Source organism: Urocampus carinirostris, chromosome 2 (genome assembly GCF_059441175.1).
Source record: "Urocampus carinirostris isolate Australia breed hairy pipefish chromosome 2, RoL_Ucar_1.0, whole genome shotgun sequence".
Classification (NCBI taxonomy): Eukaryota; Metazoa; Chordata; class Actinopteri; order Syngnathiformes; family Syngnathidae; genus Urocampus; species Urocampus carinirostris.
In genome coordinates, this window is record NC_142350.1 from 18,214,410 (window position 1) to 18,358,588 (window position 144,179).

General features: G+C 39.8%; 2 protein-coding genes and 1 long non-coding RNA gene across 5 annotated transcripts; 1 reads left to right on the forward strand and 2 right to left on the reverse strand.

Annotated features, from left to right (window-relative positions):
* Positions 1-31,586: 31,586 nt before the first annotated feature.
* On the reverse strand, positions 31,587-51,663 carry LOC148371224 (protein tyrosine phosphatase type IVA 2-like). 3 transcript variants are annotated; one of them, XR_015849777.1, is made up of 8 exons: positions 51,222-51,661; positions 39,194-39,488; positions 38,899-39,007; positions 38,721-38,813; positions 38,510-38,640; positions 33,570-33,644; positions 32,630-32,825; positions 31,587-31,934 (listed from the first exon to the last, which is right to left on the reverse strand). XR_015849777.1 is itself a non-coding variant. In XM_088329176.1 (8 exons), the coding sequence occupies exons 2-8, from the start codon at positions 39,196-39,198 to the stop codon at positions 31,907-31,909; spliced, it is 549 nt and encodes a 182-aa protein (XP_088185302.1). In that variant the 5' UTR covers positions 39,199-39,488; positions 51,222-51,663; the 3' UTR covers positions 31,587-31,906. The 3 variants fall into 3 exon arrangements, 2 of the variants coding, with proteins under 2 accessions (XP_088185302.1, XP_088185303.1); XM_088329176.1 differs by having other exon boundaries at positions 32,718-32,825; positions 51,222-51,663; XM_088329177.1 differs by having other exon boundaries at positions 31,587-32,825.
* Positions 51,664-56,289: 4,626 nt separating this feature from the next.
* col8a2 (collagen, type VIII, alpha 2) lies at positions 56,290-102,753 on the reverse strand. Its single transcript, XM_088329178.1, has 3 exons — positions 102,289-102,753; positions 64,016-64,196; positions 56,290-62,616 (listed from the first exon to the last, which is right to left on the reverse strand). The coding sequence occupies exons 2-3, from the start codon at positions 64,164-64,166 to the stop codon at positions 60,713-60,715; spliced, it is 2,055 nt and encodes a 684-aa protein (XP_088185304.1). The 5' UTR covers positions 64,167-64,196; positions 102,289-102,753; the 3' UTR covers positions 56,290-60,712.
* On the forward strand, positions 94,254-105,425 carry LOC148371226 (uncharacterized). Its single transcript, XR_015849778.1, has 4 exons — positions 94,254-94,575; positions 101,764-101,840; positions 103,318-103,362; positions 103,446-105,425. It is a non-coding gene; the product is annotated as an uncharacterized LOC148371226 (long non-coding RNA).
* Positions 105,426-144,179: the final 38,754 nt, after the last annotated feature.

Consider the following 144,179-nt stretch of genomic DNA (forward strand, 5'->3'; position numbering starts at 1 on the left):
AAATATGAAACTCATGAGTAAATGAATATATTGCATGTGTACCAACTATATATGCATTACCTGATTTATGTACGTATTCATTCATTCATATGGCTAATACACATTACATATATATATATATATATATATATATATATATATATATATATATATATATATATATATATATATATATATATATATAAAATGTACATAATTAAGATTCGACATAGTTTTGTTTGCATGCTCACACATTGAAAGTTTGTCACATTCCCAAAAAGTGAAACTTTTTTGATCGAGTCTAAAACCCGGAGAGACGCAGAACGATAACGCACGAGCGGATATTTATATTCGCAGTTGAAGACGGAGAAGAAATTTCAGCCGACTGATGATGTGCCGCAGCGCTTGTCTATATTTGGCCGCCTCGCGTTGCTGCTTGTTCTTCTTTTTCAGTACGCTTCAAGTACAGTTCAACCTCAAATCCCCGCTGCCGGCTTTGATGAATGACGTTACGACAAGATATACGGTGATTAGTTACGGTCACAGTTCAGGGTGAGGGTGGTCGGTAGCGAACGAACCGACTCTATGGGCCGGCTCTTATTTTATGTGTGAGGACTCAGGTAGAGGAGGGGTGATTTGGGCTGATCCCAGACACGGCCACCCGCCTAGTTCTCTAGGTCCCATGGCGCTGGAACGCAGTTCGCTCAGGGAGCCAGCAACTGGACTGCACTAGAGGGGGTGACGTAAACAAAAGAAAGAAAATCTGAGTTAAATGACACTGTATGAACAGAGACATCGAACAACAATGACGGGTGGGTAATAAAAATGAAAATCAGCGAGAAAGAAGCTTGGCAAGAATGTAATGATTGCAATCTTAGGCCCGACCCAGCCAAAATTCAGGCAGGCTCGGGCTTAAGATCTTACTTCTAGGCTGAAAGTGGTGGACAAAACTTTCTCCCGCTTACAAAATGCTTGCTCGCTTTGTAGTTATCTGACCTTTCGCTATTAATTCAACACAACAATATATTTCCTTGTGCAGCTCAGTCGCTTCAAGTTAAACTGTTGTTGGCACGATTACTACAGTGGATTACTGCCCCATTGCCAATTATACTATGTAAAACCGGTGACGTCAACCAACATGGAATCTGATTGGCTAAACTAACAGCTTTCTCGAAGACTGATGTTATCACACACGGCCTTCAGGGTTTTTGTGGAGGCCTCCGGGTAAATTTCTTAGCCTAGCAACAACTAATCGCTGATATGTGATTGGTCAAATGCTTGAATATGAAAGCACACATCTGGAAACAGTGCAACTAGGGAGAAGCGATGAGAGAAGCTGACAGATAATTTGGAATCATTTTATAAATATTGATGGAGAGAGAAACTTACCAAAACTACAAGATTTTAGACCAGTAGAATATATTATAAACATGGGCGACTCTGAGCTCAATTTTACACCACCGATTTCTCTCTCAGGCAAACACAGAGGTACTGGTGCATGCTTTTATATATTCTCTTTTACATTATTGTAACTCCCTTCTCTATGGTATTCCCAAAAAGAGTATGGCTAGCTTGCAGCTATATCAAAACTCAGCAGCACGGGTGCTTACGCGGACCGGGGGGAGGGATCACATTACGCTACTTTTAATATCACTGCATTGGCTCCCTGTGCGTTTCAGGATCAATTTTTAGTTGCTCTCCTACTTGTTTTTAAATGTCCTAAGGCTCTTTAGCCAACCTACCAGTCTGATTTTTATATTAGTGGGGATTTTACTGTCTTGTTGTATGCTATATTTGTATACAGCAGTTTAAATGGCATTTTTTTTCCTGAAAAGTGCTTTAAATTACATTTGATTTGATCACATGAGAGAAAGCCATGTTGGTCCACCACTGGTAAAACCAACAGTAAGTAGATCAAGTTAGTTCAGAACACTAACTGCCGGGTCTGCCTAGCTATTAGTTCCGTGTTGGACAGAACTCCTTTAACTGTCATGGTTGCCATGGCGCCCAATTGGTCCTCGCCGTGTGGCACCATGTTCTGTCACGGTTGCCACGGCGCCCAATTGGCCCCGCTGTGTGGCACCAGGTTCTGTCACGGTTGCCACGGCGCCCAATTGTCCCCGCCCACTGACACCAGCTGAAACGTGTTGACAGATTGCTGCCGGACTACTTAATTGTGGTCTTGCGAGTTGCCTGGTGTCACAGCGTCTGCGAAACTTCTGCTAGACTCTGTGTGATATGCCAAGTCCTGGGAATCTCCGTTTTTTGCCTGTGTTTTGATCCTGTTTTATTTTTGGCCCGATCTGTTTGATTTCAATCAACTTCCGCGAGTATTCCTCTTCTCCCCAATAAATTGTGAGTAATGTTACGCGATTGGGTTCTCATTCCTGTTTCCTGTCCTGGTTCGTGACATTTAACACTCAATGAGACAAACGCCCCTCCCTACAACCTGCCTCCAGTTTACTACTGGTGACACATAATCAAATATGCGCATATGAGCCCACCGGCTGATTTCATGATTTAAATTTTTACTCATTTGCGAGCAATTACAATACTGAGCACAAAGTCCATTCCACCACGGAATGCCATAACTTTCGATAGCAGATCCGGATAAAGAATATGATTTAGTGTTATAAAATACCAAAATTGAATCATGTGGTGTTTAAATTAAAAACCTTTTCTGGTCGCTGAAACTAACTGACTCAAAATCACCGAATGGTGCGACGGATCAAGGCTGTAACTCAGCCTCGGGATTGACTAGTTGGGCGAGCAAGAGCACTAGGAATTATATTTACGAACATCTCGTCATTGGACTGGAATCGTTTTCACGCGTTCCCATGTCACGACGAGAAGCGGCAAATAGCATTTATCGGAACATCCCTCAATGGTGGAGTAAGGGGGCACTCCATTAGGGTGGGACTGACATATTAACGACACCGGCACGCTGGTTTTTCACTCGAACTCTGATAAGAGTCGCCGTGGCTCCACATAAATGAAATCAGGAACCGTATCTGCTGCAGACAGTAACATGGACATATTGTGAAATATGGAGGCGGGCAACTAACGATAATAAACACGCTTGTCCGCCGTGGCTAGGTGGCAGCAGGGACCTGATTGAAAGAATTCCGAACTGATGCACAGGTAGATTTTATTTACTTTTATGTATCTTGTAATTTGATATTTGAGAGTGAAGTAAAAATAATGCGTTTGTTTTTTGAATCCAGGACAAAAAATTGCCTGAAATTGTTTGTCTGATGAGCGGGAGAAGACAATAATACTGTAAAAAAAGACGAGAATATTACCGGAAAAAATTGCTTATTTTTAAAGACACTAATATTTGACCACTAGATGTCATTGTGTTTTGTAGTGCAACCGAAGACAAGTGCTAAAAAGAAAAGAAAATACAAATTACGGAGACTAAAAGTGACTAAACCGCACCATCGTCCTAATTTTTTGCCCTGGTTTTGGGTTTTCGGAGGTGCCGTTCAGAAGGTCATGCTATTTCAAATTATTTAAAATCAGAATGAGCATTTAATAAAACTGCACATTTTCATGATAGTTCATGTATTTTTGATTATTATTCAAATCAATATTTATTTTTGACGAATCTTTGACGAAAGTTATTTATTCCCTCTAAGACGTGCTAAATTAAACATAATGCCCCTTTATGATTCTTTTTTACCTATTATTGAAAAAACAAGGAGCAATATCTTAGAATTAAAAAACATTTATTCTTTAGGTGAGCAAATTAGTTGTACTTTGTAGATGGAGTATTTATTTATCTTGTGCCGTGAACTTGGTAGATTTATTTGTGTGTTAGCTTTAGTTGATTGGAGCCCAGAGGTGGGCAACCTAGTCCTCGAGAGCCGCATTGTTCTGCATGTTGTTGTTTTTTATTCAAGCTTAATTATAATCCTAGGGATTGGAATCAACTGTATTGGAGCAGAGGAACATCCAAAATTATGCAGGACATGTGTCCCTTGAGGACCAGGTTGCCCACCTTTGCCTGGCCAGACTCCGCCTCTACATTAAATGGTGTTCCTCAGAGTTCAATCACGAGGCCCGTGCTGTTTCCATTGTATTGGACGTATAGCATTTACCTGCAAAATTTTACGAAGAAGCCAAAATTTAGCTCTCAGCGCTGCGATTTTCTCAGCTTGGGTTTAAAGGTTTGCTGCCTGGAGCTGCTCATTTGGCACGTCTCCACACATAATTACAGTTGTGAGAGCGACGTGTGACGCCGCGTCGTCTCAGCTTTGCAGAGGTATCACAAAGGGCATTTCATGACTGGGGCTTCTCATACCTGTCACTTTGCATTAATTCATTCCGTTCCGGCTTGACTCGTGATTGAATCAGAGGAAAGGCTGACAGTCTTGCAGAAAAACAATGGAAGAGTGAATATCACCCTTCTGCACTTTATGCTGAAGTTGAAATAAGTAAAAAAAACTGAGAAAAATAAGTTTTGTAATAGTCTTTTGTTTCTTTAGTGACCATTGTCTGGACTAAATGCATTCCTGGAATGAACTTTTCTCTGTAACGATTGCAGTAACACGTTGTTAGTCACATTTCGTAACGTTACCATTATCATATATGGTGCGTTACCGCAATATGTATATGCAGATCATGAATTCTGGTCTTCTCTGATTGCTGAATACTGCAGCATCACACATTTTTTCACATTCAACCCTGGATCCGGCCGCAACATTTTTTGAAGGGTGAGCATGTTTATATTAATCTATAAAGTACAACTAAATTGCCAAAGAAAATATAACATTACTGTATTTTATGCACTATAAGGCTCATCTAAGAGCCTTAGTTTTTTTCAAAAGCTGAACATGCGTCTTATAATACATCCTTATATATGGATCAATATTGAGTCGCAACCAGTGTTCCCTCTAAGCTACGCGCGTGCGCAATTGCACACTGCTCGCACATTCTCAGTGCACAAGAAAATCTAGCCAGCGCACAAAAATGAGGGCTCAAAATTACTAATTAAGAAGCGACTTAAGTCAAAGTTACAGTGCATGTAGGTAAATATACACGGGTTCCCCTCACGTTGTGTCCTAAATGTGGTATTTTGAAGTCGAGTCGAATCAGAATGAAGTTTAGTAAAGTTAGTAGAGTTTGTCGAGAACCGGCTTCTTTGGCTCAGCTCACTAAAAGGAACCTAAACGGCTCTTCAGGTTGTTTTTGCTTCTTTAATCCCAACATGACCAAATATTATGTAATGCACAAAATGACTTAAAGCAAAGGGGGAATAGAACAAAAAAAAAGAAACCAAAATGAAAAAGTAGTGAAAAGCTGAGAAAAAAAGTAACAAAAGGAAGAGAAAAAAAGAAGAAAAAAATTAGAAAAGAGACAGAAAAAATAAAAAAAATAAATGTAGGAAAAAAGTAAATAGAGAACAAAAAGAAAAAAGTAACAGCTCGGAAAAAATTAACACAATGAGATTTTTTTTTTAAAGGAATTAAAAAAAATGTAGAAAAAAACACGGAATAAAGAAGAAAAGGTTTGTGTTGCATTCAAATAGTTTCCAATTATATTGAGTAAATTTTGTTGCCAACATTGTACTTCCACAAAAAAATGTGATTAAATACAGTTCTGTATCTTACAACCGACTAAATAAGCCCCCAAAAATGTTCATATTATGCGACAAAATATATCAGGAAATAAAAAGAACTGGATATCTTGTGAAAGAATTGCAAGAACAAACGACGTTTGTAGGCCGTACAACCTTTGCAATAGTACATGAGTCAATTCATTCAAAAGAGAAAAATAATTTTGCATTGCTGGAAACTCAGCAAAATGTAACTGGATGTCAATTTTGGACATGTTTGATAATTAATTATCCAAGGAATATTGGTCGCAACAGGTCTCATAACTACTGCATGCAGCTGCCGACTCGATTTTCGAAGTAGTGTGCGGTTTCATTTCCTAACCAATGTTCCAATCCTCATTTAAATCCGTCAGTATTGGCTAAAGATATTCAGGGGCAAAGGACGCGGTCCTTTTTAGTATGAAAAAGATGTGAATCACAAGTAAAATTGGTCTACGGTCTAAAGGGAATGTTGGATTCACTACACTGACGGATCTAAGGAGACTATGGTTGCATATTAACATTGAATGTGATGGCTGCAAGACAAACGTCTTTGGTGAGATACCCAGCTTTATATTTTTCTGGTATCTTGTTCCAGACTGCTCGTGATGTTTTTTCTGATGATTACATTTTATAGCATTTTTAAAGTCACTAAAGACCTCCCACCCTTTACAAGGTGCTTCTACAGTAGTACTACAAAAATACTACAGCAATAAATAATGCCAGGGTAAAAATAAGATATAAATACTACTGTAGAAAGACAACAAAATAAAAGCACAATAATACCCAAAAAATACAACTGGAGTAATACAATAAAAATACTACAAAAATACCACCAAGTAATACAAAAAAGATACGACAAATATACTACATTCTATTATGGAAATACTTCAAAAATACAACTGCAGAAATACTGCAAAAAAAACTATAAAAAAAATGTAAAAAACATAATTACTACAAAAATGTGAATTCAGACGTACAGTTTTATTCTATTATTATGTGGATATTTTTATTTGTTTTAGGGGGCCGGCCTTTATATACGGTAATCTGTAACTAGGTAGTTACTTTCAGAGTAGCGTGCTTCCTTTGTGTGTCAGTAATCTCAATCTCCATACCTAATTACTTTTTAAATGAAGTAACTTGTAAATGTACCTAATTACTGTTTTTCAGTAGCTCGCCCTACACTGTTCGTGACTGGATTGCATGGTAGGTTTTTTTGTGTGTTTGCCTGAGAGGGTAAGTCCAAACGAGTCTAAATGACTGAAGCCAAGTCCTTGAGTGGACAGGCAGCCTGGAGAGACATCCTGATTATCTCCAAGATGCCAGGTCTTGGCAAAACCTTAGCAAGTATTTTTGCTGTCCTCTTCAGTTCCCGCAATTCCACAGCTGATGAAAAAGGCCTGAGGAGCTGCGATCTCTTTAACGTCCAAAGATCAGGGAACATGAGGGATTTTCACAAAAGAAAAATGCATGAATTCTTATTTCTTAAAAGTAATATTCATATCAAAATCATTTAAAAATAATTAACGTAAATTTCGGGCTGCAGAGCGCACCTGATAAGAAAGCTGCATGCACGAATTAAAAAAAATCGAAGTTTAATTGTGTTTTAGTACAAACCCCCATACACCTGAGTGGGTTTGCAGCTGGGTCATTTTCAGTTTTGCCCTGAGGTGATTACGTCACAGGATTTCAGATTATGTGACAATTCGAGATGGCGATAACGAGGACGAGCACATATTTACTACTGCGTTGAAAGAAAGCTCAAAAAGGGCTGCATTACTGCTATATTTTGAGACAAATATGACAGGATAACCATACTGTGGAGAATAGTGCCAGATTGCAACACAGAGATGTTTCTGCGTTGTGTTCTGCAGAATGTACCAAATTGCATTCGCCTATTATAGATCCTCGAGGATTAAAGGAACTTGCACATTTACTGTTAATTATAGTTCATGTATGTTTGCTTATAATTTAAACAACATGGCGGCGCGCATGGATGCTGCGGCTAGTTGCTCTCCAGCTAATCTTCTATTTATTACCGTTCTCTTGTCTTTTTTGCTTTCTTTTTTGGACACATGCGTGGCCAAAAATACTTACAGTAGGGACGAACTTATTCGGTTACCCAAGGACACTTCGGCATGTAACACGGACAAGCCGGGATTCGAACTGGGATCCCTTAATCCTAAAACAAACGCTCTACCTCCTGAGCCACTGCTGCCCCATTGTAAATTTTAAAATACTGAAATACAAAAACACTCTGAAATTTAGCTTGTTTTAAGTATACATCTTGCTATTTCGGAAGTAATCAGAATACTGTAACACTCATCTTTAGTTCAAACTGTAAGTATTTTTTTAAATGCTCTGAAATCAGAAGTAAACTATAAGTCACCATAGAGCTCAGGGGAAATCTCATTTTGTCATTTTTCCTGTATATCAGTTCAAAAGTGAAAAAAGGACTTGTCAAGATTAGCAACAGCTTTATTTTATTCTACAGAGGGCCTGCAGAACTGATTGTGAAGGCGTCCAGGTGTAGTAATGGCTGAAATGTGATTAAAGTGGTTAAATGCTTAATTATGAAAACATACTTCTGGGGAAAAGCAGTAAATGTAGGCTAACATAAGATTTGGATTTTTTTTTTTTTCAAAAACAAAAATAGTTTTACTCCAGTGATTTGGGATCCACAGATGGGTTCCACCAGGCTGTACTTGCCCAAGACGCACCACAGGAAATGGTGCCCCTACGACCCTAGTGGTCAAGGGATCCAACACACACCAACACAAAGTTGTTTTAGATTTATTTTTTTTCCGCCGATCTAAGGGTCATCACCAACCCCCCAACATGAGGCGTATTACCTAAAAGCTAACACAAGAAAATAATTCAAAACCAGCAAAGAAAGCACTCAAAAGGAAGTTTTTTGCGAATAGGGTAAGGGGTTTTGTCTTCAGTGTAGAACAGGGGTCTGCAACCTGGTGCCCCATAAGAACACCAAAGTAGTCTAGGGACAGGTTCTTAAAATAGCTCACCAGTGATTGGTCATTGTGACTTCCGAAGAAGTTTGATATTTGCAACCTGATAGTAACATAATGTAACCTAGTAACACTGAGTAAAAACACAAGTGGTTATTTTAGAAATGCTTATCACACTGATAGCCCTCAGGTTTAAAATGGTTGGTGAGCCTGGTGTGTAAATTTTTGGCCCGACAAATATTTCACAAGGGGGACGTCCCCGGAAGAAAAATTAGGGTTGCTCAGTACTAGACTAACAAGTAACAAGACAAGACTACCACGACGGATCTAGCGACATCATTATACTCGGCGTTCTGGTGCCAACGAAAGGACCCCGCAGGCTCGCCGTCCTTGATTTGCTTCCCGCTTGGGTTTATTTTCCACATCTCGCCTTTGTTTACGACGGAAATTGCTTCGGAGATGGCGAGAGGAGTGAGCGCACCTGAGGATGGCGCGTGAGTGCATATGCATGAGGATCCCGATTTTCTCAACCTCTCGTTTCCCTCGCGCAGATGCTTCCATTACCCGCACCGACAGGAAAGATGTTATACGCCCTGACCGAGGTGTCTGTTTTGCAAAACACTCCAAATGCTAACTAAGGCTCTGGGAGCGAGCATGAATTATAGATTTGTGTCAAACCGCGGTAAGATTCAACGGTTAAAAACAAAAAATAGAACCGACGAGAAAGGACTTCAATCCCATTACTTCCCCTTTCCCTTCATTTCTCTCCTTATTCTAGAAATGTGCATTCATTGGGATATAAGTCCCATTACTCTAAATAGGGCAGACATGTCTAACGTCCATGATCAAATTTTTACTGGCCCACGGCCTCTGTCATAAAAGGAATGATATGTGGCCTGCCAGTAATGTTCGACTTTCGAAAAGTCTATAAAATTTGCAAATAAAAAAGATACCATTTCACCATATGATGGCTTGCTGTGACAATTTTAGCCCACCTCATTTCTGACATAGCGATTGTGAAATCAAAAAGGAAAGTTGACTGTGAGGGCCGCCGCTTCCTGGACCAGTGGAAATTTTACTATTTTTTAGATCCAGTCCAAAACAACTGCGTCTGCCTAATTTTTGAAAAAGAATAGAATATCAAGTGGCACTGCCAGACGAAAAAAATCTACCGGGAAAGGAAAGGTAAAGAAATTGAAAGCTCTTTTAACGGCACAGCAGCGCTTTTGCACAAAATTCTGTTCTACTAGTGATTCCAAGAGCCAAGAAGAGATCCGCAGGTTCAAGAGCGTTCTTCATTCAGGCCCCGGTGTTGTGGAATGCTCTTCCCCCTGAGATTTGATCTGCAACCTCAGTGGAAATGTTTAAATCTAAGCTTAAAACACACTTCTATTCTATAGCATATGAATAACCTATATTTTATGTTGACAATATAAGGGGATGGTGTCATATTAGTCTGTAGTTTGCAATAGTCTTTAATCTGTGCAGCCCTTTGAGACTCTTTGTGATTGAGGGCTATACGAATAATAATTCTACATAGGCAGGCTTCAAGATCTTGATGCTGATTGCCAAGCACGGCAAACTTTTCACGTAGAATTAATTTATTAAAACCTGTTCAAAAAATGCCAGGCTGAATCTCTCACACATTTTCAGTTTACCAAATCTGGCCCGCTTCCTGAAAAGTTTGGACACCCCTAGAGTAGGAGGAATGGTAAGAGTAAAGGGTATACAGTGTGCCTTATTTCACGAAGAGGGATCATACGAGTGGAAGAAACTTATCACATGGTAAGCACGGACTGCTCCGAAAGGTGTGAGTGGGGGGAAGAAAATGAACAAGATTACGGTAAGTAACCAAAATGGTGAGGTTATGGGATTTGTAAGGATCCTGCACTCTGATTACTGTTTATCTGTCTGTTCTTCCTCGCTTCTCACTCAATTTCCCATACCTTATTTGGTCACTTATTTGGTTCTATTTTTCTGTCCACAACTATTGTCGCATATTTTGATTCACCAGTGGTTTTTATCCTCCGATCTTGACTCTTCTTCTTTGCTTTTTTAGTCCTCTTGGTTACTTGCTAGTTCGTCACTTTCCAAGCATCCATGTCACAACGCTCTAGTTTACTCGGTGTACCAAACCCTTTGAGGATTAGCCATTTCCACTCTTTGATTAATAAGCACGGCTCAGGGATTACTTGTCTTGCAGTTGGTGGTATCTTTTGTCCTGACTGAAGCTGTTAGATCACTTCTTGGATGCTTTTGTCGACTAACTGTTAGTCCTTGGGTCCGATGCAATAAAACTGGGAATAACAGGTAATCCATCAAACTTGTCTTAACTTCATAGCTCTGTGGAACAGCTTGTGGGCTATGAGTGAGGGATAGGACCAAAGGAGTGTTGGTTTTAGAATTATTTTTGTCATCTTCTGTCGATAGATAAGCAAAACGACTTTCACAAAATGCTTGGAACCCTGCCTGACCTTCTGGATTACAAGTGCCGCCTGATGAACTAATCGATTGTGGACTTTGCTGCTTGGATTTACTGGACCACCAAAACTTCCGCCTGTCTCATGGATTACGTTTGTTTGCCTCTGGTGTTCTGGATAGTGCTGCCTCGCTGCTTGACTTTCCGTGTACCGAACCCTTGACCTAATAAAAGACAACTTCTTTTGCACCATCCCGAGCGAATTCATAACACGATTGGGCCTTCCACTATGTCGCGCAAGCTGTCATGGATGTCTGCAGCTCGTCGGATTCGGTAGGACCACTTTGATTGTAATTGGCCTTGTAGAAGTCGTACGCAACGCTCGCCACATACTGCGTCGCCGCTATCAGAAGCTATCAGACGCTGACATCCATCGCTATGCTCTTAGACGGCAAGTCTTATGAAACAGGTGGAAAATGGAGCACCCGGGGGGTAGGAATACTCAAAAGGCATTTGGATCCATGTAATTAGATGCAAACACCTGATCTCTGGCTTAGAAGGATGCATGAAATACAGCTTTTTATCTGCGTCATATCTGCCTACGCAAGATAATGAGATCCACTGTGGGAGCTGTGACAATTCTTCTTTTGCCAATTTTGGAGCATACATAGAGAGGATTTCACTATTGTGATTACCTTTTGAGGTTTAAAATGGGTAAAAATGATACAATTTGATAAAGTTAGTAAAAAAAAAAAATTGTCTTCCTGGGGATAAGGGATTAGCTCATTTGATCCACCGGATCAGTATTGATACCGTTCCAAGCCAGAAATACTTCATCAATATTGATTATTTTTTAACACTCTTATGGAGGATTAAGCAATGTAAAATGTAGTATTTCTTGGTTAATAACGAGTATAATGTTTTTAGGTTGACCCCCTCAAAAAAAAAAAAAATTTGATCTGTATAGACCACAGTCATGAATATTGGCATTAGATAAAATGAAATTATATAGACTCAGTGGTACTTATTAAAAATTAGTTTAAATAACTATACCAGTTTTGGATGGACCAAAGTGCAAGTTCTCCACTTGAGATTGAAGGATTTTATGCATTTGACTATAAAGGATTTTATACGATTGACTCATAATGCAATTAAGATTTTCACTGAGTGGGCTTTAGTTGAATGACAGGTCAGACTGTTCCAAATGCAGAATATTTTGTCCAGTCCTGTTGATAACAGGACTCTGACGGAGGATGGCAGGCGTTGTTTTGAGAAACGCTTGCCATTGTTTTGAGTACCACAGACATCAGGACGCTCTTCTACGATATGGTGAAGCCTAGGGGACTTCCTTGGCGCGCCGATGGGAGGAGTCAGCACGCCATTATGCAGGGAGAAGATGGCCAATAGGAAAAAGCTAAAGGACTTGAGAAAAAGGCTTCCCAGAGACGCCAATGTCACTAATTTGGCCATTTTCGATGTAGTACACTTTGTTAAATAAATAAATCTGCCCCTGTGTGGAAATGTCGGCTTCCTGTTCATCTTTTTAAATTGTTGGGTGAATGTAGGTTGTGTATGGTTAATGGAGTCAGATAACTAATTCGAACAATTTGGTAAACAGTACATTTTGATATTTAATTCCCAACAAGATCCCGGAAGGATCCGATGCCAAGAGAACATTTGTCATACATTGTTTGGCCCAAAAGAAACAAGAAGAAATCAAATAGAAAATTTTTGTAAAACACTGAATACTAATACCGTATATAATTTTTGGTAACATTAAATTAACATATGTCCTGGAATGGGCAGCACGGCAGCTGGGTGGTTAGCGCGTCTGCGGTACACAGGCTTTTAATAACCATAGGATTAATGATTCTAATAGTACAGCCTTAATTGGAATTAAAATGTCTTAAATTCCAATTTTCAAAAGTCTTAAAAATGAAAACGCCAAGATTTAGTCATGTTTATCAGTCGTCCACATCCAGGGAGTCCAAAGTTGTTTTTCCAAACATCTGTTTGGATGATGCTACACTCCAAATTGGTCATAAATATAGCAGTGTTATGTGTATCCAAAAGTCTTACACCGAACCAAAAAGTCGTTTTCATGCACTTTGATAAAAATCCTTTGTGAATGTAGCAGAACAGTTCTTTGGAATCGGTAGTTTTGACTTGTGCTATGTGTTCCAGATGGAAAGTTTTCAACTAGATCAAAATCTGATGTGGTAAATAAATACACAATTTTTTGTTGTAAATGGTCTTTAGCTCATGTGGTGTTTTTGGTTTTGTCCCTTTCAATTGTTTTTGTTTATGTCGAATTGGTCTTAAAATATATTTCAAAAGGCATCAAAAAAATATTTTAAAGTCTTGAATTCAACCTGCTTTGAACTATAGGAGTCCTGGGTACAGTTCTGAGGTCATGGGTTGAAATCCAGCTAACAGCATTCCTGTGCGGAGTTTGCGTGTACTCCCCGTGCTTGTGTGGGTTTCCTCCAGGCACTTTGGCACTTTCCAAACATGCATTTCAGGTTAATTGGCCGATCAAAATTGTCCCTCTGGGTGTCCTGCAGCTGGCTGGTAACCAGTTGTGGGGGGCCCTTGCCCACTTCACAAAGATGGCTGGGATTGGCTCCAGCATCCCCAGGACCCTACTGAGGATAAGCAGATGGATGTGAAATATAAACAGCGCTATTATTGCATAATTTGGCTGTTCCTGTTATGTAAACACAAGAGCAATTTACACTTGTATTTATTTATTTTTAGACATGAAGGCGTTATAGACCTACAGAACATATGGTACATATGATAATGATTGGGTGGGACACCACAATAGTTCTTCGTAGGGCAGGGCAACATGTCCGCCTCCCCAAAAATAATCACTGTTTAAATCAGACAAGGTCACAAATTTAGTTAAAGAGGGTTCGATGTCGAACAGATGTCTAAAAACACATTCATACATACATAATCTTTGCATAAATGGCACTTTCCTTTACATACAGTATTTATTCGATCAAATTTATAAATTTCAAAATGAGACTAAATGAGCGTATTTTCTTTAAAATGAGATGTTTGTGTAGTATGTGTGGAGTGACACGTCTGGATAGGTTAAGTAATGAGGAAAATGTAAGGAAAAGAACTAGTGTGGTTAGAGCGCTTACTGCAAGGGTTGATGAAAATGTTCTGAGATGGATTGGACATATGGAAAGAATGGATAAAGGTCGTTTGACTAAAAGAGTATGTAGGGAAGAAGTGGTGGGAAATAGAATGAGTGGATGGGGTGAAACATGTCCTGGATGTGAGGTTGATCAGTTTAACAGATGCAAGAATGTGTGTGTGAGTGATAGATGTGGATGCTAGGGATAGTTATGAATGACTGATATTACGCATATGATGCGGAGGGATAGATAGATAGATAGATAGATAGAGAGAGAGAGAGAGAGAGAGAGAGAGAGAGAGAGAGAGAGAGAGAGAGAGAGAGGGAGGGAGAAGGGAGGGAGGGAGGGACGGATAGAGAGATAGATAGATAGATAGATAGATAGATAGATAGATAGATAGATAGATAGATAGATAGATAGATAGATAGATAGATAGATAGATAGATAGATAGATAGATAGATAGATAGATAGATAGATAGATAGATAGATAGATAGATAGATAGATAGATAGATAGATAGATAGATAGATAGATAGATAGATAGATAGATAGATAGATAGATAGATAGATAGATAGATAGATAGATAGATAGATAGATAGATAGATAGATAGATAGATAGATAGATAGATAGATAGATAGATAGATAGAGTAATTTCAATGTCAAAACAACTTGAGCTGAAATTAAGAGAACGGCAAATAAAGAACGGCAATGAATCCCCATACGGCCATTGAAACTTCCGTGTGTCAATAAAAAGTCCTTCACACAAGTACCGAAAGAAGCCGTCGTATGATGGGAAGGCGTAAACATTTCCCAAGGCGCCGGAGTGTCTTTGATCTGCTCACAATGGCGTAGTGCTTTGGGGATAATGGCCAAAGAGACTATCCTTACCTCACTCATCCACTCGGCATGTCACTCTGGCAATGGGCGCAGCATTGTGCTGACAATCAATACTAAGAAATGGCGGCCCTGAAAGAGTAGCTATGGTTTTCCCATTACCTGGATTATGCCTTTTGCTGTTTTATAAATTAAAATAAAACTAAGGAGCTTCCCTGTCTTTTTTCAACTTTTACTTTACTAGTAAAAGATGGTAAATAATAAATACGGTCCGTTTAAATAAACATTACACCCACTAAAAATATTTATGAAATACATTTAAATTATACATAAGTTCCATTCAAGTTACAAGAAGGGTTCAAATGTGTTCTATTTCACTTATTTTTAGTTGCTATTTGTAAAGCAACCAGTAGAGGGCAGTCAATATAATAAAGCTGGGATTGGCTTTGTTTGAGGTACCTGTTATTGTGGTAATATTTACCAGATTGCGAAATCCAATGCGGTTATTTAAAAGTTTCATTGGCATAATTGATTATAAAAATGATGAAAAATTATAAAAAGTCTTATCCCGTCTGGCAATACCCTACCAATGAGTCCCTTATTGTCCCATTGTCATGAATGTTTGTCATTCTGCTACTTTATGATTAATTTTCTTTAAATGTAATGTAATGCCTTTTTTAATGCCCCAGTACTGTTAGTGGAAGTGAATTTCTCTAAGGGGACCAATAAATCAAATCCAAACCTAAGTTTAGCCCTTTTAAATCTTTGAAAAGACAAAATTAAAACTCGAGCAATTTCAAACACCCAGTGCCAACCCTGAATATGTCATCCAAACAGAAATCGAGTTCAAACATCCCCCAAACGTCTTCACCCCCAGCAAAATGTGAGCTTATCCTGGGGCGGGGGTCGAATATGGTTCTTTTAACGTTTTGGGTGGCCAGTAGCCACTCTCCGTTGAGTTATTTCATGCAGAAGGATTTTTTAACCCCAAATCTAACCAGATCACGTCCAATTTGGGCTCCTCGAATCCAAATTCATAGTTTGAATATTTGCAAAAACAAACCGTCCTCTGCCTACCGCAGATGCTGTGACGATCACATTATCTCTCCATCTGCGCTGTGCAAAAAAAACGACATGAAAAAAATCACAATTCCAAGAATATTCGCTCTTGGAGCCTAATGGCGGCTTTTTCTCGTCGGCCAGCTGCAGCTCGGCTTTTCCGGTTAATTATTGTTATTTCTGCAAATGTATCAAGCCCTCGTTTTAGAAAGGTTTTAAAAACGCTTTCTGATTTTTTTGCTATGTCTCAGCCTCACTCAGGTGTGTGCAAACTACGCTATCCTGCCTTTAGCACCCGAATCGCTTAACAAATGAGTGATTTCCAAAGTTCATCAGGCTAAGTGGTCGAGATGCTCGGAGAGGATTAGGTTATAAGGGTGGGCGGATCGATCCAAGTGTCGATATTATTGATACTGATAAAGCCCTTGACTTAAGATCCCTACTGTCTTCCCAGTTTAACTATCACGATAATAACGGTGTTAACGTGTTGTGTACACATAACTGATCACTTTTACATTCGATCCGATAGTGTTTCACTTGATGTCTACTACTGTTTTTATATTCCAGATATTATACAATGAAAAGTACTTCATCCGTCTATATGGTGCACCTGATTATAAGGCCCACCTGATTATAAGGCGCAGCTTCAAAAAAACTTCATGGGAAAGATACATCAAATTTTAAGGTTCATAAGATTAAAAAGGAAGATAAACAATGTATTTCAAAGAATATTAATATTATGGAATTTGGTTTGAAAATGAATCCCTTTATTCATAAATGGTTACTGTATGTACTGTTAGTCATGAATAACCGAATGTAATTACTGTATTTCCGGTTGTAAAAAGGCACACTCGATTATAATGGAAAATTCAGCGTTTTTTGATGCGCCTTATAGTCTGGAAAATAAAGTATTTCAGTTGTCTAATTTACATTGTTATATAGTATTTGTACTTTTGTTGCGTTGCTGCTTTTGGGGTTTGAATCGCTTGACTTTTGTTCTGAAAAAAGTTGTTGCCGATAAAGTATTTATTATTATTTACATGTGGGCAGCACGGCGGCGCAGTGGTTAGCGCATGTGCGGCACAGTTCATGTCTTGGGAACCTCCTGCGTGGGTTCAAATCCAGCTCCAGACTTCCTGTGCGGAGTTTGTATGTTCTCCCCGTGCTTGCGTGGGTTTCCTCCGGGCACTCCGGTTTCCTCCCACATTCCAAAAACATGCATTTCAGGTGAATTGGCCGGTCCAAATTGTCCCTAGGTGTGAATGAGCGAGTGAGTTGTCTGTCCCCATGTGCCCTGCGATTGGCTGGCAACCAATTCAGGGTGTCCCCTGCCCACTGCCCGATGATTGCTGGGATGGGCTCCAGCACCCCCGCGACCCTACTGAGGATAAGCGGTGTAGCTAATGAGATGAGATGATAAGATATATATATGTACACAAGGTTTGTTTTTTTCTTAGAAAAATGTGTTCAGTATCTCACATGTGGGGAGCCACCCACTGTTCTGTTCTGTTGTTTAGGTACGTTTTTGTTTTTGTTCGTATATTGGGTTGGTTTGTTTTTATTTTATATTGTCACCTTGGATACTGTGCAAATTATTGTATAGACCCAAATAGTTCTATGTTTGTATCCCTGATGACTGAAAAAAATAAATTAAAAAAAAAAGGTTTGTACATGGACCAGTTCAGGGTGTCCCCTGCCCACTGCCTGAGTATGGCTGGGATGGGCTCCAGCACCCCCGCAACCCTACTGAGGATAAGCGGTGAAGATAATGAATGGATGGATGGTTTGAACATGGTATTGCTTACACTATTTTCACTTTGACTTAATTTTCAAAATATTGTGACACGGAAGGTATTTCAGTCGTGTTCTTTTACAATCCTGCATTTTTGGTTTCACTCTATTGACTTTTGTTCAGGTTCAGGTTACTTATACAAGCCCGAAACATACTTGGATAAACCTTGAACATACAAAAAATCGAGCACCGAAGCAACTTACGATTAAATTCAACTTACGAACGATCGTCCGGAAGCTATCTTGTTCGTAAGTAGGGCAGCGTCTGTATATACTTCTACCCAGAGGCCATTTTACAATCAGGAAGTAAAAATGATCGGAATATGAAAACATGAATTCGATGCCACTTCAAAGGGACAGCGTGTATTATTTGACCACCAGATGTCGCTGTATTGTGTCGTAAAACTGAAAATGTCTGCTAAAAAACACAAAGAATACAAACTATGGAGACTCAAAGTGACCAACCTGTCATATTTTTTTTCTGCCCAGCCTTTCGCACGTCTTTTGTTTTTTGGTAGCAGCAAAAAGGCTGAAAATGATGTAAAGCACCTATAGGTGAGGCTCACATGATGCAAAATAAAGAATTTCTCAACCTACGAGTATTTTAAATAATTGCACATTTATATGATAGTTGGTTTATTTTTGCTTATTATGTAAATTAATAGTTGTTTTTTAAATTATTAAATACCTTTTTTTACCACTAGGAGGTGCTAAATTTTACACACTTCCCTTTACTAAAGTCCCCAAAAGTTACTTTAATATTTAACAAAATATTTATAATATATAATTAATAAATGAAAACGTTTTACTTTCTTGTCAAACAATAAATAATGATCTTATTTGATGAAGTGTTTTGATTCGGATCAGATGTTTTCTTATTTTTCCTGTAAATAGAAAGAACAATCCTTAAAATTGTTTGATATAACCTTTGATAGATAACATTCCTCATTTAAAGTACTATATTTTTAGATTTTAGTAAAAAAAAGGTTTTATAATTAGAAATATTTGAAAAAATGTGAGGGCCCGTATTCAACTTATTTTCCCTCATTGTAACAATCATTTTTCTCATGCAACTTTAAAAATGTAGTAAAATATGAGTGATAATACTTTAAATAATAAAAAGGAATGTTTATCTGCTAGTATAGTAACATTTTTGGCACAGTAAACTTAAATTTATTTCATCAACGAGTCTTTATTTGCTCATTTTATGTTAAATGCTGTGTTTGACGGAGAGGAAGTCGCCTAACTCTTGAAGCCTATCTTCCAAAAGTAAGTTAAACTTAACGTTATTTATCTTTATAGAGAATATTATTTTATTAAATGTTTATTTTCATTAAGTGTTGGGCGGGCTGCAAATGGACACCCTTTTGCCACCCCTGCACAAGATGGTGCCGCACAAAAAAAGGAATAATTCAATGGTATGCTTTTTCCTTGTCAGTGATTTTTCGGCCTCTTCGGTAGATTAGGGTGAAGTTGGTTCGGGGAGTTCCGAAGCTCAAAAGGTAGAGATAGGCGAGGTTAGACGACGATCCCCACGAGCAAGAAATACATAGAAAATAAAAATGTGCCACGAGGGCGAGCAGGAGAAGATAAGCAGACGAGTGAATAAAGATGGCGGTGAGGTCGGGAGGCGGGGATGAGGCAGAGGGACGTCCACGGAGATAAGCCAAGAGAAAGATTCGTCGCGGGAGACAAACTTAGTCCAGGAAAGGGAGAGAGGGGACGGTTGACGGGGGAGGAGAAGGGAGAGCAGTCAGATCTCTCCGTTCTTCCTCCCAGGAGAGGGAGAAAGATGGCGGCGAGGTCAGGCAGTTCCCTGATTGACTGGCAGCTAGTGCAGTCCAGACGCTAGCTTAGCGACGAGGAACCAGGAAGTGTTACCGACAATATTTAGGGATTAAAGCCTGTTTTGTTAATACCCTTCTTGTACTTTTTTAAAAATGGGAATACCATTTTTAAATAAAACAAATGCTCTCTGCCACCACTAGAGGACAGTGTTAAACAAAAGGAGTAGGAATCCCTTCAAATAGTTGCCGGCTCCAATCGAAAAGGTCTCTTCCCTTTTTTTCTCTCTCTCTCTCTCTCTCTCTCTCTCTCTCTCTCTCTGTCTCTCTCTCTCTCTCTCTCTCTCTCTTCTATATCTGTATCCCTCTTTCTATCTTTCCTTTTTCCCTGTTTTGTGTTTATTGTTCTTTCCTTTGCTCTCATTTTCCCTCTTTCTCCCTCCCTCTCGGTTTCATTTTCTCATTATCTCCCTCCCTGTTTCCCTCTTTTTTTCTCCGTTTCTTTCATTTTCTCCTTTTCTCCCTCTCTTCTAGTTTATCTTCTTATTGCTTACTCTCACTCTCTCTATCTTTTTCTCTCGCTTTCTCTCTCTCACTCTTTACCTTCTATATTTATAGCCCTCTCTCTATCTTTTTCTCTCTTTCTTTCTGGTAAATGTTCTTTCCTTTTCTCATTTTTTCTCTTTCCCTCTCTCTTTTGTTTTTCTCATTTTCTCTCTTTGTCTCTGTTTCTCTCTCCCTCTCTCCATCATTTTGGCTTTCTCTCTCTCTCTCTCTCCTAGTTTATCTTCTTATTGCTCCATTTATGTCTCTCTCTCCCTCTCGATCTCTTCCCCGTCCCTCTCTAGCGACCTTCCTTGTTCTCTCTGTAACCTGTGTTTTCTCTCTTTTCCTCTTTTTCTCTAACTCTTCTCCCTCCTCGATTTCTCTCTTGCTTTGTCTCTATTGTTCTCTTTCTTTTCTTCTCTCTCTTTATGTCTTTCTCTTTTTATCTTCATATCTCTCTTTCTCTTTTGCTCGCTCCCCTTTTTCTCTATGCATTGCGTGCCTTCTCTCTCTCTTCCCGACTCTTCTTTCCTTATTCTCTTTCTCTCTCTCTCTCTCTCTCTCTCTCTCTCTCTCTCTCTCTCTCTCTCTCTCTCTCTCTCTCTCTCTCTCTCTCTCTCTCTCTCTCTCTCTCTGGCACTGTGACTGGTTAGTATATGTGGATTCATCTCTGTGTTGTTTGCTTGTTTTAAACAATTTAAGAGTTTAAATCCGGTACATTTTCACTGTGCGTTGAAACAAAAAAAGTTTTAGGATTTTTTTTCCAAATTAATACATTTGGTGCAAAATATTTCATTATTACAGGAAATATATCATTAAAAATGAAAAAGAGCCGTTGGGGAACTGAGCCAAAAGAGACGATTCTCTACAAACAGGCGGAATTCCCATCACAAGAAACTAACATTAATTGGCAATCATCTATAAAACCTTGAACGTTTAACCTTAGTGCCTATGCCTTTTCACTACCAGGAAACATTAAGGTCTGCAGCAAACCTCACGCTGGCAGAAAAAAATGGGGGGGTTGGGGAAGAAGCTCAGATCTGTGTTCAGTCAAGTGCGCGCGAGTAAAACAAGCCCCAGGTTTCCTCTAAATATGCGATTATTAATTGGCACCTTGTGGAATGCAAACATCTACAACAGAGTGGCATAAAAAAATCTGCTGGCGTCCAAAAATGCCAAAGGACACACTGCAGGGGGCTCCTCAAACGCAACACGAGCGGATAACGCGTATATGCTGACCTCCTGCGGTCATCTGAAGTACTGCAGATGTGTTCAACGGAGCTTTACTGTTCTCCAGTGGTGACAAACAGGAAGTGCTTGGGGAGTGAATTTCTCGTTATCACGATAAAAACATTATCGTTAAGAAAAATGAATTCATCATTTTCTAATATATAAACATATTGTACCTTTTTGATCATGTGGCAAGCAACCTCATACTCAGTGAACAGCAGGTGACGAGAACATGATTGAATGCAAGATTTTTGTGTATTTTAATCCTAACAAACCGTCAAACTCGAAGGCCTGGAACCGATTGAAAGAGAAACGGGAAGAAGAGAAATGAGAAGGATTTTGCCTTCTTGTTTCTCTTCTTCCTGTTTCTCTTTCAAAAGAGGAAGAAGGAAAGAAAGGGGGAAAATGAAGGAAAGGGGTAAAATACATAAACAGAACACTGAAAAAAAAAAGCAAGGAAAAAGTGAGTGAGTGAGTGAGTGAGTGAGTGAGTGAGTGAGTGAGTGAGTGAGTGAGTGAGTGAGTGAGTGAGTCAGCGTGCAAGCAAGCGAGTGAGTGAGTGAGTGAGTGAGTGAGTGAGTGAGTGAGTGAGTGAGTGAGTGAGTGAGTGAGTGAGTGAGTGAGTGAGTGAGTGAGTGAGTCAGCGTGCAAGCAAGCGAGTGAGTGAGTGAGTGAGTGAGTGAGTGAGTGAGTGAGTGAGTGAGTGAGTGAGTGAGTGAGTGAGTGAGTGAGTGAGTGAGTCAGCGTGCGAACAAGTGAGTAAGTGAGAGAGTCCACGAGTGAGTGATTGAAAGTGTGAGTGAGTGAGTGAGTGAGTGAGTGAGTGAGTGAGTGAGGCAGTGAGTGAGTGAGTGAGTGAGTGAGTGAGTGAGTGAGTGAGTGAGTGAGCGTGCGAACAAGTAAGTTAGTGAGTGAGTGAGTCAGCGTGCGAACAAGGGAGGGAGTGAGTAAATGAGTGTGTGAGCAAGTGAGTGAGCAAGTGAGTGAGTGAGTGAGCGAGCGACTGAGTGAGCGAGTGAGTCACCGTGTGAACAATTGAGTAAGTGAGTGAGTCCACGAGTGAGTACGTGAACGTGTGAGTGAGTGAGTGAGTGAGTCAGCGTGCGAACAAGTAAGTTAGTGAGTGAGTGAGTCAGCGGGCGAAAAAGGGAGGGAGTGAGTAAATGAGTGTGTGAGCAAGTGAGTGAGCAAGTGAGTGAGCGAGTGAGCGAGCGACTGAGTGAGCAAGTGAGTCACCGTGTGAACAAATGAGTAAGTGAGTGAGTCCACGAGTGAGTATGTGAACGTATGAGTGAGCGAGTGAGTGAGTGAGTGAGTGAGTGAGTGAGTGAGTGAGTGAGTGAGTGAGTGAGTGAGTGAGTCAGCGTGCGAACAAGTGAGTGAGTGAATAAATGAGTGAGTGAGCAAGTGAGTGAGCGAGCGAGTGACTGAGTGAGTGAGTGAGCGAGCGACTGAGTGAGTGAGCAAGCGAGTTAGTAAGTGAGTGAATTAGTAAGTGAGTGAGAGAATGATAGATAGATAGATAGATAGATAGATAGATAGATAGATAGATAGATAGATAGATAGATAGATAGATAGATAGATAGATACTTTATTCATCCCCGCAGGGAAATTCACATTTCCAGCAGCATCCCTGAGCTGAGATCAATACAATAATAAAGCAAAAAGAATACAATATACAAATACCCAATGTGACGTGCTTATACCCACTGTAGCGTGTTCTATAGAGTATCTAGACAGTGCTACACAGAATACATATTGCAGTAAGATTTGGTAATATGCAATGTAGGTGGTGTGGTTTACTGTGGGCTTTTATTTGCCGTGTAGAATTAAAGAGCCTCATGGCATGAGGAAGAAAAGATCTCTTCAGTCTGTCCGTAGTACAAGACAGTGACAGCAGTCTGTCGCTGAAACTGCTCTTCTGTCTGGAGATAATGCTGTGTAGTGGATACGATGGATTGTCCATGATTGACCGCAGCTTTTCCAGTGCCCGTCTCTCAGCTACTGTTGTTGGGCTGTCCAGCTCTTTGCCCACAACAGAGCTCGCTTTCCTAGCCAGTTTATTGAGACGAGAGGCATCCTTCTTCTTGACGCTGCTTCCACAACACGCTGTCGCATAGAAGAGGGCGCTTGCCACCACTGTCTCATGGAATATTTTCAGGAGCTTTTTGCAAATTTTGAAGGAGGCCAGCCTTCTGAGGAAGTAAAGTCGGCTTTGACCTTTCCTACATAGAGCTTCTGTGTTGGCAGTCCAGTCCAGTTTGTTGTCCAGCTGCAGTCAGCTTGCAAACAATTGAGTAAGTGAGTGAGTCCATGAGTGAGTAAGTGAACGTTAGAGTGAGTGAGTGAGTAATTGAGTTATATCATGCTACATTTTTTGTTTGTTACTCCAGACAACCGCTGACAAACAATACTTCATTTTGTACTAAATACTAATTTCCCGTAACACCCCCCCCCCACCCCCCACTTCCTCCCCCCCAAAAAAGCATGAAAAAAGGCGAATCTAAATAGAGACGCGTGTGTGCTTGGCCTTTAAAAATTGATGTTGGCTGGTGGCGCTGTTTCTCTAATGAGCCGTGTCGGAAATGTTGGATGTCGCCGGAGCTTATTTGAAAAGCAAATACGCTTATTGTCTTCAATATTTCATACGCAGATTAATATATGTTAAAGAAATACATGAATTCCTCTCTTAGGATACACACCGGGATTTCGGTGACTTTTTCTATGAATATATACTTCCCTAGGATTTTTCTAGTGTTTAAAACTGCCTTTCATCAAAAGAACTACTAATAGAAGAAAAACCATCTCTCTCAAGACACGAGGAACATGTTTTGGGATTGAATTTGATCCATGTTGGCTCGTATGAACACAAAACAATTTTGTATGTCAATTTATTTGATTTAAAGGGACAGTGTGTATTGTTTAGAATCGATTGATGTGAAAAATAAGCAAAACTACACAAACCTATCTAAAAACGTACATTTTTCAAAATAAGACATTAGTCTTAGAGTTTCATCTAGAAGGAGCTGACATGATTGTCGGACATTTTGCCGCTCAGGGTACCACCAAAAACTTTGTGAAAAGCTGGGCAAAAAAGGAGAAGGAAAATAATGTGGTTTGTTCACTTTAAGTCACCATAGTTTGTATTCTTACTCGGTATTTGTAGCATACTTTTTCGGTTGCATTACACAATCTAGTGTTAAGATATTTGTGGTTGCACTAAGCAGTACAGCGACATCTAATGGTCAAACAATACACACTGTCCTTTTAGGCGTAATATTAAATTGTATTCAACTGGAGAAAAATATGTATTTTTCCATGTTTTTATTTTTCTTAGGTTTGTGAACATGTTTTAGTTTTTCAACCTTTAAAAAGTATCCCCTCATCCATTATCCTCGATTGCATATTGCTGCAGGGCGCATCCATCGGGCCGAGCGGCTCGTTTTTTGCCGTTCCTGTATTCCCGCCCGATTTGAAATGCACCTCCCAGCTGCGATGCATTATCCCCAGTCCTATATTGCTGTCAGGAAAATTGCAGTGTCCATTATCTCCAGTCGACAATTGGTGAGAGTGGGAGCCAGGGGAGCAAGTTTGTGTCACATGTGGAAGCCTTTTTTATTCCCGCTCTTTCCGGCAAAAATAAACTTCACATGTACGACTGCGATCCGTTATCCCATATCCCGTATTGCTGGAAAAGGGGACGAGCAAAAGGCACTTTTGTGGGGAGGCGTGCCGTTCTGGCCCGCTTAAAATGAAATTCACAATTGTGCACGCAATTTATTATCTCAGGTCTACGATTGCTGAGCATAAGGGCCAGCAAATTGGTTATTTGTTTGGGTCAGGACCACTGAAGCGTGCCATTGTAGCCACAATCCATTATCCCCAGAATATTTATTAGTGGGGACCGAGAGAGCAAATTTTCAAAATGAATCTTGGCGGGGGAGTTTTTTGTGTGAGGAGCAGCTACTTCTCCACAATTCAGTATCCCTATTTGTGACATGCATGGTCACGATTTTTGCCATTCTATTCGGTTAAAATTAGGAGAACCTGTGCAGCCGCGATCCATTATCCGCAGTCGTCCATGCTGCGAGTGGGGCCGGGCAGACCGCATGTTAAAAATGTGTAAAGCATCATTTGGAGATTTTCGCACATCACTGTTGTTTATGATATTGTTAACTACAAAACCTAAATGTTCAAATGAAATGTTCAAAAATATCACGTTTGATCTCATGTGAAACCAGCACATAATTAAAAAATAAATATTAATTTCAATTATTCAGATTAACATGAATTTACCACCAGAACTTCTGAAAAAGAGACGTTCAGGAACTGCTGAGCATTTTCTTCATAACAAGTCAACACATAAATACATAAATAATGCTATTTGCGTGACAAGGAAGGAGAAACAAAGGAAGTGCAAATCGTTTTAGCCGGGTGGAAATTTTTCTCCTGCAACTGGAAGTTGTCGTGGGGGTGGGGGGGGCACCAAATTCTCCAATCCATTAGCTGCACGGCACTCATGAACAACTCGTGACCCGCAACAAAACAAGCCTTGGAGCCTATCCCTGATTTTTATGTTTTGTTTCACGCTTCAAATTTTGCTGTTTATTGTGCGACACCTGATAACGATCTCCAAAAGTTTCCAGAAGCGGCCATTTTTACATTAGTGAAAGTGAACAGCAACCAAACAGCTTTATTTTCGATTGTACAATAAGCTTTTTTGGAATATTAAAAAAAAGAAAAAAAATGAGGTGCCACACAACCAAAATATGCGCATATAAAAGGACCCCTGATTTCAGTATTTTTTTTCTTATAATTATAAATACAGCTTAGATGCGAGTATATGGTAGGGAGAATATCTTCATGAGGAAAAATTCAGCAACACTGTTACTGTATTTCGTTGTACAAATCTTAACTCTCACCAAAAAAATGAACCAATCATGTAACAGTATGTAGAATATCTGCTTTACATTATATTTAATTCAAGATCTAATTCACTGGTATCTGTTCCAGCGATTAGGTCATGAAGTGAGTAGACCCCTCACATTTCTGCAGATATTTCCTCATAATGTTTAAATGAACAGTTCTGAAGAAACGTTGCTTTTGACACAATGAAAGGTAGTCTGTGTAAAGCTTATATAGCAATGTAAATGTATTCTTCCTCTCGAAAAAACTCAATATTTAGCAATTAGTAGCTGAACTCCTGGTAACAAAAGTGAGTAAACCCGAAAGTGAAAGTTCCTGAAATGTAAATGTTTCATGTGACCATCATGATTTTGCAAAGCCACATTTATCCTCCTAGTCATGGACCAGAGCTTCAAATATTGCCACTGGAATGCTCTTCCACTCCTCCATGACGAAGCTGGGGAATGTTTGAGACCTTCTCCACCTTCCGCATGAGGATGGCCCAAAGATGTTCTATTGAAATTTGATTTGGGGACAGGCTTCTCCAAGTCACCCCCTTTACCTTTAGCCCCTGAACTAAAGCCTTGGTCATCTTAGAAGTGAATTTTGGGGTCATAGTCAGGCTGAAACAATGCTCTGTGGCCCAGTTTCTGGAGGGAGGGGATCATTCCTCGCCCTAGTATTTTCTTCAATGAAATGCAACTCCCCAATTCCAGTTACACTCATGCAGTCCCAAACCATGACATTCCCAACACCATTTCTTTATTCCCAGCCAGTTTTGCGTTTATCACCAGCGCTGAATATACCGATGAAATATATATCTAGATCTCATGCAAAAAAACAAATATTTCCTTACATTGTGCATGTTTTAGAACAGGGGTTTCAAAGATGTGGCCGATGGTCCACTGCTCACTCGATATGGAGTTTCTAGCAGTATCGTGCAGACCCTTCTATGTACCGGGAGAGCTAACTGTGGTCTTTGTGTTTGCTGTATACTTTTCACCGCTAACGGTTTCACCGGATGCTAACGTTAGCATAGCGCTAAATCTCCTGCCCGCTGCTATCATCAAACAGCAGCTTGCATACCCCAACAATAGCTTTATCGTCAACGGCGACTTTACTCGGGCATGTTTATGGACTGTACTCCCCAATCCATTTAATTGTGGACTGAGCAATTCGGAAAAACACTGGACTATGTGTAATGTAAGATCAAACATTCGGTTGTATCAGGCAACTCTGTTTGTCTCTCATACTTTCTTTCTTTTTGTTTCTTTCCCATTATTTCTACCTTTTTCTGTCTTTTATTTCTTTGTTCTTTCTTTTCTTTCTTTCTCCCTCCCTCTTGCACCCCTCTCCTTCTCTTTCTCTCCCCGCTCCAGATTTGTTTTCTACCCAAGCTCAGATGAGAACATGGGAAAACCTTTAAGTTGTCGTTCGTAGTGTCGCGACAACATTTGGCCAGCAGAGGGAGCCCGTGATAACACAGACCTTGGCCTGAACCCAAATGATCAGGATGGACTCATTCACATGCTCGTGAGTCATCCCGAAGCAGCACGACACGTCGTTGCTGTTCGAGAGCACGCGCTGCTGACTCATTCTCCACGAGGGGAAAAGGACACGCGAGAAGCTTCCGGCCCTTTGCAGATAAGGACCAAAGTCTGAGGTGGAAAATCCAGTTCTCTCCCCTTATCGCCCGGCTCGAGTGGAAGAATAAACGGGAGTCACCTGTAAAACGTTCCACGCCCAAGTGGGGAAAACAGTTCACAAAGGATCCTTGACATATTTGGACTGGCATATGAGCAATCACCGCCTACTTGTTGACTCGACCTTAAAGGGACAGCGTGTACTATATACTGCATCGTTCGTAGTTAAAAATAAACAAGAATGATCTAAATAAGCAAAAATACACAAACTCTCATACAAACATTTATTTTACATAAGCCTCACCTAGATGGAGCTGGCTTCCATCTGGTTTCCATGGAAAACCCCTAAGAAAAGGAGGGAAAGAGAAAAAGGAGATAAAAAGGGTGAGAGTAGAAGAGAAAAAATAAAACTAGCAAAGAATTGAGATTAAAAAAAAGGAAAAGGAGATGGGAAAAACAAAAATAAAGAGGGGGGACAAAGTGTAAAAGGGGCAAAAAGGAGAATATGGGAAGAGGAAAGGAGAAAAAAGTGCAAAGGGGTTTAGAAAAGAAGATCATAAAAGGGGAATAAACGGAGAGTGAATAAGGGGAAAAAAGAGAAAAGGAGAAGAGAAGTGGGGAAAAAGAATAAACAGTAAGAGGGGGGGAAGAAAATGAGTAAAAAAAGGGGTAAAAATGAAAAGGAGTCAAAAAGGAAAAAAACTAAACAAAAATGGGACAATGAAAAAAAGGGAAAAAAAGGAAAAAGAATGGGTGTTCTTTAGTCACCGAGTCTCCAAAGTTTTTTTTTTCCTTCAGGTTTGAACACACAGCCAAATTTAAGGACTTTTAAGCAATTTCTTTTTCTCCAGTACCATTCAAAGAAAAACATTACATTGTATCCAACAATAATTATAATTATTAACGATCCTGACAATACCGATGAATTTAAGCTGGGTGCAAGCCAAGGAAAGTCAATTCTAAAGTTTAAAGGAGCTGTGCAGAATTTGTAACTTTGTTACTCTCTGCCACCATCTCCTTGCTTGAAGTCGTGATCGCAGGCTCAAGTCAGCTCATTCCTGATGCGTGTGCAAGTAAGTGAAGTCCTTGGAAGCACTCCAGTAAATTCTGCTTTTCATTTTTAAGAAGACATTATTTTTCTTCATTTAGTCTATCGAGCCAGACTGCCGGGAAACATGGCAAGTTTCAAACACTTCACCCAAAATGCAAGCTCTTTTCACACCTTGAAAACACGTTAAAATTAAAGCATTTTATAGGATTGAAGCAAGTATGAACCCCATTTCTTCTTTCCCATTTTTTTTATTTTAACCCTTTTCTTAAGTCATTAAGTGCATACTGTCATGTAAGAATTGGTAATGCAGTACAAGGATTAAAGCAGAAGTCGGAGACCTATGGCTGGCGAGCCGGTTATGGCTCTTTCTCTGAATAATTATGGCCCGAAGGGGGAAAAAAAGGTGTGCGTGTATATATATATATATATATATATATATATATATATATATATATATACAGTGCATCCGGAAAGTATTCACAGCGCTTCACTTTTTCCACATTTTGTTATGTTACAGCCTCATTCCAAATTGTATTAATCTAATCTCTTATCTCAAAATTCTACACAAAATACTCCATTATGACAATGTGAAAAATTTGTCTTTTTACTTTTTTTGAATTTATTAAAAATAGAAAAATAAGAAATCACATTTACATAAGTGTTCACAGCTTTTGCCATGAAGCTCAAAATTGAGCTCAGGTGCATCTTTTTTCCACTGATCATACTTTAGATCATTCTACAGCTTAATTGGAGTCCACCTGCAGTAAATTCAGTTGATTGGAAATGATTTGGAAAGGCACACACCTGTCTATATAAGGTCCCACAGTTGAGTGTGCATGTCAGAGCACAAACACCAAGCATGAAGTCAAAAGAACTGTCTGTAGACCTGCGAGACGGGATTGTCTTGAGGCACAAATCTGGGGAAGGATACAGAAAAATTTCTGCTGCTTTGAAGGTCCCAGTGGCCTCCATTATTCGTAAATGGAAGACATTTGGAACAACCAGGACTCTTCCTAGAGCTGGCCGGCCTTCTAAACTGAGCGATCGGGGAAGAAGGGCCTTAGTCAGGGAGGTGACCAAGAACCCGATGGTCACTCTGTCAGAGCTCCAGCGTTCCTCTGTGGAGAGAGGAGAGCCTTCCAGAAGGACAACCATCTCTGCAGCAATCCACCAATCAGGCCTGTATGGTAGAGTGGCCAGACGAAAGCCACTCCTTAGTAAAAAGAACATGGAAGCCCGTCTGGAATTTGCCAAAGAGCACCTGAACGACTCTCAGACCATAAGAAACAAAATTCTCTGGTCTGAGGAGACAAAGATTGAACTCTTTGGTGTGAATGCCAGGCGCCATGTTTGGAGGAAACCAGGCACCGCTCATCACCAGGCCAATACCATCCCTACAGTGAAGCATGGTGGTGGCAGCATCATGCTGTGGGGATGTTTTTCAGCAGTAGGAACTGGCAGACTAGTCAGGATAGAAGGAAAAATGAATGCAGCAATATATAGAGATATCCTGGATGAAAACCTGCTCCAGAGCGCTCTTGACCTCAGGCTGGGGCGAAGGTTCATTTTTCAGCAGGACAACGACCCAAAGCACACAGCCAAGATCTCAAAGGATTTGCTTCAGAACCACTCCGTGAATGTCCTGGAGTGGCCCAGCCAGAGTCCAGACTTGAATCCGATCGAACATCTCCGGAGAGATCTGAAAATGGCTGTGCACAAACGTCTCCCATCCAACCTGATTGAGCTTGAGACTTATTGCAAAGAAGAATGGGCAAAACTGCTTAAAGATAGGTGTGCCAAACTTGTGGGATCATATTCAAGGCTGTATTTGCTGCCAAAGGTGGATCAACAAAGTATTAAGCAAAGGCTGTGAATACTTATGTAAATGTGATTTCTTAGTTTTCTATTTTTAATAAATTCAAAAAAAAGTAAAAAAAAAAACGTGTTCACATTTTGTGTAGAATTTTGAGATAAGAGATTAGATTAATACAATTTGGAATGAGACTAACATAACAAAAAGTGGAAAAAGTGAAGCGCTGTGAATACTTTCCGGATGCACTGTATATATGTATATATATATATATATATATATATATATATATATATATATATATATATATATATACATACATATACACAAACCAAGTTGCACATGAAAAAGTACTATTGTTCGCAGGATTCGGAAGCTCATTAAATCTATGTTCTTTGGTGTGACACTTTACAACGAAAATCCCCGGAACAAACGTCTTACCCAAAAGCTCAAGCAAAGTGCTTTGGGCAATTGGATTGGGCGAGCGTTAGGAATGGGTTGCACAATTGGCAGGGAGCACACACTTGTTCTCCTGAGCCATGAACTGCAGGAGACCAATTTTGAGGGGTATATTTATCTTGATATAGGACAGCGCCTTTGGCATTCTTCCAGATTTTCTCCAAAACGTCTGTCACACAGTAAAATAAAATTTGCTTTTCGCTGCTTGTCTTTTAATAGATGGTGTGAGTCTCCCTGCCCAAAAAATATTTTGCTTTTATGGCTCAAAAAGGTTCCCGACCCCTGGATTAGATGAACAGTCTGAAGAACTGTTCTCCGATATTAACCAAAGCAAATGTGGATGCAAAATGAAGACACGTGATGGCTTGTTATTCAATTTATTTATCTTTAAAGAACCAATAAGAACTGGGGATGTTTTCAAAATTGCAACGATTAAAAAAAAATTAATAAAATCTTGACCATTTTCATTCTTAGCATTTCAGTCGGGTTTTTTTTTTTTTTTCAAACTGACCATTTTCATTATTGTCCACTGTGGTTTTCAGTTGGGCTTTTTCAAGCTATGTGCACCCTTTTCTGGGTGGGGGGTCCTATTATAGTGGAACATTATGTACCCATTCCAGAAGTTTATCCTTGTATGTGATGTAAAAAGATGTGTGCAGGGTGTCACAGCGATCCGGTGGGCTTTACTGAGGTGGACAGACTATTGCACTCCTGGAAAAACAAAAAAAAAACATCAAGACATGGCTCTCAAAAAGGGAGAAACTAAAATAAAGGTTTGGAAATCAAGTGTCCTCGCCCCCTTTGCCAAACGTACGACTCCCACACACGTCACCTTGTGAATAAATATTGTAGACATGTTCAAACTCCGTGAACCTTTACAAATGAAAGTGACTCCAGAATGAGTGAAAAAAAGAAAAAGCGTTACTGCATTTTTCAGACGCGCCCAGTGACAAAAAAAAAAAAAAAACACCCCCCTACCAAAATGGACAGTCACAATTGGTTTAAATTTTTTATAAGATACACAAATTTGTTCCAATCAATAAAAGTTTCCAGGAAACAAATTCAGATGATCCAATATTGCATCCTTTCATTACCGCTGAATGTGAAAAATTCAAAATAATGTTGACAAAAATCAAGGTATAATATCCCACGATTGTAGCTGAATGAGAGGAGGGGGGAGAACGAAAGAACCGAAATAAAAGAGGGATGGACCATGTTTGAAAACGACAATCGAGCCGTCGTTGACAGTAGAACCGGGGGCCCGTTTGTGTGCTTTTACCGTCCGCCCATTTGGGTTTAGCTGGTATACCACCCACCCCTTACGCCCTCGCCGTCGGCTTCAATCGCTCGTTCTGTGTTCGATTAACCAAGACTCAGTGTTTACAAAAAATCAGCACGACAATTACTGTTTAGCACTCTTGTGTATTTTTCCCGTTTCCCCCCCCTGCTCCCGCTCCAGGGTGCATAGGCAGGCATTGGTGGTCCGGCTATTACTGCAGGCAGCAGCTATGGCCGTTGGGGTCCTTGAAGCGCAGGCGCATTTTGGGTCGGTATTTCTCGAGGTAAAGGAGCTGCTTGGAGTTGAAGGCTCCGCGTCTCTTCCTGACGAAAAAAACACACAAATACAAATGAGTGAGGGTGGGCGGATCGACCGGATAATTGGTTCTCACGAACACTAAGCAAGTACCGTATTATCCGGACTAAGAGGTGCACCCCAAAACCGGTCTGAAATGTTAAGGTGTGCTTATAACCCTTACTGTGTAAACACACACAGCAAAATCCAGTGGAAAATTTTGGAAAGGCAGTATTGATACACGGGCGTACTACACGAGGCCTTACGGTAATACCTGCGTATGTGTGCTATAGATGATCAAACGAAAAATGTCGCGAAACAAAATTGCAAAACATTGTATGCAATATGAATCGAACCCAGGTTGAGGCGGTCTCACTTCCGCAACATAACTGGCCACCAGTTATACATGTGACAAATGGAAATGCATTGGATGTTATCTCATGATCACACATTTTTTACTAACGTGCCAGAAACGAATGTTAAAGAATAGTTAACAAAGTCGTACTGACAAATATATATGAACGCAAAGTCCGATTCCCTGTGAGGTACACTAAATAGTGTGGTTTCCCTCGTCGTGCTTTATTTTTACCTTTCAGGACTACTTTAAAGTTTCCTCCATTCTATAAACTGTGTTGTTCACCCCTTGAAATAAGTGGAAAATGGAGGTTTGACGTCTCTTGCCGTCACTGTCAATGGACGTATTTTTTTTATTTATTTTTTTTTTTTTAAAGACTTGTTGTTTTCCCAACTTGCAAAGATAAAAGACAACTTACTGCCTTATGAACTGCACGGCGTCCTCGTACTTCATCCCACTCTCGATGAGAGCCAAGGCCACTAAGACTGGCGCTCTGACAGGTGGACAGGGGCGGGAATCAAAGAAAAGAAGAGAAGATTAAATGCCAAGGTTCAGGAGAAAGGGAGTAGTTGTGTTTAAACCTGGGAAACAGGCCTGGGAAATCACCAGGGGTGCCCGGGTTCACGTTGCCCCCGCTGGGGCAACCAGATTCGCGCTACAATAAGACGGTGCAAGGCTTTCTTGCCAGAAAAAGAGCAGGGAGAGAAAACAAACATCGAAAAAAAAAAATATTGAAGTTAAAAAAAAAAAACGGATTATCACGAGGGGATTGCAGAGCTGCGGCTGGAACGAGGTTATTTTAGGTCAAGAAAAGTAAAACATCACCCCTATGTGGGAGTAGTACCAAATATCTTCATTGTCTTTGTCACCTAACTCAGCCTCTAACTAGAATACAGTGTGCCTTCAATTATTCGGCACATTTAGCAGGAGTGAACATTCGTACTAATGTGTATATTTGCATCGCATAGGGATGAGAGCAGTTCAGATATAAGGACCGCAGAAGCAAAACTAAGAACAAAGTAAAAAGAAAAAAGAAATGTTTTGGTGCCACTCTATTTCCCAATGTCGCTTTGTGCCCTCTGCCAATTGAAAAATATTTTTCCCAAAGCATTATTGTGTACTGAGCCAAGATTTTATTTTCCCGGCTAGCAATTTTCACTCATTTATTTTACTTGATAGATCAAATACCATGCTCAAAAAACCCTAAACACATTATAAAATCCAATGCATAAAGGAGCTGTACAGAATTATACTATACTTGAGAAAATGGTCTAATTTCAACTTTTTTAAGGACAGGTCATATGACGCAGACCTTTTTTTTTTTTTTTTAAAGGTACTTTGTATTTCTGTGCTTTAATAAGTTTTAACAAAATCTACTTGATTGTCCATTCATAAATATTTCTTTTTGTCAGTAATTTATATATCTCACAAATACACATAAATAACCTGCTTGCATATTTATTTATAAGTGAAAAAAATTGGATACATTTTTCTTAATTCATTGCTTAGGTATTGGATCGCGAAAATCGAATCATTTTTTTAAAACCAAATGCAGCCCGCAACTTAAAAACTTTGCCCACCCTTGAGCTAGTGTGATTGGTTCCAAAGTAAAACACCCCCCCAAAACCACAAAAACGAAAATGTACAAAAAAAAAAAAAAAAGGCTACTAACCAAGAGAGACACTTATACAACATCCAGAAAGCCGAATGCTGGAAGGCAAACATCTTATTGGCTCCATGTGCCTTTGTGGTCAGAAGACTTTTCGCTCTCTTTCACAGGCCTGCCCACATCATGTGCTTCCGTCTACTCTGTTTTTGGGGGATTTGTTTTTAAGCTCGTGTGAAATTCTCTGCAACCTCATGACCGGCTATGGGCAAGTGCCGGCGCTCATGTTCGATAAACCCTTCGAAATGGACGAAGAGCTGACAGCACGAAGTTGAAGGCCGTGCGAGATCGTGCGCTGGTGGAATATGTTCGTGTTGCACAGACATCTAACTACCTTGCGACTAGGGCTGCAACGGTTGGTCCACAAAAATGGATAATACAACGTTTTTCCAACCAAGTGGCATCTCTTCATGAATAAAATATCTTCTGAGAGTTTCGGATGTGCATCAGCCAATATAAAGTCTATGTCTCGAGCGATAACACACAGTAAGAGTGGCGTCAATATCAAACAAGTGTACCAACATTTTTTTTTACGTTTCCGAATGTTATCTTGGAAACAGAAAATTAAATGACTACTTGCAAAGTCTGAAAATCAGACAGTGTGTATGTATCATGATGGTAGATAGAGATTAAATGCATGCAGCCCAGTTGTTAAAACTGTTTGAAATCAATTTGTTGAGAATCGGTAAGTACTTTGATTGCAGACTTTTCGGTCGACCAATGAACCTACTTCACAAAATCCACATATTTGTTTCATTACGGCCTATTCTCAGTTTATTTGATTTTAATGTAGTATTTATTTGCCATGTCCTGAAGAAAACAGACAGATGTTTATTTATGGATTTTGTCTACTGATCAAGCAATGAGCCTAATAGTTTTAGAGTTCTATTTAATGTCTGTATGAATCTGCAGTATGTTCAATAAAACAGGATTTCTTTTTAACCTTTTTGGGGTTTATCATTGTTTGCCTCGTAATTAATTCGACCTCCTGCTAAATTTAAGAAAAAACAATTGTCCAATTATTCGACTAATCGTCAATAGTCTGTGACCAGTCGATTTTTAAAATAATTGTTAGTTGCTCTAGACGAGAGTCAGCACGGCTCGCCTCGCTAACGCGGATCCCAACACAAATATGCTAAAAATAAATGCACTATGTTAGACGTTGTTGTAGCAACCGGCCAGTCTGACGATGCCAACGGCAGTTGCCATATTACAACGCGCCACTGCCTCGAGTCCCAAAGAGAAGCAAACATTGACCGGTCAGGTTAACCTTATGCACTTTTTGAGTCATGACCTGGCATTTGATCTTTTTCTCTGTGTGTGTAGCTTTCTTTGCATTCCAAGCCAAAATTTGAGTCAAAAGGAGGACTGCGTAACATTACTGTTCTACTAGTAGATCCCATTTCCTTTTACTATTTTACTGTCCTAGAAATTAAAAACGTTAATTGTATTTTAAGACATAAATGTAAGATAAATATCTGAAAATGAGGAAAATGTAATTGCCAAACCGATAAAAACAAGTTTGGCAAAGTGTACTTTTATCATTTTAATCATTCGAAAATAGAATATTTGGATGTATCCTTTTATATTATTTAAATATTTAAGGGACGGTTTTATTATTTGAACGCCGTATGATGTGGTTCAACTGAAAACGAGTGCTTAACACAGGAAAGGACACAAACTAGACTGACTCAATGTGAACAAAAAGCACCATGTTTCTTCTCATTGTTTGCCCAGCTTTTTAGGAATGTTTGGGGTTCCCATAGCAGCAAGATGACAAATTAACAGCTCCCTTTAGGTAGGGCTCATATGTAAACGCCAATTTCTCAAACTAGTATTTTAGTATTTATTGTATTAATTTATTCAGCCAGTTTAAACCATAAACATGATAAATACAAGAGATGCACTTCTATATTATAGTTCATATATTTTTGCTTGTTATTTAAATCACTTTTTTATAACTGTGCGTTTAAGGTAGGTGAAATAATAATAATAATAAAGATGAAAAATAAAAAGAAATATAGACCATAAACATTTTATTTTATTAAAATAATCAAAAAGTCAAAAAGATTTAAAAAAAAGACAGGAATGTTTTTATTTGAAAGACGATTGTTGGACTGCATTTAATATATTTGACCTTTTTGCGATGTGCACATCTGGGAAAGGAAAGCAGCCAAAATTTAAAAATAAATAAATAAAATGAATTTTGATAGACAGCAACTTTGCAGGAGTGCGACATTACAGGGAAGAGGTGTGTATTCAGCACTTCCTGGTCATGAAAAAAAAAAAAAAAAACTCATTCAGTGAATACAAAATATTTTAATAAGCAATATATAATAACCATCATATAAACAAGCATTTTTTTAAAAAACAATCATAGGTAGAAGAATTGGCTTTTATTTGACGTAACATAAAAAGGGCTGACATAATTGTCCGACATCTTGCTGCTGCGATTACCCAAAAACTTTAAAAAGGCTGCACAACAGAAAGGTAAAAAAAATGCGTCTCTGCAGGTTTTACTCTGCCTTGTGCTTATGAGCAATACTTTTCAGTTGCATAAAACAAAACCGTGACATCTAGAGGTCAAATAATACACACTGTCTCTTTATGTTCTGCAAATTAATGTTTGATGCCGCTCGCACCACCATCCCAATCCCCCCGCAAGTGCATCCATGTGGCAGGCCGACCCCTCAACCATGCTGCTCATCTTATGCAGTTATTTTCTTCTAGGTATAACCAGTATCTCAATGCTTGCTGTGAGCGCCTTTAAAACTGAATTTCGGGCAACTCATGTTGTCCATAGTGTAAAGTAGAAGGTGAAAAGCCAGAAGCTCATTCACCCATCTTGGCAAGCAGCCAGACTCAAAAGAGGGAAAAAAGGTTCATTACTTATAATAGCTAGTGTCACGGTGCAAATAATGTGGGCAGATAAGCAAGAAAGCAGTAAACAAGTGTAGCCGGGGGCTCATACTGGAGTTGAAAAAAAGGGAACTGTACAGGAGTTGGTACCCTTTTTTTGGCTAAATTGAAACACTTTTTAAACACTTTGAAAGCCAATTGTTTTTTTACTTCTCCAGTACCGGAGTGTTCTGTCGAAACTTCCTAAAGTAGACTGACCTGATACCCGTAACTGCCAAAACGTATTTGGGGGTAGTGAGAGAGGAAAATGAGACTAAATAAAAACTAAATTTGTAAGTTCACTACTTTTAACTTTAAAAGACACAAATAGGTACGACATAAACTTGCACATTTCCCGGGAAATCGCTATCAGCCTTGTGCCTATGCGCACCCGGCATTAGTAGGACATCTTTATGGGTAGGAAGGAATTTCAGAACACCGGCAGCTTTGTCTCTTCACCTGTCCTCTTTGGCACAGGAACAATTCACATGACAATGCCATACAAACTAATGCCAGTTAGTCACGTGGGGAGTAGAAATGCAGTGGCAAAGCAACACCACCAAAGCAGGCGTGTCGGCGTCATATTTAAGCATACTTGATTTACTTCTCTTCATTGTATGCGTGGTCTATCAAGTCAGACGGGAAACATGGAACCAATTTCAAGCATTTACAAGCACTTAACCCAAAATTCGAGCACTTTTTAAACTATAAAAACAATTGAAATTAAAGAATTTAAGAATTTCAAGCACCCGGACGACTCAGAGATAACCCTTCCTTTTCAGTTCTGGACTTACCGGCCAAGCCCGGCGACACAATGCACAGCGATGCAGCAGCCGGGTTCCTCTCGAAACTTGGTGTTGAGCAGCTTGAGCCATTCATCCACAATTTGGGTCGGGGGAGGGGCGCCATCATCAAAGGGCCAGTCCTTCAGTCAACAACAACAAAAACGTTTGTTTAAATCATTACATAAATGTGAAACATCTTAAAGTCTATGCCGTTTCTCACCAAAACCTGGATTCCTTCCTTCTCTACTGGAGCCTTGTCATAGGTGGCCTCACACACCCGCACCAGTGTGTGCACCGAGAACTTTTTTAGCTCCTAAAGGAAATTCGAAAGAAAAAAATAAGTTGCCAGACCTCTCGTAAACTAACGCGTACATAAAAAGAACGGCTGCCAGCCGTACCTCGGTGAACTTGTTAAGGGTGGCGTCGGTGGGATTGTGGGTGATGAGGAACCTCATGCACTCGTAGGTTATCTCGACTGCAGCGGGGCGGTTCATGTTGGCGAGACGGCTAGAAAAACAAAACACTTACAGTCAAATACCATAAGTAAATTCCGGGGTTCAAGTCAGCAGACAGGCGTGCATCTAAGGTGGGATCAATAGGGGGGTGGATGAGGAACAATAACTAGTCCACAACACAAAAGATTTGAAAATAAAATGATAAAAAAGTAAGAGCATAAGAAAAAGGCAAGTTTACCCCATTCAGGAGAGCTGTTTGTGATTGGCTGTTCAAAGAGAAAGCGGAAGGTAAAGAGCCGTCGTATTTCAGGGGGTCACTCGAGGGGGGCAAGGAGGTAGTTTTCTTTTTTCCTCCCCCCTCAAATTTCAGAGTCTGCGCTTGCGAGGACAATGGGCGATCAGGGGGGCTTGTGGGTAGCGTAGTCTTTCCGGGGGCAGTCGGTTCACTTCTCCGCGGCGGTGAGGTGCTGTGCCTGGCAAAATTCCCCGCTCGAACACGCCATATAGCTACGGCCCAAGTTAACACAGAAAGCCTGGTGGGGAATAAAACAAAAAAAAAGAACAAAGATTACAAATTACAGGAAGATTTGTTGTTTTCTCCATTATCTAACATTTGTCTCAAGCCAGTGAGTAAAAAAAGGTCATCTGTACAACGAGCAGTCTAGTGCCGTGTCCCAGGTTCGATTCCCGTTGCATTCGATTATTTTGCGATCTTGGTCACCAATACTTTTTGACCGATCAATTATTGCACTAATGTACACATCAAAATCCTGGATATGCACACTTCTAACGAAAGAAAACCTGCGCTGATTTACTGAAAATTTCAGCAGCTCTTTGGTTTAATTCCATGTAATGAATTGAAATGATCTGCATTTATATAGCGCTTTTCAAGTCAATGACTTGCCAAAGCGCTTTACAGTGTGCTTCACATTTCCCAAGAGCGGCCTTGTATTGCAGCCACGTAAGACGCTAACCTGCTTATTGCGGGTATTAGGGGTTCAGTGTCTTACCCAAGGACACTTCGACATGTAACACGGACAAGCCGGGATTCGGACTGGGATCCCTTGATCCCAAGACGAGCGCTCTACCTCCTGAGCTACTGCCGCCCCGTGACCTATATATGAAAAATAGATGAAAATACTTCTTTGAGGGTGCGCCCTATAACCTAATGCGCCCTATGGAGAGTATAAATACGGTACTAGTTTTGTAGTAAATCTTCGGCTCATTTTGTGTACTTTTATAACATGAAGCTTCTTTGCAGCCCAGTTTACTGGTGTTCAAAACAATAATTCGCTCACTGGTGATTTTTGAACCTGGTACATCTGGCAAGACGGTGCCCGAGTTGCTCTTGCCACACCTGCTACGTACCGGAAACGCAAAAGCTTGGACTTTAGCACCGTGCTCGAGTCACAAGGTGAGGATTACAAGGCAGGCAAAGCTTCAAACGGGCGCCCCACTCCCACGCTTTACGCCTCAATTGTCTCTCCAATGTTTAAATGTACCGTCTATTGATCAAAGTGTGAGCTCATAATTGATTTTGCCTTAAACTGCGTTGCAAAGATGTCTAGAAGAACAGCAAAACGTTTGGTCAGGTGCTGTTAACTGTGTTGAGCTGTGCTGGTAGTGTAACGAGGAAAACCATACAAGTAAAACCAAAATTTCTCAATTGAGAAGTGGGTCAACTGTGCCAAAGTTAAGACCGCTATCACTCTGCTGTTGGTACGGCATGTAAATCACTGGGGGGGAAAATTGCAACTTCACTCTCATCATGCAGTTTATGGAAGTCAAAGTAGCACACATAACTGTTGTTTTGCTTTTAAATTACTGCACCATTAAAAAAAAAAAAAAGCAGTTCTGTCAAATTTAAGTCCTATAAAGACCTGGGCCATAGCTTAGTAAAATGTGCGTCCCTTAAGGTCTGGCAGGCTACCTACGAAGCTGTTCTCAACACTATAGGCATCCTAACAAGTTTTTTTTAAACTGATAGTTAAACACAAAGACACATTGGTGCAGCAACAACATTTTAAGTAATCTACATCTGTTAAACAGTTTTTGAAATCAAATAATTTGGCTACCTTTTGGAATAAAACTTCAGAACATCTTTGTGACATCAGGGTGAAAGTTCATGGATCACAACATGGTATTTTAAAGGATTTTTAGTTTATAAGACCCATTGATTAATAAATTACATCTATTGCTAACCCATTTAAATATTTAGGTAAATGTGGTCGAGCAAAGAGACCTAACAAATACCTTTTAACACTGATAAAACATTTTGAAAGAATCACTGCTGTATCTCAATTGTGTAAAATCACAACTAAGGATATTGTCTTGCACTGATAAAGGTCTATGAACATGGTGTACCAGTATAGTGTATTCGTATAGTACACATAAAACTAGGAGAAAGGTCAGATGAAAAAGGTTACAGCCCTGTAAAATGTCTCTTGAGGAAAGTCCCCTTGGCGCTCATCACATGCTTTACTGTTAAGGGTCGGGCCAACAGATCCTTTATGTGTGTATGTGTGCGAGAGAGAGTGGGCTAGGGGGGTGTTGGGGGGTATCAGATTCTTAGAGGGTTTCCCGAATCAGCTGGTGGCCTCTAACAAAAATCAACAGTGACTAAAGAGAAAGAACAGAACGCGATTGAGAGTGACAAGGGGAATTGTGAGAAAGCCTGAAAGGGCTGCGCTGACCGATAAGGGGACAGCTCTATCTGGGGCAGACAAGAACGTGCAAAACTAAACAGGTGATAGTGAGATTGTCACTGCAGAATGACAACCAGGGCAAGGGGTATCCCGAAAAGGAATAGCCAGCATTTGAGGGTAAGCTATCAATGACTTGAAGAAGATCAAAGACATCTTAATATTATTAATGATTGTAATGATACACACATAATTTTGTCCTCAGGTAAGGTTCGCTAAAACTACAGTCAAAGACCCTTTTCAAGCCCTTCAACAGATTTTATCCAGCTCGCAAGATAGAAAAAGGATGAGGAAATAATGAGCAGCCTCTCGTCAAAGACATGACGTTTTAATTGTGTGTAATGGATGCCGCAAAAGCCACTCCCAAATCACCTACTATATACGCGGACCTTTATCAAACATAGGACATTCGTGGAACACCCATCCTGTGTTTATTTATTTTAAATGTCTTTAAGGCATGTCTGGGCGACTTCGATTATGTTATCCATTTTCCTCATGTATTGCCAGGATATCGGATTAAAGACCATTGGCATATACAAAAAAAAAAAATACATCAAGAAGCTGTTTGCCTCCCCCCGGTCTCTGCTTTTTTTTCCAAATCAACGAAAACCACATATCAACTTGCTGACCCCTGTCCTAAAGCTAATTGTCCAATATGTATTTTTTTAGGCTGCAGACGCAAATGACAATAAAATGATTAGCGTAGAAAATTCTTGGAAGAAAAAAAGAAAAGAAAATTGTGTGAAAAGATGCGTTTACTTCATAGTTTCTAGACAAAAAAAAAGTTACGTTTTAGTCCATTTTTTTCCGTCTTAATACAGTCTCTGCCTTATATAGTAGTCCGCGGGTTGAGCCAGAGTGTGGCTCCAGTTTTGTCTTGATCCAGATTAGACATGACCGGACTGAACAATCTTATGGCAGCTGGAGAGGTAATTTTCTGCGTGGAAGCCGAGTCAATAGGGCAAAGGGGGCTGTGACCCTCTGCACATTGGCGGACGATAAGGCCATGAGTGTAGAAGCTGTTCTCCTTGGAGTCAGAGCAGCACGAACTACCACCGCATAGATAATGGCTTCGATACCTATGGCCTACATTCAAGACACCTGCTTGATAGGCGCAACTCTTGACATTTTAGCCGTAAGTGACAATAAAGCAACTTTAAAATGCGTGAATTCCATTTCTTGGCAGGACTCGAGTATTTCATTAACATGTTTAATCTTGTAAATTTCCGAGAACCACAACCAAGACATCAAACTATTAGACCGTGTGTCACTAAGCTAAGTTTGCATTCCAGAAGGCATGTGCACTCAAATATGTCCAAAGGTTCAAAGTGAACAGGGAATAAGGCGTTGTCAGAATATATCCGAAATAAATTAAAGTCAGATAAGATATCAAGAGGAACTGAACTACAGATGAGCCAAGAGCTCTGAAGACACCCGAGATAAAGCCAAGTATCGCACCTGTTCAGTGGCTTAGCCTGCTGCGTGCTATGACGCCACGGTTGTTGACTGAGGGTGGGCAAATCTCACATATAAATAGAGCTTAGACTAGGCTGCAACGAACGATTATTTTAATAGTTGAAGAATAAGACTTAAAAAGCACATTTTTAAATTTCTATTTATTCAAATATTGACATGTTGGACGTCTAGGAAAAATAGCACAAAAAAAAACAATATTCTATATTATAAAACAATTACAAATTCCAAGTGTTTGTCAAATAGCTCAACAATAAACAAAAATACATATAAATGTATGCTTTACACCTGCAAATAAATAAGCTACTTTAATTATAAAATGCATCCAAATAAGAAGCAACATCACAGGGGAATAAGTACTTTGTTGGATATGTATTCATAAACGGTATTATTGTAATAAATTTAACTATAACTTCAAATAGGAACATGTTAGAAAATCTAACATTTGTTTTTATGTTCTTCATACCCAGCGTAAAGCAGAATCCTGATAACTTTCTTCTATAATCAAATGTGTGATTCTATATTGCGCATTATCTCCAAATGTCTGCAATAAATCAAGGCAAATTAATTAACTGTATATTATAAGAAGGGTTTTTGGTCAAATATATGTCTACATCTACTCATAACTGCAAAGTCTGCAGCTTGTTCTCCATGAATAATTTTATGCAGCACTCATAGTTGAACTGCAGTATCTGAAAAGTACTGTATGAATTTGGATTTGGCTATAAATGACCAAATGCATCAAAATACTGTCTCATGGCACTCTCTGCCAGACCAAAGGGCTACTACAAGATGCATGCTTGTAGACATGCTGAGAGACTCATTAATCGATGATCTAAGTCGCTGCCAATACTTTTGATAATCGATTTTATTGATTCGTTGTTGCGGTTCTAACCTAAACCATGTACTCACACAATGCACCAACTAAAGAAAGTCACTGGGCATGGAAAATACCAAATCCTATTCAGAGCCACCTCTTGTACAGCATATAATTCAAGAAGTTTTGTTACATAAGATGATCTGAAAAAAGCTCAACAGTTGAAATACAAATCGACTCCAAACATATTCTCACAAATGGTCTGATGTTCTCTGCCACTACTCAACACAAAAGTCGGAAAGTCTGCGTGATAGGTAAACGAGTCAAGTCGAGAAAATGAGAGACAAGTTGAGGTAATATATCCGCTAGCAATAGCGTGCTTACAAAGTCAAATTTTGACTTCAAAGCAACACAAATGCTGAAACTGGAATTGGAACAAAGCATATTGACGACTGAGAGGTGATATAACCACGGGCGACTTCTCAGACTGCATTTCACCAGCTTCGAATAACAAAAGTGAACCTTGAAGAGACACCTGGAAGTCCTCTAGGCTGGAGTCTGTCGATCATTGTCTAAACTATCCTTGTCCTTAAATATTTCTTCTAAACTGTGCCAATAGCTGCATGCCTTTGACTTGCGTTTTACCAACCTCCCTATATTTTAGGTACAGAATTTGAGTTATGCAACAGAAACTTAGATGAAGTCTTGGTTCTGTAGGCAAATATACAAATCAAAAGGTATCTTCTATTAAATGTTATTGGCGTTTAAGCGCCCTATAGTTCTAAAAAAAAAAAAAAAAAACACAGCCCGTCATATGCAAAAAGGTCATTGCATCAATATTCCACACATATCTGTTTGACACGAAAGCAACCTCTACTCAGATGATTTATCTTTGAAGTCTGTTGAAATGGAGGGCGGGTTAATACGCAAGTACCCAGTTTTAAGGCATTTGCGGGTTAATACGCAAGCGCCCAGTTTTAAGGAAGATAGCAAACATCTCCAACACATACATTAACAAACATGAAACCATTTAATCAAACTCTTTAACGGGCTCTTGAGGCAGCCCCGGATAACAAGTGGGACCAAAAAAAAGTTGCTTCAGCTTGTCGAAGACGAGAGACATGCGTTTAGCTACCTTTGAAATACAAAATAATGGCATAAATACTAGTTTTACATTGAGAAATTTCTGATGACAAAGTAGCACCTTCAAATTTAAGGAATACAATGATAGTCGACATTGGCTGTCGGAACGATTTCCGAGAAATGCACTAGATTACAGAGTGACTTTAAAAGCAAGAATTCAAAGCCGTGCAGACTTCCCAGAAGCACCTCGTTTTGGGAAGTTTTTTTTTGCCTGCAAATGCATCAGCTAATTCGGTTTAAAGACAAATTCCACAAGTCGCCAACTGTTATGATAGGTAACATTAAGTAAAAAGCTGTCACCTCAAGCAACTTAATGCAGAGGTGGTTGAAACCAAACGGTCAAATTCCATTCAACACAGAGAATGGGAAGTAAATGTTTACTGAGCTCAGTTTAGCAAAAATGGCTAAAACTCATAAAATATGGCCAGTTCACAACACTTACAGCAACAAAGAAGCCAGACTGGGAACGTTCTCAAGCTCACATTGTTGAAGGGTTGCTTAGCCCCACTGCGACATTCATTTTTTTCTGACATTTAGAGACCAACTTGGCCTTCTGACAGCCACATGGGGGGAAGCCTGTTGCTATACCAACAATAATCTCTCTGGCGATAACAAATGTGTCTGCAGGGAATTTAGGTATCCCCTGTGAAGAGATCAGAGCAGCGTGTTGCTCCTTTCAAAGCATAACACAAAGCCAAACTAAATAGCTGGTGGCAGAACTTTAGAACATTATGGTTCACACAGCAACTTGTTACTCTCCGAATTTTCATTTTCAAAACCTGTAATTTAAAAAGAGCCATAAAAGGGGGCGGGCACACATCTGCATCAAAGCTATCATCTTGCGATTACGGCCACTCTTCACAGCTTGAGGTTGTGTTGCAAGCAACCACACGTTCCATGTGTTAAGTAAGCTTCTAAAGGAATGAAGGAAAATAGCATGAAATCCAATGTTGCCGTGACATTGAAAAATAGTGTTTTCTTGTCCAACGGTTCTGGCTTTACAACAATGTCAGAAAACGGTAAAGGCCAATGGCGACATACATTTGCTTGCACAACAGATGCAAGTGGATAATAAAACCTTTTGACATTGAAAAACTATTTAACGGACACTTTTATATTGAGTGCTCAAACATTCACAAGTTCAGAGCAGGCTCCCTACCTGTTGCTTTAACGTCAGCAGGTGGCTTTGCAGCAGCATCTAGATGAGGAGTCAGTTTGTCGACACTGCAAGTGCCACTCAGGCTTGTGTCCTTATACTCAATTGCAGCGCTGTGGCAACAGCCGTAAACGAACATTGCGCTAACTAGAGCATCATTCATTAACCAATAGCAGATGAAATGCATAAGGTAGTCATGGCTACGTATAAATCTCTACAGTATTAAGATTACTGGCTTGTAACAATAAAAGGGAAAAATCCAAGTCTCTTAAAATTAAACAGTTTACTCATCAGTGCTAATTATTAGCAATAAAAAAAGACAATTACCAATATTAAGAGCAGATATTCATTTCCAACATACAAACAGCTATTCATGGTAGAATCCCCTCAACTGTATTGCAGCTAATAAACATTCATAATGTAATATTCTTGCACAAAAAACTTTATACTACCCTTGAGTAGTGTTCCATAAGAAGGTAAATAAAAGTCAGAAATAAGACTTCCTAAGGTTTCCTAGGTTTTTAATCCTAAACTGGCATATCACTGAGCGAGGAATGCTCACAAACATGGCAAATGTGTGGTTTTGGCTGAAGTTGTGAAAGATGGACCTTGAAAAACAGTTTCAACATGTTCGAAAAGTTTTCTTATTAACAACGAAAGCCTTCTGTAAAATATTAAGACGACAGAAGGGAAAAAAATCCTGCGGAGTCCCTTATGATTGCAGCTTCATCAAAAATCAATTGATCAGCGACAAAAATCACAAACCTTATCTTAACCGATTGATTTTGAGACACATGGTAGTAATATTTTGTCAACTGAAAAAATACTTGATTCCAAAATGGCGTGAAAATCTCACTTCTATACTACCATCCAGCCTGATGGCAAAGACTTCTGTGTGTCCCTCTTTCTTATTATAACCAGTTACTGTAACCATGTTGATCTTTCAAGATTACGGTAGCCACAACACCACATCACTTTGGCTTCACCCACCACTACTGTGATCAAAAACGACCACTTCAAATACGCCAGGCGGGGACTTTTTGCTTTAACATATTTTTTGTAATTTCATAGTTTTAATTTTTGTAGCGGTTTTATAATTTTAGCATTACACAAAATACCAGAAATGTTAATCATGAAGAATGCGGTGTTCCAGAGCCAACTATATTGTTTAAAACAATGCCAGTTTCAGCTATATAATGTCTATATATCTTTGCTGACTGAGGCATTGTGAGTTACCCCTCGCCTCCCCTCATCTGTTAGAGATATCCGCAGGTGGTTACAGTGCAACGAACCTTTCTCGGAAGGTAATTCTGTAACGGATGTGATGAATGATAGACTTGAGGCTCTTTGGATGGCTAAGCTGTTATTGCAAAAGGTAATCACATAAGCTTGAAGGTTTCATTCAACAAGTACAACAAAAGTGTTAGTGCTTTGGATATGAGGTTACTACAAACTGTCTTTTGTACACTTTACAGCAACCACTCACCACCCCAAAAATACTTTATTTGACCGAGCAATATATTCCTAGAAAGTAGAGGCAACATACATCAAAATACCACAACTAGTGCACATGAAGAACTATCCAATTGGTACTTTTGTTTTTTCAATGCTCGTATCCAGTATCATAAAGTTACATACAAGAAATGATTACCGACTAGGGGGACTCTGTTGGAAGGTCATAGATTGAAAACCGAGAGGCATGGGAATCCGCTAGGCCTTTAGTGTCACAGCTGCTCAAGTCAACTTCCTCTCCAAGTACATTTCCTCCTTTCACCTCACCCCATATGACTAAATGCAAGAAACTTCTATGCTTATCAATAATGAAAAAAGGAGCCCCAGTTTCAAAATATATATTTACAGCAAAAATAAACACAATGGACAATGAATGAATGTGCAACTTGTGTCTTAGACCTTGACAACATCAGACGACAAGAGTCAAGTCACGACTAAAATTCTCCAACAGATGCAAAAGCATAATCAGGTTATAATCTTTCATACATCAAACCATCAACACATGAGTATTTTAGGAATACATTATTTTTTTTCTATTTCAGGAAAAACAATAATTTGTTCAATAAACTACAATAGAAAACATTTAAATTTGAGGTGTCCATCTGGCCTCTACAGTGACAGATAATGCTAAAAAATGTTGATAATTCTTATTTAAAGTATATCAAAATAGCTGGAGTCAGATCTAGACCGCCCGTCTCCGAAATGATGCATTTTTAAAAATGACCCCAATTTGCCAGTAGTTAAAAAGATAAAACCCACGCAAATGGGTTAACCAATAATAAAGAGGAATTTTTGGTGCACACAACAAAATGTTGATTTTGTATCCAACACAATAATTATAATGTTTGGTCTTTTGTCACTAAACAATTAAAATATCGAATGAGGAGAAAATTCTGAGGATTTAGAGATTCACATCCAGCCAACACGAAGGTTTTCTACAGCCCCTGGGATGAATTTGATTTATTATTGTATCATACACTAGAAGTCATTGTTTTACTGCACTTTTCTTCGAAAATAATGTTTTTGGTTAATAGTTGCTAGCACTGTATTTTATTGTTTTTCAATCCAAATCTATTTTAACAAATGTTTCAGTTGACTGTTAAAAAATTGCTATTTGTTTTTTCTTTGAAGACAATTTAGTCTACAGTACTTTAACTAAAATAAAAACTTTCGGCTACTGGTCTTGCCTGAGTAATAGCAGCTTCTTACATGTCTTGTCATGTAGAGATTTTGAGATCAAGTAAACTCTTTTGTGCCAGTTGAAAAAGCAAGATTACTGACAGAGGCATGAGAAATCACTGCAAGTTTTTTTTTCTTCTGATCGTATTGGAATATATTTGTTAGCTTTCCATTAGGTTCACTAGATAAATGCATCATTTTTACAATTTGAATATTCAATCAGTCCGGCCTTCTGACTTGTAGCTTTTTTTCCCCTCCATCCATTTGAAATCAACACTACTGAATTAGATGCTGCACCATAATATTTCAAACTATTTAGAAATAGGATGAAGACAAATGAAGTATATATATTACATCCCAAATGCATTTGGATATTAACCAGTTAAAAAAAATCATCACCGGATTTATTTTAAATGATTAAACTATCTCATGCAAATAAAATGTATTTGATAGTGTAGTCATTGAGTCATACTAATTGTACAATAATAGATACGGCCTAAATAATTACATAGAGGAGGTCAACCTTTCCGTGGATCAAACTGCCTACAAAGGGCGAGAGTCAAAAATACTCTTTCGCAAACTACACGTTGTCAGCAGAGTCCACTCACCTGTGCAAAAAAATCAAATGGTTTTCACCCCCCGAGTAGTGTTACAGAGGCATGATAATGGTAGATATGACAAAAGCAGTGGTAGGCTGTCAAGGCCTGCAAAACCTTCTCTGCTGGCCCAAAAACTATCTGAGTCATTTTAAATTTATGTTGTCCATAAATACTTAAATAATTCAAAATTTTAGCTCTCTTTTGTTGGCTGCTTCCAGTACCTTCGTATTTAAGGCTTTTAACAATCAAATTTCAGTCTTTATTGGTTCCTGGGGTCCAAAATCTACCAGGAAGTATTTATGTTAATTCACCAGCCCCTGGGCAGAAGTGTCCATAACTTGGTTAAAGCAATCAGATTGAGTTGGTAAGACCGTGGCCTTCTAGAAGGTATAGCGAAACATCGGCGGTTTCACTAACTATGATTGACTTGGGGGCAGTAACGGAAGCATCGCAACGAAAAAGTGAAGAAAAATACCCCCGTGTGCACCGCTCCTGTTGAACAGACTTATTCATGCCCAAGTCAAATAATAAAGTGTGCTAGAAATAGACTGGAAAGAACAAACTTTTAGCATTAGTTTCAACGGCTATGGGAAAGAACTTCTTGATGGTACTTAAACCCATGGATAATCTGTACAACAGACTAATTGGAATCTTCTTGAGGAAAGGGAGGAGGACGGATTTTTGTGCACAAATAAAAATGATTTTTCGTGAGTCGTATATGACTAATTGCTAAATAAGGGTGCAGTTTTAGGGGGTTAATAATCATGTTTTTATTTAATCGCAGAAATAAGTGTTTTATAGCCAAAAAGTGGTTATTTTGGGTTGGATAGATTCAGACGTAGCATTACTGAAGGCCTGTCTAGGTGTAAGGTGCACGGCTTGCAACTTTTAAGATAAAAGAGGTATGACATAAAAGAGGTCAACCCGTCCCTGGGTCAGGATTGCCCACAAAGGGCGGAAGACAAATGCATTTTCTCCCGTGCTACACGTTCGTAGCACTGACCACTCACCTGTGCACACAAATTGATCATGTACACGGCAAAAAAAAAAACAACGAAAATCGATTGCATTAATCCGACCCAACCCTCAACGTTAAGCTATAGATAAAAGGAGTAAAGGCTTGGGTTTTCCCCACTACCCCGAGCTAATGGCTAGCGTCGTGTTCGTCGTTTGAGGACTGAAATCGGTGAAACAGATGGACTCATTTTAGTAAGACAATCACCGAAAAGAGACACCGCGTCTGATTAAGCTTAGAGTTAAAAAGAAACCACGAGGTTAATGTGGATTACGGTTAGTCGTGACCGTAAAAATGCACTCTTCAATTACCCCCCCCCCCTTCCCGGTCTTGCTAGCATTGTTAGCTAGCAAGCTAGCTCCACTTTCGACGTTTTAAACAAATTACTCAAACAATACTGTTTTCGTTTGATTGACACTATGCTTTCTCTATGTACAAATTCTTATTAAATAACCCGACGGGATTAACAACTCAGCAAAAAAAAAATAGGTTAGCAAAGCTAACGGCTATTTGCTAAGGTTAGCGTGGCTGGTACTTGGAACTTAACTTGAGCTAATGCTAATCTCGGTGTTAAGTCAACGACCGGCCGGGCTCCAAAACCGATAATAAAACCCACGATTACTCGGCTGACGTGTGGAAAATAGCGTTATTTTTCCGTCAGTGTACTTACAAAACGCAGGCTGAACATTGAAATCCAGTAACTAGCCCGGAGAAAGAGGAGCGAGTGCAGGAAGCGCTGTCAAGTTGCCGTTTCGTTCCTCTTCAATGTGGCAGACCCGACTGGCGTTTAGGGAGGAACCTCGCTTGGTGGTTGCCTTCATGTCGATCGGAAATGTAGGCGTGTTGGTAACCGGCAAGAGAAATCCAATCATTTCTCCGTTGTGTTTTCTTCTTTAAACACCTGTTTCCACCTATACAGCGTATTGTATACTTTTTTAAAATATCATATCAAACAAAATTCCTATGTAGCGGTATATTCCAATGGAAAACCTAGTTTATGTGAGATCAAATTTTAAAAAGAATTGCCTGGGTAGTCTGAACATCAAAATTATTGAAAGGCGTGGACAGTTGTATATTGCACTGGTTTAGTTGTGTAAAAAGAAATAAATACGTTTTTCGTGTGTATTCCCTTAGTGATGGGTGCGTTTACGAGGAACCCGAACGTCGCACAACAGCTCTGGCGTCAGTGTGACGTCAAAAGAATCCGGGTTCATGATGACAGTTCCAGAAAGCTCACATTATCTTTAGTTTGTTTTTTTGCAACTTGATTTGCGTCATCGGGCGAGCAAACAATGGCTTAAAAGCCTTAGAATGAATCTAAAGGGTGTCAAACTCATTTAGCTCGGGGGCCACAATGTAGTCAAGTCATTGGGAGGGTGGGATGACAGAGCTATGCCCTTGCACAATAGTTTTGCCCTTTACACTTTGGTTAACTACTATTAAAAGATAATAACTCTGAAATTGTTTAATTGATGTTGAAAATGTCAGAAAAAAGTGTTAAAATGTCATATCGTCATGTCATATTGTCAGATATAACAAAATTGTGAATATGCTTGATGGCTGTTGAGATTGTCGTATTTGTTTTGCTGCTGTAGGTGTCGGTGGATTTGTTCAGAACAAAAACAATCGACTTTGGCCTGGACGAATCTATTGACACTAACAAAGATGTTATACAACGAAATTGTGAATACGCTTGATTGCTATTAAGATTTTAGAGAAGGGTTGTTCAAACCTCACATTGTGTTTGCTGTTAAACGTCATATTGAAATTTAATATTGTGAATGTGCTTGATTGCTGTTGATATTGACAAGATTGTTTTCTGTTATTAGTGTCAATGAATTTGTTCAAACCATTCATTGCTGTTAAAAATGTTGAAAAAATTGTTAAAATGTCATATTGTCAGATATAACGAAATTGTGAATATGCTTAATTGCTGCTAAAATTATCGAGAAAAATTGTTCAAACCTCATTGTTTGTTTGCTGTTAATAGTGTCAATAAAATTGTTCAAACCAAAAAAAACAAAAACCAATTCATGTTCATTTGTGTAGCCCTTAATCACAAAAACTCTAAAAAGGCTGCACGGACTACCATTACACCACGCCCTGATCTGGTCTTACCCGAGGGCAAGGAAAAACTCAAAAACCTCAGCATGAAACCTTGACAAGGCCGCACTTGAGGTAATCCCCTTTCCCGGATAATCAGTCTGCAATAGATGTTGCAAGGGCATCAACAGACAATACACAGACTTAATTTACCCTTTAGGACAAGAAGACAAGAGTATGAGGTCAACATCACTCATACTCTATGGCAGGGGTGGCCAACCCGGTCCTCAAGAGCCGCATGTCCTGCATGTTTTGGAGGTTTCTCAGGTGATGCAAATTTTAAGATTGTTTGCAAGCTGTGCAGGAGCTTAATGATGACCCAGGTGATTGGGATCACCTGTATTTGAACAGAGAAACTCCAAAAACATGCAGGACATGTGGCTCTTGAGGACCGGGTTGGCCACCCCTGCTCTATGGAATATAAGTGTGTTTTAAACCCAAATTGAAAAACTTCCTCTGAGATTGCATATCAAATTTCAGGGGGAAGAGCATTCCTCAGCACCAGTGCTTGAATGGAATATGCATTCAAACCTGCGGATTTCTTCTTGGCTCTTGGAATCACCAGTAGACCTGCGTTTTCTGAGTGCAAGTCCATGCAAAATTTTGTATCATACCATCAGAACCGGGCAGCACGGCGGCGCAGTGGTTAGCGCATGTGCGGCACAGTTCATGTCTTGGGAACTGTCATTAAAAAAAATCATATATATATATATATATATATATATATATATAGAGAGAGAGAGAGAGAGAGAGAGAGAGAGAGAGGGAGAGAGGGAGAGAGGGAGAGAGGGAGAGAGAGAGAGGGAGAGAGAGAGAGAGATTTGGATAATGACCAAAAATACACGAACTATTAAATGAAAGTGCATATTTTTTAATTCCGTCGGTTCAGACAGAAATGTGTATTAATTTTACATAAGGCAAAGCTCACCTAGAAGGAGCTGACATGTTTGCAGCTACAGGGGAAAAACACTTTTCTTCCCCCATTTATTTTTCCTTTGTTTTTGGCTTTTTTTTTGTCGTTTTTTTGACTTTTTTCTTTCTTTACTCCTTTCTGTTCTCTTGAATTTTTCTCTCCTTTCCCCCCTTTTATTTCATTTTTCCTTGTTTTCTTATTTGTCTTTTTCTGTATTATGTGTGTGTTTGTTTGTACTTTGATCCTACTTTGTCTTGTCAAGTCAAGTCAAGTCATTTTTATTTGTATAGCCCTAAATAGATAGATAGATAGATAGATAGATAGATAGATAGATACTTTATTCATCCCCGAAGGGAAATTCACATTTCCAGCAGCATCCCTGAGCTGAGAACAGTACAATAATAAAGCCAAAAGAATGCAATATACAAATACCCAGTGTGACGTGCAAATGCCCACTGTAGCGTGTTATATAGAGTAACTAAATAGTGCTACACAGAATACATATTGCAGTGAGATTCGGTAATATCCAATGTAGGTGGTGTGGTTTAATGTGGGCCTTTACTCTGCCGGGTGGAGTTAAAGAGCCTCATGGCATGAGGAAGAAAAGATCTCTTCAGTCTGTCCGTAGTACAAGACAGTGACAGCAGTCTGTCGCTGAAACTGCTCTATTAATGCTCTATTATTATCTTCTGTCTGGAGATAATGCACATAATTATTATCACAAAGAGTGTCAAAGGGCTTCACAGATCATTACACTATATTACACAGACTATTTTTCAGAATATTATCATACATTCCCCTGCTCTGGAGCCGACGAAAAGAGTAGGTTATTCATATGCTATAGAGTAGAAGTGAGTTTTAAGCTTAGATTTAAACATTTCCACTGAGGTTGCAGATCGGATCTCAGGGGGAAAAGCATTCCACAGCACCGGTGCCCGGATGGAGAACGCTCTCGAACCAGCAGAACACTTCTTTGCTCTTGGGATCACCAGCAGACAGACAGGTGTTATGGCGAGAACACTTCTTTGCTCTTGGGATCACCAGCAGACAGACAGGTGTTATGGCGAGAATTGTATCCCCGCCGAGAATTACATCCCCTGTCGCGGGAGCGCGCACACGTCACTCCTGTTGCTACAACCACTTTTACCTCGTTTTATCTCACTTTAAACATCACTTTTCGGGTATGTAAAGGCGAATATATATCCAAGACCAGGTGTTATGGCACGACAGGTGTTATGCCGAGAATTGTATCCCCGCCGAGAATTGCATCTCCTGTCGCGGGAGCGCGCACACCTCACTCCTGTTGCTAAAACCACTTTTACCTCGTTTTATCTCACTTTTACATCACTTTTCGGGTATGTAAAGGCGAATATATATCCAAGACCACTTCGTCTTGCATTTGTTGGGAATGTAATACAACTTAAACCATTTTTTCTTTGTATTTGTTGTGAACGTAATCGAACGGAACACCGGGAAGTAGGGGAAGTCTTTTTTTTCTTTTTCCCTTCTTTTCGTTGCAAAATACTGAGCATAAAAATAAGTAAAATAGTGCGGTTTGGACACTTTAAGTCTCCATAATTTGTAATCTTCTAACTCATTTCGCCTGAACAATAGAGTTACATCTAGTGGTCAAATATTACCCACTGTCATTTTAATTTAACTTTAGTAAAACTCATGCATACTGTAAGGTTAAAGAAAATAGAACATTAACACTGAATTAAGCATAAAAAATGTAAAAGATTGATTTCATGATTTAAAAGTATTTCTTTGCTTTTGATTGTCATCACTTGCTTTTAAAGAAAATTCAGACACCGTTGTTTTCGGTGCAGCGAGTGCTTGGCTTTGGCGACATCAAGTGGGCGTATTTAAAACTGCAGGTTAAGCATTATGCTTCCCAGATTTGTCTCGCTGGCCAGATTAAATCAATTGGAAGGCCTTATAAAGTCTGCTTGCCATAGGTTTGATAGCCCTGACATAGATCGTCGAGTTTTTTTCCTAAACAAAATAGTCAAGTCAAGTCATGTTTATTTGTATAACCCTTAATTACAAAAAGTCCATACCAATTTCTGTTGGTTTATAGAAGGGCGAACATTCGAGCTATAGCACTTGATTTTCTTTTGTTTTTTAAGTGAAATCTCATCATATAAAAACACACAGACATCATAACAAAAATAGTTGAACATTATAAAAACGAGAAATAATTTGAAAGTATTATACAACTAAAATATTTAGTTTTATTTTATGTATAATTGGATAATCCTCATTACTAATTATTGCCAAAGTATGGTGCTTCCTAACTATTTTCTGTCATGCTCCCCTAGGAAAAGAAAACCTCTTGCACCCTAAAAAATACTCTTTGTTTATAAAAGACAAGATAAATGAGAAATTTCATCACTCAGATGTCATAACAAAATTAATTGAAAATGAGAAAAGATCAAAAATCATTTGAAAATATCCAACTGGAATTTTTATGTTGCATTGGGTAATCCTCGTGACTAATCGTTGACGTAGTCCAACTATTTCCAGTTTAAAAGGCTTCTTGTGACGTCACATTAGATTGAAATGCATTCCAAGAATCCGCTGCACTCACGCGTGATCTCAACCTTAAACGGTCTTGACTTTTTTAAAACTTTCATTAATAAAGCAGATACCCGTAGTATGCCCCCCTCTAGTGGATACTTTTCTGAAATGCAGCTGCGAGAGAAACCAAAGGAAAAACACATTTGTGACACTTAGAAGGCCTTTATTGATATGGTATCAACACAATCAAGTACTTGTACATTTTCAATAAGCAGAAAACACAATTCCAAAATCAAAACAAGTGCATTTTATACTCACATTTTACTGCGCGAAAAGTGACACAATAACATTGTGTGGAAAAATAAAAATCAAATAAAATGAGTAGATACATTAAAATCTACACAAATAATCTTGCTAACTACGTTGTTGTAAATGTTATTAACTCATCAATACTGTTAGATACCAGTTACAAGCTTCGGTGGTCGGTTTTGGCATCCCAATTTAAATTATCATAAATGTATAAATATCTTCATTAATTTCATGTGCAAATGGGAACGACCATGTATTTTATTCGATGCAACTTCAACAACAAGATCCCTTCATAACCGAAGCAAACATTTTTATTTTTTCATTTTATATAAGAAAAAAAAACACATTTTAAAGCAATGTGTGATAAGATGGCACTTTTACTGACACTTGTCAAATTATTTGCACGCTGGGGCAAATTCTGAGAGCAAGTGACATTGTCTACAAAACACAAGGACAGAGAATACACAATCACACGCAATTCACATCACCTCATATGTCACAAAAAAAGAAAGGCTACCCAAAAAGCCGACACACAAAGAGCCTCGGACTGGCATGGAGACAAACAGAACGGGTATGAGTGCACATTTTTTTCGATACAGAATCTTAAAATACTGCTTAGGTTTCATCTTGAACTATAACGAAATTGTGAATTTGTTAATTGCTGTTAAAATTGTCGAGAAAAATTGTTCAAACCTCACAGTTTTTTTGCTGTTAATGATGTCAATAAAATTGTTCAAACCAAAAAAAAAAAGCCAAGTGGAGGAAGTTTTTTTTTCTTCTAACAGTTGAGTGAATGCAATTTTGCACCTGAACCAATTTACCACGCTCTACAAACTCAACACTTACCTCTAGCAGCCGGAGAAAGCATTTTGGTTTGTATTTAAAAACTATTTTTTTTACATTTACAGAAATTTATTGTGGGCTAGATTTAACTCACTTAGTGTCACAGATGTGTTTCCAGGTCATTTAATTTTTTTACGCATTGCATTAAAAAAAGCAGGGAGTGACGTTTGATGTGTCCTTAAAAGGTTGAAATTGGAATATTTTCTTTACTAAGCATTGTTAACAATGCCCAACTGAGTTAAGCAATGCGGTTCTGGGACGCACAACCCATTTGGTAGAAGGAAACTGAATTGATTTTGTACTTGTCAAGGCAGTTTTTGTAAGTGTAGCGTGAAAATGGTAAAAGTTAATTAAAAATCCGGTTTTAAATACAACCCATACCCCCAATAAGATGAAAAAAAGAAATGTTTTTTTTTAATTGTGTCTAAGATATGCATGTACTTGATGAATGGGGTGACTGAGGCTGTGATCATGACTTTAAGCCAGGAGATGGCGGCAGAGAATAAGAAAGTTTCAAATTCCGTACAGCACAATAAGTGGTTCAGAAAATTGAAAAATATAATATTTAATAAGCTATGTAGTTGAAAAATGTGTGTTTGTTTCTCACAAAAACATTCAATTTCTTCCCTCTACTTACTAATTTAATTCGTTCTGGCAGTAGCTTCGTAACCTGAAATCTTTGTAAGTAGAGACATGTTTTGAATGTAAATGCGCAAATATGTTCTAAGCTTGTTTGCACAGTATGATATGTTTTTGGTAAATCATGAAAGAGCATCAGCACATGAAACAAATACATGGCGATCTACCCAGACCAGGAATCCAACAAGGATCTGATTCTTCATAGAGCTCCATAGATGGTAAGGCGCCCGCTTTGAGACTGGGAGGTCGGTGGTTCGCGCCCCGGCCGAGTCATTCCTAAGACTTAAAAAGTGGTCGGCGGCGCCCTCTGTTGGCTGCGGCTGCATCGGCTCGCTACAACGGGTCAGGTGCAATCGACATTTCGTTCTGTGTACATTGTTACACAGAATGACAATACAAGGAAATTATTATTATTATTATTATTATATCAAGGTTGCGGTAGAAATTGGATTATTCCTTTGGTATTGACTGTGGAGCACTAAACTTCAAGAATTGACGTGTACTTTAAGCACATACCCATGGATTCGTGATATCCTAAATTGGAGAACGTCTAAATTGCGTTTTTTTGCTTTTATACTGAACCCTTTTGTCATTCATCTGAATTGTGTTGGTGTAATAATAGTCTGGAGTCTCTACAGCCTTTTGAGACTTCTTGTGATTAAGGGCAATACAAATAAACATGACTTGATTTGAATTTGTTACAAATAAAAAAATACAGTAATCTATTTCTCCTTTCACTTTATTTTTCCATTTTTCTTGAAAGTAAACATTCCTGTTTCCTGTTTGGGTGTGTGATATGTTGGGTGGGGAGAAAAGATTGCCGAACATTGAATTTAATGATCAGTCCGTCAGATAGTCGCCTTCAAACTGAACTCTGTTCCCTTCATTTTTGTTCTTTGAATCTGCACAGCGCTTTTATTCTAACTCCGAGAACAAACAAGTTGGGATCTCTAATGGAACATTGTCAGAGCTTCAGGTTCTATCTGGATTTTTTAACTTGCCTCCGGTTTATGCTTTTCTATCATGACCTGACTGCCAGTGGGACAATGTGACACGTGGACACCCACCTAGAGATCATACAGGCAGAAAGTTAGTCCCCTCCCACAACCCCGGTCTCCCCACCTGACAGAAAAAATGTGCCAGGGAGTGTTACACAATATGTATTTCGCAATCTGCAGGGGCCTTCGGTCCGTCCCTTTACTTATTCACAGAGTGTTTCGCATATCCGGCTCGCTCTTCTTTCTGTTGGAAAACATTTTGTCCTTGTCCCGGTGTTTTTTTTAAACTGTGACTCATAAGTCACTGAGGAGTGATTTGTTAGGTTGGCTATCAGGGCCGGCAAGGCCTTCTCTGCTGGCCTGAAAGATATCTGAATCATGTGATGTAAATAATTTTGTCCATGAATACTTATTAAATAATTCCAAATTGTCCGTCAGCATCCTTGCATTGATTTTCCACTGGTTGTACTTCTTCCAGATGTGTGCTTTCATGTTTAAGTATTTTACCAATCACATGTCAGCCATTACAACTTGACAGGGTCAAAAATGTATGTGGGGGCTTTAACAATTAGCTCAGGCCCTGAGGCATAAATTAGGAGATGATAAAGCTGTTGGTTTTGCCAGTCAGATTATCGGTTGGCGAGAGAGCGCCTTCTAGAAGGCTCGGCAAAACGTCTAGGGGACGGTAACACAAGAATCACAACAAAAGGGTGAAGAAAAATGCAGTATCCCCATGTCCAGTGCTTCTGTGACATTGTTAGCCCTAAATCGAATAAAAACTCATGCCAGAATTACGACTGGACAGACTCAACTTTCAGCAATAGCCTTGATGGCAATAGAAATTAACTTCTTGATGGCACTGAAACGTATCGAAATTGTACAACAGAGTAATTGAAATATTTTTGAGAAAAGAAAGGTGGATGGATTTTCTGCTCAAATAAAAAAATGGGTGGTTAAAATGTGTCAGGATTATTAAAAAAAGAGTGCAATTTTATGTGGTTATTATTGATGCTTGTTTAAATCTGTTTCAGATGCAGTGAATGTTTAATAGCCAGAAACTAATTAGTGAGGGTTAGATTGATTCAGATGTAGCACTACTAAAGTCTTATGTGTGAAATGCACGGCCCGCCACTGCTTACTTGATCATTGTTCCTATTTTGAAAAAGTTAAAAATAAATTAAGAAAAGAAAAACAAACAAATATCCATGATTTTAGCCCAATTGGCGTTCAAGGCCGCCGATATCAGAGAATATTTTGATGAGAAACTGGACTTTAGTTTAGTTTCACAATCTGATATGCACAAGTGTTTGTCTACTGCTAATATGTTCGGGGTTGTGGTTCGTCGAGCAACGTCTAGCGCTGAAACGTCAGCAGATTTCAGATTTTGCAAAGTCCATGCGTTGCAATAGTAAAGGCGCCGAAAAGTCAACAAGGAGAAAAATAATAAAAAAAACAACAGCAATAATTAACATGGAAATACAAACCCAAATACACATTTGGATGACAGCAAACAAAACAGAAATTCCTTCCTCTGCTTTTAAAATCCTATTTTGATGGATAATTTATCCTTCCATTAATGCTATTTACTTTAAAGCTAAATAGAGGAAAAAATGAACTGTTAACCATATTCGGGGTTTCCACCAGTGCCTTCTAGACCTTGCTGATGGACTGCCAGGCTAACCCTCACAATCCCCCACCCTGACTAGTCGGCTTATAATGTTTTCTGGGGAAAGTCTGGCACTCATAATTTGATTGTTTTTTAAATCGGTATGGCTGCAAGTATTTAAGGTTTTTGGTATGCTCAAAAGAGCTTGAAAAAAATAACTCAGAGAAAGATTATGTTGGGCAGAGCAGGAATCCTGAGAACGAGGAGTGGATGTACTCGGTGGAGTAGAGACCGTTTGCTTGATCCGAGGGCATCTGGACCCAGACCTGGTCGCCTTCCTTCAGTTCCAAGACAGCGCTGCCGGACGCCTGGTCCATGTAACCTTTCTTGTACTCGTCGTAAGTGTAAGTAGCCGGTACATTGTTCTTGTACAAGGCCACCCACAAGCTGGTTCCCTTTACATGTACGTGGTACGCAAAGTAGTAGACGCCCGACATGGGGGCGTTGAAAATGCCAGTCGAAGGGTTGTAGGCGTTCTGTCCGTTGTACAGAGTCTTGTCAAATATTATTGGCATGCCAGATGGTGGGAAAGGCTTGGAGAGGATGGCTGTGAAGGCCGGCGCCAACGAGGCAGAGAGAGGAACTTGACTGTATGCGGGTCCCTTGCGGTCTCCTGGCACTTCACCCCCTTCAAGCTGTGAATCTGTCGGACCAGCAACTACCGCATGGCCATTTCCCGGGAGGCCTGGAGGACCCGGTGGGCCAGGTAGACCAGGGTTGCCGTTAAGTCCTGCAGGACCTGGTTTCCCCGGGGGACCTTGTGGACCGATAGGGCCTTTTTCTCCCACTTTACCCTGTCCTGGAAGTCCTGGTATTCCAGACTCACCCTTTAAGCCAGGGGCCCCCTGTGGTCCCATGGGACCCATTGGCCCCTGAAGACCAGGGATACCCGACTGACCTCTGGGGCCAGGTGTTCCCATAAATCCTGCCTCGCCTTTGGGTCCCTGAATACCTGTCAGCCCAGGATTACCTGGCAGGCCGATATGTCCCACCTCACCTTTGGGTCCAGGTTTTCCAGTTGCCCCATTCGGCCCAGGCAACCCTTTGTCTCCAGGTATACCAGGTTTTCCTGTGTTTCCACTTGGACCTTGGTCACCTCTGAAACCCGGCAGCCCCGGAGGTCCTTGGGGTCCAAGATCTCCTTTCAGTCCGGGCATGCCATATTTTCCTGGGAGTCCCATTGGGCCATTAAGTCCAGGGGGGCCTGGTTGCCCAGTAAGACCTGGCTCACCTATTGGCCCCACAATTCCTTGTTCTCCTTTGTCTCCAGGTATGCCAGTTAACCCTGTGTGGCCCTTTTCTCCTTTTGGCCCGCTCAGACCAGGTTTTCCAAAGCCTGGAGTACCCGGAAATCCCGGGGATCCCCTGAGACCTTGCTCACCTTTTTGACCTATGTGACCTGGTGCTCCTGGCAACCCATCTATTCCTGGCTTCCCCACACCAGTAGGACCAGGTTGACCTTGGAGTCCCGGAAGTCCAGTCTCTCCGGGTTCCCCACGGTCCCCTGGAAGACCCTGATCCCCTTTAGCACCATTTAGTCCAGGCAAACCTTTTGTTCCAGGTTTTCCAATACCTGGAAGACCAGGCTGTCCTGGACTACCTTTCAACCCAGGTGGACCCCTTATCCCAGGAGGCCCTGGTGTCCCATTTCCATTCTCGCCCTTAATCCCGCGCTCACCCGGAGGCCCAGATAACCCTTTTAACCCGGGTTCTCCCCTAGATCCAGGTGGGCCCCTAACTCCCGGAAGCCCGGGTTTCCCATTCAAAGACAAGCCGGATGGCCCTGGTAGACCTGGCTGACCTGGCTGACCCCTGAGACCTGGTTCACCACGAGGACCGACCTCGCCAGTAAGTCCTGGCATCCCCTTTGGTCCAATCTTTCCTGGTAGTCCTGGGAGTCCTGGTTTTCCAATCCCAGGGAAGCCGGGGGGCCCTTGTGGACCTGGTTGCCCATTAAGGCCCGGGTTCCCGAGTCCAGGTTTTCCTGGGATCCCTGGAGGACCTGGGGGTCCTCTTGGTCCGGGTTTTCCTTGAGGACCTGGCTCCCCCTTGACATCTACCATGGGTGGCCTGTCTATAAAAACACACAAGATCATAGTGTTTAGCTGGAATTAAATTTTAGTTTGGACTCTGGGCAAACTAAATATAAATTATTATTATTATAATAAGGTCTTCAATGCAACATGAGTGCTCAGCTAATGCCCAGAGGGTTATTAAGAGGCCTGGTTTGAAAATGATGCAATGCCTACCACCCAAAGTTTGATTATCCCTTAACACAGAAGCTACAATTAGGCCTCAATTGAGATAGCAGATGTGAGTAAGAAATCGGCTATAGTGCTTCAAAGGTACATTGTGTAATATTTGACCACTAGATGGCCCTTTACTGTCCTAATGCTGACGAAAACCAGTGCCAAATGAGCACAGTGTGGCAGCAAAATGCCAGACAAAAATAGCGCGGACTACTAGGTATGGACTAGGCCATGTAAAACAAAAATGCAAATGTATCTACCTATAAATATTTGTACGAATGTAACATTGGTATGGTAGTTCATGTATTGCTGCATATAGTTCAAATCAATGTCGTTTTTTTATACTGAATTTGGGTTCTTTTTATCAGTAGGAGGCACTGAATATTACACTGTCCTATTAATGCTTGCTTTTTTGTTGTTGTCATCTCAACTCCAAATCTAAAGTGACAATTTAAGCATGTGTGCGTACTCTTAAAATTGTCATCTAATGTGACATTGCAATATTTTGACAAGTCATGGGTAATTAGTGTTTTAATTGCTGATAAAAAAGTTAAAATGATCTTATTATCTATAAGACATTCTTTATTAGTAAGAGGGACATAAACTATTGCTTTATCATCAAAGTACAAATTTGAATCTCTCTAAATTAAATTAGAAAAAAAGAAAAATTTAATTGAGTGCTGAGCTGACCAAGCAGGTGATGCATTGTGGACTTTCAACCAGTAAGAGGCAGTAAAAGCAAAGCCCAGTCATACTCTTCACGAGCCCAAACGTTTACACAGAAGATCATTTTAATTTAACAGGAAACATGAGTAAAAATAATAGGAGCATATACGAGTAAGTACGTGTCCAAAGCAGTTATTTTTCTGGCCCTGACAAAGATTTTAATCGGTATAAACAAATCACAAGCATATTTTGCCTTTTGTCCGTCTGCTCTACAAAGAATGAAAGAAAAACAACACAAAAACTGCATCCAGATGACAACTTCAGGTCAGCTCTAAGAACAAGGAGCAATCAGACTGGAAAACTCAAAATTAAATATTATCAGCACTGGTAGCAAGCTGTTCCGCCATCTTGTGGCCGTTTTTGGAACAAAAACTCAATTGCATTTTGTTTTCATTACAACAATCTTTGTTTTTCATCTAAAATCAAAGTTGAAATAATAACAATGTGGAGAACAAGTTGATGTTAATCAACAGGATGGGGAACGTTTAGGCTACTCACCGACATAATGCCCCTTGCCCTCTCTGAACGGCGGTCCGACGGGCCCTTTCATCATAGGTTGCATGTATTTCATGTGGGGTATGGGGGGGTATCCTCCAGCAAGGACGCGCCCTCCTAGCATTAGGAGCATGCAGATGGGGCCTAGCATCATGGAAGGCGGTGTCCAAACTCACACAAAAACCTGTAGGACACAGAATAAGGGAAGGCCATCAGCTACAGTGCTGAGTAAAAGTATTGGTTCCACAAAAACTTTTTGTCATATTGCCATATTTCAGGCTTCAAACTTAAAGCTAAAATCAGAAAATATTTTCTAAGAATCAACAACACGTGACACATAATCGTGAAGTCGAACCATTTCTTTTCAAAAGTGTATGTTATAAATACAACAAAAAACTCAAAATTAGATAGACAGACAGACAGACAGACAGACAGATAGATAGATAGATAGATAGATAGATAGATAGATAGATAGATAGATAGATAGATAGATAGATAGATAGATAGATAGATAGATAGATAGATAGATAGATAGATAGATAGATAGATAGATAGATAGATAGATAGATAGATAGATAGATAGATAGATAGATAGATAGATAGATAGATAGATAGATAGATAGATAGATAGATACTTTATTGATCCCCGTAGGGAAATTCACAATTCCAGCAGTATCCTTGTGTTAAAAAATAAAATAATAAAATAAAAAATATAGAATACAAAAATACCCAATATAACGTGTTGATATAGAGTATTTAAATAGTGCTACAGAAAATACACACTGTATGTCAGGAAGGACCAGAACAGAGCAGGAGACCCCAGAGCGTTCGTTACAAGTCTTTTATTTGGGGAAGCGTACAGGGTTAGCGGGAGACGCGATGACCGTCGAACGTCAGCAGCAACGCCGTGAAGACAACTTCGGAACACGTAGCCAATCGTAGCGTGGGACGGAAGCAGGTCGAGTTTACCGGGACTGGGGAGAAGATCGTAGCGTGGGACGGAAGCAGGTTGAGTTTACCGGGACTGGAGAGAAGATCGTAGCGTGGGACGGGAGCAGGTCGGATCGGAGGCAGGCAGGCAGAATCAGGTAAACAAGAAGGCACAGGTAATCGGGAGAGTCATACGGGGTACAGAAGTAATCCTCAGACCAAGAGGTCTCCGCGTAGCGTGCTTAAAAAGGGAACATAAACCAATCAGGGAGCGCATTCCAGTTAGTCAAAAGATTACCCCAGGTGGCTCCATTTAGGTAATCATGACACTGTAATAAAAATAGGGTAATATGCAAATGTGGGGGTGGGGTTTCATGTGGGCTTTTAAATTAGTTATATTTTTAGTCGTACTCTGCATAAATCTGCCAAGAAGAAAGCTCTTTCTGAAAGAACAACATGAGAGACACAAATTACACATGGAACAAAATGCTTTGGTAGGATGAGACAAAATTGATATTTTTTTGTTACTTTTGGCGTAAGAGTAACACTGCACATAACCCCAAAATACCATTCCCACTATTCAACATGGTGGTGGTAACATCCTGCTCTGCAGTTGCTTTTTTAAGCAGCAACCGGCAAGATAGTTTGAGTGGATGGGGAGATGTATGGAGCCAGGTTGATCTTCAACAGGACATTGACCCTAAACATAAAGCAAAATCTACAATGGAATGGTTTTAAACTAACAGTACAAATGTTTTAGAATGCCCAAGCCAAAGTCCAGACCTAAATCATATAAAGAATTTGTAGAAAGAAAAATGAAAAGTGTTGTGCATAAACAATCACCATTATACCTTAAAGAACTTGAGCCGTTTTGTAAGGAAGAATGGGCAAATATTTCTGCTTCAAGATGTGCAAAACTTATAGAGACATCCCCAAAAAGACTTGTTGCTGTGATCACAGCAAAATGAGGATGTACAAAGTATTAACTAATAACCATTTTTTTTAATCTTAGTCCAATGTAAAATGTTGAATACATTTGGTTTCTTTTTAAAATTATCTCACATGTTTTCGATTCTTAAAAAATACTTTGACTTTATTAGGGCTAAGTTTGAAGCCTGAAATATGAATTTTTTGGGGACCAGTACTTTCGCAAGGCACTGTACATAGCCCATGTGACAAACGAAACATCAGAGGGCACATTGGGCCCTAGGAAGAACTGTTGTCAACTGTACGCTGACAAAAGCTGCAGTGGTATGGTCACATCACAAGATCATTAGGACTGGCCAAGATCATTCTCCAAGGAACAGTGCAGTAGAAGAGACAGAGAGAAAAATAACTGGACTGACAACATCAAGTAATGGACTGTTGCCAACTTTGCTATGACCCAAAATCAGGCCAGGAACCGTTTGCGGTGGAGTAAGATGTCCAGAGTTGCGTCCTCAGTGGTGCCCGACTGTGATAAACTGTCGTGCCGCCAATGACGGACGGATACAGACAAGTAAAATGTATCTCATTTGGGACGGCGTGTGAAAACCGCACTCCTTTCCTCTTTCTGGTGTGGCACAAAGGTGTTTTTGTCAGTTTCCCGACGGATGACGTGCGGAGTGGCCCCCACCAACCTCGCTTACATTAAGTTTTAAGCTGTCCAAAGAAAACAGTGGAGGAGAAAAACTCTCGAGCGAGGAACGGACGGATTAAAACCGCTTTCGGGAGGGTACGGGGGATCAAAGTTACTAAACAAACAAGAATATTAGTGCTTTGGAGAGGAGTTGAAGCAGGCAAACCCTAAAAGCAACAAGGACGCACACGCACAGTTTGCATAGTAAAAATTATAATTTCAAAATTAAAGTATGAATAAAAAGTCCAGACTTAATTTAGCACACTAGTCTAAACACAGTCTAAGTAATAAATCGCTTAAACTTAATTTCTGATTGATATCACAATAAAATGCATGTTTACAGTAATACCTGTATCACGGTTCACTTTTTACGGTTTTGATAATTTGCGGATTTTCATTGTGCAATGTATTCTGGAGCAGACAACGAACAGTAAATGCTATCATAGGGGCAGGTTGCCGAGGGCTTTGTGGCTGTGTGCGCGACAGGAGTTAGGCTGGTGTCTGCTGTCAGTCAAACAGCCGGCAGGCCCACAAATCAATGTGTCCACTAAGAAAAAACTGCGGAGCACAGCTGCAACTAGTATTTTAGCGTCTTGTTACAATGAAAATACTCTGAGATAGTCAGAAGAGCGGAAAGAAATGCTGATCACCACCAGGTGCTCCGTGGGTTGTTATCGGGTCCGGGAAGAGACGAAGGCGGCGTCAGGAGAAAAGGCAATAGCAGGGATACAGGTTCGGCCTTCTGCCGCGTCTATGTATCCCACCAACAACACACACATTACCCATGAAACGGATAACCTGGAGCTACAACTCATGGGAAACCCCTAAATTCGGTGTGGTTGTGTTTTAGTCATCATAGAGACCTGGCTCAACCCAGGAGTCCCTAGTGCTAGCATGCAGCTAGCTGGTCGCTCTTTACATTGCTCTGTTACACTGAAACGGGAAGCCTTCCAATTTTCCTGTACTATTGCATCATGACAATAAAGACTATTCATTTATTCTTTCAACTGCAATTCTGTGTTCTGTATTTCTATCCATAGTTCTTATTTTGTTACAGCCGTATATGTTATTTGTTACTGATATCTAATAAATCAATCAATGTTTGTACTTGGTTGGGCCTTTTTGGAACACAACCTACATGAAAAACAAGGGATTACTGTATATGATACAATCATGTATATTGACTTATTATCAAAATCAATGTTTTTTTTAATCTTTTTTATTATTAAGTATTTGATAACACTGGGGGGAGTAAAGTATAAATAAGGTTTCTTTAATCATAACCTTAGATAAAAAGTAATTGTAATATTATTGCTCAAAATTTGAAGACATTTCGATACATTTGCTTCATTTACAAACTTGAAACTTAGGTGAGCCCCGATTGATTGGTCCCATTGTGATGTCATCTGTAGTCAACAAAATGGCCGCCACCACAAATGGGTGTTTTTTTCTGCTGAATTTATATCCCATAGTTGCAATATAAACCAGAATGTTACGTTTCCAGTAGTGAGATTGAATAGAGCATATCAAAAGGACATTTTTGAGGTCAACTTTGCTTTTAAGGTGTTTTCATTCCCACATCTGCGCTGAAATCAGGTCTGTTTTATAACTCTGTGCCGTCGTCTGCGATTTTTCAGCTACCGCACGAGCTCGACGTTCCAATTTCTGTTTTACAGCCGTTTAATAAAGACCTTACTCGGCTCACTGAGCATTTTTCAACACTTAGTCACAAGTCTGCGACGAAATACAAATCCAAATCAATTGAATATGAGAACTAAGAATGTAAAAAGGCAGCAGTCTTCTTTGTTTAATACGTTGGCCGACTTTCAGGTGAGCTGGCACGTAAGTGTGTCTGGGTTCTGCGGTTCAGCTGCAAATGGGATTCATCAAGGGACCTCAGGTACCCACCGTGGGCTCTGCAGACCTCTGCGAAGAACCGCAAGCACTCGTGTTAAAAACTAGCGTGACACAAACGAGCGGCTGGCAGGAAGAGTTTTAGGAATTTTTCTTCATAAGCCCACTGAAAATAAATGCCGACGCACCGGTGGTGGAAGGTGAACTAAAGCCTCTTAGAGTCATACATAAGCAGCCTCCGTTAGAGTGGAAACACCTCGTTTTGGCAGGCTGAATGACCCCAGAACGTAGGACTTAAAGGAGATAAATCATGCATTTTTGCAATTTTAAACAGTTCCCAGCTGTTTTTATAGGTCCCTGGCATGCGTCGGTCAAAAGTGGCAAAGTATTAGTAATACTAGAGTTTTGTTGATTCCTTTGCCATGGCAAATATCAATACTACATTTGATACATTTCTATTGTTACTAAGAGCACCGATGAGAATTATTGATATTATGATAGTAGTGGGCTCCTGCACATCCCGCGACCCATATGACTATAAGCGGCGCAGAAAATGGTTGGATGGCTATATCAGTCCATTCATTATCTGCATCGCTCATCCTCACTAGGGTCGCTGGCAGTGCTGGAGCCCACGTAAGCTATCTTCGGGCAGGGGACACCCTAAAGTGGTTGCCAGCCAGGGCACACAGAGACATGCAACCACTCACTCATTAGCACCTAGGGACAATTTGGACCGGCCTATTGACCTGACATGCTTGTTTTTTGTATGCGGGAGGAAACCGGAGTGCCCGGAGGAAATCCACGCAAACATGGGGAGAACATGCAAACTCCACACAGGAAGGCTGGAAGCTGGATGTAAGCCCCTAAGAACTGTGCCACGAACTGTGCTTGTAGAAATATACAGTGGATATTATATACAATATGTGTTGCCGTCCTTATCAGGCTAATATAGGGCTTTTGAATTTTTTGACGTTCCAAACATATTTTCTTTGATCCAATATGGCTCTTTACACATTTTGTGACGCTAGCTGATTAAATCTGCGGCACCAGAATGCAGGCATTCAAGATATCCCCCCCACTCCCAAGTGGTTAACGCGGATCCAGACGAACTGGCGATTTCCTGGACCGCACGCCCTTGGGGAGACTAAGGCTACACCGGGATTGAGGATTCGGTGTCATTGCGAAAAGGGAAGCTGCTGCCACGTGCCAGGTTCTGCCTTTTAGAAATCACATACACGTCTAAGAACATTTCCCGGGCTACAACCTTGACCTTAATCAACCAAAATCGCTCTCATGAAGCCACGGGTGGTTTAAGCATTATTCAGCCACAGTCATGCTCATTTAACAAAACATTCTTGCGTTGGAAAAATTCTGCACCAGAGGACACAAAAAAAGCAGGCTAATAATGCGGTAGTCTAGACAAATGCACAATAATGGATTTTACAGTTTGTAGGGCCAAAATAGAATAGCTTACCTCCTGAATAACATACACAAATACTAGCACTGTATTGCTATCGGCCAACCAGGAATTTGAACATAAACGTGTTAGAAAACTATGGAAGAGATGTTTGTGTCACTAACTTTGATAGTTACATTGGTATTTGTAAAGGAGCAGCTGATAGAAACAGGAGAAGCTCCAGAATTGAACCCTTCAGAACACCATAACCGGATCTGATACCGATATTAGATATTTGTCCAATATTTCCCCCCAAAAAACAATGCTGATCGTAGTGACAATCAGTCAGGGGAGGCAGATCAGGCAGTTGTTAAATGGCTATATCTAATTACTGTTAAAGTTCTTTCTCATTTAGCATCACAATTTTTGAATTTTCGTTTTCAAAATTGCTAAATTTTCACATGATATCCAAAATAATATTAATACAATTAGCATGTACTGTATGATTGTGCTGAGCATTTACATATGCAGAATGCAACAGCTTAATATCACTGGTTTTGGACCAGGTAGTATTGATACAGGACAATACTCTGGGCTGCATTGCATGTGGCGTGAAAGATTTGTCTAGACTTTAGAGAAAAGAATTATGCATACAAAGGCCACCAACTCTTTTTTTTTCTAACTGTGATTTAAATAGCATACTAATGTCATGATTGCTGATTCAGGGCACCTGTGACTGCCCAATTGGCGCCAACAGCCCTGAGAGCTGATTGGCTAAGAGTCTCCATTCAAACCCCCGGCTTTCAAGAGAAAGCCGTCAGATTGTTGCGAAACGATGCTCCCAGCTAGGCAAGCTTACACTTTCAGACTTTTTTCCTGCCCTGTTTTTCTCTGCCTGATACCCGTTGCCGACCTGTTTCTGGATCCGATTCTGCCCTGTTCTGCAATCCCGACATCCAACCTGTTTTGCCCCGCTAGCTGCCTGACACCTGTCGCCGACCGTGTTTCCGAGATCGATACCGCCCTTGTTCTCCCGTCCCGGCTAACGACTAGTATTCCTGCAAATCTACGATCATCCTCGCTTGACACGGAAGTGCCACTTCCGCGTTTCCAGCCACCTGCTACCCTTGTCCGTCAACCATCGGATCGTGGAAGCAAGCCCTACTCTCCCTCCTTATTAATAAAACTAAGTAAACGAACGCTACTGGGTCCTGTCTCCGTTTCTGGCTTGTGACAACTAAACATTTTTCTTTGTCTACAATAGAAAACTCAAACCCATAATAGACATATACGTTGTTAGTTTAGTATTTGTCTTATGGAATAATCAAATTCATCTTTTGGAAGGAAAGTATTTGGTTTCAAAATTTGGAATAAACAATTTACTCTTTTTGTCATTTAAAAAGGCAGTAAAGTTAATACAATATATCCTTTTAGAAATAAGTAAAAATTTCAGTAAATGCTCTCTGTCACTAAACTATAGACAATGGGCCACTAATTCTACTCAGGTCATGGTTTGAAAGTGTCTGTGTTATAACCTACGTATTAATTTTGCAGATATGAAAACAATTTAAAATAATAAAGTCCCTAGAATCGAACCATGTTGAAGACCATATGTTGCAGCATAAAATTTGCATTTTCAAATCACATAACTAGAATGAAGAGATTGGAATATAGAATGTTTTAAATCACACTGTTTCCCATCACAACACTTGCAGATCATCAGTTTGATGAAAAGTAAAGTCAGCACACATTGTAAAATTGAGTGTGCAGTGAAGAAAACAGCACAAGGAAACGGGACAGAATGGGTAAAAAAAAACAACAGACGAGCGTCAGGTGGACGGTAGCCCCCAAAATACAAAAACAGATGCGCTATTTATAAAATTGGGTGACATGTGTACTGTTGGTTGGAAGAATTTTGAGTAAATCCTCAAGGAAAAGCATAATAGCCAGTAAAATACATTTATAAGCCTAGTTTTTAAGCTCAGTGGCATTGGGGGTAGCGCGCCCGCCCTGAGACTGGGAGGTTGCTGGTTTGAGCCTCTGACAGGTCATACCCAAGACTTACAACATCGGTCCCCATTGTCTCCCTGCTTGGCACTTGGCATTGGGGGTTGGAATCGAGGGTTTGGTCACCTAATGACTCCCAACGAGATCTTGCAACACATCAGTTGGGTTGAGCGAGGGGGCTGGTAATCCCTTCCTCTGTATCATTCTTCCAGAAAGACTCAAAAATGTGAACGTGTTATTGACTCCAGCCCCCTCCCACTAGGGAGATATGGATGCAGCATATATATATATATATATATATATATATATATATATATATATATATATATATATATATATATATATATATATATATATATATATATATATATATATATATATCTCATCTCATTGGCCGTACCGCTTATCCTTATTAGGGTCGCGGGGGGGCTGGAGCCCATCCCAGCCATCTCCGGGCAGTGGGCAGGGGACACCCTGAACTGGTTGCCAGCCAATCGCAGGGCACACAGGGACAGACAACTCACTCGCTCATTCACACCTAGGGACAATTTTGGACCGGCCAATTTACCTGAAATGTATGTTTTTGGAATGTGGGAGGAAACCGGAGTGCCCGGAGGAAACCCACACAAGCTCCGCACAGGAAGTCTGGAGCTGGACTCCCAACGAGATCTTGCAACACATCAGTTGGGTTGAACCCACGCAGGAGGTTCCCATGACATGAACTGTGCCGCACACATGAGATATATATATATATAGGCCTAATTTTTAGGAGGAAAGCTAGCCTTTGCCACTCTGAAAATCTGTGATTTTTGGAAACCTAATATGGCTGTATAAAATTTACAGCAGAGGTTTAAAGGGTTCAAGACAATTTAAAAGCATTGAGATATCAAAGCGGTTTAGGGAGTGGGCTATATAAGAGCAACCTTCACCAATTTGTTGGATTACTGCTGACATGCCAAGCTTTGGTAACTCCTGTAATCCATGGTGTGTTTGCCATGTTTTTTTTTTGTCGTTTTTCAATCCACCCCTGTGTCACTTTGTGTTCTTGTTTTTGCATCTTTGAGTTAGTTAGTGTTCGCTAACCTTGAAATCAGTCAGTCAGGCTTGGGCAATAAAACGTCACTTACCCCAGTTTTGCAGAAAGAAAAACAGGAACTCAAAGATCTTGTCAATCACCTGGAAAGAGTCTCAACCAAAAAAAGAATACAAAACAGCTCAGAAAAAGCAAGGGTAATGACCAACAATCCCAAAGGAATCATCACAAACATAACCATCACCCACCAAGACCTTGAATCTGTCACCAAATTTAAATATGTTTGAGCTATCATATGAGAGGAGGGGTCAGAACCAGAAATCTTGGATAGGATAGATCCAACAACAATCACACCATCTGGAGAGACAAGAACATAGCTGTGAAATCAAAGATCAGACCCAAGCGCTGGTTACTTCCATCTTGCTTTCCACTTGCGAGACTTGGAATCTCACAGCAAAACTGAAAAAGAAAATCCAGGCCATGTAAATGCATCAGCTACATAGCCCATGTGACAAGCGAAAGGGTGCGCAACACCATCAGGGAGTACTGTTATCAACTGTGTACAGACGAAAACTTAAATGATATGGTCAAGTCACAAGATCATCAGGACTGACCAAAATTATTCTCCAGCACACAGTTCAAGGGGGCAGGAGAAGAGAAAGACTGAAAAAGAACTTGACCGACAACAACTTCCGCAAAACACAGCTACTGCGCTCCCTGTGCACTTCGATGTTTTCCACCAGCACTCGATGATCTTATTTGGTTGTGAGTTCGCATTTACCATGGTTACGGATGGTACCGAAGACTTATAACGCCGCCAGCCGCTTAGAATCTTGTAGCGGGCAGTGGTCGCAAATGTAACCTCTATCTTTGGATGTTTGAAAATTCTGAAATTTTGTCGGTCTTTTTCTATCCACTTCACTCTAAATAAATCATTTGTGTCTACTTTTATGTGATCCACTTCACTGGTCACAATGGAAAGTAACAAAATCGAGCAGCCGGTTCGGATGACTTAGGCAACAAGACAAGTCCGGAAACCGCGAAGTAGACACACGAGAGGAAAGGGAATGCTCAGTTTTGATCCTTTGCGTTGACCCATTTCAAATGTGACCAAACTTCTCGCTCTGTCCAGAAGGAGTCAGCCCCCAAAAAACACAAGTCAGCAAAAAGGGAAAAGTCAGACTTTTTAACCTAAAATGGAAAAAAAAGACAAGAAAGGAGATTAGGGTTTAGTGGGGCCCGGAAATCTTGGAATCTTATTATCGACTAAGAGCCACTGAATTCAATACACTGAACCCATTGCTATGGAATTAACTAAATCTAAACTTCATCAGTGCCTTTAAATAACCTCTGAGTGCCCTAAAGGCCTGGCGTCACACCGGGGTTAAGACTAGGCAGAACATGAGACATAATAACTAAAATAATATTTCCTATTATAGTAATAGTGAATAAACAACAACGCATTGTTTCTGCTTCTCTGCTGAGGCTGCTGTCCCTGTGATGGATGGAGGGTTAAAAGTAAAACTATAAACAAACAATAAGCCTAAAAAGTCCACCAGACCTGGCCCAACTCGGGCCTGAAAATTTAACTTGATTTGAAGTGACTGACCCGAAAAAACCTGTATGTCATAGCTGTAAAGTGTGCTATTGATATAAAGTGTGATGTTAGAATGACTACGGTAGACAGATGACATTAAGCAGTGCATAGAGCCGGTTTCCAAGTGTCTTATTGAACATAACATTGACAACAGGGATGGAGCTTTGACTCTCTCCCCTTCCTCCGCTCCTCTTGGCGATCCGCCAGTTCCGTGGCCCCTCCGGTTGGGATCTTTTGAAACTTTTATCGAAGTCATTTGGCTATTAGACGCTAGCGAAGGCAGGCAATGCCAATCCATTGCCTGTGCGGCGAGAACCAACGCATCTGTAGAAACATCGGACCTTCCAGGAAATTTGCGGACTGTATTGCATCTCTCTCCAGAAACTTCGCCGATCCACAGAGCGTCATTGTGCGTCGACAGCGGCCCAGTGAGTTGGTCCACCATTACTTCGCCTACCTCCAGGGCTTACTCTCTGCAAGTTCAGAGATTTGGAGGACGAGTTGAGCACACGATGGTATTCAAACGGCAGGACAAGCTGTTTTTATTGCCAGACGACGCATCACTAATTAAAAGCCCGAGTTAATGTTTGACATTTGAGGCCCGGATTTCGGCTCTTGTTCCGGCCACGTTCAGGCCTGGACCTAAGATTTTACCTCTAATTAGTATATTTTGAAAGTAATATACTTGACATGCAGGCAAGGGAGGCAGGCTAAGTTGTGCCTCATCTGTCATTATGAAAATATAAATGAAAAACATAATAAAGGGTTTTATTTATTCGGAGTTAAAGTTCTTTCTCATTTAAAGTCACATTTTTGTAAATTTTCTTGATCAAGATCACAAATTTTCAACATTATATTATTACTATTATTAATACACAGTAAAATTACCAGTGTTAACTTAACACTCTGTGGATAAGGACCGCATGTTCACCGAAGTAGTGTTTACAGTTTACTCTTTAAGTCTTAATACAGCAATGTTTTTAGTGTGTATTTATTACTTAAATAGTACACAATTAACACTCCATCAGTGAACATACAGACATTATCTACAAGTGTGATAAGTTAAAAGTTTGGTAAACACTCAAAATAAGGACAGAAGATATTTATGGACTTTGAACTCACCAGGAGAACAGGAGACCGAGCATTCAGATAAGAAATTCCAGCCTGTTTTAAAGACCTAAGTTTTTATTCAGAACCAGAATCACCGTTATTATCATTATGAAATTACTGATGCACTCCAGTTGGCAAAATATACAAATATAAAACATAGTAAATGTGAAAATAAACCTATTCACCTCTAATATAAAGTATTCACATCTAAAATAGAAACTGTACACAACCAGGATATTGCACATACAACTGTGTTCCATGTGTTATAGATGTGCTTGTGGTTTAGTTTGTTGATAATTCAGGGGGAGAAGCTACAAGAACCCTTCGACATATTGCTATATTTTAGGCTTTAAACTTATAGATAAAAAATGTAAATATTTTCCAAGAATCAACAACATATGAGATACAATCGTGAAAATGTATCCAACATTTGATATTCTGCTAACAAATAAAAGTACTGTAGGTGATGCAAACATATTGCCCCTTTTTGAGTGAATAAATTGTACAACTTTCTTTTGCTACGATCACAGTTATATTTGAGAATAGAAATCAGTGCTTGATTCCAACATAGAATAAAAAAGCTATATGAAAAAAGAGGTATTCAACTAAACCTGCCAAATTATTCTTCCTCCGCCTGAATCCTCTGTATTATTCTTTCTCCTTGAGGTCTATAAGTAACTCGCTGAAATAACTTCCGTAACCCGGCATTCAGAATGAAAATGCATTGAGCCGAATCCCAGTTGAGCTACATTAACTGTTGATTGGCCGTTCTGTGATTGATTACTCAGTTAAAAGACTGCCGACCACAGCTGGATGTCTGAGTTTGCTGGAGAAATAAACCCACGAAGGACCTCAACCCAATCATTCCCCTTTTCTCACACAAATGCATATTAAAAGACCAGGATGTGGTGCAGAATTCCTTTGGACATAAGGGTCAACATGATTCTTTATTAGTTTTTGGCTAAGAGTGCTGGCCGGGGAAGAATACTTCATCTTTGGCCTTTATAAAATCATCTGCTGGGTTAGAAAAACAAGCTCCTGTGAATGTGTGTGATCAGGGCGGGAGGATCGATCCAAAAACTCATTTTATCGATAGTGAGCAAGTACTTGAAGAGAATCGATACTATTGTCTTAAGATCGACACTGTCTTCCCATTTTAACTATCACAATAATAATGTTGCTAGTATGTTGTAATATACATAAAATATAACTTTCAGATTTGGTGCGATTGCGGTTACACTTTATTTGCACTACTATAAAATGCGCAATCTGCCATTAATTAGTCAAGTCTTATTTTACAGACAAGGAGTATTTGGGTTACCAGATAAAATAATTCAGATGTGCTCAGTGTAGAGGGGAGGAAAAAACTGTCCATAAAATAAAGGTAGATTTATGACATTGAGTGGCAATCTCCTTCTGTGAAGATGGTTTTTTTTGTCAAGTTGCGTAGGAGTAAGGGTGGGCAGATTGATCCAAATATCGATATTATCGATACTGAGCAAGTACTTAAATCGGATCAATACTATAGTTAAACTATCACGATAACAATTAGGTGAGTGGGCCGTAAGATTTGACATACATCATACCTTTCAAATTTGGTCCGATTACGGTTAAACTTTATTTCCACCACTGATTTTATCTTTGACATTTTATGCAATGAAAGGGAGAATATTTTCCAGACTATAAACCGCACGTGATTATCAGACGCACCTTCAAAAATACCTCATTGTCAAAGATGTTTTTTCATACATAAAGCGCATCGGCCTATAAGGCACATGAAATTAAAACAGAAGATCAAAAACGTATTTCACAGATCATTAATATATTAAAGAATCTGGTTCCATAACTAAAATGAATCAATTAATTCATAAATGATTACCGTACGTAAAAGCATTTCGTTGTTTTTTGGGGTGCGCCTTATAGTCCAGACAATTTGGGATTTTGTTTGTCTTGTTGAAATTGTTACACAGTATTTGTAGCTTTGTTACATCACTGCTTTTTTGGTCTAGCTTTTGTTCTAAAACAGTTGTTGTCATTGAAGTATTTTATGTTTTATCCTGTTAAAGGTTTTTACATTGTATTTTTCACACTATTTGCACTTTGACCTCATTTTCAAAAAACTTAGCAGTGGAACGTATTGTAGTTGTAAGGTTGACTTTGTTGTATTTTTGTTACATTACTGCTTTTTTTGTTTGACTCTTTTGACTTTTGTTCTAAAACAGTAGTAATAGCAATATTTATATTTATTTTTTTATACTGTTATGAGTTTTTATTGTATCTTTTTAAATATAGAATAGATCATTTGTTGTTGATCTGTTTTCATCGTAATTATAAAGTAACTCAAGGGTGACATGTTCAATTGTTCAATGATTATTAGATTTTAAAGAAAAAAGTATAGGTTTCAGATCGGTATAGAGCGTTACTACCCAGTATTTACCTGGATTGGATTGAAATTTCCCAGCATCGCCTACTTATGGGGGTAAATAACAAGTCTAAGTGTTGGACCTTGATTTTGAACCTGAATAGAAATCATTTGTCTGTTTCCCTTGTGTGAACCCATCTCACTTGACGCAAATGGCGATCGGGTTTATCGCTCCCCATCGTGTGATTTATTGCGCCCGTATTCAAACCAGATTTCCCGTTTTACTCGTCTTATCAACACAAAAGAGCCATCGGGAGACGCACAACAGGGTGTTCACTTCTTTTTGAAACCGAGATCAAAATCTTCAAACTCGTTCAGAGTGCATATTTGTGAAATCGCTCCCAACCGAGACGTATGTAACAGCCACGAAAATCGAAACAATCAGGACAAATGGGCTGCAGAAGAGTTTGGCTTGACTAGCAAGAATATCATAATTCACTGCTATTCTTCTGCCAAAAATGGAAAAAAAAGAAAAAGCTTTTAATGACAACACAATTTCCATGATTGTGCTGCTTTGAATGAACTTTTCCACTTGTTCACCTGCATCAGAATTTCTTCGCAGCAAAGCCACTGAAAATAAATATCATGAACTTGTAACTTTTCAAGGTCAGATACAAGAATAACATGCTCTACCTACCTACCTACCTACCTACCTATGTACCCACCAAAGTACCTAACGACCCACCTACCTAAATACCTACGTACCTACCACAGTACCTAATTACCTACCTACCTACCTACCTACCTACCTACCTACCAAAGTACCTAATTACCTACCTACTTATGTACTTACCAAAGTGACTACCTACCTAACTGAGTTCCTACCCGACTAACTATTTACCTTCCTAAGTACCTACGTAACTAAGTGCCTACCGGCTAAACTAAGTACTCACTCGCCTGACTACCTACTTATCTACCTGGCTAACTACCTACATACCTACCTACCTTCCTACCTACCTACTTACCTACCTACCTACCTACCTACCTACCTACCTACCTACCTACCTACCTACCTACCTACCTACCTACCTACCAACCTCTCAAGTACCTACCTACCTACCTCTCAAGTACCTACCTAAGTACCTACCTACCTTCCTACCTACCTAACTGACTAAGTACCTACTTACCTGCCTTCCTAACTACCTTCTTAAGTATCTACCTACCTACCTACCTACCTAATTTCCTATCTATCTACCTAAGTACTTACTTACCTGCACACCTTTCCACCTATCTACCTACCAAAGTACCTACTTTCCTACCTACCTAAATACCTACCTTCTTACCTACCTACCTACCTACCTACCTACCTACCTACCTACCTACCTACCTACCTACCTACCTACCTACCTACCTACCTACCTAACTACCTACCTAATTACCTATCTACATGGCTACCTGCCTATTTAAGGATCTACCACAATACCTACCTGATTACCTAACCACCTATCTACCTACCTACCTAAAAACATCCACTCACCTGTCCACCGACCCAAATTTTCTAATTTTATTTTATTTCAGTTTCTTAGTACTTTTTAATCACGTATTATTTTGGAATAGAATATTGAATTATTATTGGTAAGATTTCAGCAAAAACAAAAAGATCCGAAGGACCGTTTGAGAGCGGAAAGAACCGTCCCTTTTCAGGGAACTGAGCCGAAAAAGTTTATTCTCTAAAAAGAATAGCCGATCACTACCTCACACACCTCACCAGCAACCTGCCCTTCAGATTGGCACCTGTCAATCAAACCCCTCAAGACATACCCCAAAACACCCCGGCTATGGGATCTGTGTTCATTTCTCTGTGGTGTTTATTTCACCACAAACATAGCAACAGGTTGTTGTTTTATGACTTGGATCTTTGCAGTTGAGGTGATAAATATTCATTTTTATATGACAGGGAAGGAGAGATACTTCCTCACGGACTGGGTTTCGGAAGTTCATCCAGATGACGTGATGGAGAATAAAGCGGCAGTCTTTCATTTTAATGCTTTGTTGTCGCAGAAAAAGTTTCCTTTACAGGATGTTTTTACTTGATACATGAAGAATATGAATATGCCCTCGTGTAAAAACGTATTTCATTTCATTGACAGTGACGGTGTGGCACAATCAGATATACAAACAGTGGCAGGCCATGCAGTTTGAGGCTCCAGCCTTAAATGAAAGGTAAAGGGACCGTGTGCCTTATTTTCCCAGTAGATGTCGCTGGATTCTGAGTGCTAAAAGCAAAACGCAAAAAGGCAAAAAATGCATACTTGAGGTGACCAAAATGCACCGTATTCTTTATGAAAGAAGAGAAATCAGAAAAAAAGAAAAGAAAAATAATAAAAGTTTACTGCTTTTTAATAAATATCTAAGACAAAAAGTAAAATCCAAGATAAAAAGAAAAGGAAAAAAATAAAAAACAAAAATAAAGAAAAATGAAAGAATTAAAGTAAACAAAGACAGAATTTTTTTTTCATTTTTGGCTGCTTTCGCTTATTTTCTTTTGTCCCTTTTTTGTTCTTTCTTCCATTTTCCTTTTTTGACTTCTTTCCCCCTACTTTTATTTTTATTTGCGTTTTCCCATTTTACCCCTTTGTCCTATTTGTTTTTCACGTCTTTTATTCATTTAAAAAAAAAAAACAATCTTTATCCCTTCTTTTTTGAGAAAGGCTGGGTGAAGATTGGAAGCAAAAGTTTTTTTTTTTTTTTTTTGCTCAATTTAAGTCTCTGTAGTTGGTAATCTTCCTCTGAGTCATTTTTGGTTTCACTACACCTGGGGTGTCATCTGCTGCAGGGACGTCGAACTTTTGGACTAGCATGTGACGTCATCCAAACCGCAGTGGTATCTATCTATCTATCTATCTATCTATCTATCTATCTATCTATCTATCTATCTATCTATCTATCTATCTATCTATCTATCTATCTATCTATCTATCTATCTATCTATCTATCTATCTATCTATCTATCTATCTGTCTGTCTGTCTGTCTGTCTGTCTGTCTGTCTGTCTGTCTGTCTGTCTGTCTGTCTGTCTGTCCGTCCGTCCGTCCGTCCGTCCGTCCGTCCGTCCGTCCGTCCGTCCGTCTGTCCGTCTGTCTGTCTATCTAAATGATTAATGATGTTTCTCTAAGAAAAAAAGGGTGGTATCGGCACATATATATTGAATATGCAGAACATGTGGTACGTGTCCATGATGCTCCTTTCTACTCAGATGATAAAGAAAATACACCACTGAATATTGTCTACTTCTGTTGCACACAATTTGTCCATTCAAATTTCCGTGGTAAATGAAACTTTACAACCTCAGCATAAACCTTACGGTCTCTATTTTATTCAAAAATGTGTTTAGTGTTTCTTTCAAAATATCCGGACCCAAGAGGAGCATGACACTCAGTTTTGAGACTCTGCTAAAGCAATTATCTTGTTCCTCCGACCCGCCGTTCAATGGAAATCGTCAGCCTGGGCCAAATGACATGCCTGGATGAGGTCTAAACTTGAGCAGAAAAAGCAGCCCCCCCCCTCTTCTCCCTTTCTCTGATTGCACCCAATATTTTTCATCAGATCTCAGGTCAATTTGCCACCAAGCGTTACGTAATGCATAGGATAAAGAAGATATACACAAGTGAAGCGTTTATGAGAGTCCATTTACATACCTGTCAACCTCCACGGCTCCATGCCCATACAAACTGTTGTATTTTCCCTTACAAAATACCCAAAAATCTTACACCATATTTTTTTTTTTCGGATTGATGCATGATGGGTAATCCCCAGGCGGCAGACGCATGCGCACAGTAGCATCAAACTGCTCGCTCCGTTTGCAACGAAAAAAAAAAAAACGATACAGAGATAGAGGCTACCGCGGCGATAGACTTGATGGATTTGCCGTTTCGTGATAGTCGGTTTTTACCGGATGGTACCCATAATTGACAAATTTGCTTTTTTCCGTACAGATTTTCTTGTACGTCGTACACGTCTTACTTTGTACGGCAAAAACGTACAGGTTGACAGGTATGCATTTAAGAAGTAAACCATACTTGCCTCTACATATAATATCATAATCTTACACATGCACAACTACAATCTCATGCACACGTTACTATACTCTCTCACTCATACTACTAAAATCCCATGCAAACACTATACCTTCTCACACATTCGATTACACTCTCATTTGCACATTTATTTGTATAGCCCTTAATCATAAATTGTTTCAAGGGACTACACAGGTTACAATTACACCATCGCCTGATCTTCAACCAACATGCGGGACAGGAAAAACTCAAAACATCAGCACGAGGAAAATAAGAAACCTTGAGAAGGGGCCTCACAAGTGGTAATCCTCCTTCCAGGATGACCAAGGTGCAATAGATTTCGCATTGGGTAACACTACATAGTACATAGTGAACATCAATAAAAGAAAACAATAGGTTATATGTTGAAATTTGTCCAGAAAGTGCATGACAGCAACGATGCAGCTTCTACTGGTATACTACTACACTACTATACTCTTTCAGAGATAGTACTATACTCTCATGCATACTAAAATGCTTTCACTCAAATACTACTATACTCCAACAAGAGCACTACTATAGACTCTCTCACACACTATTATACTCTCTCGAACAAACACCACTCTAATTCCCCCCACACGCGACTACGCTCTCTCACACACACTTCTATTTTTTCTTACACACCATAAAATCGGCTATTACAATAAGGGTTTTTCACACCTACTGTTATGAACACCTTTCTTCTCAGTGTGGTTTTACTTTGGGTACTTTTGATAACCGTGGTGATGCATAATGTGTGTAGATAATGTTCAATCAACTGTATCGTTGTATGTGTGAGATAAAATAGTAGTATATGTGAAAGAGTAGAGTAGTATGTTTGTCACAGCATAATAGTATGTTTATGAGAGCATCGTAGTGTATGTATACAAGTATGGTTGTATAAATCATCGTTTACTAGTGTTTGTAAGAGATTATAATAGTTTATGAGAGATTGTACGGTAGTGTGTGCCTGAGCATGTAGTAATATGTGTGAGACAGTACAGTAGTTCGTATTAGAGAGTACTGTATAGAAGGGTGTGTGTGTGGGCATGACTGTCTCTGTATGACAGTATAGTTGTACAAGTGTGAGAGCATGATGCTTTACGTGAGAGCAAGTATGATTTACTTCTCAAACGGCCTCTCGTGCGTGTTTATTGTCACGTCAGCGGCAAAAAACGGCCTTCTCAGCTGTGAGTTGTTTTTTTAAGCCCCCGCGCAGGTCTTGGAGTTATTCCTGACGAAACTGACAAGGGATTCAGACTGCTACCAGATGGAGTATCTGTGACAGCGTCTTTCCGCTTGAGCAATGCCAGCGCGTGATATTCAAATCTATCATTTATTAAATATAGCCTTTTTTTTTGTCCGGACAACAACAAAATTAAGATAAGTAGTATAACATGTGCAAGTAAAACCATACTAGTCTATGTTGACTCAAAGTAATTTTTGTTATCAATATTAACTGTAATAGCAAACATTTCTAGTAAACATTGTTCAGCAAATTTAGGACATGTTGTTTGAATTTTTTTTGTTATAATGTCTTTGGGACTAGAAGAGTTTGCAACACAATCAAATATCTTCAGAATCGCTGCATTGTATTTCCACAAAATAGGATGATGCCAGGTTGTATTGAAATATATGCGATACTGGTTTACCATACATGCAAAAATTTGACATTAAAAAGCGATAGATTTGATCACGCATTAAATTTTTACACACAAAACATAATCCGCCTTCAGAATATTAAAAAAAATGAAAAACGAACATACGTGTATAAAACCTGAATTATTTACCAAAACGGAAATCTGATGTTATCATTAGAGTGGTTTAATCATTCACAAAGACTTAGTCTTGCTTCAAAATACAGCAGCTGTGGACTAAAATACTAGTCCCAGGTTAAGATTTTATTTTGCTGTTCAAATTTGAAAAAGCAGTAGATTTTCAACTACAAAAATCAGTCTGTGTTTTTAAGGGAGGAAAAGCAGTATTCCAATGCATTGGTGGTAGGGTTTAACTTTGAATGTATACAGAGTTATACAATGTACCTTTATTTTTCAGTGAATATCATAAAACTCTTCTTTTTTTATTCTTCTGTACAGGAGACTTCTAAATCCCTGAAGTACCTGGTTAGTCCACTTAGGACGCATCTCTGGACAGTTTTCTCTAATGATGAACGCTCATGGCCTGTTTTTGGGTCATGCCAATGTTTTCACCCCTACTTTCTTGTAAATGCAGGTCTGACATTTATAGCTTTCAATGTCACTGTTATTACATTTCAGTAATACTTTTTACCGGTTGGTAGGATCATTCTCCAGGGAACAGTCTAAGGGGGCAGGAGGAGAGGAAGACCGAAAAAGAACTGGGCTTACAAGATTAAGGAATGGACTGGTGCCAAGAACAGGCCAGGGACGGTTAACAGTAGAGAAAGCTGTCCAGAGTTGCGTCCTCATTGGTGTCTCGACAACCAATGGAGTTAAGGGATCCGTGAACCGTGATGAAATCTCCAGAGTTTGATCAAAAACCGGACAACACGCAGGAGAAAGCGAAAGTCTCATGTACGAAACATGCCGAGGGTTTATTGACGTCTCAGACACCCGCCTCGGTATTTGTTCGCGCCCAGCTATGTTAACACAGGCCGGGCCGGCGTGGTATGACATTTGTGTTTAGACGGCTTTTCGCAGCCCCTCAACTCAGAGCAGTATAAATAGACCTAAACGCAGGAATAACAGACGCGGGAATGCAATGCGGCATAAGTGGTTGTTGGGCTTGGATGAAGATTTGAGATCTGAAGCTGACAGATAAACTGGCCCCCGCTGGTCACGTGGTTGCCCTCAATTTTCCAGCAAGGGAAGGGTAAAAGAGACAAAAAATCTGCCAAATGTATGTTTGTAAGGAAAACATGTAATCGTCAAGTGCCATATTTTCAGCACTATAAGGCGCACCCCCCCAAAATAATCTTTTGTCGTATTTTTTTATACATACGGCGCACTGGACTATTAGGCACATAGATTCAAGACTACAGTCAGAGCTACCCTATTTATCAATGTGTAACCAGTGAGCGCATTTTACACACTGGAGATCAAAATCAAAGGAACACTTATAAAAAAAAAATTGATTTTGAAATAATACAATATTTACTGTTCCACAGTTAAACAACATTGTATTGTGTCAATATTTTGTATCACAACACTTTTTTCACACTAAAGGCATTTTACACAAAAAAAAAAAAAAAATCAGAAAACGCACTGATCAAAATTAAAGGACTTTGGCATGGAAAAAAATTGATTGGACAATGAACACATGTATTTGCTGAAGAAGTTTCACACACCAGGCCCAACTCCTGCTGCAGAAAACATGCCCCAAACCATGACAAGTCCTCTCCCACCTAATACTGACTTTTTTATACACTTTGGGTTTATTCTTCCACAAATGTCTCGCCAAACATCCCATCAGACTCAAATAAATTTAATTTGCTTTCATCGCTGAATTGAACTCTGGACCAGTTCTCCGCTGTCCACACCACATGCTACTCAATAAAGCTCAGTCCAGCTATTTTGTTTTGTTTAATCTTTTGCTAATGAGAGGTTTGGTCACTGCAGTGTGGGCCTTTAGTCCAAATCATCTTAAATGGCGAGACACTGTATGGTCGAGACAGATCCATACCATGTTTAACACCTAACAGGCGAGCAATTCCAGATGGAGTGTGGAAATGATTACCTATTGACATGTTCTGCAGCGACCTGTCCCCTCTTGCATTGGTCATCTGTGGACAACCAGCCTTCTTGGGCGACTTGAATACGTTTGTACTTTTGTAAAAATTTAATATTCCAGAAATCACAGATTTGGAACGGTACACTTGTCTTGTTTGCCTCCATGTCCAGAACCAATTTTTTTTAATTTTATTTTTTAAATTGCCTTATCCATTGTGTGAATGATGAATGAGTGTTGTAGTGGCATAATTTAGGTCCTTAAATTGTCAAGCAGTGAAGATGGCATTTTTTACAGAATTATTTGTTTGTAAATTGTTCTCTCATTTCGATCTCCGGTGTACAGTGCATCCGGAAAGTATTCACAGCGCTTCACTTTTTCCACATTTTGTTATGTTACAGCCTCATTACAAATTGTATTAATTTAATGTCTTCTCTCAAAATTCTACACAAATGTGACAATGTGAAAAAGTTTTTATTTTTTATTTTTTCTGAATGTATTAAAAATAGAAAACTAAGAAATCACATTTACATAAGTATTTACAGCCTTTGCTTAATACTTTGTTGATCCACCTTTGGCAGCAAATACAGCCTCAAGTCTATTTGAATATGATCCCACAAGTTTACTGAATTTACTGCAGGTGGATTCCATTTAAGCTGTAGAAAGATCTCAAGATGATCATTGGAAAAAAGATGCACCTGAGCTCAATTTTGAGCTTCATGGCATAGGCTGTGAATACTTATGTAAATGTGATTTCTTAGTTTTCTATTTTTAATAAATTCAAAAAAAGTCCCCCAAAAGCTTTTCACATTGTCATAATGGATTATTTTGTGTAGAATTTTGAGATAAAAGATTAAATTAATACAATTTGGAATGAGGCTGTAACATAGCAAAATGTGGAAAAAGTGAAGCGCTGTGAATACATTCCGGATGCACTGTATATTGGTGGTATGAAATGGCATGATTGATCTGTCAAAAAATGTTGATGACCAAAATCACATAACATTGTATGCAACAGGAATTAAACCCGGGTCACGGCGGCGAGTGTGGTAAAACCTGTTAACTAAACCACTAGTGATACAGTTGATGAACAAGGGGTCATTGTATTTTATCTCATCATTACAGTATTTTTACGGTGCCAGAAACGAATGTTAGAGATTGGAGAAAACAGAAAGTTGTCCTGAAAGATATGAATAAACACAAAGAAGCATGACGAGGGAACCAACTCCTCAGTATATCTGATGATGAAAGTAAAAGAATACCATTAATAAGGTGTGTATTTGAAGTTTCTAACTACTACTACTATTACTTCTACTCCTAATCCACTGGTGTAGCCTTCCCTTAACCCTTCCACTTGGATGAAGCATTAAAATATCTGTGAATTGTCAAATAGTTTTGAAAGAAATGCCCTTTGAATGATGGGTTCTGCTGAGCTTATTCATGAAATCGTAAGTCTTGATATGCAAACACGCAGCGGCTCCAGCATACAGTTCCATCGAGCTTGCCAAAAACCTTTCACCCAACCCTATCCCAAACCTCTTGAGGTTCACCATGGCTCCCACATGGGTCATGCTCCTCTTTGGCTTGAGCATCTGAGCCTGAGTCCACGCTATGGGAACCAGCGAACTGCCCTCTCGCACTCCTAAGCTAACTGCTACAATTAGCTTATCGCATAAACACAGATGTGTAATCAGGTCCAGATTGATAGACGGACAAAGCCCCCGACCATCTGGGTTTACACGAGGATCTTGCCAATCCTGATTTTCTTGAGGGCTGTTTTCTTGTTCTGCCGACCAGATGAAGGGCCAGAAAAATATCGCCTTCCATTATTTTGTCTGGTCGTCTGTACTGTCTGCATTTGTTCACTATTTTTGGGAGTTTTGCATAACCGTGTGAGTTTCAGCAAATAAGTGAACAAAAGAGCCTTCCAGATCCAATCACTAATGGATGGATATCCCTTCATTTTCCAACATTCATCCGTACTGAGGGACTAAAAGGCACACTTGTGGATTGTCTCTACTCGGTACATGAAGCAAACTCAATATTTCGCGTAAGAAGCAGTTGGACCACTTAGCCACTTTGAGAGGTTCGTGACCTTTTGTCATCGCTGCTATGGATAAGGCTTCTTTGTGATCAATAATAGAAAGGTTAAAAGTTTGGGCAAAACATAATTGTGCCTAAGAACATTCAGAACCACAGGATGAGAGATGCGGCCTGTTTTTTATATTAAGGCTGTGGGCCACTAGTGCAATGCTGTAATTTCATGACCGTAAGGCGCATCGTACTAAAAGGAACAGTTTCAGTTTCATGTACCATTGCTGTATTTAACACAACACATGAGCCACCCTGATAATAAGACATAAGCTTTATATACAATCTGCGTGCCCTTGACTTTACCCTTAAACCTTCTCATGGTGCCCTCTACCATGTCTGCCATTGAACAAGAACACCCGCACAACACAGGGTGAGCAAAACTGAGTTCTGTTGTGATTTATTTAAGTATCAGTGGGAGAGTACTAACAATCTCTAATCATTCATTCGCATTGGCATAGTAAAATCAGCACAAAACAGAGCTGGAACAAATGTTTTATTTTTTTACAGGTTATCGGCATCATTCAAACCAATCAAAGTTCTTATCCTCTGTTACAGAATTGTACCACTGCGCCAAATGTCCATCAAATGTGCCTGGCTCACTCTCGGGGTCACTTTCCATGCGGTTAGGCAGACAACTCATTCGCTCATTCACACCGAGGGACAATTTGGACCGGCAAATTAACCTGACATGCATGTTTTTGAGAATGTGGGAGGAAACCTTAGTGCCTTGAGGAAACCCAAACAAGCACGGGGAGGACATGCAAACTCCACACGGGGAGGCTGTGGTAGCTGGACTTGAACCCTGAACCTCCGCACCGTGGGACTGCGCGCTAAGCACCCAGCCGCCCTGCCTCCCACAATATGGCACATTTTACGGAAAATTGAATACTTTTATGTGTGTCTTATAGTCATGAAAATACGGTACCTGTGTCAATTAATAGGATTAGGGTTCTATCTAAACGTCCATCTTACACATCCTTATAAAATTATGTATTTCTTTATTTTTGTTGGAAGAATTGAAAATTAAAACCAACATCCACAATACAGATCCTCTGGGACCAGAGAACTTTTAGATTTGTCTGTCCTTCAAACATGCCCCACTAATATAATTGATTGTTAAGACCAGTAAATGTATCTTGACGATTGTGTTCTGGAGAATAGGATGGGTACAAATAAAAACTTTAGAACTCTAGACCTTCAAGACCAGGATTGGGGAAGCCTGAATCTTCAATGCTCACCCACATGCCAAAAGGGGTCATTGATCAACACCACCACTTAATGTAGACCAAAAGTCCCCAACATGGTGCCCACGGGCAACAGGTAGCCCCCGAAGAACAACTGAGTAGCCCTCGGACTAGTGTTGAAAATAGTTCACCGATGATAGGTCATTGTGATTTTCTAGGAAATTTGATTCCAAGTGCCGTAATTTATAATGGTTGATTGAGCCTATTGTATCCCCTCTTACAAATATTACAAACTTGTAATAAAATATTAATGGTTACAAAATAGTAATAACATGATAACGTTTTATCGTAGTACTTAATATCAAACTGGAAGCCCTTCGAGCTAATCAGTTACCAAAAAGTAGCTCTTAGCTTCCATAGGTTGGTGACCCCTGATTTAGACCAAGAGTTTTGCTTTAAACCAAAGGTGCAGGAGATTTTTTTCCCCCTGATACTAAACAGATCTGTGACAACAATTGCCTCCTCTGCGTCCAGTTGGGTTGGAAATGGCAGATTCTTACCTTTTATAGCAGTTGTGTCACATATTATCACTCAGAAAGTAACAGGCAAGTATTCCTCCTCAGCCTCGCTTTCCTATTCCTCCTGAAGCTCTCCTTTCCAATAAAAATGATGATGGAAGACAGACAGTTGAGGACAATAATTGGATCTCATGATTCGAGGATGAATTGAGAAGAATTATATACGTGAATAAATTCAGGTATGTTTTCTCAAGTCTTCCGTTTAAATGCTTCAGGCCAAAAATGAACAACAACCAAAAGTTGTAGCTGATTGCTGGAGCTTAACTAAGCTTATTGCAAAACAGTCCGGTGTTCTCGAAGGGGTAAACAAAGAATTTGACGAGCAAGAATCCACAGCAAAGGAAGCAAAGGGCTGTGGGAGCTAACAGACATTCTGTGAGTGTTTCTGTTGTCAACTGATCAAACAACACCACATGGTTTTGAGCAAATTGAATTCTCGTCCGAAAAAGGCTTGTTTACTCTTTGGGATTCTTGGGCTTTTTTGACTCTCTTTAAAATCTCTTTTCCTTTTTCTCCCCAAAACCCCAACAGTGTTCTTTGACCATTTTTGTAGTTTCTGGACGGAGGGAATTTTTTCCAAACCAGTAATAATATTTCCACCGCACTATTACCATCAGGAAGACCTTGGGCTTGTGTGGTTTCAGCCTAGTTTGACAGTAGTCCTGGTTATGTCCAGACTGTAAATCCAATCTAGGCCCACAGTTTAAATAATGACCACGTCCATGCTTAAAATTGGCTGTGATGCGATGCAGCAAGTATGAGTGCGTACAATTGGAAAGTGAGACCGTACAGCCATCTGCAACCCACATGAAAGTATGTCATCATTGACACAGAGCCTCCATGTCCAGAATTTTAAAATGTTATCTTAGCATGGTTAGTATCAAATACAGAGTAATTTAATTTCCAGAGTTTATTACCGCTTATGAAACTAATAACATCACATCAACAAAATCTGGTCTTGCTCAAGTATAGTAGGATAATGCCATACAACTAAAGTTACAGTTTTAAAGCACACAATAGCGTCCTAATCTATGTATTCTTGATCTGATTATAGGAATTACAACAATGGCTCAATTGATGAATTCACATGAATATGCCATTTGGCTAGCAAAAACGTAACCGTTCCTCTCTGACTACTGTACTACAAAACTTTCTGAAGGCTAAGTTCTAAAAAGCCAATAAATTAGTGGGAGATGACCAAAAAAATGTTACCTTTGGCCATCAATGACAGACATTTGTGTTATGTGTTTTGCATTTAAAGGATCTGTTTAGAATTTGGAACTTTGTAATTCTCTGCCGCCATCCCCTGGCTTGTGTCAGTCAGGTCATTCATGATGCGCGTGCGAGTACATGCATCTCTTGGACACGCTCAAAAAAACTTATTACATCTATCTTGGGGTTTAAGTTGGTGTTTGGATTCTTGTTGAAGCAAGACTGTTCTTACATTCACCATTTACATTCTACACTATTAAATTTAAACAAAAAACAAATATGCGAGAATAAGCATGACGTCAATCGCCAGCCCCCCCAAACCCTGTTCCTCAAACTTAGACGTAGTAGAAAATAAATTATATCGGCTCTTTGAAGTCAGTTGGCCATTGCTAACACAAACTTAATCATTAAAATATTTAACTTTCAACTTTTTAGGGACACCTAAAATGACACACCCAGTTTTAAATGATGAAAAGCCTCAAAAATACACACGATAGAATCAGGTTTTTATTTGTTGAGTCTTTTCAGTCAGTCATTCTCAGTCCTAGTCATTAAATTTTGGAATAAATCACAGCACCAAGAACCTCAAATACTGACGACTTGCTAAATGGTGGGCCCTCCTAACAGAATGGAAGTGTCCACTATCATTAATTACAAATTATTTTCAGGGATATATAATTTCTGTGTAAGCCCCCAGTGATCACTTTTTCCCAAAGGTTCACCCTCTACTCCTCCGTCTTTATGTTTTGCCACTTTTCAGATGATTGCAGGAATTGATTTAACGAAAAGCCGCAAAAAAAAAAAAAAAAAAAAACTGGTAGTGTTGTACACCGTATAATGCCAAGTAAGGTTGCACAAGAAAACATGTTGCTCAACAGGCTCTGTCTGCACAGAAAGGGTTTAGTTTCTAAGCCAAGGCCTTTCAAACACAGCCAAGAAGAACTAGCATCCTGCGTAGAACAATCGTGGAATATTGTAATGTTTCGAGCTAAAAGTGTGTGTTTTTTTTAATTGTCAAAGTTCTTAATGCCCGATTCAACATAGGGCCGCGGTAGGTAGCATTTGTTACACATTTAAAATCGGAGAAACTGGCACCTAATAGGATCTGACAAAACTATATTTGCTGAAGAAATACCACACGACTTGAGTTGGTTCCAGTTAAAGAATGAATTGCCTGTGTTCCTGGAGGGAAAACATTTTCAGTCAAGTTTCAGATGTTTATCCAAGAAAGTGGACAAACTATTAGTTGATTTAAAGTTAAGCACATATGGTTAACACTTTACAAACTGTACGATAGGCACAGTTTTTTTAACAGAATATGTAATGGAGAATTATAGAAAACAAACTTGAAAAGCCACCGAGGTCTGTCACTGAAATTCTTTCAATTTGTTTCGACTTATTTCCAGTCCCGGTCTCAGCTTGTGGGAATGAACCGGCAGTTTGTGTCTACAGTAATGATTAACTCGTTTATTGGATCTTCAGACACATCCAAAGGTTCAAGTCTCTTCGAAACATTTTGTTTTATTTTTCATAAGTAGCGGGTTCTCGGCAAGACTTCCCGGATCTTGAAGGTCACTTTTCTTTTTTTAAAAGGCTGCCTCAAGGTTTAAGAAGCCAGGAGAGGGGTTCCAATTTCGTGCAACAGACTATTCTTCTTCCAAAGACTGATGTTTACTTGTAGTTAAGGCTACCTGAACATGTGCGTCACTTCTGTTATTGCCTTGTGTCAATAACTTCCTTGCTCTGTCTTCTTAACTGCCCCACTGGGACGAATAAAGTTTTTGAAATCCGGGATCTGTTTTCTGTTGCCCAGGTGTTACGAATGGGAGTCTTTTAGATGGTGGTGTTGCCCACACATCTCATAAATCAAATGTCTTTACAAAAGTTGGGCTGTAAGACCACTCAAGATTAAAAAATTGAGGTCCGGATCCCGGATGACTGAGGTTAAGCTGGATCTAAACCTATCAAGTAACATTAAGTTTGTCCAAAAGGTGTCAGGACCAGAACGGAGACCCACTTGCGTTGCGTTTCTCACAAGTTCTATTGGAAGAAAGAGAGAGGGTTGCACCCACGATCCGGTGGTTGCTGGACGCGGGAAGCAGGTCGCTCTGAACGCGGAAGTGGATCTTCCGCGACGAGCGATGGCGGTGTCGGGAACGGAAAACAGGTCAGTAGCAAAAACGTGGTCGGGGTCGGAAGCAAGTTGTAAGCCAGGAAAGGAGAGGAGACATGGTCAGAGACAAAAAGAGTCGAAAGCCGGGACGGGAGAGTAGACGTGGTCAAGATCAAAAACGGGTCGAAGCCGGGGGATAGACAGGAGCAAAAACAGGTGGGAGTCAGGGTCGAAAAAGGCTTGCCTAGTGTTAACTGAGGTTCGCGGATGGACTGACAAAAAGGGACAGATATGAGTGGGATTGAATAGGGACAGAGAGTCAATCAGAGTCCGAGGCAGCTGGCGCCAAAGGAGCGGGCACAGGCGATGTATATAATATAAAATAATCTTGACGAAAAGACAGAAATCATTCTGTAGTAGCCCAAATGTCACCCACAAAACTAGTGTTAAACGTTCCGTCAGAAGACTGTCCGCTTTGAACAATTTCTTTGTCCTTCAGTGTAATTTCACAAACCAGATCAAATGCCGACAGACACCATGATCCGTTACTAAGAGAAAACAATGTCATAATAATGGACAGTCCTTCAGCATTGTTAGAAGAGCTATCAAAATCTCTCAGTCCTTAAATAGAAATAGAATAGAAAAAAAGTGAACGTATGACAATTCAGAAAAATGTTGTGAATTCCCATTAGCTTGCCAAAATATGCACATTTTTATCACCGTGATTTTCTTTTTTAACAAACTACTTCTCAAGAGTCTAAATCAGGCCCAGACTTGAACAAAAACAAAGTCTAGAGCATTTCAGATGGTCCCAAAGGAGCCGTTTCCAATCCCCCTACCCGCTGACCCATCTCGAAACGGATACATTCACCTAGCATCCAAGGTAAAATAATGAGAAAAATATACAGACGGTTTGTGATATACGTCTAAACTGAAGGAAAATGAAAAGAGGGATTGTTTTCAACTCAAGCACTGACCCCTGTTTGGAGTTGGCCCCGAGTTCAGCCATAAACCATTCCCAGCCAGTGAACTGAAGGGCAATGGAGCAAGGAAGCCAAATAAACCTTACCTGCGTATATTTTTTCCCTTGCTAATTTGCGCAGCTACCTGAACTCGAATGCCAAAATACACAGTTGAGTTATTAACTGCAAACACCGGCATTGCGTCAATTTAAATCCACCTCCGAGCGTCAATCAAACCATATCTCACGATGCGTTACGACCGCGATTGGGCCAACACGCAACGTCACATCCCATTAACCAGAAACAACACTTTTACCAAAAGAGCACAGAGGATTTTCATTCCTTTGTTTGTTCCTGTTTAACTCCCTTTGAAAACATCAGCGTCTCGCCTGAAAAGGGAAAAACAAACCCCTTCAGACATACCATTGGGAAAAATTTCGAGATTTCAAGTCCGGGAAGTATTGCTCAATACGCTTGTTTTGACTGTGGCATGGTTAGGGCTTTCTGCTGGGCTCGGTGACTAAAATGTCTGGCACTCGAAATGCGTTTTTTTTCACCTGCGAGCAGGAATCTACGGTCTCTAAATCAGAAAGGGAAGATCGAGGAGCGGGAAAACTCGTGGAACGCTGTCAAGAAATGGTGGAGGGAGCAATAAAGAAAGTCTTCAAGTTTCTCCTAATGCCTGTCAAGGAGGGCCAGTGATAAGCTTCACAGGGTATGTCGACAAGTCCCTTTTTGGTGTGAGAAAGAATCAATGGGAAACTAACAAGGAAGGGAAAATCTGTCGATGCCTGGAGTTCAAAAAAGTCTTGATTATGAGATAAATAAGCCAGAGTCGATATGGGGAGGGGAAGAAACCAGCTACTGAGGAAGATAAAACCAATATTAACGACACCGGATGGCACTTTTTGTACAGTATGGAATGACTTATTGAAGCATTCAATACGCTCATCGACATAGTTGTCCCAACAAAGCAATATTATTACTAGAAGATCAATACTTAGCATTGCTAATTAAATACTTGTCCTGGGGTTGGTTTTGGACAGAGCGAAATTGAACATTCCGCTCCAAAACAAGTTTTTCTGTACATTACACCTATTTATTTTTATATAAGGCGATTTGTTTATTTTTTATCCAAAAAAAAAGTTTGGGTTTGCATTATAAACAAGGATTTAATCGTATATTACCATATTTCTGTAATAAGTGATCATTTAAAAAATATCACCATCCACAAACGCAAAACATTGGATGCAACGAGAATCAAACCCAGGTTGCGGTGGTGAGAGAGCCAGATACTAGCCAGATTTTATTTCATTGTAGCAATTTTTTTTTAGTGTAGACATTTTTTCTCTTTTCAAAACATGAACTTTCTTTGGTGTGGAGCTACAAAAATTGAGGAAACAAAAAAATAACTCGTAAAATAAAATATTTAACATGACTGTTCTTGGGGCCTAAAACATATGTTCTATATTTTTCAATGTGTTTTAAAGGGACGGTATGTATTATTTGATCACTAAGTGTTGCTGTATTGTGTCGTGCAACTAAATACGACTGCTTGAAAAAACAAAGAATACAAACTACGGAGACTAAAAGTGACCAACCCGCACCATTTTTCTTCACAATTTTTGCCCTTTTGTGAGGTTTTGGCTTTTTAAGGTCCGCGTAGAAACAAGATGGCCGATTTCAGCTCCCTCTAGGTGAGGCTCATGTTATGTCAAATAAATGCTCAATTTTCAACCTACAAGTATTCTGAAAACTTAACATTGATGTGATAGTTCATATATGTTTGCACATTAGCCAAGTTAATGTTGTTGTTTTTTATTCACGAAGTTCTTTACGACTAGAGTTGCTAAATAAATAAATAAATAAATAAACTGTCCCTTTAACTTCAGTTTTGCAGTGTATATTGTTTGTTCATTTATCTTCGGTATAAGCTACAGAATCACAATACGTAGATTGTGATGGATGCCTATTTCGATAATCGATGATCCGGGGAGGTTGGTTTGTCAGAAAAATTACAGATGTAAAGTTACTCTGGAACGCAGTATATCTTTTTAATTACAATTTAATTATTGTATTGTTTTGGTGTTTTTTATTTTGTTTAGTCATGAGGTGACCACGCCCCCCAATTCCAACCCCTAATACCGAGCACCAAGCAGGGAGGCAATCAGTACCAATGTTGTAGGTATAAATCGGCCGAGGCTTGAACCTGTGGCCTCCCAGTCCCGAGCGCCCAACCCTCAGGCCACCGAGTTGTTTTTTTAAACTATAATTTACTTGGAACCGTTTATTACCCACAATAAATGTCAGATATTACATCGTTAAATAGCTTGCAGTCCATTCATAAAAACATAGTGACGATGTGACCTTGAGTGGCTACTGATGATGTGCGAGCTCAAAGACACATCTGGACACAAAACCTGATTTGTCTTTCAAGTTTCTTTTTTTTTTGCTTCTTTTTCATTTCAACTAAAAGACAAATTCAAACGATTAAGCCTGAAATCAACAGGCCAGGCTTTGATTAAATCCAGAGTGCGTTTAATGTTTCCAGTGCCCTTCGGAGACATTCTTCAATGGGAGTTTGAATGGAATTAAAGTCATGCTGGGCATTAATGTGGATGTAATTACAGGCAACGAAGTAAGCATTGGCCTAGGAAAACCCAAAATGTTAAAAGAGCCATATTGGAGAAAAAAGTAAAAACCTTTTGAGCTGCCCAAAAATTAAATGCTTTATACAAGCTTTATAAGGAAGGCAACATCTACTGTATATAAATACTGTATATAAAAACAGTCTACATCTATATCCGTTTAATAAAAGTTAAGCCTGTTTTTCCTGCTACAGAAATCATATGATTTTCCATTATCAAACCATTTTGAAAACGCGTCAGGGAGCCACTAAGGAGGGTCAAATTGCCGCATGCAGCTCCAGAGCCGCCAGTTGCTGAACCCCAGGGGCTGTGTTTTTTTTACTCCTGTGGGTGTGCGTTTGTTTTTAATATGGATTATTATTAACATGATTATTTTAACTGTAGAATATGGCTTCTGAAAATGAATTGTCAATCCGTTAAAAATGTAAACTGTGCAACTGCAAGCACTTCTGCAAAATTTCAGCAAATGTAACACCTCCACTTTAAAGGGAATGTGTCTTTTTGGACCAGTAACTGTTGCTGTATTGTTTGATGCAGGCATTTGAAAAATACAACTCGCGGGCCGAAACCGGCCGGTTGGATGATTTAATCCGGCCTGCCATAAGTATGTCAAAAAAACGAAGCAAATCCCAAGGTCATTTCTATCAAAAGTTGGGATTTTTGGGGGGATAACTGCGGTCCCTAGAAGGCAGTGCTGACTTTGTGTAGCATGGTGAGATGGTTCAGGTGTAAAACTTCACTAATTTAACTGTTAAAATAAACAAGTTAACACATTCAATCCAAAACATATATAGCTTTCATATAGTTTGTAAATAAATGTGTTGTTTTTAGAAAAGATCCTTTCTCATACTATAATAATAATAATAATAATAATAATATAGGTTGAATGATAAAGCATAGTAATTTAAAAAGCTGCTAAAAATTGCTGTTGACAATCTTTTACTGACCCAGCCAACCTTACAACAGAAAGTCTGAATCCGGCCCCAAAGCCATAATGAGTTTGAAATCCCTGGTTTAATGCAACTTAAAACAATTACTAAAAAGCACAAGGAAAAATACAAAGTATGGACACAAAGTGACCAAACTGAACCATTTTTCTTCAAATTCCTTTGTACATCCTTTCACAAGGTTTTTGTTTTTTTCAGGGTACCCTTAGCTGCAAAACGGCATGCATTCATGTGGACCCCTTCAGAGTGAGGCTTATGTGATGTAAAATAAATGCAAATTTCCTGACCTGGAATTGTTTTTAAAATGCGCTTTTATATGATAGTTCATGTATGTTTTCCATATGTAAAATGTTACTTTTCTTAATGAAGGAAGTTTTTTTTACCACTAGGAGATGCTAAATCACACACTTCTCCTTTAGGGGTCCCCCAAGAATAAATAAAAGATCACATAATTACCCGAAACAATTTAAAGTTTTATTTCTTTAGAAGAAGGAAGAACAAAGTAAGAAATAAAATAATTGGATAAGTTTAGTCATCGTCCAAGTTCATTCATGAGTTCATTCGACAGTTACCTTCTCATGAACTCGATGACCTCGCTACGGTCTCAACTGTTTTACTTGTGAGGCTTTATTTGTAACATCGTTTATACCATATATTAATTATCAGGTCCATCCTGTCATGTCAATATTATTATTTTACATAAGGCTAACATTTAAAGGAGAGAGAAGACACATCAATTCAATTTTAAAGCCGTGTGGAGGGAGGGATTTGAAAACATTGCCCCCTTGTGGCTAAATATTGCACGCTACTGTCATTTCAGCGGAGTTTGTTTTTCATGACATGATCAATTGTTCACTTTTATGGGGGGTCAGGAACCCCCCATCCCCCACCCTACCCACAATCGTCTGTATTTTGTTTGTAAAATTAATAAAAATAGTTCGACCTAGAGACTGGAAGTATTTGGTCTTTTTGATACCTGCCATGAATTTATGTTGTGGCCAATTAAAGAAATGGGCCTATGCTCCTTACTCAATAAAAGTATTATGTTTTACGGTATTTTGATCACAAAACAAAACAAAAAAAAAAGATTTGTGTTGTTCATTATATAATAAGTCGAACAATCTATAAGCTATTTTTTAGCATGACATTGATTTAATTATGTGGCAAATGATAACATGGGTACAATGAAAAATACATATTTTGCTGAACATTCTACAGGTCTCAACAAAATTTAAATAAAAATAAACTTTAAAAATGCATTCAAAGCCAACTAGGCACTGTGCTAGGTCAGTAGGGACATAAAAAAAATAAATAAACCTAAATGACAGATTCAATTCAAGTAAACATTTCATTATCCCAAGCTCGGCGATAGTAGAACAATAAATAAAACAAATATGATGTCCATTATGTGACGTACATTCACTGGTCAAAGGCAAAGTCTGTGACAAAAGTAATGAACAATTCTTAACTGATTGAAATCAAACGGTTTCAACAACTGACGTTTGTCGTTTTTAACAACAGACATTTGTTCTTTATAACTCATTAATTTATTTTCAAGTACATTTGTCAAGTACAGCCTGGCAAGGCACTCAAGCTCTCTTATAGCAAAATAGTCGTGTATAAAATGTACAATGCATGTCATCAAAATCGTATTGGCTTGAATGTTACTTGAATCTTACTGAGGCGAGTCAGACTCGGTTTCCTTCAACTGTGTGACCTGCTTCAGGTACTCCAGTTTCCTCTTACATTCGAAAAACATGTATGGTGAATCTTGTAGAGATTATTCTTTTTGTTTGAAAAAGGTGTTGACTATTTCTATATTATTTTGTTAACAACCTCGACTAACTGTTGCAGCCCTAGTGGGCGTATTTTTTCACCTGATCACATATTTTTGTTGGAGGTAGAGCACTTACATGGTCAATGAGTGTTTAGCGCGTCCCCCCATGATGCGGAGGTCAAGGGTTAAATTAAATCTACTGGCCTCCCTGTGCTGAGTTTGCACGTTCTCCCTGTGCATGCGTGGGTTTTCTTTCGTGCACTTTGGTTTCCTCTTACATTCCAAAAACATGCATGGTGGGTTAATCGGTTCCTCCAAATACTCCTTAAGTATGATTCAGTGTGGGAATGGTTGTTTGTCTCTGCAACTGGCTGGCAACAAGTTTAGTTCGTCCCCACTGCCCTAAGATGGCTGGGATGGGCTCCAGCACCCCCCGCGACCCTACTGAGGATAAGCAGAAAATGGATGGATGTTGGATGGACAAAACAATGAATGCTAACTATTGGTGGGGACACGTCCCCTCCGTCCATGCCAAAATTCCCCCCCAGAGGCAGACATTTGACACCAGGCAGGTCGCCATGGATACGAGACTATCCCTTACTCCTAAATCCCTTTACTACCTCTCAAATACTTGATTTCCACATGGAGACTCCGCAGTTGACTGTGTCATCCCAAGGTATGCAACACACGGGCATCCGTCCAGATGAAACAAGACTGCCAATTGCTTTTTGGGAAACCAGAACCCTGGCCAGCATGCTTTTCCATAATGCCCCCCTCCCCCGTTCCAAACCCACTCCCCTCTTTTTCTGTTACTCTCGTTTAAACGTAGGAAACGTGCGTTTGTTCACGCCCGGCGTGTCGGTTTGTTATTATGATTCTGAATTCCAACCTGGCTCCTCATGCCGACACCTGAGAAGTCATCGGATGCTTCTCCTATTTGCAATGGACGGATGTCGTAGGGGTGGAATGTGGCGGCAGGGGATAAAACCGATAAAGAGGGGGGAAAAAAATCGAGGGTCGTGTGTGTTGTTTACTCCTCAAGAGAGTGAAATTCTAACTAAAATAAAAAGAAATATCAACGGTATTTGAAATACTGTATTTACTGGATTATAAGATGAACCTAATAACCCTAAAGTCAAGTCAAGACTGTTTTTTCGTATAGCCCTTAATCACAAAAAGTCTCAAAGGGCAGTACAGAAATACCAAAAAAAATACAGTAATATTGCAAAAATACTAAAGAAATACTACAAAAATACCATAACAGTAATACTATAAAAAATACTACTAAAAGTATTCCACATAAATATTACAAGAATACTAAAGACATTCTACCAAAATATTGCGATCGAAATACTACAAAAATACTACATAAATACTACTATGGAAATAATTCAAACATACCTCTACTGAAGTACGACAAAAATACCACTACAGTAATACTATAAAAAAAATAATATTCTGACAAAAATACGACAAAAATATTACCACAGAAATATTACAAAAGCAATACAACATAAATACTCAGGAAACTTTATACATTTAAATGTTCCCCTGAATTTGTATCTTGCATTTCTGGACTGAAATGCCAAACTGGCCAAAAATTTGAAAGTGCATTTCAGAACCCGGTGTGCCTTATATACAGTAATCCCTTGCTGTATTTTTTCGCTGTTTTGCTACTTTGCGGATTTTCCTCAAGCATTGGGTTAAGCATTCTGCCTGGCTCAACAGTTGCCCCGCCCCTTTTCTACCTGTGTTTCCCTGCGTGTCAATGACGTTCTATACCTACATTATGCAAACCTTCATTATGCATGCACCATTTTTCTTCAATTTCAAGTTTCTCTGAAAACCAACATGTCATCAAAACTCTCTGGACAGACAAAACCACGAGAGTCGCCCGGCCTCTATTTTTCTCGTTTCCGACTGCAGGCCAATGCTTGACAAATATATTATGTATGCGCAAATCGTTTCTCTAAAAGCCATCAAATCAAGAAAACGCCCTGGACCAACAAAAGCACAAAATGATAGAGGAAGATGCTTTCTATCGCCAACAAATAAAGAGTTCTCGACCCGCTAAACCTGCTCTGAGGCCACTGGTGGTTCTTTGGTGCCCCTAGTGGCTCCCTGGCCCTTTTTTCAAAAATATATGGTTCCTTTAAAATGGAAACAGGACAAATTCTTAACATTTTCCGATAAATATAAATAAATACAGTATGCGTTTTTTCCTTACAAGGAATTATTGTGGCTCCAGACATATTTTTTTACTTATCTATTAATTGGTCCAATAAGTAAATGCAGTTTTCCATAATGTCCACATGATGATGACATAGTATCATGTGAAGTAAAGTGGACCGCGTCCTCAATACAGTTGTGCTAAAAAGCAGCAAGATTATTTCTAAAATTATTTTTTTTAAAAGTGTATAAAGAACTGTTGATTGTTAAACAAATAATTGAGCCATTAAATTGTGTTTGTTCTTTGGTTTCTATCATAAAGTAATCACGATTCACTGATCTCTTAACTGTCTGGGTTGTAGGGGCACCACTTCCTGTGGAGTGTCTTGGACAAGTATATCCTGGCGGCGCCCATCTCTCTCCAGACCAGCTTTTTTGGGTAAGGGCTTTCTTCCCTCACAAGAGTAGCCTCCTGATCTGACTCAGATACAGCACTTTTATCTTCTGGTCGCCGTTGTTTTGTTGCAAAGCGTCATCCCGCTTCAGGGATTAGCTAGACCTTGGAATTGAAGGGCACGACGTAATAAGAGCATTTAATAAATACATAAAGGTTTTAACTATCGCAGGACCACTTTGGGAAGCAACCCCTGCGAAAAACGAGGGATTACTGCAGTGCGGAAAATTAAAAAAAGACGTATACAGCCATCAATGGCACCGAGCCAATGAGTTAATCTTCAGGCTATTATATTGTGAAGTAGTTCAGTGGAGGATGAACGTCTACTTTTTATCCTCGGCAAATTTCCCCCCTTCCTAATCACCCCTTCTGTTTCTTTTGGCTTGGCCGCAAGGTCCACATGTGATGAAGCGGTAAGACAGGTAAAGCTTACCTTTCTCTCTTGGGAGTGTCCCGTGGGAAAGGGTTGGTAGAAGGGCAAGGGGGCAGCAGAGTGGCAGGTGTGATCTTCAGGTGGATCAGCCACAAGTGTCTCCCAAGGGATGGGGTGGCATCGGATGGTCGGTGAAGCCCCCTCCCAAAAAATAAGCAGGAGCGAGGTCCTTCTTCTAATGAAGAAGAAAAACAAATTGAAAATGAACTACACCACAGGTGCAAGTCTTTCTAAAGTTCTCCAGTAAAAATAAAAACTCAATCCAAGTGCAAGAAGAATTTGAAAAATCCTCTGCAGGAACAGTCCAGACCCCGGATGTGTGCTCCGGCAGCTTCAGAATCAGGTAGTCGGCAACGTAAGGTAAGCTGGAGGCTGAAGGTTCGAGCTGGGGACTTATAACTGGTGGGGTGAGGGGGGGGCCGTGCACCTCTTTGGACCAATCTGCCCTGGTTTACTCCCCGAGCTCTCTCCTTAAGACTTATTTTGGGAAAAGACAGACGGGATTGTTCGCCCCTACAAAAAAGCAAGTGTTGGGGGAGAAGGGGAGTGAGCAGGATGGGGTGGAGTGGGTGGGGAAGCATTTAGAGCTGGGGTCTTAAACTCCCGGCCCAGGGGCCAATTGCAGCCTGCGGGATGAAATTTTGAGGCTCCTGCTTTAACATGAATACTTAAAGGGACAGTGTGTATAACTGGGAGCCTTGTGGTGGTTAAAAAAAATAAATCATTCTTTTTAAAACAATACAGAAAAACCCAGACTATAAGCCGCGACTTTGAACCCAAGCTTTCAACCCTGCTGCTTATGCAATAATTCGGGTAATTCATGATTTTTTTATAACGGCCGCCAGGGGAGCCCGAGCAGTGAAGGTAAGACTGACATGTGGAATATTTGTGCATGAATAAAACTAGCATGAAAAGACCCTCATCGTGGAAAGGGGGTCAATCAACTATATATATATAAATATATACGTGTATGTATATTAATTATACTGTTTGTTTGTTTTTCTGTTTTTCTGTCCAACCAATAAAAAGGGGAAGGGGGCATAGATATGACCACCATAATCTACAGGCTAACAGGTAGGTTACCCTGGATATGGAAAAATACTCCAAAAAGCTTACTCAGCACTTTTGGTGTTGTTGACTCAGCATTTTTTTCACAGAAAGACATTCCACTCTTCCAGGCCTGAACGACATTGAATATTAACACCTTCTTTTATAAGCAGTCAGGTTAATTACCCCAGATGACCAAAGCTTTTGTTTCACAAAATTTAGTTAGTTTTCCATACTTTGAGTAGCATAACATGTAGATGTTGGCACTAGGCAACCACGAGACGTTAATCTGGAAATCTCCCACAAATTTTTTTTTTTACCCCTTTTCCTGCCTGGAGCTCCAATGGGCAATAAATAATCTCCCCGCATGATATAATGTTGGAAACTGCAACACACAAAAGAGCTGTGTATTTTTTCTGATAATGCTTTTCTGTATATATACATATATATATTTTACATTACATAAAAAATATATTGTTTGAATCACCCTAGCATAAAATTGACAACTCTGTTAATGAATTTGATGTTAAGAAACGTTAGGTGCTTCAAATAACAGCAATCAGGTGTACAGTGGGAATTCATATTCAACTTCTGTTTATTAAACTATTGAATAGTTGGCACCCCCATTTGTGTATTCCACATGTGTCAAACTCATAGCCCACAGGCCAAATACGTCCACATTATATTATGTGGCCCGCGAGAAAACGTTGAGAGAAGCACAAGATAAAATTGAGCCGCATCACATCAAAGGACGACTAGCAGTTTTGGAAATTTCCACTCAATGTTGCCAAGGCGCCACACTCAAAGCACCCACTGTAGCTGTATTGGTTAACTACCATTAATCAACCAGAGAATGTTGAGGAAACCCATTCTGATGTTGTTTCATTTAAAATAAAAGGCAAGGACACACTGTTTAAGTCTATAATACAAATTCTAAATTAAACAAAATAGCTCTTGAGTGTTTTTGCAGAATTTTAAAGAAGCTTTGGCTTTCTATAATAGACTTGAAATCTAATAGCGAAGTTCCCATTTTCAGGTCAACATTTTCATAAAAAAATAAAAAGCAGAAAGACATTCAAATCATTAAAATCAATCTTTTAATTAGTGCGTGTATGCTATTTTTGTCACTTTCCAGTCTGCGGGAGTTTACCCAAGTTAAATGAACTGTAGTGGAAATGAATTCAATTGTTATTTTGCCTTTTCAATTATTTCTTTTTTTCCCTCTATTTTTCAAAAATTCACTGTTGATAAACACTGAGAGCGATTACAGTAAATCTTAGTGAAAAATAGTATTGAGGGAAAACAAATTTTAATTTTGTAATTAAATTGTGAGCCTCTGAAAAGACCCCAGCCCTACTGCTAAGGCAGACTTTTTATCCCATTAATTTACAAGTCAGGCCTCTGTGAGAAGGTTTTTTTTATAACATGTGGCCTTTGGGGTAAAATGAGTTTGACACCTCCGGCAAAGTGCTACAAAGCACCAGGAAAAAATACAAACTCCGTAGACTTACTAAAATTATTATTAAATGGTGCAGTCGTCATTTGTATGGATATCACTGCATGTGATAAAATCAAAACTGTGCTGCTCCCAACATTCGAAATTAAAATACTTACTGAAGTACATATTTAGATAACGGTCTCTACTTTTCTCAATTATAATTACATAATAATTTGTTTAATTCACTGCAATTGAATTATATATACGTCAAAGATCAACTCCAAGGTGGAGCTGGTAAAATGCAATAATCTGAAAAGAAATGACTGCGACCGTTATGTCTGAATAGTCATCTGAACATGAAAAGGGTGGAGTGACCAGATGCCCACTGATGATGTCATCAATAGGGGCCCTGTGTGGCTCTCAGAACCACCATTCATTCATCTCAAGGGCGTGTGCTTCTGCGGGAACAAGTAGGACCTCATTGTTCCAAGAGTTACCTTCTACTGGGAGCGAAAAATTGTGAAACACCACATATTCTCAGTTCAAGGAACATCAACACCAGGGGTCCCCAAATGTTTGCCAGTAAGGGCCACATAACTTTTCTCTTCTCTTAAGTGGGGTCAGGGTCGGTTTGTAACGGAAAAAGTGTGACGATTGCAGGGGTCCCTAAATGTAAAAATGCATAGTCTTCCAGAAAGGCAAAAATCAAATAACCCTTCTGGATTCTTCACAGAACTAAGGTTGGAATAGAAATAATAACACTGTTTATGAAATAAATTTCAACCAAATAACACTCTTCAGGTTCGGTTGTGCCGTAAACTAGGTGGACAATACTGGGAAATTTCAAAGTAAATACGAGGAGTATCAATCTATACCGATTGAACCCGTCCCACTTGAGGTACTTTAAATAATCCAGTTTTTATCCACCAAAATGATTGAATACCAACATTGGAAACTTCAAAGGTATCAAAACCATGAATATAAATATTTGTATGACAAAAGCCAAGAGAGTCAAACCAAAAGAAGGAGCATTGTTACCAAAATACGAAATTTGTCTAACAGTGTCAACAAGAAACATAAAGTACCGTCCATTGTACAATATTGTGAAAATAAAGTCAGAACTGCGAAAAAAATGTCTCTTATTGGCTCTGTTGCCATAGTAACAACATATCTGCAGGTTTTTGTCATGAATATAGTGGAGTAGCAAAGTATTGATCCAAGGACAATGGTATTTATCCAAATACTTGCTTATTATCGTCAATATCAATATTTGGATCAATCTGCCCAACCCTACTGTGCAAACAGGTCCAGGATCGTCTTAGTTGTCAGAGCACTGAACCACCAGGGGTATGGATTAATTGTGAAAAGAGAGTATATTTAAACTCACTATCACACTGTTTTTAGTCACAGTACTAGAAACAAACATTAAGTTTGTTAAGTGTTTCACATGTTACAATGTCAATAGATTAGATAGATGGAATAGATCAATTCCATTCTTCCATCAATCCATTTTCTGTACTGCTTATCCTCAATAGGGTCGCGCGGTGTGCTGGAGCCCATCCCACCTAACTTCTGGCAGTAGGCAGAGGACACCCTGAACCGGTTGCCAGCCAGTCGCAGGAATGCCAGCCAGTCTATTTTATTCTATTCTATTATTCCATCCATCCATTTTCTGCACTACTTATCCTCAGTAGGGCCGCGGGGTTAATGGAGCACATCCCAGCCATCTTCTGGAATTCTATTTTATTCTATTCTATTCAATTCTTAACATTGTAACAAACAATACTAAAATCTAATTTGTCCCTGGTACCACTTCAAGCCAACCAGCACAAGACTCTGCCTCGCCCCGACTCCTCCCGACTCAGCGACCCCAACATCGCCAGAGACTTCAGTTGCTCCATCCGCCGCTCTCTTGATACCCTGGCTCCTGACAAGCTGACAGACTGGGCGGCCTTCAAGGAAAGTGTCCTCCAGTCTGCTCACAATGTCCTCGGACGCCCGCGATCCTCCCCGAGAAAGCCCTGGATATCAGAGAGGACACTAAACATCATAGACCAGCGGCGTGAGGCCCGACTCCGAGGCGACCTCACAGAGTATCGGAGACTGAATCGCCTGCGCAATGTGGCCATTGCTGAAGATAGGGAGAGGTTTTGGCAGGCAGAAGCCCAACAGCTTGAGTCCGCGGCCAACAACAACAACATGAGCCGCGTATTCAGTCTACTACGCCAAGCCCGTAGCGGCCCACACATAAAGACAGCCCTGGTAAAGGACTCAGACGGCAACCTCATCATGACAGAAGCCAACTGCCTCGAGCGCTGGAAGGAGCACTTTAGCCTCCTCTTGCAGCACAGCACCATCCCGGCTGATCCCACCCTCCTACGGGCTGCGAGCACAGCACCTCCTAACGACACCTGCTGCACAGACCCCGTAACACCCGAGGAAGTGAGAGCTGCTCTGAAGAAGCTGAACACCAAGAAAGCCCCCGGCATCTGTGCCATTACCGGCGAGATGCTCAAGGCCGGCGGTGATGGCATGGTGGAGTGGCTAACCCGCCTATTCAACCAGGTGTGGGAATCGGAGCAGCTGCCCACCGACTGGACCAGAGGAGTCATCTTGCCCTTCTGGAAATGCAAGGGCGACAGGCTTGTCTGTGGAAACCACAGAGGCATAACCTTACTCTCCATCCCGGGCAAGGTCTTTACCAGGATCTTGCTCAGCCGTGCCCTTCCAGCAATCAGAAGCTGCCGCCGTCCCCAGCAGGCTGGCTTTATGCCCAACCGCTCCACAACGGACCACATCTCTGCCGTGCGTTTGCTGATAGAAAAGACCCGTGAATTCCGTAAAGATCGCCATCTATATATCGGATTCATTGATCTGAAGGCCGCCTTTGACACCGTCTGCCACTCTTCACTGTGGAACATCCTCCAAGCTCTCAGAGCACCACCCAAGATCATAGCCCTGTTCAAGCTGCTCTACAGCAACACAGAGAGCTGTGTCCGTATCAACGGCATTGACTCCGACTGGTTTGCTATCTCCAGCGGCGTTCGCCAAGGCTGTGTGGCTGCTCCCGACCTTTTTAATTGCATCATCGACCATCTGATGTTCAGGGTTAGTGAGCGCATCCCCGGAGTGTCTTTCGGCAACTACCACCTGACTGACCTGGAGTATGCTGACGACACCATCATTCTCAGCACTTCCTACAGCCAGCTGAGAGACGCTCTGGGCATTTACAGCGAAGAGGCAGCGCGGCTTGGCCTGCAAGTGAGTTGGACGAAAACCAAGTTCATGTATGTCGGTGATGGACCAGATCCACCTCCCATCCAAATTGGTAGCGACATCGTAGAGCCTGTCAAGAGCTTTGTATATCTGGGGTCCATGGTGACAGACAATGGGGACCTAAAACCAGAGATTCTCCGCAGAAGAGCCCTGGCAGCATCTGCTCTGCAGTCTCTCTGGAAACCACTCTGGCGGCACCAGACCATCGCACGCAAGACGAAGCTCCGCATTTACAACCTCGCCGTACTCCCTATCCTGCTTTATGGCTCAGAAACATGGCCCCTGAACGACACCCTGGCCACAAGAATCGATGGTTTTGATAGCAGGGCTCTCAGAACCATCGAGAACATCAGGTGGCCCCAGCGAGTCTCCAATAAAGAGCTCAGAGCCCGCACGTGCCAGCCCCAAGCATCTTCCTTGGTCGCACAACGCCGCACCCGCTGGTTTGGCCATGTCCTTCGTCTACCACCAGACCATCCGACACGAGCCATTCTCCAGTTTGACCCAAAGGCCGCAGGCTGGAGACGACCACGAGGGAAACCCCGCACTCGATGGCTCGACGTCGTTGCGGGCGACCTCCAACAACACGGAGTTGCCGTAGAGGATGCAGAACAGCTGGCACAAGACCGCCAGCATTGGAAAAACCTGGTTCATCTGGTCGGCTCAACGCACAGGGACGGGACCCCCCGACCTTCGCTGGAGCAATAAGAGAGAAGAGAGACCACTTCAAATAGTTGGAAATAGACATGTGGTAAGAGGAATCAAAATGCTCTCTGCTATGGTTTAAAAGGCCGAAACAAATGTGGGAACGGGCTGTACCTGGCCCGCGGGCTGTAGTTTGGCAAACGACTGATCAGCACGTTCAAAACTCAAAGTCATCCAGCAAACGCTTCTTGGAATAACAAAAATCAGCAACTGCAGAACCCTCTGCCCATTCTGCTGTGACTTTAACAAGGTGAAAAAAATTCCCATTTACATTTTTTTACCCCAACTTTACTCTTTCTTTCATTCCGGGGCAGCAGTTACGAACATAAACAGACTGGCAAAACGGTTATGTCGCATCGGACAGACATTTCCCTTGATATTCGTCAAAAGTGCACCCCGAAATAGGCAGGTTGGCGTAACCGATACACTCCACCCCTTACGCCACACCCATCCCGCATAGAAGCGCTGTGTTTGAACATAGGGGTGGGGGGTCCGTTTTCGTCAAAGGGGTGTGTGTATACGCAGGCTTCACAGTGAATGCTCAACGTGTGTTGAAAGGGGGCTTGTGAGATTGAAGAAAAATCACTCCGAGGTCTTGACACGGCCTTGTTTGTGGGTTGTATGCCGACACGTTTCGAAAAATATACAAAATTTGGGACTTTTCCGGAAAGGAGGGTTCAAAGTAGGGCTGGGCGATACACCCCACCAAATACACATTTTTTTTAAAGGACGTGTTATTGATTATGATCAGGAAAGAGTTTAAAAAAAAAAGAAATCATATCTAAAAAGACGGTGTGTTTTATTAGATGCCGCTGTAGTGTAGTGCAACCGAAAATGTCTGCTACAAGGCACAAAGAAAAATACAAACTATAGCGACTCAAAGCGACCAAAGGAGACTATTTGACTTCCCAATTTTCTGCTTAGCATTTCAAGAGGTTGTTTGCTCTCAAGTACAAAGTACCGCTACAAATTTAGATTTTTGCTTTAAAGGGGACAATGTGTATAATGTGGTGCAACCCAACACGAGTGCTAAAAGGCACAAAGAAGAATACAAACCACGGAGACTCAGAGTCACCAAACCGAAGCATTTTACTTGTTTTGCCCAGCTTTTTCACAAGGCTTTTAGATCTTTGGGTACCCATAGCAGCAAGATGACAGAAAATTATGTCAGCGCCCTGTAGGTGAGCCTGGGGGTTATGTAAAACTATTGCAAATTCCTCGACCTATGAGCAATTTAAAAAAATGAACATTTAGTATATAGTTCATAGATTTTTACTTCTTATTCATATTAATATTGATTTTTTTCAAGCACTAAGAGGCGCTAAATATACACAAGGTCCATTGACATTGACACAAAATCAAATAGTTACCCTTTGTGCTTGAAATCTACAATTTGTTCAATTGTTAATAGCTAGTTATAAAATAAATATTTAACTATTTACTGCTACATAACAAGTTGAGGCTTCGAGTAATTCAAATTCAAATCGTATACTCTGTGAGGTTTTTTTCTCTTTTTAATTTTGGACACCTGCAAATGAGATTTCATCAGATACCAGATTGTTATTGTGACTATTATTGCGCACTCTGGTTAGTTGTTTTGAGTATTATGCACTGTTTACCTCATCCTCACAATCGACCAATCATAACGCTGTTTTCTGATTTGCACACCCTCGGGCGGATCTAGTTTTCTAACCTAGGAACTGAAGAGAAAGGGCTCACGCGAGGGCCTTTAAAAGATGTTGGACTTTCTTAAAATAAAAAGGAAAAGGTTGCAATTTCAAAATCCATTGACGTCCATTCTCCTTATTTTGAGTGTTTACTAAACTTTAAACTGATCACATTCCTATCCTTTTCAATTTTTAAATAGACAGTATATAAAAATGAAGACTTTATATCGTCTCATTGATTTCTCGGATCTCTGTCAAAGTCTGAAGTTCACACGAGGACGCTACCGTTTGATGTCTCAAAAGGGCAGTTTTCTCCCAGGTGACAGGGTCCACCTTTCTCTCTCGTAAACCTCTCAGAAGGAATGCCAGGCATTCGCACGTGCACAAAAGGGGAACAGAATTAATCGAGTATTAGAGGACGACAGTGGGAGGAGTCCAAAGGTGGAATGCGCTGGTGAAAACAAAAAGGTTGTCGGGAATATGATTTTGTGCAATAGATCGTGCTAAAGGTGTTGAGGGAAATCCCTGAGTGATGGCTAAGGTTTCCAAAAAAATAAATTGAAAATCAGAGGGTTGAGTGGTTTCATATTTGGTAAAGATTTTGAGCATGTGTATGGGATTGTGACAGTAATAAACTCGTTGATGTAAAACTATTTTTGGCAAAATAATGCTACATGTACTCTATTGTAACAAAGTCACGTTTCTATGGGGGGAGTGGCTGGAGAGTGCCCATTTGCACCCAATCACTCTTCACACCAGATTTAGTTAGGTCTCCTATATCTCACTGTCGACATACCTTGCTTTGGATTTATGGACTCTGCCAGCTGTGAGTTTTCTGGATATTTTTCTGTTGCCCATTTTTCTTTCCTTTATGGGAGCGAATTTTGTTGTTACAGTTTTCCTATTTAAACCCGTACTCTTTTACCCTGTCCGTCATGTCTGATTTTGCGTCCGCCTCGCTCAACCCAAAAGTACATCATTTACTTTAATTGTAGTGAAGTAATTCCTCGGATTGAATTGGACTAATGAACAATGGGATGACTTTGGGCACTTTTTATCAACTGGTGATAATGGATCATAGCCAAAAGTATGCATTTCATTTTAGAACTAGCTACAATGTCACACTTCCTGACAAAAAAGGCCTTCTGCTGATCCCAGCTTGCAGCAATACGGGGTTGGAGATAATGGATTGCGGCCGCACGAGTGCAGTTTGTCTTAGCCACCAGCCCTGACAAAAATTCCCCTACCTAAATGCAATCTGAGATAATGGATTGTGGAATATTTTGTCACGAGCCAGAAACGGAGACAGGACCCAATAGCGTTTGTTTTACTCAGTTTTATTGATAAAGAGAGAGCAGTGCTTGCCTCCACGATCCGATGATCGTCGGACACGGGTAGCTGGTGGCAGGAACGCAGAAGTGGCACTTCCGTGTCGAGCGAGGGTAGTCGTAGGCAGCGGGAAAACAGGTCGATGGCCGGGACGGAGGAGCAAGGGCAGTAACGAGTCCAGAAAAAGAGGTCGGCAACAGGTATCAGGCAGGAGAAAACAGGGCAGGAGAATGTCAGAGCTTGCCTAGCTGAAAGCATAGGTCCGCAGAACGGTCTGACGCTGGTAACAGGGAGCCAGGGGGTTTAAAAAGTGGCAGGGAGCCAATCAGTGACCAGGGCTGTTGGTGCCACCGGTGCAGCTGCAGGTGCCCCAAATCAGGCTCAAAGTATCAAGTAGCGAGGGATTCCAGTAAATATGAAAGAGGATTAATGGGCGGTAGCCTACGCTATTATATATTTTTGCATAGGAACATGAAAAATATCCTTCGTCCTAGGAAATTACAATTTCCCCAAATGTCTACATTTCAAATCCACCCTGTCTCAGAAGTTCGGAGAAACAATTACACATTTCCAACTCTAATTTTCCCCGCAGCTCACTTAATTGATACAAACAAAGAAAAGACGATTCCAGTCCAAGCACGTTTAAGATTCTATTGTTAAATGTCAGTTTTCCCATTTTCAAAATGTGTTTTATGCAAACAAGCAGTGATTATTTTAACAGAATTCCGAGCGGCAATCACATTGGCCCGAGCAGCCGTGAAGGAAAAAAAAAAGAAAAAGAAATTAAACAACTTTGGAATAAGCACTTCAGCATTGAAGGGAGAGATTGCAAAATAAATTGGTGATGCAAGATTGGCAATAAGCATACATCACTGTAGAAAAGCATGCAGTAGATTCTTGAAAACACTGTCATTGCCAGAAGGGGGAGACAAAAGTCCCAAATTGTGGGAATAAAATATAAACAATTCAGGAAAATAAAACCATGCAGACTTGTAATGAGATTGTTGGAGCATGTTTACAGTTAATAGTTGGCAATTTGGCTTGCCTCACAGAAACAGCAGTGTGTTGGTTGCATAAGAATTAAAATTAACCTCAATATGTTTTTTATATGTAATGAGTTTCCTCCGCTGGGTGCCTGGGCTCTCCCTTAGAGATAAGGTGAGAAGCTCAGTCATCCGGGAGGGACTCTGTGTAGAGCCACTGCTCCTCCGCATTGAGAGGAGCCAGTTGAGGTGGCTCGGGCATCTGATAAGGGGCCGGTCACACAGACATTTGCGGCTGAATCACGGCTAAAATTTTGCGGGTTTTTTTTGCCCGTGGTTGCCCGGGATGGAAAATGCGCAAATTTGGCCAACCCGCTGTTCATCTGTGGTATGGCCGGAAAAAAGACGCCGGCGACTGTTCCGCTTCCTCATCGCGTCATTTCTGCGTCATTTTCTCGTGTGGACCACGGGTATAAAAGCTCCCGAGCCGGTGTTGTGCCCAAATCCAACTCCTACGCAACACCCACACCGCCCCACCCCCTCGCGTGACTTTTTCATCCACGTTAACAAACGGATTTTATAGAATACGATCGCACTTTATTGTTTAAATAAACGCGTTATATAGACTAGGATCTCCCAATTGTTATAATTAGCTCGCTTTATAGTTTTAATAAGCGTTTTATATAGAATACGATCGCTTTCGTTGGAAGCGCAGCAGAATGCGCGTTCACGCGAGGGGGGGAGAATTTACGGTTCGATTACGTTCACAACAAATACAAAGACGGAATGGTTTAAGTTGATTTACATTTCCAACAAATGCACACGAAGTGGTTTTGGTTATATATTCGCCATTACATTCCCTAAAAGTGAGATAAAACGAAGTTTAGGTGGTTGTAGTAGCGAGGGGATGCCAATCTCGGCACCGGGCCGTAAAAATCATAACCGCACAAGGCACAATCCCGTGAAGATCAAGATTTCAAGCTCTGGCATCATTTTTATTATATTATCTTGAAAAGAAATGTCAAGAATTTAAAATGGATTAAGACAAGGTCACTACGCAGACGGGGGGGGGGGGGGGGGGGTCTAAGGGTTATTGGTCTATCTTCTTTATTCATTATCCATTATCGATCAGTTCATAATACGCTACAAAGCTTAGGAGCCGGGACTATTACTCTCAGCCAAAAGGCCAAGCTAAGGACCTAGCATTAAAGCCTTGCTGCGACCATTGCGAATGCACCGAAAGATTTATTCGAAATGTAGAGAAACTACGCTGACGGGGATCCATGTTCACCCCCTTGACGTCACGAGCACAACTGACGTGTGCTCGGCATTCGCCCTGTTTATACGCGGAGAAAGGCGTTTGACTGTCACACGCGTAAGACGCTAATTTCACGTAATAACACCGCGATACAGGCGCAGAACATGCTATTACCATGCTCCACCCACGATTACCCGCTGAAATTTCCCGTCCTACCCACGTGTAACCACGCCCTGGCCGCGGCCAGAGCACGTCGTTCCGCGTCATTTCCGCGTCATTTCCTCGTGTTGACCAGGTGTGCGGCACGCGGTTTAACACGTGCTCAAACTTTTGAGCAGCTCAAAAGTTTTGAGCGCGGCCAACCACGTGAAAATTTCCGACCGCGAGTAAAGCACGGCTCTATCTCGTCTATATGGCGGTCTCCAAACGTTCAACAGCGCCCAACAGCATCTGCTTCACGGCCAGAAATTATTGGCCGTGGTCCAGCCTCAATACGCTCGTGAAAGGCTGTGTACCCGCGCTCTGAAGAATTGAGCAGCGCCAAACAGTTTCGCGCTGCCACTCGCGCGCGAATTTCCGACCTCGTGTTAAGCACCGCTGTATCTCGTCTGAATGGCGATCTCAATGCGTCCAATAGCGTCCACTTAAAGGCAGAAATTTCTGGCCGTGATTCAGCCGCAAATGTCTGTGTGACCGGCCCCTAAGGATGCCTCCTAGACTCCTACCTTGATCCAGGACATGCTGGAGAGACTGCGTCTCTAGCCTAGCTTGGAACGCCTTGGGATCCCACTGAGTGAGCTGGATGAAGTGGCTGGGCATAGGGAGGTCTGGGCTTTCCTGCTGAGGCTGCTGCCCCCGCGACCCGACCCCGTATAAGCAGAAGATAGTGGATGAATGGATGGATGGATGGATATTGTTCATGGGAAAATGTTTATCCTGCTTTTGCTATGGTTTATTAGTAAAGTGATGTTTGCATCCTGATGTTCTATTTAGAGACCTTTCGGATCAATAAGCAGGTACAAAAATCATTAAGATCGATCATTTGGATCAGTAATTTTGTGCTTAAACATATTTAGTTAAAATTCTGAGGCACACTGGTATTCGTTGATTAAACAAAATATAATCATAACAATTATTGATCATTATGATTAAAGAAGAAGAAAAAGAAGGAGAAGATGAGGGAGAAAAAGAAGGAGAAGAAGAAGGAGAAGTTGAATGAAAAAAAGAAGGAAGAAGAAGGGGGAAGAAAGGAGAACAAACTAGGAAGAAGAAACGAAAAGGAGAAGGAAGAAGTAAGTAGAAGGAGGAAGAAGAGAAAAGAAGGAAGAGAAAGGGAGAAGAAGAAAAAGTAGAAGGAAAAGACGAAGGAAGAAGAAGGTAGAAGGGAGAAGAAGAAAGAAAAAGAAAGAAGAAGGGAGAAGAAGGGAGAAGAAGAAAATAAGGGAGAAGAAGGGAAAATAAGGAGAAGAAGAAAGAAAGAAGAAGAAAGAAGGAAGAAGAAGAAAAAGAAACAGAAGGATAAGTAGAAGGAAAAGAAGAAGGAACAAGAAGAGAAAAGAAGGGAGAAAAATGTATTTTACTTAACATGGGCCTTACCTAAATAGAGGTGACATAATTGTCCATCATCTTGCTGTTAGGGGCAACCCAAAAACAACCAAAAACTTATGAAAGGCTGGGCAAAAAAAGAGAAGTAAAGTGGTGCTTTCAGTCTCCAGTTTATATTCTTCCTTGAGCTTTTTAGCACTCACTTTCTGTTGCACGACATCATACAGCAACATCAAGTGATCAAATCACACTCACTGTCTCTTTAAATTCCTTAAAAAAGAACAATGATGTTTAAAGTAAACATATGTATTAATGAGTAGGACAAGATTCTTAGCTAATTTATGTGTTCTTTGCAGTGAAACTCAAATTTCCTCATCACGTAAAATTAGGTACCAAAATATTTTGGAATACTATCCAATGAAAATATAACCCCCAAAAAGGATTTTCTGCCACCTATTAATATGGATAAAGGTTTCGGTTACTCTGCTAATCTGTAAACTCACACAATAGCTCAAATTATCACTAGTGTAAAACTAATCAACTTGTATCAAGAAATTATTAAAGGGACAGTGTGTTTTATTTAGCGTCTCCAAGTGGTAAGGAAGTCATTCATTAAAAAAAAAAAAAAAAAAATTGATTTAAATAAAAAGCAAAAATGTCCGAACCATAATGTAAACGTGCATTTTAAAAAAAAAAGTTATCGTAGGTCAATAAGTTAGCATTTATTTTACAAAACTTGAGCCTCTTCTAGAGGGAGCCGACATTCTTGTCTGACATCTTGCTTCTACAGGTACCCCGAAACCTCAAAACGGCTTAGCAAAAAAATTACAAATAAAACGGTGCCTTTGGGTCACTTTGAATCGCCAAAGTTGGTATTCTTCCTTGAGCTTTTAAGCGCTTGTTTTATGATTTAATCATACACACTGTCCCTTTAAAGAATTGTTGCACTGGTGGAAAGGAAATTAATGAATGGTTTAGCGCAACTTTCTATCATAGGCACATTGTCTATTATCTAGCGCCTCCATGTGGTAAAAAATATCATTCTTTAAAAACAAACAAAATTGAGTAAAAAGCAAAAATTTGTGAACTGTAATATAAACGTACATTTTTATGTTTTAATTCTCTTAGGTCGAGAAGTTAGCATTCATTTTACAAAACTTGAGCCTCACTTAGAGGGATCTGACATATTTGTCCTCCATCTTGCTTCTACAGGTACCCAAAAACCTCAAAAAGGCTGCTGAAAAAAATGAACCTATGAGTGCCCGTCGTTTGTATTCATCATTGAGCTTTTTAGCACTTGTTTTATGACCAAATCATACATACTCGTCACTAATTCGTCCCTTTAAGGAATCTCTGCACTGGTGAAAAGGAGATCAATGAACAGTTTGACGCAACTTCTTATTATAAGGCAATTGTGTATTATTTGACCATGAGAGGCCGCAATATGGCGTAATGCAACCAACAACAATTACCAAACAGCACAAGGAAGAATTAAAACTACGGATACTCAAAGTGACCAAAATGCACCCACTTTTCATCTCATGTTTGAGGTACTTGTAGAAACAAAAGGTCAGACAGCTCCCTTGAGGTGAGCCTCATGTTGTGTACAATAAATGTTCATTATTCAACTTATGAGTATTTAAAAAAGCACATATGATAGGTCATATACAAAAAAAATATTCACACGAAATGATGGAAGCTATAACTTGAGGGGATGTAGTAACTTAAGATACAACCGGTGAGAACCACCAGGAAGAGTACGTGTATGTCTGTATGTGGAGTTAAACTTTGGAACATATTACAGGATGAGCTCAAACAATGTCCAAATATTCCCCTGTTCAAATCCAGATACAAAAAAACCATGTTGGCAAAGTACAGAAAGGAAGAAAATGGCATCTGAATTATATAGTAAATGCAAGCAAATCAATATTGTCATTGTTATTATTGTAATGATAATATTAATCATAATTATTATGACTGTCATTGGTTGTTATCATTGTCGTTATTGGTGTCCGAATGATGTTTAGTGATTGCTAGCATTATATGGTTAATAGATGGGTAAAAACTAAATTAAATTAATCTGGTATTATTATAACTGTTTTTATGACAATTATTTTATAACATTGATGTAACTATTATTGTTATTATTAGTAGTATTATTGGTATCCAAATAATGTATGCGAGCATACATGGGTCAAGCTAGTAATTAAGCTTTTGATTATTGCAACGACTATCATGACTGTCATGTTATTGTTATAATTATCAACTATATGTCTATGCTTATTGTTATCATTGAACATCGTTATTAAATAACTGTCAACATCATATTATGCAAATCCATCACAATCTGGGCCTGTATTTATAAACAAAACACTACGAGATGAATAAATATGATGATGAGGATGGTGAAAAACAAACAAAAACTAAATAAATGGGGATACAATCACATAGATAATAGATCTTTAAAAAGATCACAAAACAGACATATTCTTCACATCTGAGAGTTAGGGCAGACAAGTGGGAGCTTGCTGGAGGGATCTGGGTCAAGCTCATAATAGATACTCTAACTATACAATATACTGAAAATGTATGGAAATAATGAATCCATTCATTCATTCATTCATATATTGTTACTGTTAATGTTTTTTTTAAATCAATATTGTTTTTTTAATAAATGAAGATTTATTCATAGCACTAGAAAGCACTAAAAAACACAAACTGTCCCATTAATTTGAAAAGTGTCCAAATTCCATTCCACTTCATAATTGTTATTGATTCTTCACAAAAAAGCACAGCTGAGCTCATAAACACAACGCTTCTTGTTTCCCCGTCTTCCTGACCTTTTGCCTTTCAAACATACGAGTGCCCCCGTCGTCTTTTGTGACCCTCCGCTTTACTACGGTCAGTCTTGTTATTACAAAAAACATTGAACCCCTTGACCTTGTGCTGACCTCAAAAATAAAAACTGCCTTTTCTTACTTGTTTGCGTTTTTTAAAACAAGCTTCTCATATTGAACTCGTAGGCACAAGCGCAAGCTAAGTGTGCCGGCCAGCTTCCGATTTATAGCGCACCCTGACCTTGATGCTCGCAGGAACCTCCTCCCCGAACAGCTGTTTCCACATGTCCTACCACCCACTATCAATGAAACACAGGTGATAAATTGGGCTAGCTACCTTATGAACACTTATGTTCTAATCCTTGTTTTTTAGAAGGAACTAAAGCTGGGCCGTTTCCCCAAAAATTTAAATCTAGATTTGTAAAGCTATTACATTTTCTATACTTTTAACAAAAACAAAAATGCGCGGTTCGGTCATTTTGAGTCACCGTAGTTTGTATTCTTCCCTTGTGCTTTAGAGTGCTTGTTTTTGGTTGCACTACACAAGACAGCGACTTCCGAGGTCAAACATTTCACAGTGTCTCTTTAAGATTATAACTAAATTCTTTTAAAATCAGTTTTTGCACAGGATGTTGAGAAATGAACCTGGGTTTGAATAAAACTTGGGTTAGGTTTATTGTATTCAAACACAGGTTCATTTCACAGACCATCCTCTGCAACAACTGATGTTATAAGAGTTTTGTCATAATCTTAAAGGGACACTGTTTAATATTTGATAAAACTTTTTAAAAAATCATTTTTTGCAAGGATAGCTTTTAAAATAAACCTGGGTTTGAATAAAACTCTGGTTAGGTTTATTGTATTTAAACCCAGGTTCATTTGACAAACCATCCTGTGCAGAAACTGATTTTAAAAGAGTTTTGTCATCATTTTAAAGGGACATTGATTAATATTTGACCTCTAGATGTCATTGTGTTGTGTAGTGCTAATGACAGCAGGTGCTACAAAGCAAAAGGAATAGTACAAACTACGGAGACTCAACCTTGACCAAACTGCACAATTTCAGTTTTCATTTTCCTTTTTTTACTCAAAAAAGTTCAAGCATAGTAAAACACAAATCCCGGTACCTAAGAAAAGCAAAATTGTCATTGGTTCTTTCAAGTGTTATTTGTCTCATTCTAATCAGCAATTAGGAGATTGGGAATAGTGGATGGCAGCCATACAGGTGCTTTTTATTTGATGTAGAAAGAGCGTGGAAAAAAAAGCCACCACCCATGATACGTATATGCTCTCTCGGCCCCTGCTCTCAGCAATAGTAAACTGGAGATAATGGATCGCTGCTAGAATAGTGCAGTTCATTTACGTTGCCCACAAAAGTCCCCACCCTAAGCAATGGTTGACACGGATAATGAATCCCAGGCACAACTCTGTATTTTATTTTAGGCAGGCGAGAACGCCACACCCTGACAATCGTGCCTTTTGCCAGTCGCCGCTTGGAGCCATATGGAATTCGGGACAATGGACCATTTTAGGCGGAAATAACGGATAGAAAAAATGAAATATAACGGACTCTGTGAATCGTGTTAACAGGCAAGCCAGATTTCAAACCAGACGTCTTTAGCTTTGCGTGCCCCAATGGAAAACTTTTGAATAACTCAATCGTTACCGGAAGCCAGCTAACTGACTAGCTAGCATGGCCAGTGTTGAGCACGCTACTTCAAAAAAAGTAATTAGTTAAAGTTACTCACTACTTTTTCTAAAAAGTAACTGAGTTAGTAACTAAGTTACTATGTAGTAAAAGTAACTTGTTACCTGGGAAAATAACTTTAAAAAGAAGTTGTATGTCCAAAAATCTAAAATCTTCTGAGCAGTATTCTGTTGAGTAGAAAAGAACAGACAGGTAGTTGTGTTATATGACCTTGGAATATTTGTTGCACCTCACTAGCAACAGCTTCATCCTACACTTGAAGTACAACACAAAGAGTAAATAATATCATAAAATAACAATCAGCAGTCAACAGTATAAAGTGAGTTTAATAAATTAATGGTCTGTTGCGAAGATGAGGATTTCAAATCTATTTAGAGAACCGTCTTTTTTGGCTTGGCTCACTAAAAAGAGCTCTTTTGGCTCCCAATTGGCTCTTCAGGTTTTTTCTGTTTTTCAACCCTTATATTATCATTGATTATGTATTATCATGTATCACTTTAAAAGGGGGGAAATGAAGCAAAAATTACACTTCAACGTTAACAATGAAAAACACAGAAAACATTAATTAAAATGTTTATACATTGACAAGAAAAAAAAAAAAACTTTTTATACTCAACAAATTTAAAGTCAACAGCACGGAATACCTGAAAAAAAAGCATTATGACCAATCACAAGTAAATAATAGTGTCCCGAAGGGAACCGGCTCTCTATTGGTGGGTAGCCAGCTCCTACTTCCAAGAGAAGGCTCATAGAGCCATTTCGTTCGGTTGCGGCATTCACCAATAGTAAATACTGTATTCGTAATCTCTATTTTGAATGGTGACATGATCCGAAAAGACGTGACGTAACCAACTCGGAAGAGAGTGGAAAACCTCCATATTCAAAGCAAAGCACCGCTTTTGACAGTCAGTCATTACCGCGTTACCGAAAAAATAACGCAGTTACGTAACACTGAGCGTTACTATGCACGAAGATCCTTTTTAGCTTCGCGAGCGAAATTCTCCGGGGAAAGTCTGGAGAAGCGTAACTATATGTGAAAAAAACAGACAGTTTTTCTCCGGACTGAGAGACGTGCCAGAAAAACAAAAGACCTGAACTACACAAACTGCCGCACGGACCGCCCGCGGAGGCGTCAAGTTTGAGACCGCGACCAAAATCAAATTCTTGGACCGGGTCGCTACCAGATAACGGGTATAACTCGCGTGGACGGAGACGTGCCTGCTCCAAGAACAGCTTCGAAAGAAACGAGCCAGAGCCAAAGAGAATAAATTGAGATGTCTTGATGTGGTATTTTGGATTTACACTTGTTCTGTCACCATTTTATTTGATTTATTTTCGTACGTAGTTTTCTGGTGACCCGAGCCAGAAACGATGCAGACCTGATTCCAGTAAGTTCTGGAAAAAGCGTCTCTGAGCTATTTTTTGTTACTAATTTGCGCAAAGGGAACTCACTTTGATATGCATTTCTAAAATGGCAACTTAGCTAAATGGCTTACTAAATAGCTAAAAAGGTAGCTTGATAATTAGCTAGAAAAGTAAACAGGGGAAAAAACTAAAAGGGAGCTAGATAGCTAGCTAAAAGAGTAATAAAGCCATCTAAATTGCCAAAAGAAAGGTTAAAAAAAAGCTAGATAGATAGCCAAAAAGCCAAATTTTAGCTTGATAACAAGCAAAAAGGGTAAAATGTTAGCTTGTCAGCGTGCAAAAAATGTAAAGAGCTAGCTAGACAGCTTGCTAAAAAGCTAAAGTGGTAGGGAGATAGCGAGCTGCAAAGCTAAAAAGGTAGTCAGATATCCGGCTCAAAAAATGCTAATTTTTAGCTTTTTCGCTTTAAAAACCTATAGATTAGATTTAATTTGTTGTATTTCCTGTAACGCAAATAAATATAACATGAATAAAGAAAATGTGTTCAATACGTAAATAAAATTGCATTCTACTCTCTTAATGAATTGCTTAAACATAATCATCAATACTTGACTATTTTTGAACTGGGAATTATTTTATTATTATGTTATTACTGTTTTATTCTATGTTATAACTAGGTTAATTATTAGAAAATAGTGTTTAACAGGCTCAGTCAACCAATAAGAAAATAATTTTACTAGAATATCACAATGACTGCTGTGCTATTTTCACAACATGTCCGCGGGAACCTCAACTGTTCTTGGAGGGGATCCTGGTGCCCGCTGGAACCGCGTTGGAGACCCCTGTTCTAAAGCTTCAGCTTTGGCCTTTTAATCAGTGTTGGTACTAACGTGTTACAGAGGAAAGCAAGTACTTTCCTCGGTAACTAGAACTCTAACGCGTTATTAATAAAAATGTACCTTAACTTACTTTACAATATGGTGCGTTACTCAGCTAGTTGTTAAACATAAACTAAAACGGACTTCTGATCATTGAGTACAAGGGCCATGAATGTCTCCTCATGTATATACTCTTGTCCAAGCTTTACAACTATAAAATAAAAAACTAAAATCACAGGGTCAGTTTGTATGCGAATGACCAGTAGCAAATGGTAGCAACTGGCTTATACAGAAATATGAAAATCAATTGGGCGGACGCAAGCACGGAATTTACGGTAAACGTGTGCTGAATATTTAAAGAAAACGTTTTGGACGGTTTGAATCTTGGAGACAAAATGGATATGGAGTGTCTCGACTAAGTTTTCGTTTGCAAACTCTTGAGTTTGCCCGAGGCAAGAAATATGAAAGCGTCATCGCCTCCACAGGAACAATAATTTTCCGCGATTTTCGGTTGTTTTTCCAAAAGGTTCCACGATCGTCAAAACCTGCCAAGTAGTAACCTTTATTTAGTTATACATCCATTCATGTATTTATTTATTGAACACTTCATAACATATTGAAACCAAAAATCATACCCAATTTACAGACTTAAATATTTGTTTAACAAATAAAAGTTCTGTACTTTATACGTTTTTTTTTCTTTAAACAAATAACTTCTGTAACGTGAAATTAAAATTTTAAGAATAATCTGGGCGCAATATTGTACAACTGATTAAGGACACAATACATTTTACTTCACTTGATACTTTGTCGCCATTGCGTGGACTCCATAGGGAAGTGCATTTATTTTCCAGTCCACAGCAACCCAAAAAAAAAAACCTTTTCTGGAGACACAATGATTCCTTGAAAGGAAAAAGAACACACTGTATTTATCAATATTCATTGGAAAATGTTAAGAGTTATTTTTCCATTTTAAAGGAACGATCTATTTTTCCATTATCAAACATTTTTGACAATGCACCAGAGAGCCACTAGGGAGCGCCAAAGAACCGCATGTGGCTTCAGAGCAGGTTTAGCGGGTCAAGAACTCCTTTTTTGTTGGCCATAGAAAGCATCTTCCTCTATCATTCTGTGCTTTTGTTGGTCCAGGGCGTTTTCTTGATAAGATGGCTTTTAGAGAAACTTGGCGTTGAAAAAGATTTGCGCATACATGATTTATTTGTCAAGCATTGGCCTGCAGGCAGAAACGAGCAAGATAGCGGCAGGGCGACTGTTTAGCCAATCAAAATGCAGAATACAATGCACGATTAAAATTCACCAAGTATCAGACTGTGATATGTAAATTGCAATACAGCAAGTGATTATGTCACAGACCAGGAATGGAGACGGGACCCAATTGCGTTCATTTTACTCAGCTTTTATTAAGAAGGAGAACAGGACTTCCAATGATCGTCAGTCACGGGTAGCAGATTGCAGAAACGCGGAAGTGGCACTTCCGTGTCAAGCAAGGGTAGTCATTGACAACGAGAAAAACAGGTCGATGGCCGGGGCGGAGGAGCAAAAACAGAAACGGGTTCAGAAAAGAGATCGGCAACAGGCAACAGGCAGGAAACAGGGCAGGATAGATTTGGAGAGTCACAAAAAGCTTGCCGAGTTGGGAGCATAGGTTTGCAGACGATCGGTCGAGTGTTTTTAGGAAGGCAGGAGTTTAAAAAGAGTCCAACAGCCAATCAGGGTCCGTGGCTGTTGGCGCCAGCGGGGCAGCCTCAGTAATCATGACAGATTATTGTGCACGTTTTCTTTGATTTATTTCTCAAGTATTTTATTATGCGGCTATTTTTAAGCAGCTTTAGGAGGTCGGCTTCTATGTAAGTATATATGGTAAATTGTAACTAAGGAAGAAGATGGGTGGTTCCTGATGACACATTAATGCCTGTCTTTTGTAATGAAATCTAGGTAAAACAAGCCGGTATAGACATTTTTTTATATTTCTGTGTCTGCGGAACAATTTTACATAATTGACAGAGGAAAACTTTATGGTTGTTTGTCATTTTGACTGTTTGAAAATTGGTCCAAAAACACACAAAAGCAGTACGTCCTTAAGAAAGAGCGCACTTTAAAGAGAGAGAAAGAGACAGACAGACAAAGACGAACTATGACGGGTAGATAATTGACAAAAAGGCAGCGAGAGAGAAGCCGGCCCGACCGCAACTGAATGATTGACATCTTTGACCAGCTCCAGCCTGAAATTTGGGTTGGGTTGGGCCCAGGCTTAAGGTTGCACCTCCGTAACACAGTTCTTGATCGGTCTAAAATTGTGTATTCAGTCATTCCAAATACTCTAATTTTCCAAAATATCCCTGGCAATCCTCTATTGTTTATTTATTTTTTTCGTTTTTTTCAATCCCAACACTGACGCTACCCAAAAGTAGCGTTATTCTCCAGTCAGTTTTAGTAATCTGAGGGGTAACAGAATAACTTTTTAAAGGAAGTTACCAGAAACAGTAACTATTTACTGTTTTTCAGTAACTCGCCTGACAGTTCTTTAGAATATTTTTAAATTGAAGTACAAAATGTAAGTAGTTCAGCCAATTAAAACATTTCAATGACCACATTGTAGACTTACAGTCTGAACAGATTAATCAGTTCCAGTCCTATCCGGACCGCGTCTCCAAATCCAACACCCGACCCGCTGGCACTCATCACTTCGCCAATTAGCGCCTTCTTGGATTCCAACCTCCCGGTGCCTTTGCCTGTCCCTGAACATTTGGGGCCTTTCTGTTTGTACACTCTGGCGTGTTTATCTTTACGAGATGCCCGCTTAGGACATGTAGATTTCCTGCTTTGACTAGCCGCTAGCAACAGGCGTGGCTTTTCGTTCCTGAGACAGACGTATAAACATTATTGTTGGAACGACGGCCAGGAGCTCGTATAGGACAAGGTCGGGGGGGGGTGGTCAGCTGTGCAGGTGTGAAGCACGTCCGTTCAGGAAAGACACAAAGGGTGTCGGGATTAAAAAAAAAATGAAAAAATAAACAAGAGAGGATTACCAGGGATATATTGGAAAATGAGAGTATTTGGAATAAGGCGATACACAATTTTAGACTGATCAAAGACTCTTACAGAGGTAAAACCTTGAGGCTGAGTTTGACTCAACCCAAATTTCAGGCCAAAATTTCAATCATTAAGGTGAAGTCAGGCCGGGCTTCTCTCTCGCTGCCTTTTTTAAATTATCCACTTATTGTTCTTAATTGTCTCTATGGCTCTCTCTCTCTCTCTTAAAATGTCCTAGAGTCTCAGAGACGTACTGATTTTGTGTTTTTGGACCGATTTTCAACCACTCAAAATGACGGACAACAGTGTGAGGAGGGTGACGAGGACAGCAGAGAAAATCATCGGGACTTCTCTTCCCTCCATTCAGGACATTGGCCAGAAGCGCTGCCTATCCCAAGCTAAGAACATTATCAGGGACCCCTCTCACCCCCATCATGGACTGTTCACTCTGCTAGCCTCTGGGAAGAGGTACTGCAGTGTGCGGTGCAGGACCACCAGGTTCCACAATAGTCTTGTCCCCCTGGCCATTAGACTGTTAAATGGTCACTCAAACACATAGTAAATCTAAACTGCTGCTAATCTGTACATCTGTGGGTTCTGTTTGACTTTTTGCACTACTGGCAGTTCTTTTTAGCTAGCCACTCCTTGCACATCTGTTTCTCTGCACTATTGTACTTACAGCGTTATTGTTACAGTGTTATTGTTCTGTTTACCTGACTGGTTTACCTGACTGCCCATTTTGCACATCTGGTTGGCTACTCCTCTTGCACTATTTGCGCTACTGTAAAATACTATACATAGCCATAATTATTTAGTATATTATTAGCACTCAATACTACAACTCAATACAACATTTTATTTATATCTGTACATTCAAGGAAACTGTGCGGGTCAGATGTATCGACATTTCGTTCTGCATACACGTGTACTAGAATGACAATAAAGTAGATCTGAATCTGAATCTGAAAATCTGAAAATCTTCCTTGATTTTCCAATGATTTAAAATTGTTCTGCAGACACAGAAATATAAGATAAATATATTTTTACACCATTTTGTTTAAATTATATTACATAAGAGTGGCTTTAATCTGTCATCAGCGGTCACTTCTTTTCTTCCTGAGTCGTCACAAACAAAATGGGAAATGTCAGGTTCACTTCGGGCTCGGTCCTCTAAAACCAATTTAATTAGTCTGGCTCGGGCAGGGTTGGACTGTAATACTCGCCTGACTCGTTGAGTTGAGCTGGATTTTTAAGGCCCGATTTTACCTCTGCTGTGTTATCAGTGTTCATCAGTATGTCCTTTGCGTTTAATCCTTGAAACAGAAAGAAGAAACAGAGTCTTGAGATCGTAACCCCTTTGTTCTCAAACAGTCCTGAGGTTCATTGCAATTTGTCTTATCTCGTAGCTGATAGAACACGAATGGTGTCTGATGATACCAACCTCAAATTTGAGTTAAACACCGATCTGGAAACGTTTTGCTCAGTGATTGAGTACCATGAGTCTCGGGCAAAGATTGCCTTGAACCCTTTTATCTCAATTCTATGTGACATCCAATCATGAAAACTTGAGGAAGAACATACCACAGGCAAAAACTATTAAGTACTCACTTCGAGATACGCTTCGGGAATTTTATCGTTTTCCAAACAGCATCTTTTGACCCTTGGATTTTGGGCTCAATCTGGACTGGTCAGTTTTGTCTCATGGTTTAGTCCAAAAATGGATGACTAAAATTGGATAGTTTTCAGCCTTTCCAATGCTGATCACTTATTTGAAAAGTGAAGTTGTAGTGTTTACAGCCCAAAACGTATTTAAAAATTTATTTTCAATGTCTTTCATTTTGCAACTACAGTGGAACCTCGGTTTTCGAACGCCTCTCAGTTCGATCAAATTAGTTCTCAACCAAAAATTTTGAGAAATTTTTGCTTCTGAATAAAATTATGACTCACAACACGTGGTAAGCTTTCTCACCTGGCTTTGATCTCTTTGATCTCCGGCAAAACTAACAAAATGCGACAGAAACAAAATGAAAATAAATCCAAACAGCTTGCCAACATCATTTTTGCCATTCCATGTGTTCCGTTACTCCCCAAGCCTGCACAAAAATTAGTAATTGTATTCATATTTAGTTTATTTTGTCTTTTATTAGCATATTTGGTATTGGAGTAATCCAAAAGTAATTGAAAGTAATCAAGTTAAAGGAACCCTACCCAACCCTGGTCATTTGGTATTGGGCTGCATGGGAAAGAAACTCCATTATCTATTTGGTTGTTTTATTGACACCGCTACAGTCGCAACAAATGTTAGCTGGGTGTTTGAGATTGTTCGGTTATATCAAAAGTCAGTGTTAAAGTAAGTGAGGAATGAATCAAACCAACTTGCTGCTATCTGCTGTCAGCTATAGCTAATCAGTGAGTGGTAAACTGCAGCCCATTAAGTCACTTGGCAAGGATTATACCGGGTGTGTCTTCAATACCCGAAAAAACAGGCTATTAGCCATTTAAAGACTTTTGCCAACGGAGGAAGGCTTGAATTTTGCAGTTTTAGGATGCATTAAGCCTATATGTCAACGATAGGACGAGTAGTGCAAAGGGACCACACAACACCAACACACTTTTCATAACGTTTTTTTTGGTGAGTTCCTCTATTTTATCACTTGGTTCAACGTGACATCTTGCGTCAAATGTAAGGACTATGACAAAAATGTGTTGCATAAGGTTGGTGGGGAGGTATCGGAAATAATTTGCACTAGGCTGTCCAGAGAATGACTTCATTGTGTGTTTAAGATTCATTATTAATCTAGAAAAAGAACTGTTGAAGTAAACCATTAAATGTTTGCTATTCTGTATTTTTGGATAATATAAATTGTTTATGATTTTTTTGTTTGTTTGTGTGATATAAAAAGGTTTTTTTTAGGATGTGACACAGAGGATCTCAAAATATGGATGGTATTTAATAACAAAAGCAAGTAACAAACAAGGGGTCACAAAAGCACAATTGTCCGACCAACACCAACCCTGACAATTACTAAAACAGAAACAACGTCAGAACTTGAAATATAAATGCAAGGAACAAAGTAACAAACAAACAAGGGGCCACAAAACCAGGAATTGACCAAACAATACCAAACCACACATGATCCAAACCACAATCAAAGACCAAACCGTAAATGGAGATGCAAACTGGCATGGTAGTGGAATCGCAAACGACCCAACACAATGTGCTGTCCGAGCCGTCAATATAAAGACACAGGATTAATTAGCAACATGTGTGAGGAGATTGAGCTCAGGTGCGTCTTCCTACACACCCAATTGGAGTCCTCTGGGGGAAGGTGACATGCCGCATCCTATCGGGGGGATTGCTACATTTTTTAACTATCATACGCCTGCAAAGAAGTTTGCTGAGGATGTCAGGGCTGTTAATTATTTGGACTATTTTTGCATACAGTTGTTTGTTATTTTAGCTACTTGTTGTTTTGCACTGTTGTTTGTTATGTTGACTGTTATGCACTGTTTACATCACTGTCGGCCAATCATAATGCTGTTTTTTTTATTTCTTATGGGCTTTTTGAAGCTTAAGTGATCTAATAAAAAGAAAGGACCTTTTAGAACAGGTAGGAAATTTTGAAGTGAGGGTTTGGTAAAGTCCTCTTCTGTTGTCTTCACAATTTCAAAACCCATTGAAGTATTCTCTTCTTATTTTGATTGTCTACTAAACTCTAAACTTATCAATAACAAACATGTTTAATGCCGACCGTGGGCCGATCCCTAAAAATATTGACAGACATTAAACAGGACCTGTGGTGCAGAAATATCTCGGGACCCGTTGTGTGAAGTATAAATCTATAGTTGAGTCGGCTTAATCTTACATTGCTTAAGATTTGTATGTGGATCACTGATAAATGATGTTATCAGCAAAAGACAACAAAGTTTGAAGGACACTGTGGTGGGAAACATATTAGCTTTTGTCATAAATGAAACCTAAAGCCACATTAGTAAACTTATTAACAGAGACACTCTATATTGTAAATCTAGATTTGGCATTTAGTATCTTTACAGGGTATAAACTGTATGGATGTGGAGTCATAACAGCAGAGGTACATGTGCGTTTTATTAGGTCTATATACGTCAGTTCCTTTCAATCGCTTCTACCGACCTTCTGTTCAACATCTTTCACATTTTTCTCTCTTGTTCGCCTCTCTCGCCCTTCGTCGGCTACATATTTCTGACACTCTTGTGTGTTTAAGGTTGAGCCCTCAAACCCAACGGTGGGCTGTGGTTCCCTTTCGAAACCATTCACATGGTGCTAGTTAGCGAAAACATTCCTTCCATGTAGGGAAATTTTGGAACCAAGTGCCTGTAATAGGGAAATTGCAAATGAGAGCCCTGGCCTAATCACATTCCACAGGAACATCTGAGGTCCTTTTCAAACCTTCTCTTACAATGGATATGAGACAGCGCATTGAGCAATTTTTGGATACTAAGCCCGTCTTGCATTGGGATCTTAGAGGTTAAAGTACCGCATTTTGCCAGGCTATAAGGTGCACTCTGAAACCCCTTATTGACCAGAAAACCAGTGTGCCTTATGTGGAGGTGAACTTGGAAATACTTATTTATGCAATTACATATGAGTCAATACATTTTAAACCGGTTTGCAATGGTAATAGCGCTGAATTCCAGCAGTAGCGCAAATAGTGCAAGAGGAGTAGCCAACCAGATGTGCAAAATGGGCAGTCAGGTAAACCAGTCAGGTAAACAGAACAATAACACTGTAACAATAACGCTGTAAGTACAATAGTGCAGAGAAACGGGATGCCAGGGACCCAGAGGGTTTTCACGATCGTATAACATTGAGGTAGGAATCGGATCACAGCAGGTAGAGTGCCGCTTCCTATTCACAAGACCAGTCGGGATACAGATGACACATAAAAAGGCATTAGGTCTTATATCGTTATTACACTATTTTTTGTCATTGAACTAGACATTTCAGAGACGATAAAATGGGGTTTAACTTTTCTCAGCTCAAAGTAGGAATTGCAAGTGACAAATGTTTTGAATACATGCGGCCATGCATTTATTTATATCTTTGAGGACGACCGAATTTCCTCCCACAATCCCGTTCCCTTCAACCAGTTCAGAAGAACAGGATTTCTTCCCACAATGCCTTTTTTCGTCATATAGTTCAGAGTCTTTTGCGCTTCGTATAGACTTTGTACCACTGACCGATTTAATATAAAACAATATTCCCACGCCCCTGCCCTATAATAACATCAACAACTTGGTATTGGACTAAAAATAATGTGGTGATGAGGTAAGACCTAATGTCTTTTCATGTTTCATTTAGATTGCTAGAGGTCAGGTGGATAGGATCCAGCATACTTAGCTCCACAGTTTAGGTTAAAATTCACATATGCAATTGTGTACAATTGGGATCAGTGAAATTCTGACTAATCAATGTTCTAATACAGAACTTTTTATTTTTGTGCAACCCTCTTCGTACTGTAATTTTAATCCTATCCATGTTATAGTTTGGTGCGTCTTTTATGCCAACATATATAACATTAAAGTATTAATCAGGGGTGCACATTATAATTCGGTGCACTTTATAGTGCAGTAAATATGGTAATATATTTTAAACATGACACGAAATGAAAAAATAACCAAACCCATGTTCTTACATGAATACCTTTGAAACACAAACCTATACGATGTAAATACCTCTTATCCAGATGTGAAACGTACTACCTCCCTTTTCAGGGACATATTGTGGGAAAATTACCCTAAGACAGGCATTCTTGTGTTACATCTGCTCTACATGCGCAACCGTCATTAGCAAAATGATCTGACCCAAAATGGAGAGCTTTTAAGTACATGTGTTTGCAGCTGGCACGGACGTCTCGAACGCTCCCAATCGGATCTCGTTCCGCGCAAATAAACAGGGCTGAAGGCAGCGAGGCACTTCACATGCCTGAAAATTGAAAGAAGGGTAAATCAAAACAGGGTGGACGGACGTGTAAAATAAACTTTGATGTATTTGCATCAGCTGTGTAAAAATTAGAGCTGGGCAATCCTGCGAATGTTGGTATTGATCAGATGCAAGTAAATACAGGGTAGCATTGATTGATACTGATCTGGTACCAAAAAAAGAGATGGAATATTTCTATTTCATCTATTTTTTTAGAACAAAAGCCAAGTGTGTCAAAACCAAAACAGCAGCAATGTAAAGAAAACACAAATATTCCGGAACTATTTCGACTATACAACTAAAATAATAGGAAGAGACTTTTGAGGAAGTTAAGACTACTATTAAAATAAAAAACAGCAAATTTGCTCTTGCTAATGACAAATGGCCAAGTATTTGTATTTTTGTTTATTGCTAAGCTGTTTGACGGAAACTTTTTTGTGTGTTTTATATTACAGAATATTCTGTTTGTTTTGTGCAGTTTTTAAAGATGTCCAAATCTTAAATATTTGAAAAAATAGGAGTAAATAATAAAATAATTTGTGTTTTAAATCAGATTAATCAATAAATCAGAAAAATTAACTGAACGATTAATCCAGTATTACAATAATTATTACTTGCAGCCCTTCAACAAGACAATTAAGTTCCTTCCATTGCACAATATTTTAAAAAAGAAGTCAGTAATCCATTTGTACATTTCTCTATGGAATTGTCAATTGGTATGATCTTCATATTATATATCAACCTGGTATCTTGTTCAAAATTGTGGATTGCTCTTAATGTGACTCCAAATGGTTAAAATGGGAGATTTCAATTGATGGTTTGAAGTGGCTCTCTCTTGGGTTGGGTTTCCAAAGGAAACTGCTGATCATAGGAGCAATGAAAAACTGCTCGAGCCAAACAATGGTGACCTTGAATTTTACATGCTTTTCTGCATAGAACGATATCGCGATTACAGACGATATTTTTGTTGGCCACAGGAAGCCAATCAGGATTTCTCTCATGCATCCACAACACTTTGTGATACATTAATAGGCTACCGTGGTGGTAATTGAAGTGGTGGGGGAAAGGACAGCCATGCTGGATCAACCTGGTAAACACATTCGGAGGTCAGTTGAAATTGGACAACTCTTGCATTAAACATCCAATGTGTAAACAAACCATTATCATGGATAAAACTGTTGTAATCCTATATTTTGTCTGTGCGAAAGAAGGCAATAAATGGTCCAAAATCAACATTGGATCAGGCGAGCTCGCAATCCTTTCACAGACTTCCCATTCCTGTCTCTGGCACTTTGTCTTGGACTTGTTGATCCTACAGAGGCACGTCTCCCAGAAAAAAAAGTTTTATATTTTGAAAACACCCATTTATTCTCGAAACAATGGAAAAGTGACATTTTTAGCACCTAGGAGGATAAAATGTACTGATTTAGGGACTGATTTAAGGGCTAACTTGACGCTGATTAGAACAGATGTTCGATCTTTTACGAAATATTAAAACCCACTTACATAATTTAGAAGTTTGCGTCTGCTATGCAAAAAAGAGATTTGAACTTTCAATTTTTTACAAGTAGTAATGAGAACTGGTATCAACCAACCAACTGTCCTGTCAACCGCAGACAACCGAATAAGCGGTCGACCTATGGATTGACCGACCTACCAACCAACCTAACTACCAACCAACCCACCTACCAACCAGCCAACTGAGATACCAAACAATGAAGCTACCAACCTATAAACGGTTTACCGTTACTCTTATTTTAACCAGCCCACCTACTAACCACCCAACTGACCTACCAAACGAATAAGCTACAGACCTACCAACTAACCTATAAACTGTTCACCGTTACTACCTTTTCATCTATCTTCTTGTTTTCCCCTCGGTAAAAAGGACCTACCGACCGATCGACTGACCGCCAACCAGCCGGGTATACCAGTCAACTGACCCACTGACCAACCAACCCACACACCGACTGATTGATCCACCAACCAACTGGCCTACTAGCCAATCGAAAAATCATCCCACCGCCCGACCCACCAACCACCTGACCCACTGACTGACCGACTGACCGACTGACCGACTGACCGATCGACTAAACGACCAACCTACCAACCAATTCACCGTTGATCCCTTCTAAACCTAACTTCTTGTCTCTCCCCTGAAAAACAGGACCTACCAACCAACCTACCTGTCAACTAACCAACCTTCCAACTGACCTACTAATCGACCTACCAACCAACCTATCAAACAACCAACCAACGGACCAGTCAACAGAGCAACTTACCAACCAACCAACCAACCAACCAACTAACTAAACATTCACATCTATCTTTTTGTTTCCCCCCTGAAAAACAGGAGCGCATAGGAACGCGCAGTAATCTGTCTGGGCCAGGGTGCGGGGTTATGCACGGGCTCAAGTTGAGGCCGGCCTAATCACCTTTCGGATCGGCCGCCAGAACAGAGGAGACTGTACCTTTTATCCCAAACCAAAGTCAACAAGGCGGAATTCCAGGGAAGCATTGCAGACATTCTTGAAAGCAGAAAATGAGGAAAAGAAAAGAAGTCATTGACCTTTCTCTCCCAAATTTAGGAACTCTAGTAAGGAGAGAGTAAAGCACGTAAAAGAAGAATTCAGCTATGTGTTGCTACGGCAAAAAACGCAGCACCTCCAAATCTGCAAATAAGTCTGCACCTTACATTCCGACTCGGGCAAGCCGCCTCTTATTTTGTGCTCGGCACAATTTTTTTCGCTGTTGACTCGAGGTAATAAATGACTCTCCAGGCTTGGTGCTGTTTGCACAGATGGACCACCTCCTCAAGAACTGGCCACCCTCTTGCTGGTGCTATTTCCTTTCTCTCGGTTGGCCCGAGCTATCGCATGCTATGCAAACACTGTCACCCAATAAATAAGCCAAGCACAGCAACGCTCCCGTTAAAGGTTTGAACGTGTGACTTTATTTTCCCTTGGCATTGCCCGGAGTTATACCCATTAAGATTTATGAAAGTCATTTTGCACCTACCGTACGTTCGTGTGGTGTACTTCTCATAAAAATTATGCATGGTGGCGCACCACCACAACAAACTCACACAAATTAAGAGCATACAGCACAGTATGTTTACATCCGGCAGTGATAGAAAGTGTCAAAGTGTACTGGAACTTGATTTTTAGAAGAGTGTGTAGAATCAGACAAAATAGAATCATTGGATTTAAACTAAAAATGCAAAGTAATAATTGTCAGTGCTTGAAATTATACAATAAAATAACTTTAAAATTCAACAATAAACCTATTTAGACTGAAACTACACAGACCCCGTTGAAAAAGGTGTAAAACATCCATTAAAACCTTTAACTATTATTCAATTGAGCCCAAATCTGGCTCCTTTTCCTGCTTTGAGTCATTTCTTTTTGACCCTTTTTGTCCTCTATTGCACTCTCAGAGACGAGACCATGCATATTGTCCAACCACATACGCCTCCAATAGAAAATAAATGTAAAAAGAGAAAGAAAATAAAGTGTCTTGAAGGGAGCATGCTCCTGTTTGGTGTGAAGCTGGCTCTCGTCGATCACTTCAAAGATTCGGCACAAAAAGGCCGTTTTGCGTGCAAACGACTCATCACAACCAACCATATATGTTCCAAAGCCATATTATCACGAAAAGCCTATTTAAAGAAACATTTAATAAAAATGTTTGTCAGTGTAATAGTTTTTTTTTATCTATTTCAAGATTTATATTTCAATAAAGTTATTTCAACTATAAAATGTCTCCGTCTCTGACACAAGTCTTGGGTCCAAAACTACCCGATGCTGCTGGAAAAAGAACATGAAGTTTCGAACGTTTCACAAGAGAGTACATATTTTTGTGGGTTTGTGTTTCCATTTTGAGATGGTTTGTTGCAAATTCTCGTCAAAAATAAAAAGCGGACAGATTTGTCTCTTTATCAGTGATGTGTTTCTGAGAAAACAGAACGGAATAGTACCCAACGAACAGGGCCGGCCCAAGTCTTCATGGGGCCCTACGAAAAATTGGTTTTTGGGCCCCTTATTACTGGATCATTTGCATGCCTACTAGAACTCATTCCATGTTCTAATCCAGGGGTGGGCAACATTTTGAAGTCGGGGGCCGCATCGGGTTAAAAAGTTTTGGCCAAGGCGCCAAACTTGGAAAAAGATACAATTTGGGAATAAATATGCATGCGGACATTTACATGGTATAGTTCTTTTGAACTATATTAGTTCCATTAAATTGGTTTTGAAACAATCACAATTCAAGCAAAATGATATATAAGGTCTCTGTTTTAAGCACTTCAATCTATATTTAGTTTTCAAGCGTTACAGTAATTGTACTTTTTAAAAGTATTTTTAATATTTCTGTAGTCGGATTTCAGTTGAAGTTCAGTCGTTTTTTGTAGTGTTACTCTGGTTTTATTTTTTGTACTATTTCTATTTTTTTGGAGTAGGTTTTTCATAGTAGTAAACTATTTGTATTTCTGTAGTATTCTTCTTGTATTACAATAGTAGATTTTGTTTGTTGCATGTCTGTAGTATTTTTGTAGTATTACAGCACTTTAACAATTTTAGTGTTTTTGTAGAAATACTCTATTTTTATTTTTTTTGTATTTTTGTACTATTTCTGTTGTATTTAGTAGTAATTCCAAGGTAGAATTGTTGATGTATATCTGAAGTACTGTATTTCTGTAGTAAAGTATTACTGTATTTTTATTGTTGTAGTATTTTTGTCCTATTTCCATGTAGATTTTTTTGTAATATCGCTCTAGTTGTAATTTTGCAATATTTCTGTTGCAATACTTTTGTAGTAGTTGTCACGATTGCCCATTGCCCTCACTTGGGCCCGCTCGTTTGGCGCCAGCTGCTGCTCGTTGCCTGATTGGCTCCCCTCCTAGTTAAACTCAGTGCTCTCATTCACTCCTTGTCAGTCCGTCAACAAACCTCTGCACTTGCAAGTATATTGAATCTGTCCGGTATCCTGCTGTATCCAGTGTTCGGTATCGATCCCGTCTATGTCGTCCTCTCCAGTATCTTGCTCCAGTCTCCAGTATCAGGTATCGATCCCGCCTGTCTCGTCCTGTCCGGTATCTTGCTCCAGTCTCCAGTATCTGGTATCGATCCCGTCTGTCTCGTCCTGTCTAGTATCTTGCTCGTGTTTCCGGTATCGATTCCGTCTGTCCTGCCCTGCCCGGTATCTTGCTCGTGTATCCAGTATCCGGTATCAATCCCGTCCTGTCCGGTATCTTGCTCGGGTATCCCGTATCTGGTATCGATCCCGTCTGTCCCGTCCTGTCCTGTATCTGCTCTTGTATCCTGTATCTGGTATCAATCCCGTCTGTCCTGTCCGGTTTTGATCTCGTCTGCCTCCGGCTTCCTGTTTTACCGTGCCTGACTTCACTGTCTCACTTCTTCTGCCCAGCGATCGCCGAATTGCTGGCCCCGTTCCCATAAAATAAAGCTTGTTTGAAAACGTTACGCGTCGGGGTCCACCATGTGTTCGGGTTATGACAGTAGTATTTTTCTGGTTGTGTTTTAACTAGGACAAAAAGGTACGATCACATAACACCGATTTTGGCTAACCTGCATTGGCTCCCAGTTAGCCTTAGATGTGATTTCAAGGTTCTCTTAGTATTATACAAATCATACATGGACTTGCTCCCTCTTATCTTTCAGATCTGATTTGCCCCTATGCCCCGGTCCGAAGCCTACGATCTGAGAGTGCCGGTCTTCTGGTGATCCCAAGAGCAAAGAAGTGTTCTGCTGGTTCGAGAGCGTTCTCCATCCGGGCACCGGTGCTGTGGAATGCTCTTCCCCCTGAGATCCGATCTGCAACCTCAGTGGAAATGTTTAAATCTAAGCTTAAAACTCACTTCTACTCCATAGCATATGAATAACCTACTCTTCTCGTCGGCTGAAAAATAGTCTGTGTAATATAGTGTAATAATCTGTGAAGCCCTTTGAGACTCTTCGTGATTTAGGGCTATACAAATACAAATGACTTGACTTGACTTGACTTGTTTAATAGTATTATGAAATGATATTTTTGTAGTCCTTCTGTAGACATATTTTTAAAGAATTTCCAAGGAGTTTTTATAGTATTCCTATAGTATTGTTTTTGTCAAATTTTGTAATTTTATTTTAGTTGTGTTTTTGTAGTAGATGTGGGGTAATATTTCTGTACTATTTCTATCCTACTTTTTCTTTTCTAAATGAAAGCAAAAAAATATATTAGGTCCCTGTTTTTAAGCACTATAGTTGATATTTAGTTTTGTAGTGCTTCTGTAGTATTTCTGTAAAATAATTGTTATTGTCGACATACAAAAGTGACAATGGGGACATAGTTGGCACCCAAAAAGTTAACCGCTCCTCGGGGCCCCCTAGTGGTCGCGGGGCCTTAAGCAGCCGCTTAGTTTGCTTATGCCTTGGGCCGGCCAACAACCATAGTAGGGAGAGCAGCCGATAGGAAACTAAGCAGAAATTAGGACGAAGACGTTTTGGCACGAGACGTCAGCGAGAACTCGTGAAAACTTGGCATGTTCCTTTGTGGTGGGAACAGCATGGGCTGGAAGCTTGAGCCAGAGCCCACAATGTCTAGCCTGAAAGGTTCTCTCATTAGAAAGATTGGAGCGCTCAACCTTATGGCTCACGGCAGCACATATAGAATTCTTGGGAAGGCTTGAGTTTTAAGGCCATCGCAGGTATGTCACACAAAGCTTAAAGATCAACCGTTTCCCATCATTCAATCAGGCCTTAAGGTTTTTCTTGGAATGGCTTGGTGTGTTAATGCACTATATGTTTTTTTTTTTTTTTTTTTTAATTCAGAACAAACTCCCTAAAATGTGTCATTTTGTTGAAACAATCACCTCAAAAAATGAGTCATTCTGTTTGATATGTTAAACTTTGATAGAAATTCAGAATGAAGGGAGAAAACATCAATTGATTTTGAAATTGATGAAAGGACAGGGAGAGGAGACTTTATACAAGGAATTTCAACTGTTCGTAGTGGTCCTCTCCTTTGCCATTTTTTAATTACATATCTAAGGTTACAAAACCAGACTCGCCCTAGAGGTTGTGGAAATCAAAGAACACAAGCAAGATTAAATAGTGACTATGATACAATAGTCAAAACAACAAACAACGATAGGAGTCACGCTATAAAAAAAAAAATGGCATCCTATGAAATCTCTTAAGCAGATGTTTGATATTAAAACAGAATAAGCTCATCACTATTTATACCCCCATATTTGGTTGTTTTGGTCAAATAAAGTTCAAAGTCTATTGGGTAGTTTTGTTTGAAAGACAACCCCAAAATGGGGTCTTTATCTTGAAAACAACCCATAAGAATTCATCATTTGTATACAACAACCCAGAAATCTGGATCACATAGACTCCTGTTGTTCGATTGGGCCATTTTTTGATGAATTTGGGTTACTTTTGGCCCAACTATACGGAAATCACTTCGATTGAAATACGACTATTGCCTCGGTTTTGGTTATTTAAAGCCATGTAAATGCGCTCAGAAATTACATTACGGTCTTAGTCCAACTGCAAGTTGTCCAATTAAAATAGTTGGGTAAGTCCTTTATTTTGACAATTACTCACACATATATCATATGTGTGCGTACAGTTTCCTGCATCCAGGATATATTTTGCTGCCATTGCTGTGGAATTGTAGAAGAGAGACGATTGGTACATGCTAACTCGGCTTACTCGCTAGAAAGCATCATGTGTATTGGTTTACTGCTCTATGACATTTCAACCTTTTTTTTCTGTGCACACAGAAACATGCAACAGTCCTATCCATCCATACATAATGTAAATCCATGCTATTTGTCACGGTTGCCATGGCGCCCAATTGGCCCCGCCCATGTGGTGCCATCTACGGCTCATTAAAAGATTGTCTTTCCGTCTTTTTAAGCTCAGTTCGCTCTCTCTTACTTTGACAGTCCGTCAACGAACCTCTGCCCCGCAAGACATGGGTTCTGACTGGGTCCTGTTTTCCTGTTGGTATTTTCCAGTCCGGTATTGTTCCCGTTTATTTTCGTCCTGTTTAATATCGGTTTCCAGTTTCGTTCCAGCCTATTTTTGTCCTGTTTATAATTCTCTCCAGTTTTCGTGCCCGTCTTGTTTGTCCTGTTTATTTTGTCCTGTTTCATTATCTATCCTCGCGGTCTGTCCCGTCCTGTCCGGTATTGACCCTATCTGTCTGATATAAACCCAGGCAATTGGAATCGATCTCTGGCTTCCTGTCTTTCCACACCAGACCGCTGTCTAACGTGCATGACACCCCATTTCCCGTAGAATAAAAGGCTTGTGTGAGAACGTCACGCATTTGGGTCCTGATCCTGTTCTGGTTCCTGACAGCTATTGACAATCCACATCCGAGCTTAACTTGTAAACACATGAGACACAGCAAGGAAGCACACTTTTGGATCGAGGATGAAACAAGCACAGTATTTTGTCGATTTTGATGAGTGGGACGGATGAAACCATCCTTTATTTAGGTTAAAAGTTGAATCCGGGTAAAATATTTGGATTACTCGCAAACACCAAACGGTAATGTTCATTTGTCACTGGTCAAGGGAATTATTTATTCTGTTTGCTACAAAAATCCCAGACCATACCTAGCGTGTAAAGGTTGTTGTTGTGCACTACACTTACCCAAAACCTTTATCAAATAATCTTTTGTAAAGAGATGCACAGCTAAACAGGCAATTAGCACTCGTTTATAAACTTGGCTTTCAGGAGTTTGTGAAAGATCTGCCAGTGGAATATAAAATGTATATGCAAGTATTATGCATAAGGCCTGAGGCAGGGAAAAAGTCTGAAATTATTTTTCAAGACGCTATATTTAGATATTCCAAGCAGTTTTGCAAACTACCCCATTTGCGTTTTAAAAGTCCCACAATGCCATTGACCATCTTATTGAAGAAAAGAAATGGTTTTGTAATCGACCAGATTCTCACAGGAGAGAACTGTCAAGGTATTTTTTAAGGTTGACGAAAAGGTTTTCGGACCATTTCACATTGGAATCAGAGCAAAAACATCTGTAAAGGGTGTTAACACAATTTTAATGTTAATACAAGGAGATTAAAACCAAATGTTAGAAAACAGCAGCCCCAAACCCTAAAGCAGGGGTCTCTAATTCACAGCCCGTGGGCCATTTGTGAACCACAAAGGCAATAGTTTGAAATGAAATGAAAGCTACGCGAGTTCGATATGGATTCTAGAGTAATGCCAAATAGTAAGAGGGCTCACAATGTATCCGCTAATGTTTGAAATTGATGCACGTCTGCCTTGCTTCCCGGTTCAACAAATGATTGTTTCGATTAATTAACTGCTTATTTCTTTGTTGTGCAGTGTTCTATCTATCTATCTACCTTGGTCATATCCCTCAAGAGGGGTGACCGACAGCAAGACACACACATACTGTACAATAACAAAGAAAATAAAAGGGAAATAAATAGCAACCCAAAAAAACACACAACATTTTTTGGACCATGGCCAACCCAATTGCCCAAACACCCAAACAAGTTAGGCACCTCGGCACCCAAGTTGGTCATACAGTACTTCCGTCCCTCCGAAAAAAATGGGACACCAGAAAGCGGCCATGTCACTCGGGTCAGGGTGACACAACACACTCTTTTGTTCAACAGCAGGGCCCGAAAGCTTTCACTGGTTTACCCCTGCCGCATCATACGGGTGCCCAGCCCCTCCTTAAGAACGCGTCCACAATCACACTATCCTTTCACAACACCTCTCCACTCCTTTCTATCACCAACAAGAGCTCTAGCTTCCATTATATTTAGACCTCTGCAGAACTAAAGGTTCCATAGGAACACTTTCCATTGAAAGTAAAAATAGATAGATAGATAGATAGATAGATAGATAGATAGATAGATAGATAGATAGATAGATAGATAGATAGATAGATAGATAGATAGATAGATAGATAGATAGATAGATAGATAGATAGATAGATAGATAGATAGATAGATAGATAGATAGATAGATAGATAGATAGATAGATAGATAGATAGATAGATAGATAGATAGATAGATAGATAGATAGATAGATAGATAGATAGATAGATAGATAGATAGATAGATAGATAGATAGATAGATAGATAGATAGATAGATAGATAGATAGATAGATAGATAGATAGATAGATAGATAGATAGATAGATAGATAGATAGATAGATAGATAGATAGATACTTTGTTCATCCCCGAAGGGAAATTCACATTTCCAGCAGCATCCCTGAGCTGAGAACAATCGAGAACAATCGAAAATAACACGGGAGCTGCTGGAGTGGCTGCCATTCGTGACGGCGCCGGAAGAAAAGATTCAATTTGAATCATGTACAAACAAACAAACAATTGAATCATGTACAAACAAACAAACAAACAAAATATTCATGTTTCAATAAGTGGAGTGTTAATAAAATGGGGGGAAAATAATTTCTGATACTGATATAACCAGGTAAAACTAATTTTAAGTTACATCTACAGGCGTGTCCAGAATCCTGAGGTAAAACTGATTTTGCTTTCTAATTAGATAAACTTTACCACGTCAGTTCGTGTTTTCAGGCGGGTGGACACCTTGTTGGATTTATAGGCGTTAGAGAGTCATAGCCCACCTTGAGTTTACCGCCCCAGTAGAGCCGTCAATGGGGAATCTGTTCAACCAGCGTTAACAGCGTTAGGCGCTTGCTAGCGGCACATTTTCCATTTTTTCCAAACAAGACTCTACCTCACTTCTCTAAGGTTAAGAGCAATGTCATTACCCAAAATAGCCAAAATTGACCTCGCCACATGCAAGAAAGAAAAGACTCACTGTGAGGAAAGCCCGAGAATTAATCATTGCCATCAACACTTTCGTCATTTTTAATGTTGTTTATAGCAATGGCCTAGGAAGCCGTACAGGGCTACCGTTTATTTCCAGCCACTTGTCCTTTAAGGTAGCTACTACCAGTTCCAGGAACACAATTATTTTTTTTCAGTAATGTGCTATTAACTCAACTGTTATCACAGTGTTACTCTTTCAATGCAGATGGCCTGCGACGTACTCTGACGACTAATTATCCTGCATCACTCATACAACCTTATGGTGGCACCGTTTCAAGCACAATATATGAGGGCGCCGAATTTCTCCTCATGTAGATAGTCTCCATTCCCTATTGACTCTCATCCATATTTGGTTGTGTGTCACCAGTAGTGAACGGTGGGCAGTGCGTGGGGAAAGAGTGTGGTTTTTACAGGAACAACAAACTAACTCCTTAAATGGGGTCAACATGAGCATAGAATTTACTGTTAAAGCGTGCTAAACTGTGGTCTTTTTCTTTGTAAAATTGATTTTAGAATACACCATGCCCAGAGGGGAAAAAAGAAAAGCGTTTTGGACAGTATCCAGAAATTTAAAGACAAAAGAGAAAATTGATATAGAGTGTCTAAACTGTTCGTTTGCAAGCTCTCAAGAATGAACAAGCAAAGAAATATGAAGGCTTCATTGCTTCATGAGGTTGGTGTACACATTTTCTTTAATTTATTTTTTGTTATGTGGATATTTTAAGCAGTTTCAGGGGGTTGGCGTCCAAGAGAGTGTATACGTTAATTTGTAATTACTTACTCACTGCAACTTATTTTCAGACTAACACGCTACTTTTGGTGACAGTAATCTGAGGGGGAAACGCGAGGACACTAACTAGTACTGTATCAGTTTTCTGTATACGAGCTCAACTGAAGTAAAAGTGACACGTAACCCGGAAGTAGTATTAACTTGAGCTTAAATAAACTTGAAATATTTAATTAAAACAGTTCTTCATAAAATTACATCAGTTTTTAGCCTTGGACTATATTTTAAAGATGGTAAATTATTATAAAGAAAAACAATTGCCTTAAAAGGTTTACAAAAGGCCCCTTTTTTCAATTAGGCAGAGAACATGTAGTGTTCCTCCCCACAATCATGCCGAGATGTTTTTAAATCTTCCATGCACCATGGATGTCGAATGATTAATTTTCAAAGTAATCAGTTTGATCTCATATCCCCTAGACTTGTGACGTCACTAAATGATGAGAATCAAAACATAGGCGCGAAAAACAGACGGCGATTGTACTAATCCGGGAATGCATAGCTCTCCATTTAACTTGGAGTAATTGGAACTTTGCTTACCATGTTGCTGAAGGACTTCTGTTTTGTCCCAGGTGTTTGCTTTGATCGTCCCGAGTTTATCTCCTATTGTGTACAACGTTCATTCCTTTTTTGCCTTAGCCTCCTTTGTGATTGTGAATTTTCTTTCCTTGTTTTTCGCCATGTGTCTTCCAGTTAAGATTATTTTGTTCATAAAGTTCTATGTTATCATGTGGGCCCCGAATTGTTCCAGTTTGGTCTAGTTTAGCTCCATTAGCAGTCAACTTGCCTGCTGTGCTCTTTGTTTTTTCTCCTGGCTGGGTTCATGTTTGTTGCCGTGGTAGTTTTTTTTTATGTTGTTGACTTGCGGTTATCCTGGCCGCTTACTGCATGTTTTTGGCCAGCCAGCCTCCCTTTTTTCCACCGATCCGTCCCGGTTAGCCATCCTAAGCAACCAGCTAGCCCGCTGTGTCCCGGTTGGTTTAGCCCCTGGTATCACTGTGTGTGTTATTTTGCATATTTGCCCAATTTGGCAGCTCCCCATTTGTTGTACCATTGCTGCACCCACCTGCGACACATCGCCCAGGCATTATCCACAAAAACTACCAAATTTGCCAAAAAACCTCCTACGTGTTCGCTCCTCCGTGTTATATGTCGTAGTGTCCTTGGGCAAGACACTGAATCCCTAATGCCCCCAATAAG

Coding starts and splice junctions, on each gene's coding strand:
- LOC148371224 (XM_088329176.1), bottom strand. Junction 32,826..33,569: donor GCCGTGCAGTTCATAAGGCA/GTAAGTTGTCTT, acceptor TTTTTTCGTCAG/GAAGAGACGCGGAGCCTTCA. Junction 31,935..32,717: donor GGCCATAGCTGCTGCCTGCA/GTAATAGCCGGA, acceptor TTGTTTTTCCAG/GAGTGCAATAGTCTGTCCAC.
- col8a2 (XM_088329178.1), bottom strand. CDS start 64,166: ATGATGCTAGGCCCCATCTGCATGCTCCTAATGCTAGGAGGGCGCGTC. Junction 62,617..64,015: donor GGGCAAGGGGCATTATGTCG/GTGAGTAGCCTA, acceptor GTGTTTTTATAG/ACAGGCCACCCATGGTAGAT.